Source organism: Melitaea cinxia, chromosome 10, assembly GCF_905220565.1.
Source record: "Melitaea cinxia chromosome 10, ilMelCinx1.1, whole genome shotgun sequence".
Classification (NCBI taxonomy): Eukaryota; Metazoa; Arthropoda; class Insecta; order Lepidoptera; family Nymphalidae; genus Melitaea; species Melitaea cinxia.
The window spans coordinates 8,127,023-8,271,201 of record NC_059403.1 but is presented as its reverse complement, the minus strand read 5'-3'; the positions used below and the strand labels follow the sequence as shown (position 1 = coordinate 8,271,201).

The 144,179-nt window shown below is 32.1% G+C and overlaps 5 protein-coding genes and 1 long non-coding RNA gene across 6 annotated transcripts; 3 read left to right on the top strand and 3 right to left on the bottom strand.

Moving 5' to 3' along the window:
- Window positions 1-67,181: 67,181 nt before the first annotated feature.
- On the top strand, window positions 67,182-69,569 carry LOC123657234. Its single transcript, XM_045592809.1, has 3 exons — window positions 67,182-67,487; window positions 67,791-67,952; window positions 68,010-69,569. The coding sequence occupies exons 1-3, from the start codon at window positions 67,182-67,184 to the stop codon at window positions 69,567-69,569; spliced, it is 2,028 nt and encodes a 675-aa protein (XP_045448765.1).
- Window positions 69,570-71,860: 2,291 nt separating this feature from the next.
- Window positions 71,861-112,745, bottom strand: LOC123657375. The gene is made up of 5 exons (XM_045592932.1): window positions 112,427-112,745; window positions 82,719-82,845; window positions 81,296-81,613; window positions 72,810-72,924; window positions 71,861-72,475 (listed from the first exon to the last, which is right to left on the bottom strand). Exons 1-5 carry the CDS (start codon window positions 112,482-112,484, stop codon window positions 72,335-72,337), a joined length of 759 nt encoding a protein of 252 aa, XP_045448888.1. The 5' UTR covers window positions 112,485-112,745; the 3' UTR covers window positions 71,861-72,334.
- LOC123657377 lies at window positions 73,073-92,792 on the top strand. The gene is made up of 3 exons (XR_006743701.1): window positions 73,073-73,084; window positions 77,595-77,596; window positions 92,154-92,792. It is a non-coding gene; the product is annotated as an uncharacterized LOC123657377 (long non-coding RNA).
- A 416-nt stretch (window positions 112,746-113,161) lies between the features above and the next one.
- Window positions 113,162-116,283, top strand: LOC123657000 (evolutionarily conserved signaling intermediate in Toll pathway, mitochondrial). Its single transcript, XM_045592604.1, has 5 exons — window positions 113,162-113,562; window positions 114,247-114,473; window positions 115,019-115,226; window positions 115,493-115,615; window positions 116,046-116,283. The coding sequence occupies exons 1-5, from the start codon at window positions 113,175-113,177 to the stop codon at window positions 116,225-116,227; spliced, it is 1,128 nt and encodes a 375-aa protein (XP_045448560.1). The 5' UTR covers window positions 113,162-113,174; the 3' UTR covers window positions 116,228-116,283.
- A 33-nt stretch (window positions 116,284-116,316) lies between these two features.
- Window positions 116,317-118,521, bottom strand: LOC123657041 (TM2 domain-containing protein CG10795). The gene is made up of 4 exons (XM_045592639.1): window positions 118,128-118,521; window positions 117,605-117,686; window positions 117,130-117,295; window positions 116,317-116,653 (listed from the first exon to the last, which is right to left on the bottom strand). Exons 1-4 carry the CDS (start codon window positions 118,345-118,347, stop codon window positions 116,531-116,533), a joined length of 591 nt encoding a protein of 196 aa, XP_045448595.1. The 5' UTR covers window positions 118,348-118,521; the 3' UTR covers window positions 116,317-116,530.
- Window positions 118,522-123,767: 5,246 nt separating this feature from the next.
- LOC123657233 (nuclear pore complex protein Nup214-like) lies at window positions 123,768-143,081 on the bottom strand. The gene is made up of 29 exons (XM_045592808.1): window positions 143,043-143,081; window positions 142,823-142,961; window positions 142,440-142,606; window positions 141,475-141,647; window positions 140,518-140,729; window positions 140,030-140,150; window positions 138,934-139,021; window positions 138,700-138,802; window positions 138,300-138,453; window positions 137,644-137,704; window positions 136,602-136,989; window positions 136,130-136,179; window positions 135,701-135,901; window positions 135,213-135,379; window positions 134,683-134,844; window positions 134,202-134,384; window positions 132,721-133,004; window positions 132,093-132,296; window positions 131,357-131,494; window positions 130,784-131,014; window positions 129,959-130,420; window positions 129,795-129,884; window positions 128,342-129,635; window positions 127,890-128,071; window positions 127,083-127,232; window positions 126,766-126,829; window positions 126,010-126,158; window positions 125,303-125,426; window positions 123,768-124,014 (listed from the first exon to the last, which is right to left on the bottom strand). Exons 1-29 carry the CDS (start codon window positions 143,079-143,081, stop codon window positions 123,984-123,986), a joined length of 5,811 nt encoding a protein of 1,936 aa, XP_045448764.1. The 3' UTR covers window positions 123,768-123,983.
- Window positions 143,082-144,179: the final 1,098 nt, after the last annotated feature.

The following is a 144,179-nucleotide window of genomic DNA, read 5'->3' as shown; positions in this document are numbered from 1 at the left end:
AAGGCAATAAGGTTAGACCCGTCATAATATCATTTAGTACAATGGGCCTAAAATTAAAAATTCTGAAAAACGGAAAATGTTTACGCAACACAAATTATTATATAAAAGAGGACTTTACACTGGAGGTCAGAAACAAGCGCAAAGAGTTACGAACCCAACTAAAAATAGAAAGAGACTTGGGTAAAACAGCATTTATTAAATATGATAAACTGATTGTACTGGACAACATTAAAGGCACCTCTCACCAATATACAAATAAGAGAACCCTATCTGAATCTCCAGAACTTCCTACTATCAACCACCAAAGAGGAAAACAAACAAAAAAACAACCACTAAAGAAAAATAAACCTGCCAACATTAAGGATTTATTCATACAAAAATAAAGATTAACTTTCACACCCACAAACAACAACCAAGACCATCGCAACAAAATACAATATAGCCGCCACAGACAAGCCCTCCTCATCTATATCTCCCAGTACGGCCGGTCACCGAGGGAGAGTTTGACCATAACCCTCCAAAGAAATACAGACAAAAACTAGATTGATGTAGCAAAGATGAAAGAATTTTAGCATTTTTTTGGAGGAGGCTTTTACCCGAAGGGGGTCCATACATAATTTATATACATAGAGGATAGTTGCTAAATGAAAAAAAAAATACTAATGAACGGAATGTAAATTTGTAAAAAGCAATCGCAAAATCTATTTACTAAAAAATATAGTATATATTGAAATTTATTGTAAATTTATATAACTGAGTTGTAATTATTTATAATTGATTTGTAAAAGTAGTGATAGTTGGTATGTTATTGTTATTGCTTTGCTTATTAGTTGTACTGGTATCAATGGTTGGTAAAAAATTGCTTTTAATATATATGATTGTATAAAAACAAAAAAAAAACAAAAAAAAAAAACATAAAAACATGAACTGGTTGAATATATTGATTAATTGTATGAGAAATTGTAAAAACCAAATGTCAGTGACAGTATTAATATTTCTATAATATAACTGGTTGTTAAAGTATATAACTGTTTGGTAATTATTTGTGGTTGATGGGTAAAGTATTGATGGTTATGGTGAGGATTAATGTGAATAATGTATAATAATAACAATATATTGTTATTATTATTTGCAAATATGAACTGATTGAATGTATTAATTGGTTACATAAGTAATAATGAAAAATCAAATGTGTCATATATAGCTACAATGATTACCTATGATGTTTTGATATTTTTACTAATTCTTCCAGTACCATTATATTTAAATCTTTTTGTAATTCAGATATGTATGGAATAAATAAAGCTTTATTATTATTATTATTATTATTATTATTTCCTGCTGCGCCCTACCTCAGTTAAATATGTATTTTTTTTACATAAACGATGAAAGGGACTGTATATTATGTATATGTGAATTATTAAAAACAATCAAATAATTTGAAGGAGTCTAATATATTAAATTAATCATTTAGCACGACGAAATGAAATAGATTTCTTAAGTAGGTAGTACCTAACCTAGAACAAAAACATTCAAACATGTAAATAAGTACGTATATATGTAATACATGTTATGTATTATTATTATTATTAATGAAGCAAAAATAAGATTAATTATAACGTCAGTCGTAACAGACGGTAACAAATAGAACACAAAATACCTTCGAAATTCATGATTAGTAATTATTTTCATACTGCTCATAATTTGCGTTGCTTTATTATAATACTAGGGGAACTAAGCAATTTCAATCTTTTAATCAGATGTCTCATATTATTCCACAAAGCTTGAGATGTAACACTAACAGATAAATGAAATTTTAATTACTACACCGCAACTATTAGTCGAACTGTAATATATTACAGAAAATAAAGAAATAAAAAAGTTTAAATCATTGCGTTTAAACAAAATAAAATAAAACACAATAAAATAAAATACGTAATCCCATAACGACATACTCTTCGTGAACATCCAATAAAATGCTTTGGCGTCACAGCATCTGTTTAAACAGAGTCGCATCCAACAATCATGTACAGGGATCACGTCGGGACCCGCTGAAAGGTATAATCCAATCAATTATTACGTCCGTGTCCCAATTCTGCAAAGCGAAATGCAAAAAGATTTGATCGCGAGTAAATTTTTTTACGGTAATACCATTTTGTTTTTGTTTTTTTTTTTACTAGTGCCGCTGTTGTTTTAAAGGATTAAGTAACTTACACTTATTTTATTTATTTATTAATTAATTCCTCTATGCAGAATACATAAATCATTTGCACAAAAAAATGAGCTATGTTATTGGTTTATTTATATTGTTTTGAGAAAAGGCAATTTATAGAAAAACATTTCGATAACGACTCGCTTTTTCACGCCTTTATTAGCTTCAATTGTAATCTATCTACATAAAAAATTGAATGTTGTTAAGCGCATAACTCGAGAATGGCTCGACCAATGCAGCTAATTTTTTTTTGTACGTTCCCTGTGTGGGTCGGGCCTTATATACTTTAAATTTTTTTTTTTTTTTTAGCAGATAGCAGGGCCACTACAAACTGCGCCAACGAGCTATTCAGACTCATAATTGTATCTATAAAATAAAGAAAGCAAACGTGAGAAGACTTATTTAAGTAACTTAAATTTTAATAACATTTTCCACACCAGAACATTATACTACTCAAAAGTAACATTAACTTACACGCTAGTTAAACAATTGTTTAAAAACTGCACGACCGCGAATCTACAAAAGATGTCAAAAGTAATAAAAATACTTATCATATAAATTCCACGTAGTGTCGTATTGTATACCCATTACAACGTACAATGTTATTACAGTCAATCTTCCCAGTATTAATGCAATCAGCATTCCCAAATTTATATTACGTGATCCTTCATATGTAGATTTTTAACATCAGTATAAATACTGACTACTGTATATAAGTACTGACTACTGTGTGTCGAAATGCTAATATTGTGATAACGTCAGCATTGTGGTCGGATTTCAAAGCATCTATAATTAAATTACAAACTCAATACTACATGCCATAGTGCCATGCCAAATTTGTTAGTGTTTCACAGCTGAGGCCTTTTTTATTATTAAAAACTAATATTGGAATTTCTATCCGCCATGTTGCTTTATTGTAGGTCAAAGCGTCGGGTCGGCTTAGGAAAAAGGAAATGTAAAATTAAAACAGTTTAACAAAATATTATTCTAATCCTTTTAAAGGCAGCACAAAAAGGTAATTAACAATGATCATTATTTCTAGAATTTACAGTCACCTATAAAAATATTTTAAAATAAATATAAATTTTGATATAATATATTTGTATAATAATTATATCAATGAAAAGAATCGTTTTATCGAGCATTCTTTTATTATTATAATAACAATAATTATTTTTAACTAATTTCTAAATAAAATACTTTTTCTTTCGTCTGTCAACAGGGAGTTGAAACACAAGGTAAAATTAGGTTGGATAAGAAAAAATATATACTTGTATCAATTTACTTAAAATTTTCTTAGTACTTTTTTATTTTATTTCGTTATTATCGCCTTGTGAAAAACACTTTAAGCTACCTTCTAACTTTTAATAGCCTTCTAAAAGACAAGTTTATTCTCTTGTGAAGACGAAATTTACTTGTTAACCGACTTTCAAAAAATGAGGAGGTTCTCAATTCGATTGTATTTTTTTATGTGTGTCAGAACATCACTGGACCGATTTCTCTCTCCGAATCTTTGATAACGCGTATTTACTTGACTGTTTTTTTTTTTAAATTATACCTCATACCTTTTTACTCGGTGCACCGACTTTGATGTTTCTGTTATAAATCAAAAGCTAATACTTGTCATCTTGTCCCATTTAAATATGATCGAGATATAATGAGTACTTGTTAAGTAATCTTTCATGATGCGTATTTATGAGACAGTGCCTACTTTGTCGCAACGCCATCTATCTGAATTCAGTAAAACTACTTCAGTGAATATCGATCAAAGGAAGTTACGTGGCCACGTCTACTATAACGCAGTAAGCTACTCTAGAATTTGGAAATTTTTAAAAACACTTGGTGTCGGCAAAGTTCACAATCAAAATGCATATTCAAATGATATTGACCTAAATTTACTAAATAATCACTTCTCCTCTTCAGATGCTATTGATAATGCAATCAAGTCCAATACCATTTCTCTTCTTTCTGCCAATGTAACCTCCACATTTTCCCCATTTTCTTTTAGCCAATTAACCGAGGATGATATTAAGAGGAATATTTTAGCCATAAAGTCTGATGCTGTTGGTTCTGATAGCATTAGCCGGAAAATGATTATCCCTGTTATTGATTATGTCACTCCTGTCTTAACATCCATTTTCAATAACTCAGTTGCGACTATGACTTTTCCTTCCCCATGGAAAGATGCCCAAATAATCCCACTTCCAAAAAAAAGAAATCCTTCTTCATACAGTGATTACCGTCCTATTTCCATTGTCCCGTTCCTCTCTAAAGTTTTAGAACCATATACCATCAACTTGAGTGTTTCTTTTGTTCAAACAACCTTCTAAATCGTTTTCAATCCGGCTTTAGAATGGGTCATAGTACGACTACTGCTTTGGTCAAGATTACTGATGACATCAGACAGGCTATGGATTGCCGGAAACTCACGGTTTTGACGTTACTAGACTTTAGTAATGCTTTCAACACGGTAGACTTTGACATTCTGCTGGCGGTTCTTAATTCCCTTAACTTATCTTCATCGGTAATTGGCTGGTTTCATAGCTATTTATACGGTCGCTGTCAGCGGGTTCGAGTTCAGGACTCATTTTCTGATTGGCTGACCGTCAATGCCGGTGTACCTCAAGGAGGCGTTCTATCGCCTCTACTATTTTCAGCTTTTAATAATAAATACTCTTTATTGTACACTACAAAGAAATGTTACAAAAAGGGATACATACGAAGAAAGATGTACAAAGGCGGTCTTATCGCTAAGAGCGATCTCTTCCAGACAACCTTAGGGTATAGGGCAGGGCATATAAAATGAGAAGCGGTAGGGAAGTGTACAAATAGTTGATAAAGAATTGGCATGGAGTTTACAAGCTATATGATATAAAAATAAGTAAATATACTACATATAATACATATATATACACATATAATATATATATATATATATATATACACATAATTATACATTTATATAAACACTACATATACATTACTTCATACATACACCATATATACTACATACACAAATACTACATAATATATTGCGAAGATGATATTTAACAGTTATTTAGGGACAAAAAATGAGCCTTTAGATATTTTTTAAAACAGAATAGAGATTGAGCTTGCCTAATAGAAAGATGAAGATTGTTCCAAAGCTGTACAGCTTTAACAGAGAAGGAGTTTGAATAAAAGGAAGTAGTATGGGAAGGTGTTTTGAGTATAAAGGTTGAAGATGACCTGAGTGAACGCTCATGAGTGTCACAGAGAAACTCGAAGCGATTTTTTAGGTAAAGAGGAGTATCTGGATGGAAAAGCACACAATAAAGCAAAGAGAGGATGTGAGTATTCCTGCGAGAGCGGATAGGCAGCCACTTGAATTGATTACGAAAATCGGATACATGGTCATATTTGCGAAGACCAAATATGAACCGTATGCAGAGATTCTGGAGGCGCTCAAGCTTATTTAGCTGCTCCTCCTTAAGATCTAGGTAACAAATATCAGCATAGTCAAGAATTGGTAGTAGGAGTGACTGTGCTAACGCAATTTTGGTAGACATAGGAAGGAAGTATTCAAGCCAGCGGAGGGATCCGATAGCTGCAAATAACTTGCGACTTAACTCACTTAGTTGATGTGTCCACGAGAGGTGACTGTCAAATATTACACCAAGGTTTTTTACTTTTTTCGCGGGTAGGTGCGAAAAGTGTCAACACATAAATCTATAAGTGCTCTAAATTTATTTAAAGTTTTTAAAGCTATATTCAAAAGTTTCTAAGTTTTTATTTATGTGTAGCTTTTAAGTATCTTGCATACCACCTGCCAGCTGTTGAATTCCTATTGGAACACCTATACATATATTGTAGTGTCAATTCACGTAATTGGTGCGTCAATTTCATCCAGTTTTACCCTAAAATCGACTCCGTACCAGACATGGAAACAGTGAAGGAATCAATTGCTGCTCTCTCAGATTCGGTGAATACCAAATTGAATGATTTCCAGCGAGACTTAGATAAAGTCAGTTCTAACTCCCCACTAACAACAGCGTCATTGGCTGCAGAGTTCATGTCGTTTAAGTCATTTATTTTTTCTGCCTTTAATGCATTACAACGCCAGGTCGAATTACTGGGCGGTGAGATTGACCGCCTAGAGACCAGGAAAAGGCGTAAGATGTTGCTTCTGCATGGAGTGCCTGAGGAAAAAGCTGAAAACACCTCTGCGATAGTTACAGCCCTTGCTGCGGATCATCTTAATCTCGCTAATTTTTCAAGCAGTAGTATCAAGGCTTCTTACCGCCTAGGCCGCTCTTTAGACCAAAAGCCTAGACCAATAGTGGTTAAATTCACCGATACTGCTGTCCGCAATAAGGTTTGGTTCGCAAAAACTAAACTTAAGGGTACAGGATATACGCAATCCGAGTTTTTAACAAGGACTCGCCATCAGGTATTTATGGAGGCGAGGCAACGTTTTGGCATCAGTAACTGCTGGACGCGTGAAGGCTGTATCCACATTGTGACAACGGATGGTGAACGCCATAAGGTGGAGACATTGTCAGACCTTAGGAGTATCTCAAATACTCTGAAATCCCCAATACCTAAGAAAAGTGAAGCCCCCAAGCCTGCTGAACAAAAGCAACTGGCGCTTTCGCGCGCAAAAAGAACCGCTAAACATAAGTAAATTTTATATTCGTTTTTCTTTGTATTCTTTGTGTGATCTTAATTTATTATATTCATTCGTGTTTATTACATGTCGACCGCTACCAACAAGTATTTACCCTGATAGAATATTCTTATGATAACCTCTATTTTTTTTTAATATTATTTTTATATGTATTTATATGTAAGGTAAATTCCACTATTTCATTTTGTACTTACCTGCATTTAAAATATACCTGAACTGTTTGGCATTAGAGTTTAATTTAATCAATTTATTTACAAAAATATTAAAGATATTTACGATTTCAATCAACTGATTGGCATTAGAGTTTAATTTAATCAATTTATTTACTAAAATATTAAAGATATTTACGATTCCAATCATTTTACATTCATTTAGGTATATTCATGTAAATATTTGTGACAGATTCTGACAATATGTTATAATGTGTATTTGACATTGATGTGACAGTTCCATAGAGAAATTGGTTTTATTAATAATGTAACTTTCCGTATTTCTTCTCTCTACCACTTGTATGCAGACGATCTACAGATTTATGCACATTCTAAGTTAGATGATATTAATCATACAATTAACTCAATTAACTCCGACTTAAGTGAAATTGTTAATTGGAGTAACTCATTTGGTCTAAAAGTAAATCCTGTGAAAAGTCAAGCTATTATTATTGGCAGCCACCATTTGATTCGTCGTTTGGATCACTCTCTTTTGCCATCAGTTATATTTAACAACAATGTTATTCCTTATAGTTCAGAAGTAAAAAATCTAGGTATTATTTTTGACCAAAATTTGACCTGGAATTCACAGATTATGGAAATTAGTCGTAAAATGTTTACTGCTATTAGTTCCATTCGTAGGTTACGAAATCTTTTGCCAATTCCCACCAAGATTGCGTTGGCACAATCTATCCTTCTTCCTATTCTCGACTATGCCGACACCTGTTACCTCGACCTCAGGGAAAATCAATTAAATAAACTCGAGCGTATTCAAAATCTTTCTATTCGCTTCATATTTGGACTTAGGAAATATGATCACATTTCTGAGTTTCGGTGCTCGGTGCTCGGGTAGCTCCCAATTCGACTTCGCCGGAATACTCACATTCTTTCACTTCTCTACTGCGTACTGTTTAATCCAAAGACGCCTCCCTATTTAAAAGAGCGCTTTGAACTACTGTCAAACTGTCACGACCGGTCTCTTCGATCGGATAATAATCTTATTCTTAAAATTCCTTCTCATGCTTCTTCTTTTTATACTAACTCTTTTTCGGTACAAGCTGTTCGGTTGTGGAATGCTTTACCCGTAAATATAAGGCGGGCACAATCACTAGACACTTTTAAAAGTTACTTAAAGAAACACTATTTAAACTTATGAGTCACCTTATAAGTTTATAAATTAATTTACTATAAATATATATTACTGACAATGACTTTAGGCGGTCCTTCCTCTCTTCTGTCGTATGTATATTCGTATTTTCATATTTTTTATATATTATGTTTATATATATATATATACAGGGTTATTTGTAAAACACCAGCATCCTTGTAGGACAAGATAGCTAACATCATAAGTAACAACATTTGTTCTACGACTTTTGATAATTTATTAGATTTTATTTTCATACAAAAAAATATATTAATTTAATTTTCCGTTTGAATGTTATAAACTCTACGCGCATCCCAAATATTAGGTAAACAGTTACTACTTGCGGGTGTGAATGCGAGGGGGGAAGGAAGGGCCGGAGCGGCGCTAGCGCCCTTGAACTTGAACTATTTCGCTAGCCGAAGCAGTCGGCGCGGCGACTTTGATGCGCCCGCGTCATATGATTTTGTGTGCCACTCGTATTTCTTTTACTCGTATTATATCTGTACTAAAGTTATTTTATAACCATGGCGTACCGCTATTCTAATGTCGAATACACGGAAATGGTGAGGATGCTGGCTAGGTGTGATGACAATGTATCGGAAGCCTGTCGGCAATATGCAGCTAGGTATCTGAACTTACCTACACCGAGCCGTGAGACAATGTTACCGGTCGATGGATTGGATATTACACCAATGGACTTTTATTTATGGGGACACATTAAAACAATGTTGTGATCGCGAAATTACGAGCGGTGACATGCTCATTGACAAAATAATTTGTGCGTTCAATCAAATTAAAACTAATTCGGAAGTGTTAGTGCGTGTTAGTGAACAGCTGATTTTTAGGTGTGGTCTGTGTGTATTTATTTTGTAAATATTATTTTATTGTCAATTATTTTTTATATTTGAATTATTGTAAACACGCTAATTCCACTTTTTAAATACGCCTGCATTACACAATGAAAAGTGAATTATACCTAGCTACCAATATTGAATATTAAATTGGTTTAATTAAACTTAGTAAACGTTAAAGAATAATAATTAGCTACGTTAATAATTTTCACATATTTTGGATTTTCAGAATTCAGATAGCTAATCTACATACACATCCGTGTTGCTCTTTGTACATACACATTTACCTAGTCACTGCGACATACATACTGTGATACTGCCTACAAACCCACCAAGCAATTTATATTATTAACTAGAATTATTTTAATAACTAGAATTATCGGGCAGAGTAAGTGTTATTTATTATTATTATTAGCAGTGCAAGCGCGCGCGAGCCTCGCGTCGTCCTTTCGACAATGAATGAATCAATGAAACATAGACTTACAAATGTCAGGACAGTACAATAAAAACTTAAAAAATCATTTTAAATTAATGTATTGAGTTATGTCAAAAGTCGTAGAACAAATGTTGTTGTACATAATATAAGCTATCTTGTCCTGCGAGGATGCTGGTGTTTTACAAGTAACCCTGTATATATATATATGTGTATATATATATATATATGTATATGTGTGTATGAGTGTGTAATATGTATATGTATGTATATTTACGTATTATATGTATATATTATGTATGTACACCTCAATGCCGTCTAATTCTTTTGTCATGTCCTTTTCATGCTTAAGGTTGTCTGGAAGAGATCGCTCTTTTAGCGATAAGACCGCCTTTTGTACATGTCTATATGTTTTTTTTCGGTGTAAAATTATTTTTCTATGATAGTGTACAATAAAGAGTATTTGTATTGTATTGTATTGTAAGCTGTATTATCCACTAGGGTAGCAGTTTATTCTTTATAAATAATTTTTATGATTCTTGTTTTAATCGAAAGCGGATGTTTGTCTTGTGGTCCCATTTATATTAGATCGAGATCTGATGACTATGTACTATTTGAGTAATCTTTGGTAACGCGTAAGTATTTATTTGACTATTTTTTCGTCTACTTACGTTGCATTCCTGGTCGATGTAATTGAAGTCGTTTTTTTTAGTTGGCTTATTACAATTATATTTTTAAGACAAGTTCCTTTAATTTTGACTACACTTCTCAACGGAGTTTTTTGTGTAATAAGCTGACTTTTATAAAGATTAGAACTACACACACAAAAATTATTGTGTAATTCGGGTTGCCACCCGTACTTTATAATAAAGTATTGTACGTTATTTTAGCTAAATGTACTCTATACTTTATGAGAACAATAAAATACACGAAAATACTTTATTATGCATGATTTGATTTCTTTGGGATTTAAAAAAAATAAGTTATTTATTTTAATTTAAATATAGAATGTAAAAATGTTATGCAATTGTTTAGTGGAAATACAAATTTGATACAAGCTGTAAAAAACAAAAAAAAAAATATGTTTTTAAATTTAATAAAAAAGAAAAATAATTTGTACTTTGTGTTGGATACTGTATACTTTTTTTTTTTACCAATAATACCCAGTGTACTTTTATTGAGAAAAAAAAAGGTGGCAACCCTATGTGTAATACAAATTGTGATTCTTTAAACAATACAATTGTTAAATCATACGAACAACAACTCAATTGCAACCTAATAAATATTTATTAAACGGTTTTATTTAGCTCACCCCGTTTGTTTTATTTTTTATTATTCTTGGGTCAAATTTAGTAATTCAAATTTCACCCTCTTCCTGTCAACCGATTAATCTGAAATTTTGTATACAATTTGGATTTTGGTGACAATACAACTAAGTTTATTCATTATCATTATAAATTCAAGATGGCCGCCGCTACAAAATGGCGGATAATATATGTTTTATTAATCCCATCATTATGGGTATCAAATGAAAGGGCTCAACAAGCAGAATACAATATACTATAAAAAATTGAAATCCAAGATGGCGGCCGCTACAAAATGGCGGATAACGTAGGTTTTATCAATCCCATCAATATGGGTATCAAATGAAAGGGCTCAACAAGCAGAATACAATATACTGTAATAAATTGAAATACAAGATGGCGGCCGCTACAAAATGGCGGCTAACGAAGGTTTTATCGATCCCATCAATATGGGTATCAAATGAAAGTGCTCAACCAGTATAATCAATGTACTATATAAAATTAAAATCCAAGATGGCGGCCTCTACAAAATGGCGGATAGCTTAGGTTTTATCAATCCCATCAACATGGGTATCAAATGAAAGGTCTCAACAAGTAGAATACAATTTACTATGCAAAATTGAAATCTAAGCTGGCCGCCGCTACCAAATGTCTGATAACATTTTTTTATCAATCCCACCAATATGGGTATCAAATAAAAGGGCTTGACAAGAAGAATACAGTGCACTATACAACCTCAATATTTAAGATGGGCCTTGCAATAATGAAGCACTAAATGAATTAAACAGAATGCGAAATAAAAACTAAAAACTAGAAAATAAAAATAGGTAAAAAAACTTTTTAAGTTAAACGGTTTTATGTTAAACATACATTGCAATGTTTAAGATAAATGTACTAAAAACCAAAAAATAATAAAATAGATACAGTCGTGGGAATTATAAACATATGCATAGACTAGACTAAAATAAAACCGTGGGGCAAGTCAATTGTCTACAAATTATCGACTTAATGTGCGATAGAAGAATCGTTTAATTCGTCGTTAAAATAGGCAGTTGGCCCGCAGACGGTGAGGAAATTACTTACTATTTTCTTGCTCATGGAAATTCCAATAGTTATACACTCCATGTAAATAAAAGAGATGTTTCAACTAGTTTATCGTTGGACATTCACACTGCTGGCTGGCGAGGAATCGTTTCACTGCTCGTAGTTTGTCTTTAATCGACAAAACATATGATAAAAGTACTACTCGCTCACCACTATGAAACCCTAAAACTCGCTTATAATCGAGCTTGCTAGCTTGTTTCCACATTCTAGCCCTACTTATTACACGTCCATCGTTGTCGGTTGAACAACTGCCTAATTATAGTGTAACATTACAAAACAAACATTTTAATCAACGATTGTAGACAATTGACGTGCCCCACGGTTTTGTTTTAGTCTAGTCTATGCATATGTTTATAATTCCCACGACTGTATCTATTTTATTATTTTTTGGTTTTTAGTACATTTATCGTAAACATTGCAATGTATGTTTAACATAAAACCGTTTAACTTAAAAAGTTTTTTTACCTATTTTTTTTATTAATGTTAAATTACGTTTTAGGATTATACAGGACTGGTTTAATTTATTTTTTAGCGAATGTAAAATATTTAAACACAACTTACTCCGTTTTTTACGTTTTTATTTTTTGTTTTTCTGACAAATACATTGATCATAAAATTATTGTTTATAAGGTCGTTGATAACGGATCTTACATCAAATTATGTAATTGTGGCAATCTTAGAATTGATGCTAAAAGGAACTAAATTTTTTTTTCATACTAGTAATTAACAGAGCTTTTTATTCTTTTTGTTTGTGATTTTTAGTTTGTATATATTGTTTTACATATTCCTATACACTTTTTGACTAGCCCGTTGTTAGCGCCCGCGCTTCGCGGGTAACCCGGTAGGTGGCGCTACTATCAGTATGTAACTCCGAAACTACTGAAACAATTTTAGTCAAATTTTGTAAACATCTATAATTTAGTCCAATTTGAGAGATATGGTAGTTTTTGTCTCAAATGGACCTGGTAGGTGGCGCAACTATCGGTATGTAAGCTATCAAATTTGTTAACTGTTTTCCGGGCAGGACAACGTCTGCCGGGTCCGCTAGTACCGCTATACTTATAAGTGTGCAATAAAGTATAAATAAATAAATAATGCAACAACGTTTTTGAAAATTCTTATGTAAATGAACTGCAATAGGAATGATAGATTTATAGGTAATATGTATAAGAATACCAGTAAAATAAAGCATAAAATATGCCAAGTTATTTATACGCAGTACGATTTATATCCATATAACCTATTGTTATCAATGGTAAGTAATTTATATAATTGTGTTTTTTATCGAACTTTATTTAAGAACTTTTTATAACTAAAGTAGCATCATTAATCACAACTTACCTCAACGCCCCAGTAATCTAATAAGAAGTGTTATGACAATAGCAGTAGTAAAATTATTAAAATTTTCTTAATGTTCCTAAAATTTTTAAATTGAAATGAGTGTTTCTTGAATGAGAATAGATAAATTTAATAAAAAATAAACTTATTGTAACAATAATAATGTTAACAGGTTATAATAATGTCTTTATATTTTTATTTTTATTGTTCTCTAAAAGCAAACTTAAGAAACATATTTACGAATTTCATGGTTAAAGAACTTAAGACAAAGTTTATCATTTAACTAGGTCTTTTATATTATCTCGGCGGTGCATAATTTCCTCTTTTTACCCTATTTATTCTTCGCCTCGGTCGTTAGAATCCGAGCCAGTAAAGTTGTGAGCGGAGTTATCTGCCACCATCATCTTGTTTTGCACTTTGATTTTTTTACATTAAGTATTCACTATCTTTACTCCTATATTTGTTTTTTGTTGGATTACCTCACAAAAAGGCAATATCAAATATATGCATTTATTTATATATGCATTGAGCATTGCATTTGAGCATTAATCTATCATTCATTTAAAATTTAGTACATTCTAGCTCTACCCCCGCGCTTTTTTTGATCATACCAACTCAGAAACCTTTGTGGGCTCATGCACAACACTTTGCTGAAGATCATGACATGATTAAATGCATAGTTTAGGATTCTATAAAGGACGTACAGAGAAATATTCATTTTTATATATACCATAAGTTATTACTATCATAACAGCCTTTAAAATTTAAAAATGTATAATGTGATTTTTAATAAAAAAAAATAGGTCGAAAGGTGACCCTATCAAATAAATACTACAAAGGTTGCCTTATCTCCGAAAAAAGAGCCTAAAGCCTAAAAGAAATAGTTGAAATAGCGACATCTTTGTCTTGAAGTAAAAAACGTTAAACTTTCCGCAAGTTGGTTTTCCACGGCTGAAAACACTCTAGGGATGTAACCGCATAGTCCCAGTAAGAATAATACAAATTTAATATAAATGTTATATAATACTCTGTCTCAATGATAATTTACCAAGTTTTCGTAGTATTTCTAATTCTTTACTGAGATACGAATGAAACAGAAAAGATGCAATAATTTAATACTGTGATCATACGCTTTGATAAAAGAGTTTTAACAAAGGAGTACGCAGTAGATATAATACAATGCAAAGTTAATCAGCAATCGTTATCAAAAAGAGTTTCCAATTATTAATTAACCCATAACAAAGTACGAGGAGTAAACGTATAAAAAAAAGAAAATATATCAGAAAAAAGCAGACCAAAAAGGAGATAAATTATATTTGAAAATTTATTCATAGCTCATTAAAAATGTAATTGGTAGCAAGTCGATTCCTGACGTCTTCCTGACTAAATCACGCATCCCCGCTAAGTACTAAACACTAGTATTTAAAGCTTGTAGCTACGACACTTATTAAATTATTTAGAAGATGAAAGTCTTACCCTCGCAAACCAGTAACGCCTTTATTAGCGGCAAACAACATAGTGTTATATAATATAGTTTAATTTAATTTGAGCTAAGTTGTCGTACTATACTTATATTCTTATATTATTTTAAGTAATATAAGAAAATAAGTATAGTACGACAACTTAAATCGGTAGGCTTAACGGTATCACATATACGTGTTGTAGTTGATTTTCTCTGTCAACCTTCTACGCGACTTTAGCCATTAATTTTTGCTACCGTGTAGATTTCTACATCTTAATTTATCTTCTAAATAAAAATAATACCGTATCCGATTCAACACAATAGAATGTGATGCTAACATTGCTTTGGCTTGGTAATAAAAAGAGAAACAAGTTTAAACAAGCTTTTGTGTATGGGTAAAACAAACTTGCTTTATCGCCACAAGCTAATTCAGTAATTCTTTTATACTGCAGTATTATTATTTTTACGGATTATTTATTACAGAGTTCACTTTTTGATTAAAATCGTTATCTATCGTACATTTTACAGAAAATATTTAATGCAATAACAAAAATTTAGTTATAATCTTGTGTTCATCATTTTAAAGTAGACGACATTGAAACAGCCTCTTTAGATTAGCTTAGTTGGACCAAGAGCTATTCGTATAGGTTCTCTTATTTGATTTATGTATACCCGGTTGCAGCTTAATCCGATATCATACTGCGGATTGGTGGCTTATTTATCTATCAATAATAACAATTGTTATTATTTAAGGTCGCAACAATAGTACACACATTTTTAAAATTAATTTTATCAGTTTTTTTTTTATATTTTTAGGTATGAGTATTTTACTTGAATTACCCCTAAAATATAAAGTCCTTGAAGATTTAATCCTTATCCATTAGGAGACAATCGGTATTCTGGGTATCATTCCGGCTTTAGGTTTTGTAATAAACAAAGTTCATTTTCGTTACATTTAAGAAATTTTGATAATAACTTCATATATCATTTGTGTAGATTTCATATCGTAGTTTACTTATCAGTTTAGTAAAATCGAGATTTAACTTTGGAATGAAAATAAAGAAGTTATATACAGAACTCTAAATACAATCCCTTATTTTGATACTTTAAATGGAGTCTCAAAAGCCTCAAGATCGCGCGTGAGAGTCCTTAGATATTTAAGGTCAAAGGTCAAGGATATCGGTTTTTTTTAATAATTACAGTATCGTACCTACTAACGTATGTTATATTTATATAGTCATATTTTGTCCGCAACATTCAAGAACATTTATAATAGGCTGACACAGTATTCTTTGCATTTATTATATTAGTATGCACAGTAGAACAGATCTTCTTGAGAAAATACAAAATGCATTTAAAGTTAAGTTACACAAACGGAAAAATTTGAGTAGACTTTTCAAATACAAAACGAGTTATTGTTATTTCTTTCAGAAATTACTTTAGTGCTCGCACTAAATTATTCTCGAACATATTGTATCTCAATATTTTATTTATAACACAGTAGTTTTTCCAGTAAACTACTAACTTTTCACAATCCATTTTTTTTTACTTTTGATAGAATTTTACAATTGATTGTGCTGTTATTGTAATTTTTTTATTTTTTCATTATAAGCAGTTAATTTTGGTTTTTAGTTAGAGTTTGATTGATTTCAGAACGATCTGTTGGATTTAAAGGAATACTAAGATTTGTTACGTTCAAAAGCCTGTTTATAGATGAAAACTACAGGCTTAATATAGCACGATATACTTCAAATCATATTTGAGTGGAAATAGAAAATATTAAATTGACCTATTTCCATAAATATAAAGCTGATGAAACTATGAGACTTATAATATTTTGTAAAAGCGTTTATTTTTTAAGACATAAAACGTTACCCACTAAGTTAGGAGACGTGCGTGCTTAAATAATGTGATGTTTGCATAAATTACTCAAGACCTTAAAGTACTTTTACCTCGAAACTCGAACTGCTTACATTTATAGAAAGATTCTTTATCATATACTTTTAATGACTTTAAGTACACTGTAAGTAAGCGATTTAAGCAGTACGGCCGAGTTCAGAGAGAAAATTCTTCACAATAGCGAACTTTATTATGAAAGCAATAAAAAGAAAACTCGAAAACAATATTAAAATGGTAAAGGCGCTAAAGTTGAACAATAAAGTTTAGCAGAGAATTTTAAAATTGTTTTTATATTTTCAGTTCTTAAGTCGGACTATTGTATAAAATCATTGAATTTACAATTCAGTTTAATAAAACATGTTTTAGTTTCATCCTTATTGCCTATAAGTATATTTTTACACTTATACCTTAACACGCTATTACATAATATTTAATATTAAAAATGACTTAACAACAGCCATTTAAATCATATAAAAAATGTTTTACGGTAAAGTATAACAAACAACATAAAAAAGTTCATAGTAACATTCTGACGACTACTCTGAATTTAATGTTGTTTTTATTTTTGTGTTTTTGCAATTATTGTTAGTTTATTATTTATTACACATTGCGATAGCGTGAGTTTTGATAGTGATGAGAATGAGTTTTGTTATGATATATGAGCCAAATTGTCTTAGATGTTTTTTCGTGTATTATACTACTGTTGACAAACACGTTTTTTTTTTTTTATAATTAGACCAATTAATTACCTATACTTTTCGTTTTCTGTCTGTGCATTACACTTATATTTTAAAGTTACCCATAAATATTGTGTTGCAAAAAGTATGTAGGTACTTATCTAAACTATTTATTTACCTACTATGCCCATATTTAGTTCACAATTAATCGACTTAAAATTGTATTACTAATTTATAGTAGCACCTAATTCGGTTATAGATTGTTTGAATATGAAACATGCGTTAGTTTAATAAATCTAACTTTAATGCCCTACATGTTAACAACAAGGGTTTCAAATCTTAAAAACTGTTATAGGTACATGCTAAGTTAAAATTTAGTACAATTAACCATAAAAATATCAACCAATGTGATCTGAACAACACTCAATGTGTTAAATATTCATCGCTATTGAATGACAGGAACGTACCTAATCCTGTCACATCTCCTTGGTTTCTCTTAAGCAGCTATTTCAAGAGATTTAACACTAAGCCGATTATAAAATGAACACGAACATGTACTTACATATGTTCAGTTTTAACATATAACAAGAGAATTTCTGCTTATTCATCGCTACACATCTTTAAAATGTATTTTTCAAAGTAACGCGATAAAGTACGAATATAAAGTAATTTTAAACCTTTTGCCATGGAAATTCTTTTCCTTCTCAAAGATTTCAAACTTTATATACATCAAATATTCATGAAATGTACACGAAAGAATGTAATATATAATGTTTGTTAGTTGAGCTTTTTGTAGGAAATTTGTTATTAGATTTTGATTTTTCTTTTTATGTTTCTGAGGACAAAAAAAATAAGTCTAAATTGTTCACCTGAATATTCTTTATTAACATTAGAATATGTTTATATTTGAAATATTTTTATCGAGTGTAATGAAAGTTAAATTATTCTTTTGTATTAGTCATGTATCAGCATGATAATTCGTTTCATAACAAATGGTAATACATATGGCTGTCCTCACTTTATTAAAAACTTACTCTGAAGTATCTTCTACATTGTATACGTTACCTTCATTGATCAAAACGGCGTAGAGAATAGTGTGGAGCTTGGAACTACTGAATAGATACTGAATTTGTATAAAAATAGTATCGTAATCGGCAATGTATTATAAATACTTTTAATGTCTGAAGTAAACGTTAAAGGCAAGTCACTTAATTTTGTAGGTTAAAATAAAAAAATATGAAAGTTTTATTATAGATACGAGTCTGGTTTGAAACAGAAAATTGACTTAAAAGCCAAGAAAATAAAATATGTTGTTTTTGCTTTACCAGACTTTAAACACACCAATAAAAATTCAGAAACAAACAATCAAAACCTTATTGAGAACGAGATCACGGTTTTCGTTGCTACAAAATGAGATTCAAAATTTCGGAAGAATTCCCATTTGTCACCCCTGATTAGAAAAAACTTAGCTCCCGAGTATTTGCGTTTAGAGGTTTCATTAAAGAGGATTTATATCGTTAGCGGCTCATATAGGAAATATTAACTTAATGTCAGCTCTGGAACTATGATTTAGCGTACTAAAGAAGTCAAAACGAAAAAAATTAAGTTTACACAAAATAAGTAAGATTATAATGATGTATAAAGATAGATTAGAGGAAAAATAACAGACGTAAGTTTAATTTTATATGTCAAGGACAGTAGACTGATGTAAGAGTCTCGTTATCGAGATGGCCAGTTATCATGTAAGCTCTCGTCTGCCTTCCTTAACCAGATAGAATCTACCCCAAAATTGTCTAGCATCCGGACACTCAACAACGTGGCGTTGACTTCGCCCAAATGTGATAATGTCCGCGGGACTAATTAATCAGCTAATTTATGGTGCTAGATGTTTGACGCTGCAACAAGTACATTTATTTTTGTTTAACGTGGTGTGGGTTGAAATATAAAACTTATGTCTGAATGTTGTACAAGAAATATTTTTGTACAATAATTTTAATTTTTATAGATTAAGAGCATTAAGATCAATATTTTAAAGTCAGCTAAATTGCGATCCGTCCCAATTATGTATATTATATAGATCAAATTAAATAATGTAGAAATGTATTCGTATTTTGCAAAACGTACAAACTAATAACCGTTATCAGTTATTCATGATTATGACAGGGGAATAACATCATTACAGCCCTTTATACATCCCCAGTATCAATAATGACCTCAAACTTAATGTAAAGACGGGAAATAATGTAGTGCTATATTCAGTGCTACTGAAAGCCCTTGCCTAGTCCAGGTAACATAATTCAATTGAATTGCAAGCCATTTATCAGCCTCCGGGAATTATATACTGTCCCTTGATCTGTAGATTAAGTAAACATCTTACATGTCATCTGATATACTGTATTACCATTAATAGCATATTTAAAGAGGCGTTGGCGTAGTGTTCACATCGACTGTATAGTTGATGCCCTATGCATGGGCTCCTATAGGTGTTTATGTGTGTTTGTCGTGATCTAGGACTTTATATTTGTTTTGTGTTCCTTTATCTATCTGCGGCGCATGAACCACACCTTGTTAGAATTCATTGAGTTACGTTTCAGCCTGTAATATCCCACTACTGGGCATAGGCCTCTTTCTCCATGTAGGAGAAGGATCAGAGCTTAATCCACCACGCTGCTCCAATGCGGGTAGGCGGATATATTCCCTACTATTAGTAACGATCGCAATCAGGTGTACATGATAACAACCGGGAGCGACGGCTTAGCGTGCTCTCCGAGGCACGGTGGGGAGACCCACAAGGACTGCACAAACACCCAGACCACGGCAAACACCTGTATGGCCAATACAAATGTTTGTCATGTGCGGGAATCGAACCCGCAACCGCCAGCGCAACAGATACAATCCATGGCTGTAACCGTTGCGCCAACGCGGCGTCATTCATTCATTGAGTGTAAAGAGTTTATTACTATTATTATAACATGCGACTGGTTTGGTGCAAGTAAAATCTCCATTCGATAATTTATACTCGATGACTAGTATTATATACCCAATAAATTATTAATGGGAAGCTTTTAACTAAAAAAAATAATGCTATCTATTAATAAAATTACATGAGAATTTTGGTTTTGATAATTATGATTAATATTTAGATTTTAGAAAATATCAATAGTGTGATATTAAAATAATCTTGTTAAATCCGAATCGATAGTAATTATTTAGTTACATGTACATACTTTACAAATATAAATATATAAACATATTTCTTCTTTATATGGAATCGTATTTTTTTATGAAAATTGAGTACAAAAATGGTTTGTTAATTATGATTAATATTTAGATTTTAGAAAATATCAATAGTGTGATATTAAAATAATCTTGTTAAATCCGAATCGATAGTAATTATTTAGTTACATGTACATACTTTACAAATATAAATATATAAACATATTTCTTCTTTATATGGAATCGTATTTTTTTATGAAAATTGAGTACAAAAATGGTTTGTTACTAACATTGTAATGTGATTGTGCGTATAATGACTTGGGGTACCAATTAAATTATTTGTTGCAATTTGTTTTTAGTGCTGTCTTTTTCATTAAAAGAAATATGACAAGAAATAAAATTCCGTTGAAACGACTTGTGGAACAAATCTAACGCGTTATGAGGATCCCATCACATCTATCATTTCAACATTCAGAAAACATCACCTTCTTCTTGCAATGAGGTAAAACCATGAACGTATCATGAACATAAATTTAAAACTAATGTTCTTGTCGAAATCCTTAATGCTGTTCACATTTCAGTGCTCAGGTGTTTGTTGTATATGATGACACCTACTTACTTTTCACTTAAATTTCTACGTAGTAATTTAAAAATATGATCCAGAGATTTTAATATTAGGTTACTATATATACAGGTATACATATGTTAGTAATTTTAACCTGTTTAAAATTTCAGTACACAAAATAAAAGTTTATGATAAGTAATTCAAATCTGTTATTTTAGAAAAAAAATGTATTTTCGTTGGTGTGTTTGATTGTGTGTTTTAGTGTGTGCGTGCGTGCGTGCGAGTGTGCGCGATGATATAATAACAATTTTGATTGCTTTTTGAGAAATACAAAAGTGGGCGTTAATATTATCGCTCAAGACATGTAAAGTTCAGTCAAACCCTAAAACGTCCTTAGAGACGGATATGATCGTTTGTGACATACTTAGCACAGTTAGCAGACTTAAGCACAGTGACGGACGAGTCAGCATGTAACACTGACTTATTCACGAGTACTACCCCTCACAGGCTATGGTTTTTGTTAGTGAAATATTTAATAACGCTGCAATGTGGATAAACGACCTCTAACCTAAGGCATTTAAAGTTAATCCCGAGTATTTTGTAATACTGCCGTTGTTAAAGAATTAAATTATGCTAATTTTATGTAATTTACTTTAAGTATTAACAGGGATGAAATGTGAAAATTTTTGCTTTTGAACGACATAAAAAAAATGTGCAATTCTATATATAAATTGACGATTGTTTTTAGTGAATTTTTGTGAAGCGTCTTCAATAGCTATAATGGGATATACCTATTAAACTTAATATAATCAGTTTCAAAGCAATAGAAACTCTCTCAATCAATAAAAAACAAATGGAATATCTTAAAAAGTGTTATTTTGTTAATACTTTGAAACTAAGATTACTTAATTTTACTATTGTAGAATTAAAATAGATTACCTTTATTCATTCGGTGCTAGTAGATGCACAACATTGCAATTGCTTTAAAATTCTATATTCTAATTAATATCTAAATTGTATATTTTTTTAAAACAGCGCTGTTGCATGATATGAAATAGAAATATGCACATTTTCACACACTCGTAGCGCAGTGCTGCCTTCGTTAAAAAGTTATTGTGACAACTACGTTAATGCAACAGTGACGACAAAGTTAAAAACAAAAAAATGTTCGTAGTAATATTTTTTGCAATCTAATTTTTAAAAAGAAAAAAAATGTTCAAAATGAAAAATAACTCATTTATACGTACAATTTCCAAGGCGTATCTTATACTATACCAATATTATTGAACAAAATTGTATAGTAACTACGAGTATATTTAAAAAACTACTTAAGTTTTTCTTGTGATTTTCTACATAAATTTATTTATATAGGTACAATATTAATTTGAAATGTTTTAATATTTTTTGTGACTTATATTAATTTTTTATCCGTTATTGTTTGAGCATAATCATTCCAGAAACAGTTTTTCGCCGCACAGCACGTGCTTGTGAGTCCAAAGTTAACAATAAATAGCTCACGCGGGATTCGCTCACTCTGTTCGAGATACGTGGCTTTTGTGCTGTATGATGCACGTTTAGATTATTTGATTATTATAGTGGTATAGAACAAGTAACGTTTACTTATTATATTAATTTAATCATAACATAAATTATTATAAAAAAAAATATTATTTATTAGAGAACACCTATTAATATTCTTCTAGAATAACAAGATTGATTTCCCGGAAGAAATATCTAGCGATTAAACCGGCTTTGTTTATTAATATTTGTACGTTTAAGCTAGCTGTTTGTAATTTTTAAGTTAAATTTCTTTGAAAATAGTACATAATAAAGTGTAAATGTATATCTGTTTACAAAATAATCATTTTGATAATATGTATTACAGTCAATAAAACTTGATTTTTAGTTTTTTGACACTTCACTCCTGGTGGGTTTCCTTTAAAACGAATGTTTGCTATTTATAAGTAGCAGCGCCCTCTAGTAGCTTGTTTAGGAACTAATAATCGGCCATACAATGATAATAAGTTCTTTTAGTTGATTTGGTTCTTGTAGGTAAAAATGCAAGAATTCCCGGCAATCCCACTATTCCCGGCTACGGCAGCGGTCGCGATTACGTTAGGACGGAGGGCGCACAGTGGGCTGAAATTCGCGTTTTATAGACATTCAAATTTATTTTTTCAAGTGACGCTTTTTTGCTTGAATGAGATTGAAAATTACTGCTATATGCCTATATATAATGAACTTTCAGGTTTATAATCGTAAACAGCGCACATAGAATTTATTTTTTTAATTTTTTTGTATGGAGTGGACATGTTAAATGATGATATCTCTATAATCGCACAATTGCGCCTAATATCCTCTTAAGTTATTAAAAGATAAATTATTTTTGATTTTTTAACATACTTCCTGCTGCGGTCAAACGTGCGTTCTTTTTTTTAAATCTTTAAAAAATTTACCAATTTTGTTTTCTTTATTTTTTGGTTTTTAACTAATATCAAGATTTACATGCGTGTATATATACTTTACATTTACTCAAATTAATTGTGTGCTATATTAGAAAGTGAAATTAATTAAAAACCTTATAAAGTTTAATTATTACAATAAAAATATAATATGCTAAAATTAAATAAGCCTATGAACATATTATTTTTATTATTACCTTTTCTGTATCACTATCTTCAGAGCCGAACTCAAAGTCAGAGTTTATTTCAGCAATATCCCTAAACTCGAATTCAGGTGTTTGAAGATTCAGCAGATCCAATGTTTAAGCAAATACATTTTTCTTTTTCTTTGCATTCATTCTTTGGGTCTTACTGCTGAAATAAGTGGATCGGACGAAAGAAGAAGGCAATTAAAATATCTTCATTGGAACTTATTCTGCTCTTCTTACGTGAGTGATGTTCTCTGAATCTTCTCAAGTCTTTGATCCTCCCTTCTGAAGCCTCTTCAGATAAACTCCCAATCGGTACTATTGCGTTACAAGCGATAATTTCGGCTCCTTGAAGCAGTATCGTGTGCACTGTTGATGGCATGTAGTACCAGTTGTATAATTCTACATACTTTTCAGCAGTTATTTCGGCAATTCCAACTCACTGGAACATTCCACTGGCCCGGCAAGCATCACAAGTAGACGACTATAGACGACTCAATCTGCTATCGACCTCCGGTCTCAATGAAGAGTGATGTAGTGACATCTATATCATAACATACGACTTAAAACTGACGTTTCCTACATCGCGATATTAAAGTTATCTGAGCGATTGAAGATATATACAAGAACCCGACAAGCCCACAGCAATAGCCCACTAAACACAAACACCGTCTGGTCAGAGGGTCCTCCCTTTGCGATGGTGAATGAGAAACTTCACACCCTGTTCCTCGCACCCCCACGTAGGTATTAGTAACACAATGCACCCGAATCTATTAAAACTGAAACAAGAAAAATCAGTAAAATGTAGTTTGTAACTGTAACTTTGTAGTAAAAACTTATACGTTGCAAAGAGGATCTCTAGCGGTGATCTAAAGCTTTTGTTTTGATAGGTGCACGTGAACTGGCGAACATTTCAGAAGTCATAAGTGAGTACGTGAGCCCGGTAAGGAGGTTTTTTGTTTCGTTACTTAACAAGAATAAAAGATCATAGTTGTTTGTTCTGAAACAAAAAAAAAAAACATATACATTAATAAGGTTAACTCAAAAACTACTTGTCGAACCTCTGTCTTATTTTAATATATGATACTCTTTTCACTAAGTTTTAGAAAGAAACGGGCGTGGAAATGTAGAACATGTACCAATTTTTTTTTAATATTACTTTATATTGTATATTTGTAAACAAGTTGTAGAATAATAAATAATAATAAGTAAATTGGCGCTGATGAGTTTAAAAATGAACCCGCTCATGAATAGTTTATATTGAAATATATTAATTTCTTCCTGGTTATACGAATCGTAGTGCGATGCTTAAACCGATAATTATACTGCTCGATAAAACAATGTTTAGTATTTCATATTCATTAAATCGGAAAAATAGTTTAAAAAGCAATAAAATAGTATGATACCTATTTATACAATTTGGGATTAATACTGCTGTGTGGCTACGGCATTAAAGAACATAGCCACCCCTCTCTCTTCCCGTGGGTGTCTTAAGAGGCGACTAAGGGATAAAAACTTCCACTACCACCTTAGAAGTTAAGCCGACCGATGGCGGGATAATCATCCAATTGCTGACTTTGAAATACACAGGCCGAAGACGGGCAGCAGTCTCTTTTGGTGCGACAAAACCAGCCCTGCCGTCACCAATCCGCCTGCCCAGCGTGGTGACCATGAGTAAAACACACGAGTTCGCAAAATATGTCGGATGCGAACTTGTGGAAACCTATGTCCAGCAGTGGACTGCGTTAGGCTGAAGTGAAGACGATGATGGAATTAATAACAATATAGCCGTTGGCACCTTCGTTATATAAAGATACTTATTATAAATAGTAAATAAAAACGTAGAATCCATTTCTATCAGTATCAGTTATACTACACCTTTTAAATGTCCACTCGCGCTGCAGTACTTATATGATGGTAGGTTCGTATGTTTACTCGTAGGATTTAAAGCTTCCTTTTAAAACCAGGGAAAGAAGACTGCTGAATTGAGGCACGTTCCACTTATAAATATCCGTGTTATTATTTTTCTCGTATTTTTGACCCACTTTCTGTTATTGTTTTGGTTTCTTCATGAAATAAATTACTATCGTAATGTTAAAAAGTAGTTCAAGGCGTTATAATATTTATAAAAACTTAGATGTTTATAAAACTAATAATAATTATAGTTTTAATAAGTTCGTTTCAATTATCTTGGAAATTAACTTCCTTGTAATGAAATAAACACTACATGATTTTTTATTATTTAATATTATTATTAATATTGTATAAGTTATGTTCTGAAGTATTATACAAATATAAAATCGAAACGCATTGTTATAGCTCTTTTTATAAAAAGGAAATAAATATGTATTCCTTGTGACGAAACTTATGTAGGTGTTTACCCCGGGCTCTTTTCTTCTATTTATACACTCGGCAAATAAATAACGAAAACAAAGAAAGTTAAATGGAAAACAAAACATTATTTTCTTTCGATGTTGCAAACAACGCTTCTCGATCCACTCCACGTAATCCCTTTAAAACGTAAGCTAAAAATCCTCTTAAATTTATATCCAGTTAGTGAGGCCGTGCAAGCTCATTACGAGTGCATTTTAAAGCTTATCTTTAGGCCATTACCAAGTTAATAGGCTATCGCGGAAAAGCTAATCTGGAATGTGATTGTAAATACGCGTTCCAATTTTTCAGTGTGATTACCATTTTATTATATGTTAATAAAATTTGCACGTGAAATCATTGTTCAATTAAGTACTTAGAAAAGGATTTTAAAGTTATAATATTGACTATAAAATCAGTTCTTCACCGATAACTAGTAGTATAAATATATTTTACTAGCTGTTCGGACAGACTTCGTTCTGTCAAAAGTTATTAGTACATTTTTTAATTATTTTTTTTTGTATTAAAACCTTCCGTGGGGCTTAACATACAAAAAAAAATTTAGCCGAATTGGTCGAACTATTCTCGAGTTATGCGCTTAGCAACATTCATTTTTATTTATATAGAAGATTAGATAGGTTTTATTTTCAGTGATCAAAATTTGTTACAAAGTGTCTGATCTGAAGAAGGTAGATCTTGACCTCGAGGCAAACTTGCTATAATAGAAGAATAAAAGGGTACGAAATACACATACAAACTTTAACAGAAACGGCCTTATCATTTTGAATATAGAAGAAAGTTTACTTGCTGTAAAACTAGATATTACTACATTATCATAATATAATAAACTTTTAGTTCACTATTTAATGTTGGTAAACATAACGACAAATTAGCACAAGAAAGCAAAGAAGTGGGTATGATGATTACCTAGTATGTTTAAAATGTAATAAAATTCATATCGACCCAATTTCTCTTACAAGCGTGTATATTTGGAAATATAGATATTAATTATCGCTCTATGTCAATGCTCTTAGGAAATTCTATGAAGTAGCGTTCGTCGCCTTAACTCACGTTGCTTTTTGTAGCAAAACCTTTATTTTGCGGGATTTAATTCCAAAACACTTAATCACGTTTACCCTGATATAGCAATGAATTATATTTGATAAATTATTTTGAGTTAACGTATAGATGTACCTCGCTGCTTCACCCTTATAATTTCGACCCCGCAGAATCTTAATCTTCAGCTATCTTCGTATCAAATTTCATTTACAATCACTTCAATTTTTTTTTTTTGTAATTGAATAACAAACACCCATCTATCAATCCTAACAAACTTTCCTATTTATAGTATTTATAGAATTTTAAATGTTTTCTCGAGTCAAAGACAACGTTTTCTGAACATGCTAATTATCTAAATAAGAATAATACTTTCATTACTGTTATCTAATATTTTCCATTTACTCGTAATTCTTGTTTCGAATAGATAGATTGATTGATAAAAAAAATGTATTTTATTTAAAATTACGTTGGAGGACGAGTTTTTAGTAGCTGACTACTACCGATCCGCCACTGCTTCATTTTAACAGACGTAGGCTTATAGGCGTCTTCGGTGCGATAAAGCAAGCTATCACCAACCCGCCTGCCCAGCGTGGTGACTATGGGCAATATACATGAGTTCACGTCATTTTTGGCGCGAACTTGTGGGGCCTATATCCAACAGTGGTCTGCGATGGGCTGAAGTGATGATGATGAAGTGATGAGTATTTATAATTTTCGATACGTTTTATTCCATTTTAATTTTTTTCAGAAAGATTTACTTAACAAAACTGTAGGTACAAAACAAGTAAAACCAATTATTTGTTTTATTAATTTCAGTTACTTCTGACTTAATCAAACAGCTATAAATATCAGTTACGAGAAACTATTCAAAGGCTTATACAAATCTATTTCACAGTAATATTTAATACACCATCCTGACAGGTAATAAAATTTGCATTTCGAAGCAGACAGGGTTAAATCAACTAATTTATAAATAGGTGTGTGCGGTTTGTTTCCTCTGAAGCTATATTTACTGGAAATAGAAGTCTCACTTATTATAATGCCGTATATATTAAAGTATATTATTGTAACTACGTTTATGGACCTGTTTTACTAGTTGCCGTAAAGATATTTTAATTATGACGGTAACTAGCATTTTTTTTATGATCCATTATTCCTTTTCACTACCAGACTACTATGAGTATGTATGGAATATTTTTGTTCGCAATATTTTTGTACGTATGCATCAAAAAATTTTGTACAATAATTAAGGTGAAGCAGGCCCTTAGTTTGTATTTTTAAGCTAAGAATTTGTTATTATATATCAGTCGGTTATTTCCAATAAAACCTTTGAAACTTAAAGGTGTAGTTTCCTACTTGAATTGAAACTCTTAATGAAAACTATAATGACAGTTTGAAAAAATATTAGTCAAAACATTTTTGAATATCATATAAAAAAATTGACCGCTCCAGCGGGGTTCGAACCCGCGTCTCCGACTGACCGTGTCGGCGCTCTAGCCAATTATGCTATGGAACGATGTACCCGCTGGATTGAAATTTTTATATTCGGTTTAAGCGAACCGTGGCGCCGTCTTATAATAAATATTAGTCATTCTAAAGTACAATACTATAACACGCGTTTTGTTTGTCAGTCTGTCTGTTTGTTGCTCTGTCCTTCTATTTATCGGTCTATATCTGATAGATTTTAGATAGACAGATGTGACCATTCGTCTGTCTATTCGTCTGTCCACTAGCCACGTATTACGCCGAAATTATTGAATGTACATCTAAATTAAACATGCCATGATTTGAGTTCATACTAAGACCTAGGAGATCGAATAATTTTTTGGTCAAAAATTCGTAATGGTTTTCTTAGAAGAAGGTAATAGAATTAAAAGTGTATGTATAACTTTATTAAATAAAAGTCAAAATATCGGAATAGTTTAATAACGTGATAAAATATCTTTAAAATTTGTACAAAAATTGTGGATGCATAAGTTTTCGAAGGATGAATATTGTTAGAATAACAATGCCGAAGGGTAGTTTCAAACAATTCGAACGTTCTCGTATGAATTTGAAATTTCGTAAGCTATGTAAGCAGCGTTACTCCGCGCAAAAACATACAGACTTCAGTTTATCACCATTCAGTTCTGGTTGCATGTCAACTTGTTTAACATTTGGTGGTAAAACCTTTATGCAATTATTTTTTAACTGACTTCAAAGAAAAGTGGGGTTTCTCATTTTGACTATAATTTCTTCTTTTTTGTATGTTACTCTATAACTTTTTATTGAGTATACTGATACAACAAATATGCCTTATTAAAGATAACTTAAAAAGTACTCGTGAGATCTCAAGTAAATTTAACTGGAACCATTATATATATTTGGACGAAATTGTAATCTATCCACCCAGTAAAAAGTTATGAGATAACACACACAAAAAAATACTGTCGAATTGATAACCTGCTGCTTTTTTAAAGTCATTAAAATATAGCCTTATCTACCAGGTAGTTAATAATCTATGCTGTAAATAAATTATTGTTCAATTTCTAATCAAAATCTATTATAATTACTTGAAAATATATATAAACAGTATTTTTCTTTTTCATCTGATATCACATTACATTTCTCTTTGTATGTTTAAAACTTTTATCAGATCTGATGCATCTGGAACGATCATTTTATCCACAAATGAAAATAAAATGCTTTATTATAGTTATTGACACAGTTGCACGCGTAAAGGTATTTTAGTGCTACAACATTAGTTTACCTTTTTTGGTATATGACTCGTATCTGATGTGAAGTCCAATCAATCAATCAATCATGAACGGTGGTACAACACTGTTGCTAAGTGTACCTTTTTTTAGGAATTTGGCGCATATGTGATCCGTAAATTACAATATCAATTAGCTGCATACAAATACGTACATAAAAAACCTGAGTGGTTACATTTTTTTCCACTAAAATTATCAGACCATAGACGAATATTTTTGGTACCATTTTCAGCTACTTTTGTTATTTAATATACCAAACAGGCATGGCTATTCATTTAGGCCTCTTTTTGCAACCCTCTCATCCCACATATAGCATATTCCTAACTTTTGTCACATATTACGTGTTACCAAACGGTATAAAAAGATTTGGTTCTTTATTGATAGGAGAACACATTATTTTCATGTTTTTTTTTTTAAGTTTAAAACTAAGTTCTACACTTGAGCTTACAACATTATTTTTAATTAATTTTATTTCGATATTGTTTTAACTGATTTATTGATTTGTTATTTCTATCTCTCGCTCTCTCTAATATTTAATGTTTAGTAATTTATTTAATTTTTATCATTTACATGTTTGCCTAGTACTTTATTATATCTAATACTATTAAACGAGCAATTCTTGTATATATATAATCTGAATCTCGGAAACAGCTCCAACGATTTTCATAAAATTTAGTATGCAGGTGATTTCGATATGATTTCGAGAGGCGATAAATCGATATAGCTAGGATTCATTTTTAAAAAATGACGTTTTATCCCTGTTTTAGGCAATGAAAAAATGACTACAATATCGTTAGAATACGGAGGTAAATTTCGCAATCTATAATATATATAAACGCGAAAGGTCATTCATCACGAAATCTCTGAAACTATAACACCTACAAACTTGAAATTTGGCAGGTAGGCTCCTTATAGGAAGTAGACATCCGCTAAGAACGGATTTTACGAAACTCAACCCCTAAGGGGGTAAAATGGGGGTTGGAAGTTTGTATGAGAGTCCCATGTTTTTGACGTAAGAGACTTGAAATTTAAAATGTATGCTCTATAGATGGTAACAAGGTGTTCAAATAATGTATCTTTAGAAATCAACTCCCTTTTGGGGTTATAACGGGGGATGGTAGATTGATTCACTCATCACGAAATCTCCGGAACTATAACAGCTACAAACTTGAAATTTGGCATGTAGACTCCTTATAGAACGTAGACATCCGCTAAAAACGGATTTTACGAAACTCGACCGCTAAGGGGGTAAAACGGGGGTTGGAATTTTGTATGAAAGTCTTATATTTTTGAAGTAAGAGACTTGAAATTTAAAATATATACTCTATAGATGGTGAAGAGGTATCAAATAATGCATCTTTAGAAATAAATTCTCTTTTGGGGTTAAAACAGGGGATGGTAGATTGACTCATTCATCACGAAATCTCCGAAACTATAACAGCTACAAATTTGGCATTTGATAGGTAGGTTTCTTATAGGGCGTAGACACCCGCTAAGAGCGGATTTTACGAAACTCGACCCCTAAGGGGGTAAAACGGGGGTTGCAAGTTTGTATGAAAGTTCTATGTTTTTGAAGTAAGAGACTTGAAATTTAAAATGTAAGCTCTTTAGATGGTGAGAAGGTGTCCAAATAATGTATCTTTAGAAATCAACTACCTTTTGAGGTTAAAACGGGGAATGGTAGGTTGACTCAATCACCACGAAATCTCCGAAACTATAACAGCTACAAACTTAAATTCGGCAGGTAGGTTCCTTATAGGGCGTAGACATCCGCTAAGAACGGATTTTACGAAACTCGACCTCTAAGGGGGTAAAACGGGGGTTGGACTTTTGTATGAAAGTCCTATATTTTTGAAGTAAGAGACTTGAAATTTAAAATGTACGCTCTTTAGATAGTGAAAAGGTGTCCAAATAATGTATCTTTAGAAATCAACTCCTTTTTGGGGTTAAAACGGGGAATGGTAGGTTGACTCCCTTATTACGAAATCTCCGAAACTATAACAGCTACAAACTTGAAATTTGGCAAGTAGGTTCCTTATAGGGCGTAAACATCCGCTAAGAGCTAATTTTATGAAACTCGACCCTTAAAGGGATAAAGCGGGAGTTGGAAGTTTGTATGAAAGTCCTATGTTTTTGAAGTAAGAGACTTGAAATTTAAAATGTAAGCTCTATAGATGGTGAAAAGGTGTCCAAATAATGTATCTTTAGAAATTAACTCCCTTTTGGGCTTAAAACGGGGGATGGTATGCTGACTCACTCATCGCGAAATCTCCGAAACTATAACAGCATCGTCATCTTCCTGCCCTTATCTCACTTATGTATGGTCGGCACAACATATTTTTCTCTTCCATTCCTCTCTATTATTCGTCACTTCAGTGCTTACTCCTTTCTTTCTCATATCCTCACTCACACAATCCATCCATCGCTTTTTCGGTCTTCCGATCGCTCTTCTCTCGCGAAACTATAACAGCAATAAACTTGAAATTTGGCAGATAGGTTTCTTATAAAGTGTAAACATCCGCTAAGAACGAATTTTACGAGACTCGACCTCTAAGGGGATAAAACGGGGGATGGAAGTTTGTATGAAAGTCCTGTGTTTTTGAAGTAAGAGACTTGAAATTTAAAATTTATGCTCTATAGATGGTGAGGAGGTGTCCAAATAATACATCGTAATCTCTAATATATATAAAAGCGAAAGGTCACTCACTCATCACGAAATCTCCGAAACTATAACACCTACAAACTTGAAATTTGACAGGTAGGTTCCTTATAAGATGTAGGCATCCGCTAAGAACGGATTTTACGAAACTCGACCCCTAAGGGGGTAAAACGGGGGTTGGAAGTTTGTATGAAAGTCCTATGTTTTTGAAGTAAGAGACTTGGAATTTAAAATGTAAGCTCTATAGATGGTGAAAAGGTGTCCAAATAATGTATCTTTAGAAATTAACTCCCTTTTGGGGTTAAAACGGGGGATGGTAGGCTAACTCACTCATCGCGAAATCTCCGAAACTATAATAGTTACAAACTTGAAATTTGGTAGGTAGACTCTTTATAGGACATAAACATCTGGTACGAACGGATTTTACGAAACTCGACCCCTAAGGGGGTAAAACGGGGGTTGAAAGTTTGTATGAAAGTCCTATGTTTTTGAAGTAAACGACTTGAAATTTAAAACGTATGCTCTATAGATGGTGAGAAGGTGTCCAAATAATATATCTTTAGAAATCAACTCCCTTTTGGGGTTAAAACGGGGGATGGTAGTTTGACTCATTCATTACGAAATCTCCGAAACTAGACCAACTAAAAATTCGAAATTTGGCAGGTAGGTTTCTTATAAGGCGTAAACATCCGCTAAGAACGGATTTCACGAAACTCGACCCCTAAGGGGATGAAATGGGGGTTGCAAGTTTGTATGAAAGTCCTATGTTTTTGAATTAAGAGACTTGAAATTAAAATGTATGCTCTATAGATGGTTAGGAGGTGTCCAAATAATGTATCTTTAGAAATAAATTCTCTTTTGGGGTTAAAACAGGGGATGGTAGGTTGACTCACTCATCGCGAAATCTCCGAAACTATAATAGCTACAAACTTGAAATTTGGTAGGTGGCTCATTAGAGGACATAAACATCCGGTAAGAACGGATTTTACGAAACTCGACCCCTAAGGGTGTAAAACGGGGGTTGGAATTTTGTATGAAAGTCCTATATTTTTGAAGTAAGAGACTTGAAATTTAAAATGTATGCTCTATAGATAGTAAGAAGGTGTCCAAATAATGTATCTTTAGAAATCAACTCATTTTTTGGGTTAAAACGGGGAATGGTAGGTTGACTCCCTTATTACGAAATCTCAGAAACTATAACAGCTACAAACTTCAAATTTGGCAAGTAGGTTCCTTATAGGGCGTAAACATCCGCTAAGAGCTAATTTTATGAAACTCGACCGTTAAAGGGATAAAACGGGGGTTGGAAGTTTGTATGAAAGTCCTATGTTTTTGAAGTAAGAGACTTGAAATTTAAAATGTAAGCTCTATGGATGGTGAAAAGGTGTCCAAATAATGTATCTTTAGAAATTAACTCCCCTTTAGGGTTAAAACGGGGGATGGTATGCTGACTCAATCACCACGAAATCTCCGAAACTATAAAAGCTACAAACTTAAATTCGGCAGGTAGGTTCCTTATAGGGCGTAGACATCGGCTAAGAACGGATTTTACGAAAGTCAACCCCTAAGGGAGTAAAACAGGAGTTGGACTTTTATATGAAAGTCCTATATTTTTGAAGTAAGAGACTTGAAATTTAAAATAAATAAATTTAAAAATAATCTATATATATAGAAGAGAAGGGATCACTCATTACGAGAACTCAAAAACCGCTGGATGGTCTATCCGTCCAGGTTGGACAAAGATAAAGTTTGGCAGGGATGTAGATTATAGTTAGCAGACGTCCGCTAAGAACGGATTTTACGATACTCCATCGCTAAGGGGGTTTAATTGGGGTTGATAGTTTATATGAAACATATACAGCCTGAAAATAAAACCAAAAATGTGGTGTATAGAGAGGTTTTATAAAAATAACTATTAAATTATACTAAATTGTGCCTTTTAAAAAGTTACTCAGTTTGATAAGCATTTCAAGTGACTGAAATAAAAAAATAATTTGCGTTAAACATCTTAATAGTAATACATATCTTCATAACCACGAGGACGTAATCGCGGGCAGTTAGTGTATTATAAACAAAGTCCCCAAAAGTGTATGTGATCGATTCGCTCAAAATTTACTGAACGGATTTTCATGCGGTTTCACCATTGTAGAGAGGGCTCCACCATTGGCAAGAGGAAGGTTTACGGAACGGCTAAGCCGATTTTGATGAGAGTTTCACTGGAAGTTTGCCGGCAAAACTTTGTGACACACTTATTTCAACGCGGGCGAAGCCGCGGGCACAGCTAGTACTATATATAAATGATAATATGAATAACGGCAGGAAATATATTCGACAATCCGTAGTGAAGCAGCATAGTGTATAAGCACTACGTACACGTTAAGCTGTTGGTCCCGGTTGTTATCATGTACACCTGATAGCGATCGTTACTTATAGTAGGGAATATATCCGCCAAACTGCATTAGAGCAGGGTGGTGGATTAAGCAACCCTTCTCCTACGAAGATAAAGAGGGGCAGCAGTGGGATGATCCAAGCTGAATCGTATGAAAACTTTTAATTTTTCGGAAGTACCCCAGATGGTTTAGGTTCTAGGAACTGAAGTCGGTAAGTGGTACTACGAATGTGTTCCAGGCTTCTTAATTTTTTGCGGACACTATTTGTCGAATCAAGTCGCTTTTTTCTCATTACTAAATTTCAAATAACGCGTGACTTGTATTTACGAAGCTACCATTTTATTTTATGTATCGATCAAAGGGATTAACTATAAATGGTGGTAAATGGATAATAAAATAAATAATGTTTTACTCCTTAGAGTATATTTATTTAATGAAATAATCTCTTTTCATAACTCATCCGATAGCACTTAATTACAATAATGACAATATGGTTGAAGATTTTTCGAATTACGTATTTACATAAAAGTTATAACGTTACTGACGTGTGATAAATGTTACAATTTCAACAAACTAGTACATAAAAATTACTAATAGATATTTATTGTAGATTATATGATAAATAGTATTGTGTACAATAGTCCTAGTAAGTACGACATAGGCATTTGATATCACTATAAAGTAACTTTTAGCATCAATTTTACATTATGTATATTCCTTTCTTTAAAGCGAAGTTGCAACTTTGATTAGATTGGGTATCTCAAAGTTGAAGTAAACGCTTGGTAAGTAAATATAATAAATAAACACAAATTCGATCATTACGTTACCCATTAGTAAAGTAATACTGGGGTTGATAAACTCCGCAAAGTTTTACATATATTTAACGCTAATATGGTTTATTCAAGAACTTCAATTGACGTCTCAAGTTTATTTGATTTAACAGATATCATTATTTTATTAAGATTTAACAATATGTGCTTAATTAATGTATTTCCCACTATAATAACCATACATTGTTACACATTCAGTAATTATAAATTATATTTAAATTAAATATACAATGTTTTAGAACATTTCAAATTCATCGGTAAAACTGACTGAACTCTCTGGCGCTAGTAACTGAATCAATATACATATTCATACATGTATACCTTCATCATCACAAACAAAGTTTTCGTGTTCAGTTTTGTTCATTTGTTTATAGAATTTGAAAAGATTCTGTCTGAAATCTCGTTTTAAAATTTAATTCTGACATATTATATTAGTAATAGTATTCGCACACATGACAGTACATATAAAATTATATTAATCTTATACCTAATCTTTGACGTATGAAATATTATACTGTAAATACTATAGGATAAAAATTTGACTAAAATCAACTTTTTAAGTTTGTCTATGACTAAAAATTACGGTATTCAATGTTAATAAATTGTAATGTTAAATATTTAACAAAAGTATTTACATAGTTATATATAGTAATAAAGGTTCATTGAAACCCATTTGTAGATTTCAGTAACATTTTTCTATAAATTACATCAAACGTATAGGAACTAAATAGTGTCTTGAAGTACATATTTTATGCACGGCATTATGTTTCTTTTTTTTTTTAACTTCATACATTGTTAGAGCTAGCAACCTGTCGACGACAACTTAAATTTAATTATATGAATTTATGTTAAAATTATTATTATAATGGTGCAAATAATATTAACTATAAACAACTGACAACATTATTTAATGGTTCACAAATTAATATAGTAGGAGATCCGAACTAGAGGCGAACTTTACCCATCTGCTTAATGAATAAAAATTATTTTATATTTATTTAAGTATATTAGAAAAAGAATTGTGAATATATTTATGTCAAAGTTGAAATTTTTTTTTATTTCAAAATGCACATACTAGTTTAAATAAAAAATAATTTTAATACGTACCGACAGTAAAACCAGCATTACTATTGGGTGGCAGGTATAAACTGGTATATTAATATATATTATTTTACTTACTGTCATAAATCTTACATACAAATGCGCGTTGTTTCATTGCGAATACGATGACATAGATTGCCTGCTAAAAGTCTGGTTTGAATGGCGGTTACGAGTATAATATAGCCTGGCCATGAATATTCCACCAACCCTTTCGTTTTTTTCTTTTCTTTAACATACTAAAGAAGATAATTATTTAATTTTTATCCATCAAGCAGATAGATGAAGATCACATCTAGTTCGTATTTTCGACTATTACCTATGTGAAAAAAATTAAATATAATAATTACGTATAGGTTACATGCAAATAACACTTGTCAAGTTTTTGACCCGCTTAACATTTTGACGGACATAAAGTATAAAGTTTTTCAAAATTAACACTTTTGGATACAAAATATCAATAAATTAACACTTATAATTACTTTCATAACAATACGTCTATTACCAGCCAGGCTTTACATTCCTCGTACATGATATTTAAAAAAATAGAACGTTACCCTATAGATCGCTAGCTCTAATGACTTAGTCGCAGTAAGTTAGCAATTTTGTTGAGTAGCCAGTAATTTAGTGTCTGAAAATCAAACATTTATTCAAATAAGTTAGTACATAGTTTAGTTGAGTCGATCCATTTAGTTCAAGCTTTCGGGACTCCCCCTACTACACTTATTTTCTCATTGTTTTGAACAACTACTTCAAAATACTGTAATATAATTTGGTACCAGTTTTTGCTTGTATTCTGTACTCTCTCATGTATTATCTGTAAGGTTAATTTAATTAATATATAATTCTTAAGTTTTTTTTAAACATTTTGTAAGCAATGTTTAGTCACATTGACTAATCATTGCAAACAAATAATCAAATGATTAATGTCGGTCATTCGATATGTCGGAATCAACTGACAGCAAAGATGTCGACTCACTTTACTTTGTACCGAGCTGTGAGAAGGTTGTGTCGAAATATAATTCTGTTTTATTCCTACAAACTACGTTTTATTTCTGAGATAAGGATTTGACTCCTTTATATCGAATTTTCTAGTCTATATATATAAGAGAAAGGTCACTGACTCACTCTTCACGACAACTCAAAAACCGCTGGAGGGTTCATCCATCCAGGATGGACAAAGATGAAATTTGACAGGGAGGTAGATTATAGTTAGTAGACGTCCACTAAGAACAGATTTTGCGATATTTCACCGCTAAGGGGGCTTAATTGGGGATGATATTTTGTATGAAACATATACAACAGCTATAAGTTCGCCTGATAGGTTATTTATACTGCAGCCTGAAAATAAAACTAAGAATGTGGTGTATTATAGAGGTTTTATAAAAACAACTATTAAATTATACTAAATTATGCCTTTTAAAAAGTCACTCAGTGTGATAAGCATTTCAAGTGACTGAAATAAAACAAAAAATTGCGTTAAACATCTTAATAGTATAATGCATATCTTCATAATGACGCGGATATAGTCGCGGGCACCAGTTAGTGTATTATGAAACAAAGTCTCCAAAAGTGTATGTGATCGATTCCCTCAAAATCTACTGAACAGATTTTCATGTGGTTCAAGAGGAAGGTTTATGGAACGGCTAAGCCGATTTTGATGAGAGTTTCACTGGAAGTGTGCTGGGAAAACTTTGTAACACACTGATTTAAACGCGGGCGAAGCCGCGGGCACAGCTAGTTGTCAATAAAGCTGTAATAGCTCAGGTGAGAAGACTACTAAATCCCCATGTCTTCAGATCAATTATTTTTCCCTTTTTTTATAATTGCATTCACGATTTTTATTTAAATAACCAGTTCATATATTTTATTATTATGTCGGTAAAATCTAAAAATATTATTCATATTTTATCAATATGTAATCCATATTTAAATATGATTTCCATAAAACACGATTTACTAAAAATACCGAGCTAAGCTCGGTCCCCCAGGTACTGTTAATAAATCATTACGATTTGATTTTTGTAATGAATAAATAATAAAAATATATATTAAAGTTTTTTAATTCTGAGCAGTCTGTACATACACAGCTATTTTGTGTCTGACGAGTGCAATACTATTAAAATAAACTTGGTTAAGTTTTTAGGAATTTATAGTTAACGCATTATTGAATAATAAATAAATAACAATTTATTTACCTGTGTATTGTTAAATTTAGAAATATATGTTTTTATCTTTATTATTATAAGAGGATTTACTTTTGCATTACAGCGAAGGTCTTAAATAATTACAACTTTTATGTCAAAAACCACATGTGATTTAAAGATAAGGCTACGAAGGGTAGTCAGTACTCTATTAAATCTTATACATACGTATAAAGTAAGCCAATCATAATCAGGATGATTGTACCTACTCTCGTACGCTTCCGACGCGTCATCGAATCGTCAAAGCTATGATCAAAGGCAAATTCAATACCATTGAACAAATAATATCGTCGTGCAATAATCTCCATATCTATGGACAAAAAGACAGATCGATCCCACCTCTCAATGACAAGTTAATTTTTAATTAAAAAAACAAATATACGCCAAATAAATTTCCTTGCTTTTTAACACTTATATTTGTAATACAATAAGTGATTATAATTAATATAATTTATATATAAATATTTTAATTATTTGAAATAATGGTTGAATAATATTCGACTGTAATTTTGAGCAATTAGCGACTTACATATTCAATTAACAATATTCAAACACAAATAACGGAAGCCAATATGGACGAAATTGAAATTTATCTATTCATTGATTATGTACGGTTTACTATTTGCTAAAAATAAATTAATTTCATTATTAGACAATAATTGTACAGTAAAATATATAAATTAATATTCTGTGCAAACAACTTTAAATAAAATACAAAACTTTTGAATAAAAATAAACTAACCTGAAATGAATTTTATAAGCGTTGTCTATAGGAAAACTTTTGTAGCAATCTTCGGAATGCTCTTCTCAGCCTCTTGTTCAAGTATAATAGAATATGAGCATGACAAATAAGCCTAACGAACCAAAATTAAATTCTCTTAATAGTCTCTATTATACGGTTTGAATAATATACCTATATTTATGTTATGTACTCACTGCATAATAGTGCATTATTTCAAACAATTTCACATGTGTTAGTGCAACAAGCTAAAAAGCAATAGGTACTAATTATGACGACGCAACGCGTCGGCGCAACGGCTACAGCACTGGTTTGTGGCTGTTGCGCTGGCGGTTGCGGGTTCGATCCCCGTGCATGACAAACATTTGTATTTGGCCATACAGATGTTTGCCGTGGTCTGGGTGTTTGTGCAGTCCTTGTGGATTAAGCTCTGATCCTTCACCTACACGGGGAAGGAGGCCTATGCCGAGCAGTGGGATATTATAATCTGAAGCGCGTCCTACTTATGGCACGAAGAGCTACAGACGACATTGTATATTACAGATCCATTTTCTTAATTTTTTGAAAATGATTTTTCGAATAATAATTGTAGAGCCTTCTTATATTTGATAGGTTACTAATCTCTATCTTCTCATTCAAATATATTTTGTAATGTTAACAAAAATCGAAACTACAAATCTATCTGAAACTACACTAAAATAAAATTTGTTCCAAGGAGAAACTTAACGCGGGGACTACAAGCATTGGCACTTGGAGCAAACTTCAAACCGCTACAAATGCTTGGTTAGCTTTGAATACATCGAGGTACACACGCTCGTGAGTGGCGCCTTATTTGGAGCGGCAAGCTTGATTTATGTCTAAATTGTCTTGGCCATAACTCAGGTTAACTAACTATCTTTATTATGATTCTATAAAATTATTATTTTATTCTACAAATTAATGAAGAAAATAAAATACCGATCTATTCTGTTTTTCAAAATATTCAATATATCAATATTTTGAAGTAATAAGAAAGTTGTTGATCATTATCAACACCTTTATTACTTTTTCTAATGTATAAAAAATATATTTGGTAACTGCTTTTCCCCATTTTACGACCAAAAACGGCAAGAATGATTTGTTTTACGTTACAAATTTTTATATGGTTACAAAATTTTAAACGAATTTGTCCTATAGCTCCCGAGGAAACTCACTCCGTCGACAGACAGGTACACAGAAATGATCTTACAAGGTTTTATTTATTATTAATGTTAATGATAAAAATTTGTGAATGTAATGGCGATGTATTTTATCCAGGATTTTATTTAGTATCATTATTATTATAATAAGAATTTACTAATTTTATAAAGAAACACATTTTTTTAAAGAGTAACTGCAGAGCTTCTTGCCAGTTCTTCTCTGCAGAATCTACACTCCGATCGGCAAAAGTAATCTAAATAATAATAATAGTTCGGTAAAAGTAATTTAATTATAATTAATTAATTAAAAAAAATTTAATTTGTAAAATGAAGATAAAAATGCTTTTGCAGCCTTACTTGAACATAGTAATTTTTATTGTTTGATTTTGATTTCCAGTAATTTTTGTGAAAAAAACTGAAACAGACAGAAGTTTCGTTTCATAAATAAAATCAAAGACAAATTACGGTAGAATAGGCATCATTCATCAACGACTAAGCCTGCAGAAGACGTTCGTACGGCACATAGGAACTATTTATCGCCTTTAAATGCAATAAAAATGTTAGAAATACACATTAGTAAGACTGAAAGGAGGCACGCGATACGCATATTCAAGTGGTATGAAATAAAAAGTTTGAATTTCACCGAACTTACACTATAAGCTCATTGCTAATAATTTGCTATTAAAAAAGAAACGTGTAAATTGTAACTTCTACGAATCCATGCAATCAAACGAATACCTAATGCTCAAAATTGTCTGTTGTATAAAAAGTATGAAGTTCTACTTCAAGAGTATAATACCAATCTAAGCCTTTAAAAGTATAATTATAACCTATGTAACCATAATCAAACACAAAATATATGAATTTTATACATGTCAAATAATAATTCAATTTCATGATCCTTGCCACTGTTACACTGTTTATTTTGATGAATTATATTTATAGAACAGGGTGTAAATTTTCTCTCCTTAGTTAGTTTAAATTAGCATTTTTACATCAACAGTGAAAGTTAAAGTGAAGTGAAAGTAAAGTGTTATTTAAATTAGAATTTGATTTACTGTTATTATAATTAAATAAATAATTTATATTATATGTTAATAAGTCCGCTATTAATTTTTACATTTTAAGGACAAGTATATTGCATCTTTTGTTAATTTAATAATTATGATAACAAGATCAAAGGTTCCATCGAGCTCCAAAACACAGTCGTCAACGACAGACGATGAATATCAAACACCGCCGTCTACCGCGGAATCGGGTGCTGACGATGCTGACTCGTCTGCGAGACAATCTAAACGTCGACGAGACATACTCCCGCCACCAGCTAGCTTGGAGGTTAGGAACAACGCTCCACAACTCCCACAAGAAATCCCGCTGCCAGTGGTGCTCTGCGCCGCATGAGATGGACTCAAAAAATGAAAGAGAGTGTCATGCGAGCGTTCTATGAGGTAACAGGTGGGGGAATTAACCTCACTGTGTATCTTTCAATAATATTGTCTCATTTCAGGTGCTTGAACCAACTGTGACCGTAACCGCACAGCGACTATCGGATCAAGTACAAACCATTCAGCGTTGTCACCTCCTGAATATTATTGACATTACAGTTCCACATGACGATAATCTCGTTAAGGCGAATAAAGAAAAATTAAGTAAATTTTTAGACCTTGCCCACGAGATTACCGGCATGTGAAATATAGACTCATCAATAATAGTTGTTCCTATTGTTGTTTCGGTCAATGATCTATTAGCGAAGAGTTTCGATCAACACCTTAAGAAACTCTCGCTTGACTGTTGGATCAAGGGTGGGATTCAAAAGGCAGTGTTGCTTGAAACGGCCCGCATTGTGAGGAGGTTCCTTAGACTGGAGCCTTAACTACCGGCGGCCTGGGTGTCAACCTGCCACCGGAGGACTTCTATTTGATTAATATATGTATTATATTTTTCATATTTTATTTATCTTTTTTTATAAATATATTTAAAAATGTAATAATTAGGAAATATATTGATATAAAAGATAAATGATAATAATAATAAGCTTTATTTCAATAAACATTTTTAACAAAATGTATCAATTACAAATTTCACTTATGCAAAGGGTTTAATTACATAAACTTTTGCGTTCGGATTGAACATCCTATATGGATTACTAGTATAATTAATTTAAATCTACAGTGGAATTTATTTATATCAAACAGTGTGAGATCATTGTGCCAACGGGTCAGGTTATACAAATATGAATTAAATCTGCCAGTGCATATGAATAATAGCGCCGCGTTGGCGCAACGGTCATGGATTGTGCCGGTTGCGCTGGCTGTTGCGGGTTCGATCCCTGTACATGACATGCATTTGTATTGGCCATGCAGGTTTTTACCATGGTCTGGGTGTTGTCTGGGTGTGAGCATGTGTTGTCCTTGTGGGTCTCCCCACCGTGCCTCGAAGAGCACGTTAAGCCATCGGTCCCGGTTGTTATCATGTTCACTTGACAGCGATCGTTACTCATAGTAGGGAATATATCCGCCAACCCGCATTGGAGCAGCGTGGAGGATTAAGCTCGGATCCTTCTCCTACATGGGGAAAGAGGTCTATGCCCAGTTGTGGGATATTACAGGCTGAAGCGATATGAATAAGGTAAAGTACTTAATATGAATTTACATTTTTAATTTTATATGTGTAATATATTTTTAATATCTTTTAACCGATTCCTTTATTGCCCAACTGTCTCCGTGCAGTAAGATAACGACAGAATTTGCATCTTAATTAATAGCAGAATTAGCTGTATAGCTCGCTCTAAATGAACAGAAATTAAATACATTCTTTATATTGCTATTCACAAGACACCGAATCCTTGACCTAGCTTATCTGACAGCAATACCATTTTATACATGTATTATAATTTGTTTCTAAAATATTATTTAGAATCTGTTTGCCCGTGTCACACCGAGTCTGCAATGATTTCTTCGATTGGTTAACTTATATATTTTATTCAGTGTTATACGTAACAATACATACATAAAATGTTGTAAGCTATATATTTATCAATTTAATACATATTTTTAATACATTAAAGTACAAAGTCGTAATAGAAATTTATATGTTTACCTTTTTATTGTTAAAAGAAAAAGATATTTACGAAATTCAATCCAACCTTAACAGAACCCTTAACGACATTTTAGGACTCTTCACAAATTGCCTGACAATGGTAGCAAATTTACCTGAAACGAATAAAATTAGAAATGAAAATGTAAGAATGGCGCAGATCGTCCGGACGAAATTAATTTTAATCGTTTATATAAGAAATAATACTTGGACGAATAGATTACTAGAATGGAAATACTTCCCTTTCTGGAAAATTCATCGAGAGAAATTGTAGTTCCTACGTAAATTAGTAAAATTGGCGAAAATGTGAAGAATCACATCAAAGGGATCTATAAAGTATATCTGTTATTGTATCGTGGAGGACGAATTTCTTCTTTTGATCTTTTAGTAATGTATATTAACTTTACTTCCAACCCGTGGCTTCGCTTGCGACATGTAAGAATAAGAAAAAAATAATTTTTAATAAATAGATACGATAAAGAAATGGTCTAATGTTTTTAAGCATTCATAGCCCTAAAGGAATGGAACGAGAGATTGGTTTAATTTTTTTATGAATATGACTTTAAAACAAAGTTTACATTATATGAAGTTTTACGTTTACATATATAATTGCGCTCGAGTGAAAATAGACATACGCCATTGCAAACATTTTAAAGATTTGAAATTCTTTGACTTCAAAAATGTTATTTTTGTTTGTTTTTTTTTTTTATATATATATATCTGCGTTACCTCATTACTTTTTACTGAGTATGGTGATTTTGATGATTCTATTTTGATAGAAAACTGGTACTTGTCATGTACCATTGTACCATGTACCATTTAAAAATTGTAATGGGATCAAATCATTGAGATCTTACAAGTACTTTTTGAGTTATCCTATTTATCCTTGCGTATATATTTGACAGTTTATCGACTACTTACGTCGTATTACTTGTCGATGTAATTGAACGCGAGTTTTCTTTCGTTTGCGAGCAAACAAAATCATATCAAATACTATAAAATTTCAAGAACGATAACGATGATAATTATGCAGATGAAACCGCATCTATCGTGTGCGATAAACTTAAAACGCCTTTAAAAACAATTGTTAAATAAGATTCCTTCCAATAAGCAGTTATTAATATTAATGGAACAGATCAAGCTGCAACAAGAAATGATTGGAATGCGTCGATACTTTTTAATTATTCAACTGAATTAAAAATAACAATGGACGCCGCGTTGGTGCAACGGTCACAGCCATGGATTGTACCCGTTGCGCTGGCGGTAGCGGGTTCAATCCCCGCACATGACAAACTTTTGTATTGGCCATACAGGCGTTTGCCGTGGTCTGGGTATTTGTGCAGTCCTAGTGGGTCTCCCCACCGTGCCTCGGAGAGCACGTTAAGCCGTCGGTCCCGGTTGTTATCATGTACACCTGATAGCGGTCGTTACTCATAGTAGAATATATCCGCCAACCCGCATTGGAGCAGTGTGGTGGATTCAGCTCTGATCCTTCTCCTACATGGGGGAAGAGGCCTATGCCCATCAGTGGGATGGGACAATCCATAAAATATTTGTAAAGTAACTTATGGACATCAAACTAATTCAAAAAGAAATCAGGGTACCTACTAGGTATTAAGTAAATGTAAATGTAGTAATTTTATGTCATATTCAAATCGTAGTACGATTTCAAAGCCCGGAAACCAATTCAGTAAACCCATAGAGGTGCAACAAAATGTCCATGATAGCAGAATATCCCTCTATTGTACACTGGACAAAAAAACTTAGCCATCACACTTTCGGTCGTCAAAACTATTTCATTCGCATCACAATGAAGTTTATTGATTGTTACTGTTTCCAATTCACCGACCTTGCTGGGACTTTTACGTTTTTTGTAGTATTGAAAACGATTTCTTTTCTTAGTTTACTTGCAATAATTATATATAAATAGTTTTTGCCTAATCATTTTTTCCAACTATGTAGATTGTTGTAAGTCTAATTCAAATTATCACAAGAATAACGTCATTAAACAATATATTACGAATAAGTTGTTAGTAGTATGTAAACAAAAGACAAAATCGTTAAAAAACTTATTAAAATTTACAATAAGATTATATTAAAGGTTTCGAGGAGGTTCGTTAATTTAACCGACCATCTGAGCGTGCTGAATTGTTTTAGAGGATAGAGGTTGTAATAGTTGTAATCGGATTAACGAAATTAATCGCTAGTTTATCCTTAATAACTGAATTTCGTATCTAGGATATCTCTACATATTTTAAATGTATACAAATAAATAAAATTGGAGTGTCTGTTTGTAATATTAAAATAACCATTTTTTACTAAATGCATATGGATGTAGACACGGTACATATATATTACCAAAATAACATTTTTTTGAATTTTTTTGTCTGTCTGTCTGTCTGTATATTTGTTCCGGCCAATCTCTGAAGCGGCTGGACCGATTTTGACGGGACTTTTACTTGAAGATGGTTGATGTAATAAGGGGTAACTTAGGCTACTATTTTTTTTTGTAACAGCGAACTGAACGATATTTTTTTTAAATTCCAAACAGACGAAGTCGGCGGACACAGCTAGTTTGGTATATATTTCAAATAATTTATTTTGCTTTCGTAATTATTGTATATAAATATTGCACATCAACCTTTGGAAAGAGACAATCAGTTAATTCTGACTTCTATAAGCTTATGTTCCAGGATCCTACTCCCCCCCCCCAACCCAACTTATTTTCTAATGGATAAAATTTTACTCGTACAAAGAATTGATTAAATAATTTGTAAGGATTTTTAAATATAATCAAACTTAACAATAAATATTGTTTATTCATGTAAGAAAAACTAAGATGAGAAGGTACCTATATGAAAAAAATAGAACATGTAACTAGTAAATTACTCACACTAACATTGCGGTTTGAAATTTGAGTAATCATCCCATAAATACAATTAACGTGATTTATGTTGCCACCGTGTTTATTAAAATTTCGCGTTTCAAACATTTGTTTCTAAAGCACATTAGTTATCATTAAAATAAAATATTTTCCATTATTAGAATTTTTCACAGATAAACGATTATCAATTGCTATTGTGTGTTTATTTATTCAAATAATTGTTGCTTACAGAGCATACAATAAAAAGTTATCCAATAACATATGTACATTTGTTTCATAAGTAATTGCTGCTGTAATTATAAGCAACACTGCATTCATAGATACGACTAATAAAAATTTGAAAAATAAAACCAGCAAAAACAACACTGACAGCTCAAATTACTAAGGATAAATTAGAAGAACTTAAAGATTATGAAATAAATACAATATAATTCAAGTAAATCGTAACATTTTTAAATTCTTTTTTCAACCGACGTACAATTTTATTAATTTTTTAATACAATTCTTTGATCTGTAATATTCTTTTTTAAGACATCTATTAACAAGAAATACCTTTAGGCACATAACTTCAAAAATAACGATTCTTACACCGCAGGTAGACATTTTTAAAAATAATCTAAGTTTAGAAACTTCGTATAATTTAAATCGTGCTACGGTACCCGTCCGTTGCCAATTCATTAACGTTGAGCTTCAATATAATTATGTCATATTGGTTGACAGTTTTTCATACTTAATCGCTTTAATGTTTCATCCTGACAGAAACATTTTATTGTCTATGCAACAAACAAATTACTTTAAAAAAACGTGCTATCTTGGTTATTTTCTTTTTAAGCAACTAGGAAACACTTGAAAATAACTCGGTGAAACAAAAAAAATGGTCTGTAAAGTTGGTTTACAGATGATAGTTTAACGTTACAACGTTATAACAAAACATCTCCTCGGACGCATAGGCCTATCGAATAGCATAGCATAGATGCAGCGCAAGTGTACAATTGGCGTAACGGGACAAGGAGCGAAGGGGATAATGAGTCACCCTTTTTCGTACATGCAGGCGGTGTCCATCGATTTGTTAGACGTTGTCTCGTCAAAAAAAAGCTAAAATAGATCGTCAAAAACCGTAACCTGGTGAACTATCACACATTAACAATAGTTATGCAAAATTAATAACATGGATTATTTTACAATTTTATGTATTGTGTAAGCCATTAACTATAATCAGTATTTTACAGTCCATTGCTGGACGTAAAGTGGTAAGACTCTCCTAGGATGCGCCACAAGATCCGATCACCCGCTTTAGCCATCCAATCACAGCCAGCTATAAGTCTAAAATGCTAATAAAATACATTGATTAGAAGTAATAAGCAACTTAGTGTAGAGACGTATGTACACTTTTTCATCAATAATGAGTTTTATAAAAAAATCTATTCAGATACTGAAATGACGGCTCGTTTCGTGGTACCTACAACGATAACAAAGTAAATAAGCATTTCGGTTGTTAATCAAAATTAAATTTCATTAAGGACCTATTTTATTCAGAGTATTAATTAAAACGTCGAAACCGCTTATGAATTATTTAATCCTGTTTTACTTTCGAAATTTAATTTTAACCAACTCAATGGGCGCGTTATTATGTTCATTTAGTTGAATGATGCCAAGATTTTTTATAAATAGAATTGCTAAATCGAAAAATAACAATAATTGAAAGCTATAGCGAAGCATTTCATTATACAGACATACAGTACGCTGGATTTTATGTAAAAATATACGGAACTATTTAAATGATGACTCTACTAACACTAACGAGAAGAAAAAAATGTAACTGCAATCATGACTTGGACTTTGAAATAAAAGATCTGAGGCTCTTGTTTAAGCTGGAACAAAATCCAATTTCTTAAAGAAATCGACGATCCTTAATGAAAGACGATTATTCTACGTCCAATCGACAGAGCTCAGATAAAAAATTCTCGGAACAGCAGATAGATAGATAGTCCTTTGACTAAACTATTTATTTATTTTAAATCTAACTATAGAGGTACATTTTTGCATAGCAACTGCTTATTATGTCCGAAGCTGGGGAATTTTGTAACAGTACATACAGATGTATAATAGTTTTTAGTAACATACGTCGTTGCGGTCACTGCGGGTTGGCGGATATGTTCTCTACTATGGGTAACGACAATGGAGCAGAGCGTCCTTCACCGAAAGCGAGAAAGAGGCGTATTCCTAGCAGTGAGATGTTACAGGCTGAAGTGTAATCGGAATGCACTAATGGCTAAAAATAGTCCAGTATTTTTATACGGTTTTATTTAGCTTGACCAGTTTATTTGTTTGTTTGGGTCAAATTTAGTACTTGGAATTTTACCCCCTTCCTGATTGATCTGATACGGCGGCCATCTTGGATTTTTCATAGTGAGTTTTATTCTACTAATCAAACCTTTTCATTTGATACCCATATTGAGGTTGTTGTGAAGTAATATGTGGTCCGCCATTTTATTTCGGCGACCATCTTGGACAATAAGGAATATAGTATGTTGTATTGTCATCAAGATTAAGAGTGTGTACCAAATATCAAATCAATCTGTCATTAGGAAGGGGGTAGAATTACAATTACTAAATATGACCCAAACAAACAAATAAACTGGTCAAACTAAATAAAACCAGGTCTAGGATTTTTTTTACCTGGAACGTGATCTATATCACGTACAGAATTCACCATTTGAGGCACGTAGTTAGGAGTCGAACATCCTATATAATTAATAATAATGTTTATACAAAATTGTTATAAATGTTTTTGTATATAAATAAGTATACCTGAACAAATAAGTAGTAAAAAATATAAATAATCGTTTACTTAAATTTTTAAAACATCAAAATTTTTTTCTCCCGTACATTTTCGGAAATTACACTTGTGATCAATTAAAGTTAAATTACAAGTTAAATTTACAATCTAATAACAAAATAATAGTATTACTTATATCTAGATAAGAGGTTGAATATACATAACGAAAAGAAAAATAGCACACATGTTTGATACAAAACTAAAATTTTGGCAGCAGGTAAATAGTAAATATATACAAGCAGTGCATATTTTTTAGAACATTCCTAATATGTGTTTATTTAGCAATTACTCTGATGGAATGATTTTCTTTTCAAAAGAGGACAAAGAAGTCTGACACATAAAATATCTTAATATTTTAAAGTGAAATCTTATTAAATTATCAAATTATAATTAGAAGTGAAAAAAAAAGTTACGTAACCACCGACGTGCGGTCATAGAGACCGCTGCTCGACTTTGAACTCAAATTACTCAGGCAAGCTACACGCTACGTCACAACTGCTACCAGTTACGAAATTGGTACTACTGAACTCGAAGGTACTGAGAAACTCAAAACGGGGGGACAGAGCAATCAATCTATCAGGTTTGAGAACCACAGCGGTCTGTGTTATCGCACAACGGTGGTTAAATGTTAATTTAAATGACAAAAACAACATACACGTTACACACATTGCAACGACAAATAATCAAAGACAATGCTTGACGCAAATAAAATGTTAAACGTATTTACACGTTTGTTTATTTCGGACACGGTTTATTTATTTTATATCAATTTGGCACGACTAACTAATTGACACATCAAAAATTTTAATGTGTAACATACAAGCTGGGTACCATGTTATTACCAGCGTAATTTCCGATTCCCCAGACATTTCCGATTAAAAACCTATCTGTTCATGCAGTCAGCGTGTTTTAGCATTAAAAATAACAAACATCAGTTTATTGATCCTAACAGTATTGACAGGAACTTAATTTATCTACTTGCCGAAAATATCGGTTTTATTTTACTTATAAAGATATAACGAGATACTTTGTGGTCTGATTTACGACCGGGTAAATAAGCTATAAATATGTAAAATGGCTACAAAAACTACTTTTCTTTTTAAATACGAAACCAAAAAAAAAGTGCGTGCGCACAAAGTACACAAGTCAGAAGTGAAACTTCTTCGGCAAACTAATTTTTAAGTCTCGTTTACGCTTCAGCCTGTAATATCCCACTACTGGGCATAGGCCTCTTTCCCCATGTAGGAGAAGGATCAGAGCTTAATCCACCACGCTGCTTCACTGCGGGTTGGCGAATATATTCCCTACTATGAGTGACGATCGCTATCAGGTGTAGATGATAACAACCGGGACCGACGGCTTAACGTGCTCTCCGAGGCACGGTGGAAAGACCCACAAGGACTGCACAAACACCCAGACCACGGCAAACACCTGTATGGCCAATACAAATGTTTATCATGTGCGGGGATCGAACCCGCAACCGCCAGCACAACAGGTACAATCCATGGCTGTGACCGTTGCGCCAACGTGGCGTCCCGTTCACATTTATACAAATCTAGAGCTTTAGATTTCCATTCTAGCGCCATCTAGTTAGTTTGCAATGTAATACTATCGATATTATTGTAACAACCTTTGTAATTTCTATAATCCACGCTGGGTGGCTCTACATACCAAAAACAACATTTCATCCGTAAAAAATTTTACCCTCTTGCGCCTAATGAAGTTTCACTTCAAAAAAAATAACACGTATCACTGTAGCTACTGTAGCTGTAACAATGACCACTGTGGACACAGATCACCTACTGATCGGTGACTGTCGTCTTAGAATGTATAGTTTCATCTGGAGCTGCTGTCGTTCGTAATAAACGTGGATAATGTTTATTCAGGTCTGTTGCAAAACACAATATAATTTTATTAATAGATGTTATATATAAATAAATCTTAGATAGAGATGATATATAAATCTTGAAAACATATTTCAAAACGACAATTTGTTCCCGAAGCATTCGGGTTAAGTAACAGAACATTACTTTAGTCACTACACTCTACTATAACTTATAAGTCAACAAAGCGTCAAGAAAGAATTCATCGTCAAACAAAAATATTTGAAAAAGTAATTAAGACTTGGAAACGTACAAAACATTCTTAAGTCCCGGAAAATCAGCGACGTGACGGCAGAAAGTACCCAACAAAAGACCTCTCCAAGGAAATGAGTTAACTTTCTAAGCCAACGAACTAATTCAGCAGGTCAACAAGAACTTTAGGATCTAAACGTAATTGTGTTTAGATTTACTCTTAATCATGATCTCATGTTATGATGACCTCTTCGATAGAATAGATAAGTGATAATTAAAAGTAAATTTTTTAATATATTAAATAAAAATTCATTACATTTCCATACCAGAACCGAAAGAGCAAAGGAGCGGAAAACTAATTTTCTAATTATATAAGAAGCGTAGCCTCTAACAACAAAATATAAGGTACTAACGGCCCGCTCCGGCTTCGCACGGATATAACATATATAAAACAATTCTTCTTTTCCTAAACCATGAAAATTTCTTGTTATCTTTGGAATATCTAAATTCATACACTACATTTCTACTTATTTACTTTTTATACTATACTTATAGGCACGCTCCCGCCGCCCCGGCCGGCCGGAACCGCCGCAAACGCTACGTCCCGCAATTTTTAAATCTGTAATATCTTCGAAAATATTCATTTAAATTATATGCTGTAAAGGGCCTTATAGATCTATATTAAATCAACAATGTATTTAGGGTATTTAATTAGATAAGGATTAATGTTGTATTGGTTAAAATCGCTTCGAAAATTAGCCATTATTTGCCGTAAAAAGTCGACATCACATTAGAAACCTCAAAAATAACAGTATTTCTCCACTATTTAATGGATGTTATTATACATATAAACCTTTCTCTTCGATCACTCTATCTATTAAAAAAAAACTGTATCAAAATCCGTTGCGTAGTTTTAAAAATTTAATCATACATAGGGACATAGGGATATAGGGACAGAGAAAGCGACTTTGTTTTATACTATGTGGTGATGATTAATAATCAACAAATAGGCGTTTTTATTGATGTAGGGCACGGCAGTACACACAGATTAGGACTAAACTAACTAACCTAAACGTTACAGAAGATCACAGCCAAATAGCACTGCTCTCAATTACTCTCGTGATCGTGAGGTGAGTATATCTATCAAGTCGGAACTGCTGGAGATGGTCTGGGATAGGGTCAATAAGGCACTGGCAATGCTCCTGATGGTACCATCATGAAGATTGTTCGCTTGTTTGCCACATTTTTATCGAGGTTTGATATAAAGAGTTTTGTTGAAACTCAAGTAATCTCTAGAAATAGTGTATTTAGTGTGAGTGAGTCATATTTTATCAAGTTTTTTCTACTTAATCAAATATTTAAGTGTATTTCTAGTTAATTTTTTGACTTCATATTTAAGCTAAAACTACTACGTGGTTCTATAGTGAGCTTATAACTTAAAACTATCTAATTTAATCCAGATTAGATATTAAAATAGCAATGTCATCAAACTGAAACATAATTTTAATTTTAAAAATGAATAAAAAATTAAATTTGAAAATTTCTAAGTATTGTCTTTGACTTAAAATACGCTTAGTTTAAAAAAAAATGTTTTCTTTGTTGTCCTGTCCAAAATAGCAGCTACCAAATTTGATTGCTGACATACTGACAGCAGCGCCACCTACTGGGTCCAATTTTGTTTCTTAACTATTTATGAACCCATTATACATCACACACAAGTGTAGTACATGTGTATAAATATAAAGATATACCCTCGTCATCATTTACAACAACGTGGGTGGTGTAAAATATTGGTACAAAATTTTATTGATTTGTTTTAATATTCCAAAATAGCCGCTTATTTTCATTCCTCAAGTTAGTTACAATTTTCGAAAACATTTATCATAATTTTCGACAAGCTGTCATTTAGATCTAAAAGCTAAAAATGTATAATGAAAAAGATGGATGTTCTTCTAAAGCAAACTCTGCAAAAGTTGCAAAAACTCCTTGTAAAAATACGTTTCATCAATAATAAGTAATAAGGGAGCAAGCGACCGTGCTAAAAGCAAAGTTAAACAACCGAAGCCTAATTTGTGGCCCTAAAAGAAAGTTTTCCTTTGAAATGAAGTATAACTCATCACAATATACCGACGTTGCAAATGATCAGTAAATTTTTATTACCCGACTTCCTCTAAAAAGTGTTACAATAAAGGTATGTTTTGAGAATTTTATATAATGTTTTTCAGTTACACAAAGTGTGTACATTAAAATTATAATTCTGAATATAAATTATTAATTTATATTAATTTTTATTATAAACTTGCATTTTAAAATAAAACTGTCTTACATAATATTATTAATTGTCTGAGAAATTAAATTAGAATATTTCGATAGAAAACAGATACTTTTTAGAATTGGTAAAAATATAACTTTAACCTAAAAGTTAATTAATAATCGTGACAGATCACGTTTAAAGTGCCTACAACAAGGCGGATAAACAAAAACAAATAAACATATATAAAACTAGTGACCCGGCAGACGTTATCCTGCCCGGAAAACAGCTACACGATTTGAATGCTTACATACTGATGGCAGTGCTACCTACCGGGTCCAATTGAGACAAAAACTACCCTACCTCCCAAGTTGTACCAAAATACAGATGCTTACAAAATTTGTTAAAAATCGGGTCAGTAGCTTCGTAGTTTATCCCACATACCCAGATACATCGTGACACGAAATTTTTTAATATATAGACATAACTCGACAATGTAATAACTTTGTTTCCTGCTTCAACAAAATCGGATAAAAAAACGAAATAAGTGACCAAAAACCTAAAAACTTTCCGTACATACATTTATGAGGAATGTTCATTCAACGATGATTTCTAATACAAATTTAACAACACACCAATAGTCAAATGAACTAAACAGAACATGAAAGCACCTTAAAATTTAAGCTTCTCATCGATCGATTAAAGTAAAAAGAGGATACAATTAACACTTGGGGCTCAGTATCATGAAATGGAGCATACATATTAATATTTAATTACTGAAATGGCCCGAAATTTTGTTGATATTTTGAAGCAAAATTTGGGGTTGTGGACTTGTAAAGTCATTAATTTTTATTAGCAGCAGTAAATAGAATTAAAACTTGAAGCTCAAAAATGATTGATTTTATAACATTATCACATATAGAGCTTAGGGATTACCCTATCCAGAGTTTTGAGTGAAGCCTATTGAATATGTGTAATCATCTTCACCCTAAAATGAAAATTTAAGCGCCAGATTAATGTCGTTTTGTTGTAAGAATATCTTAGAACTCCAATAAAAAAATATATATGAGAAATCCAAATCCATTCCAATGTGAACATAAAATGATAAAATCATTACAAAAACAATTTATAGTCTGAATCATGGTGAGGAAAAACCAAGCAAGACCGACAGACCAAAAATCACACGAACGCTAGTTTAAAAAAAAAATTAAAAAAAGAAAAAAAAAACTAAACTTAACTTAACTTTTGCAAAAGTACCTATTAAGCCTGCTAGCGGCAAAGGTCTTCTCAAAAGCAAAGGGGAAATACTCGAACGTTGGGCGGCACACTTCAGCACTCTGCTGAATGTAGACAGGGCTGCTGACTTGGAACACATTCGTTCGTTACCTCAACTCCCAATATTTACTGAGCTGGATAAGCCATTATCGTGTGAGGAGATTGCTCTTGCCATCAATCAACAGCAAAATAGGCGTGCGGTGGGCATTGACTTTATACCAGGAGAACTGCTTAAGCACGGTGGTGATGAGTTGCAATTGGCTATCTGGGAACACTTTGATCGTATGTGGAAAGAAGAACAGGTCCCATCTACTTTTAAAGTATCACGCATAAGGGCCATATATAAGAACAAGGGTGATAGGTCCGATTGCGATTCGTACCGCGGTGTTTCACTTCTGTCGGTCCCCGGAAAGGTTTTTGCCCGTGTACTACTTAACCGTCTTATGAAGCTTTCTGAACAACTTTTACCCGAGACGCAGTTTGGCTTCCGACCTGAACGAGGTACGTGTGAAGCCATTTTTTCTGTACGTCAACTGCAGGAGAAGAGCAGAGAGCAAGGTCGTAATTTATACCTCTGCTTCGTTGACCTTGAGAAGGCCTTTGACAGTGTGCCTCGAGAAGCCCTCTGGATTGTACTTGCGAAGATCGGGTGTACAGAGAAGTTTGTGAGGCTCCTGAGACTTTTGCATGACGACATGGAGTGCTGTGTCGCTGTCAACGATGACCAGTCCGATTTTTTCGCGGTTACCTGTGGGGTGAAACAGGGATGCGTCTTAGCACTCACACTATTCGCGCTGTACTTTGCAGCTGTAGTACAGGAGGTCATACAATTAACCTCTGAAGGGGTCCGCATCCGTTTCCGTACGGACGGCGGTATATTTAATCTGACTCGACTGAAGGCCCGCACCAAAGTGTCGCATGCTCTGATCACCGAAATGATGTACGCCGATGACCTATGCTTTGTTGCAGAGTCCCCAGACGGCCTGCAGCTGCTGATGTCCGTTTTCGACGAGTCGTGCCGAAAATTCGGCTTAAAAATCAGTGTCAAAAAGAAGGAAATAATGTCTTTAGACATACAAGGTCACGAGACACTGGTTATAAAACTCGGTGGGGAGGAGCTGAAGCAGGTCGACAAGTTCCGTTATCTGGGGAGCACAATTTCATCTAAATGTGACCTAGATGCGGAAATCAACAGCAGAATCGGCGCTGCTACTGCATCGTTTGGCAAGTTGGATGCGAAAGTCTTCAGCTCCCATGATCTGAGGCTAGCGACTAAGATCTCCGTCTACATGGCTGTTGTGCTGCCCAATATCCTTTACTCTGCCGAAACATGGACCGTGTACCGCCGTCATATACAAACGCTCGACCGATTCCACCTCAATTGTCTACGTAAAATACTCAATATTCGATGGTCTGATCGTGTACGGAACACCGAAGTGCTGCGAAGAGCCAATGTGGATGGCATTGAGGCTTATCTTATGCGGCGTCAGCTTCGGTGGTGCGGACACGTGTCGCGTATGGCGGAGCAAAGAGTCGAGTCTTAACGTATGATTTTTTCCGGCTCCATTTTGTAGGCGTAATTAAAAATATACGACACAGAATTTCTTCTGAGATATGCAAGCTTTCTAAGATACTTTCTTTAAACACTGAACATAAAATTATACAAACCTTATATATGATAATCACATATGAAATTTGTGCATGTGGAATTTATATACTAGTCGCCTCTCCCGGATCCATAAGTGTCTGTGTAATTTTCTTTTAATATAACGTTAATTCTATAAATCGTTACATAATGTTTTGTAACTTCTTCTGGCGAAACTAAGTCCCTTAGATTCGCCAGGTCAAACAAATAAGATGATATGAAGAAACTATGACATAAAGCTTCTTTCTGAACGATTTAGGCGCACGGTTGTCTAACTCAGTGGTAGCTCCTCCATTTAGGGCCCATCAGAGAAATTAGTCATGACTCCCTGGGTCGCCGTCATCGAAATCGATGAGGAGGACTACTACTAGCTCCTAAAGCCTAAGTTGTACTTACAATACTTGCCACTGTACATACATAATGTATATGGGTCAGGTGTATGACTGTTATAAAAACATAGACGTAAACTGAATGCATTTCTAATATAAAAAAGCTAATTATTTTTAGTCGATAGTTTGTTAACTGACTTCAATAAAATAATACTGAACAAATGTTTAAATTGTAAAAGAAATCTATATTTAATAGAAAAACGTCGACGAGAAGAAATCTATATTTAATAATATGTGGTTACGGCATTAAGAATATAGCCACTCCCTCTCTTCCTGTGGGTGTCGTAAGAGGCGACTAAGGGATAACACAGTTCCACATCCACATTGGAACTTAAAATGCCGACCGATAGTGGGATAACTATCCAACTGCTGGCTTTGAAATACACAGGTCGTATACGGGCAGCAGCGTCTGCGGCGTGACAAAGCCAGCCCTGCGGTCACCAACCCGCCTGCCCAGCGTGGTGACTATGGGCAAAATACATGAGTTCACTCCATTTTTGCCGCGAATTTGTGGAGGCCTATGTCCAACAGTGGACTGTGATAGGCTGAAATGATAATATGTAGTAAGTTGGTCTCACTGGTTAATTATAATGTAAGGTAACACAAGATGCTTATTAGTAAACAATTATAGATTGTAATATAATATGTGACAATTAATTCGTTTGCACCAATTAATTATCAAAAGCATCTAGGTTAAGCTACTACCAGAATACAACCACTGCACCGTACGAAGTCAGAGCTTAGACTCCCTTAGCCACGGCAGCTCTGGTCCTTTTATACAGGTCAGGATGACTCGATTAATAGGATGAGTGAGGGTAGGTGAGTATCGAACGACGTGCTAGGTGTCGTTATCAGTACATCTGTTGTTTATAAATTTCTAATTGCGTACGAAAGCGCAGGTGCAGACATACATAATTTTTGGAGATTAAAACAAAACCGGCCAAGTGCAATTCGGACTCGCTCACCGAGGGTTCCGTACAAAAATTATTAAAAATAATTTTATTATATGATGTAACTAACAATTTATGCTTTTTGCAATTTTTTCTCTATCTGTGCTATAAGATATTGCTTGCTACCAAATTTCAAGATTCTGAGTTCACGGGAAGTACCCAAGGTTTTGATTCCCTTGCGAGTATTGAAATTTGCAGCATAAACGGCTGTATCTTTTGATTGCGTTGGCTTAGAAGTTTGATTTTTTTTCACAGCTCCAAGGGTTTTAGCTTGATATCTCCACGCTTTCCTGAGAAAAAAGGTCTTCACAGACAGACGGACAACAAAGTGATTCTATAAGGGTTCCGTTTTTTCCTTTTGAGGATTAGGGTTCCGTACCCTAAAAAACCAACTCGCTATATATTTTAGTTAATAGTATATCTCAACCACCCCTTAATTACACTTGAACAGCGATTTTCGAACAAAAATAATATTTGTATGATATGTAATGAAATATCCTTAAAATAATCACAGTTTTCAATTTAGGATAAAATAACAAAAAGTTATATTCACGTACAAAATTGTATCAAAAAATTCTATTTATAAACATATAAAAAAAAATCGTTTGATATAATCCTAATATAGTTCATATAGGTACTTATATGGGGATACTAATAGATTAAAGTATTAATATTGCTAGCCTTGAAATTGCCGCGTTTCCAATCCGAAATCCATTTTGTTTAACAAATCATAGCTATATTTGTTAATTTCAACTAATTTGCAACGCTATTGAGAGGACCACCTCACTGCCAGTGTTTGTAGTGTGTGTGTGTGTGTGTGTAATCCAACACCTAATTTTTACAATGATTTATTCTTCACATACCTACATGTACCTATATCATTATAGGTACGCTAAATTTTACACAACGGAAAGAGATCTTTCTTTACAAAACTGTCCTATATTTTCTCAGCGACCGTTGGATACTTGTGAAAGACTTTTTGTAAATCGTAAGATGTATTCTGCATGAATTGCTACGTCTCTTGCATTTTTAATATATGTAAAACGACCATACTCGGAATGCAAAGTATTGTAAGGTACTGATCCTCTAAGACTTTTTTTATGTCATGAAATTTTTTTTATGAAATTTTTCTTGTTATAATGATATTCATGTATATGTACTTGTTATAAATAGTCTGATATTTATCTACTAATATTTTTACATGATATTTTTATAGTCAAAAAAATTGTCAAATTCGAGTCGTGTGTTAGTTATTTTTATTACACTCACATAAAAATTGTGTTTGTGTGTATGAATGAATGTTTTTTTTTTTTCATTGATATTTTGGAAACTTATATATTTGATATTATGAACATCGCTCTGGAGAAGCAGTGCGTGCAGTGTGGTCGCTTACACACTGGCGATTGCGTGTTCGATTCCCGCTCGGGATGGATATTTATTTTTTTGTACAAATATTTTTGTCCGGCATGGTTGGATAGACATCCTTGTGGGTCTTCCCAGTGTATATCGGAGAGCACGTGAAACTTTCGATCCCGATTGTTATCATAGACACCTGATGACGATCTTATATAATTATATACTATATATAAATGATATTATGAGTAACGGCAGGAAATATATTCGCCAATCCGAAATGAAGCAGCGTAGTGTATAAGCACTACGTACACGTTAAGCTGTTGGTCCCGGTTGTTATCATGTACACCTGATAGCGATCGTTACTTATAGTAGGGAATATATCCGCCAAACCGCATTAGAGCAGGGTGGTGGATTAAGCAACCCTTCTGCTACGAAGAGAAAGAGGCCTTTACCCAGCAGTGACCCAAGCTGAATCGTACGGAAACTTTTAATTTTTCGGAAGTACCCCAGATGGTTTAGGTTCTAGGAACTGAAGTCGGTAAGTGGTACTACGAATGTGTTCCAGGGTTTTTAATTTTTTTCGGACACTATTTGTCCAATCAAGTCGCTTTTTTTCTCATTACTAAATTTCAAATAACGCGTGACTTGTATTTACGAACCTACAATTTTATTTTATGTATCGATCAAAGGGATTAACTATAAATGGTGGTAAATGGATAATAAAATAAATAATATTTTTACTCGTTAGAGTATATTTATTTAATGAAATAATCTCTTTTCATACCTCATCCGATAGTACTTAATTACAATAATGACAATATGGTTGAAGATTTTTCTAATTACGTATTTACATAAAAGTTATAACGTTACTGACGTGTGATAAATGTTACAATTTCAACAAAATAGTACATAAAAATTACTAATAGATATTTATTGTAGATTATATGATAAATAGTATTGTGTACAATAGTCCTAGTAACTACGACATAGGCATTTGATATCACTATCAAGTAACGTTTAGCATCAATTTTACATTATGTATATTTCTTTCTTTAAAGCGAAGTTGCAACTTTGATGAGATTGGGTATCTCAAAGTTGAAGTAAACGCTTGGTAAGTAAATATAATAAATAAACACAAATTCGATCATTACGTTACCCATTAGTAAAGTAATACTGGGGTTGATAAACTCCGCAAAGTTTTACATATATTTAACGCTAATATGGTTAATTCAAGAACTTCAATTGACGTCTCAAGTTTATTTGATTTAACAGATATCATTATTTTATTAAGATTTAACAATGTGTGCTTAATTAATGTATTTCACACTATAATAACCATACATTGTTACACATTCAGTAATTATAAATTATAATTAAATTAAATATACAATGTTTTAGAACATTTCAAATTCATCGGTAAAACTGACTGAACTCTCTGGCGCTAGTAACTGAATCAATATACATATTCATACATGTATACCTTCATTATCACAAACAAAGTTTTCGTGTTCAGTTTTGTTCATTTGTTTATAGAATTTGAAAAGATTCTGTCTGAAATCTCGTTTTAAAATTTAATTCTGACATATTATATTAGTAATAGTATTCGCACACATGACAGTACATATAAAATTATATTAATCTTATACCTAATCTTTGACGTATGAAATATTATACTGTAAATACTATAGGATAAAAATTTGACTAAAATCAACTTTTTAAGTTTGTCTATGACTAAAAATTACGGTATTCAATGTTAATAAATTGTAATGTTAAATATTTAACAAAAGTATTTACATAGTTATATATAGTAATAAAGGTTCATTGAAACCCATTTGTAGATTTCAGTAACATTTTTCTATAAATTACATCAAACGTATAGGAACTAAATAGTGTCTTGAAGTACATATTTTATGCACGGCATTATGTTTCTTTTTTTTTTTAACTTCATACATTGTTAGAGCTAGCAACCTGTCGACGACAACTTAAATTTAATTATATGAATTTATGTTAAAATTATTATTATAATGGTGCAAATAATATTAACTATAAACAATTGACAACATTATTTAATGGTTCACAAATTAATATAGTAGGAGATCCGAACTAGAGGCGAACTTTACCCATCTGCTTAATGAATAAAAATTATTTTATATTTATTTAAGTATATTAGAAAAAGAATTGTGAATATATTTATGTCAAAGTTGAAATTTTTTTTTATTTCAAAATGCACATACTAGTTTAAATAAAAAATAATTTTAATACGTACCGACAGTAAAACCAGCATTACTATTGGGTGGCAGGTATAAACTGGTATATTATATATATTATTTTACTTACTGTCATAAATCTTACATCAAAATGCGCGTTGTTTCATTGCGAATACGAAACCTGCCTGCCTAAAGTCTGGTTTGAATGGCGGTTACGAGTATAATATAACCTGGCCATGAATATTCCACCAACCCTTTCGTAATTTGTCTTTAACATACTAAAGAAGATAATTATTTAATTTTTATCCATTAAGCAGATAGATGAAGATCACGTCCAGTTCGTCCATCTTCGACTATTAGCTTTGAAAAAAAATTAAGAGGAAAGGGTACCGGCTCTTTCTCCATACAAACGTAGTCGACTGTTTTCTCCCTGGATAATGACACTAGATCAAATATTTTTGTGACATAGAACTCTTTGCTGCCATGACCATGCCCCTATGTTTTGATTTTTTTCATATTCTTATTATCATAGGAATTAGGAGACTTCAAAAACTCGAAATTTTGCATAATTTTTTGTACATTTTCAGACACTCATTAAAAAAAATATATGCATATTTTCAAAAAAATGAAAACATAGGGGCATAGCCGAAGTCTTCTTTTATTTTCTAAAAATAAATTTAAAAAAAAATTGCCATGTTTTGAGGAGAAAACAGTCGACTACGAAACACTGTTTTGGTCAAAAATTATCTACCTAAAACGGTCTGAGCTGCAGTTGTCCCTTTCTTGCTTTTTGGGGGATAGGTCTGGGGGAGGGAAGGGTCAAAGCAATACGTATATACGCCAGCGAAGTGATGCCTCATAGTCGATAATTATATCGATACACTAGTGATGTAATTTTTAGTCGATATTTTCTAAAATTCGTATTAACAAAATTAAATAATTTCTCTTTTCATAACTACAATAAAACCGTATTTGTATATGCGGTTTTTATTGTAACACTGTGCAAACCTGGGCTAACGAAGGGTTTCGCTAACAAATAACAATGATAATTATGGTAAATAACTGTGTTGTTTGTTTTTGGTATCAAATTAAAGGGCTCAATACAAGGATTTCAAAAAAGTATATTATGATTATTATTACCGTAATACTAATAAAAACTACAATAAGAAAGTTTAAAAAAATTAGGATTCTGCTCTTTCCCATGCCTATGCCAAGCAAGCTGCGAGCCGCGCTTCTTCCTCGCCTCCTAGGCGAAAAACAACTTCGGGGTTTACTCTTTCCAATATATTTTTTTTTATCAATTTCGGAATACTCTGTAAAAAGTTATGCATGGTCAAACATAAATAAATATAGGTACGTGGCGACTTTAGAACCTCCTCTGTTCTGTTGTTGTCTGTTTGTTTATACTCGATAGTTGATATTGTTCTAGGTGACACTAATTGTCACTTCTCTGTATATACTTCCCTACCGCTTTTTCACTACGCTGTGTCCTATATGCCAAAAGGTTGTCTGGAAGAGATCGCTACTCTAGCGATAAGACCGCCTTTGTACACTGTTTTATTTTTTTTGTTTGTAATATGTTATTGTGTTGATTGTTGTTGTGTACAATAAAGAGAGTATCTATCTGTTTTTTTTCATCGGTAAGGATGAAAGGAAGGAGCAGATTATTAAATTTGGTCGAATCTATGTACCTATGCGATTCGTATTTAGACTTCGCAAATAGAATCATATTTCTGAATTGCGTAAAAAACTCAAGTGGCACCACTGGCGCAGCATTCCTTGGAACCCCGGGAACCTTGGGGCCCTATATCAAAATTAGTGGGGGGGCAGGCAAAATAATGGGTAAAGATTTCTCATTAAAAAATGCTTGCATTGAATTAAAATAAATATTTATTGATTATAAGTTATTACTTTCTCCTAAAATAGACAATAGTGAGTGTAGTCTGCTGTAGCTGTTCCTGTTCCATCGAAATCCTTAGGTAATTTTTTATCACTTTTAGTTTTGAAAAACATCAAGTTAATACCCCCGAAAAACTGGATGCAAGGCTATTGAATTTTATCAGTAATAATTCCATGAGTTCTTTAATGAAATCAATGTTTTGAATTTCGGATTTTAAGCTAATTTAAAGAGCTTGTAGTTCCAAGCTGGAGAGTTATTAGCCTTGACCTGCAGCAATAGATGCGGGGGATCGTTCGCTTCAGCCTGTGAGGCCAATACTATTAGTGAATTCCTATGAATCTTCCGCATCTATATGGGAGATTCACAGGCGCATAACCTGAAGAAGAGATTCAACGCTGCCTCCAGGTCTTACAGGTAGTAAATCGCTAGGGCAAAGTTCAAACACAGCAGAATTGGCGAGAGACTATTGGGCTTTCCAAATGGAACCCGTGCCTTTTGTTTCTTACAAAAGCTGTTGAAGGTAACGTTTTTTAGTCTACACTTCCATCATTGCGCGAACCTGAAGGCTCTCTGGCACATTATGCGAAAAAGTAAGCGAAAATTCTTTGCACTCTTTTTGCGTCGAATTCAACTCTTGACGATGAGGGAAAAGCACCATCGAGCATTCCACGGTGCGAGCACGCGATGCGTAATGTGCACTATGAGCCGTGTCGTTTGTCGTGTTCTGCATTCTTTCGATGTCAAGAAGTCTAGTGGTGCTAATTGTATCCACCAGTGGTTTGCAACCAATGTGCGAGCTTCGTGCGCATTCTTTCCGCGTACATTCAAAGTGTGGAATGACCTTGCTAAAATTTGGGGGTTTTCAAGCGTCTAGTGTTTAAATCTTTTCTCTAAAGGCCATGGGCGACGGTAGCCGTTATAAATCAGATGGCTTCGTCTGCTTGTGTGCCCCATTCTTATATAAAAAAGATTAATTCATTGTTCATAATGATTAACTGAATCCCGAAATAAACGATGCAGAATGTTATCAACAATTGGGCGCACGCTTGACTCGGATAAAAGGGGATTGCTTTTCAGACTTCAGTCATTTCTGAAGTGAAAACTCTATAGGTATGTATGACAGTTTTTTTATTCTTTTTTCCAGGATTCACAAGATTAAGTGACATTGTGGATAACATTTTACTAATTTTTTTTTTTTATGTCACTAGGTCGGCAAACAATCGTACGGCTCACCTGATGGTAAGCGATTACCGTAGCTTATAGACGCCTGCAACACCAGAAGCATCGCAAGCGCGTTGCCGACCCAATCCCCAATCCCCCCCAGGAGCTCTGGTCACCTTACTCACCAACAGGAACACAATACTGCTTGAAAACAGTATTATTTTGCTGTGATCTTCTGTAAGGTCGAGGTACTACCCCAGTCGGGCTGCTCCATATTTTGAGCAGGAAATTCCTGCTGTGCCCTACCTCAGTCAAAACTTTTACTTACACACCTTAAAAAACATCCTGTAAATAGGGGGCCCCGTATCATTGATACGGCTGATATGGTAGTAGTTACGCCCTGAGTGGCACCCAATTCCCTACTGCGGGAATACGTATATTCTCAACTTACTTTACTCTATTCTTTTTAACCCTGTTGTACCTGCTTATCTAAAACGACGATTTAAATTTCTTAGTGATTCCAATGAACGCAGTCTTCGTTCTGAGGAAAGCTTACTTCTTGAATTTCCCTCTCACTCCTCTTTCTTTTATACTAAATCTTTCACTGTTCAAGCTTGTCGACTTAGGAATTCTATAGACGTGTAAAATCGGTTTCTATTTTTAACCGACTTCCAAAAAAGGAGGAAGCTCTCAATTTAACTGTATTTTTTATGTATGTTACTTCAGAACTTTTGACTGAGTGGACCGATTTCAACATTTTTTTTAATCGAAAGGTGGTGTGTGTCATTTGGTCTCACTTAAGTTTATTTGAGATCTAACAACAACTTTTCGAGTTATATAATATTGCGTGCGTTAGGTCTACAGTCGTATAAAGTCCAATTGGTGATAATCCACTCAGCTTATCAACTACGTCCGTCTTCGTCCCGCGTTCTAAGCCAAGTGCCCGCTAAGTGATTCGGCCTGCTTTTTATTTTACTACCCCCACCTGGACAAGTCACGCGGCAAAGCGCACGACTTGTTCAGGTAAATTGTCGAACTACCCTTTATTGTAAAATCTGACTTTAATGGTTTTAAATACCCGACGATAACTATAATAGTGAATGATTACCCTTACAATAAATAATACGTTTTTACTTGACTATTTTCGTCGACCTACGTTGTATTATACAGCATAACTTTTTACTGGGTGTACCGATTTTGATGATTTTTAATTTAATCGAAAGCTGATGTTTATCGTGTAGTCATATTTAAATTTCATCGAGATCTGATAACAACTTTTTGAGTAATCTTTAATAACGCGTATTTACTTGACTATATTTTCGTCTACCTTTGTTGTATTACATGTCGATGTAATTGAAGTCGGCTTTTTTTCCTTTGCGTACAAGTCGAACTCGGTCGACCCAGTCAAAAGATCTGAAGTAACATATATACAAAAAAAAAGGAAAAGAAAAATACAGTCGAATTAAGAACCTCCTCCTTTTTTTGGAAGTCGGTTAAAAATCAATCTGATACGTATTATTATTTTCTGTTGGTGTACAATAAAGTGTATTATTATGTTATGTCATGTTAATCAACCACTCTTTAAAAAAATTCAATCGATTACGTAATTTGCCTAACTAAAAAAACATAAATAAAATAATAATTGAAAAAGTCGCCTTCATGATTTTTGTAAGTGTACATAATGTGTGAAATTGGTGTGATTTATATAGCTATCTTTGTGTAATTATTGAATTTTTATCTTGTTCCAGCCTTTTCAATTGACTTTCTAATAGTTGTTCTTCACGCAGGCGGCTTTTCTTGTTTTTTTATTTTTTAAATCATAATTGTTCAGTACATGAACATAAATTGTAAAATTATTGTAGAATTATAGTGAAAAATAGTGCATCATAGATAATAAAATTAGTTAATTAAATAAGTCTCAAAAAAGGTGTAATAATGGCAATAATTTATCTTTAATATTAAAGTTTTGTGTGTGGCAATTTTCCTTTCTCTCTTCTCTCTTGGACGGCCATTGCGTTAACATATAAAAAATTGTGTGCATTAATTTAGAGTCAAAATAATAAAATAAAGTTATTGAGAAAATTAAAGTATGTTTCATTAACATACTTTAGTGGTCCTTCGAGCCGGATTGAAGCCTCAAATGCAAAGAGGAACTGCAGCTATAATTCGGTCATTCGTATCTGATATAAGACAACAATTGTATGCACTTAAAAATTTAAATATGCCCACCGATAGTTGGGATATGTTGTTAATATCAATATTAAGTCGCAAATTAGATTCATACACCAATAGGGCTTATCATCTGGATAAGGTGGACTTTGATCAAATGCCTACTATTGATGGATTTCTGACTTTTTTGGAAAAGCGTGCTATGGCGCTTGAGGATAGCCCCACATTAAAGGGTGCACCTTGCTATGAAGGTCCTCGTTTTAAACAGAGTCCTAAGGCAATAAACACCGTTATCAAAAAAGCTTGTTTATTTTGTAACAGTATGGATCATCCTATATTTTTATGTCCTAAATTTAAAATGAGTACCATAAATGAGCGACTCAATTTTGTCAATTTAAATAAACTTTGTAAAATATGTCTACGTGAGCACAGCGACAAATGTAAGTTTAATTTTAAATGTAAAACTTGTAAACATGCACACAATTCACTCTTACATGAAGAGAAAAAAGATATTGTAACTTTGCACTCTAACAGACTGTTATTCAATAATGTAACTTCTGTTTTGTTACCTACTATACAGGTAAAGATATTTGATAAGTATGGACAAGAATTTTATGTAAAGGCCCTACTAGATAGTGGCAGTCAAGCTTCAATTATAAAAAGGTCTCTTGTTGAACAGTTATACTTAAGTCCTATTTCTCAAACATGTAATATCATAGGTGTAGGCAACAATAATAATCAGGTCAGTCAAATTGTAAATGTCACATTGAGCTCACTAATTGAAAATACTCAATTTCAGGTAAAATGTCATGTAGTGGATTCCATAACCACAAAATTGCCTCAAAATTATTTTGATTTAAGTAGCTTGGAAATACCCAAGAGTGTTACGTTAGCTGATGTCAATTTTAATGTCCCTTCTGAAATTTCTTTATTACTCGGCGCAGATTTGTACTTTAAGACCTTATTACATGGTCACATTTATTTAAATAATGGATTGGTGTTACAGAATACTCTATTCGGGTACATAGTGGGTGGCTCAATGCCATGTAATAATATAAAAAATGATACTACTTTAGTTATTAACCATGCGGTAGAAAATGAAGATAAGTTGAGTGACATAATGGAAAAGTTTTGGTTGTCTGAAAAAGTTCCTGAGGTGACTAATAAAGTAAATTGTGAATTTCAGAAAGCTGAACGTATCTTCAAAGATACTATGAGTTTAAAAAATTGCAGATTTTATGTAGATTTACCGCTAAAGACTTCGTTAAATATGTTGCATATTGGAGATACATTTACAGCTGCACTTCAGAGATTTTATTCATTAGAAAAGATGTTTCAAGCTCATCCTAGATATTTTAACCAATATAAATGTTTTATTGACGAGTACATATCTTTGGGACATGCTAAAATAGTAGATATAAATGATTATGATGTTTATAGTGACCCTGTTTATTTTCTGGCTCATCATGCAGTGCACAATGAGCATAGCAAGACAACCAAATTGCGGGTTGTGTTCAATGGGAGTCTGAAATCACAATGTAAAATATCACTTAATAATGTCATGTTAAATGGACCAATAGTTCAAAGTGAGTTATTTGATATACTAGTATTATTTAGAACTTATCGCTATACATTGATGTGTGATATTGAAAAAATGTTTAGGCAAATTTTCATTAATTCTATTCACACGCCTCTGCAAAATATTTTGTGGCGAGATAATCCACAGAAACCTATAATTTGTTTACAGTTGCAAACAGTTACCTATGGTTTGAAATCATCTACATACTTAGCTACAAGGTGTTTGTTGGAGCTTGCTTATATCTATAAAGACAGGTTTCCACTAGCTGCAGATGCTATAATTAGAAATACTTATGTAGATGATATAATATGTGGCGCTGACAACATAGATCAGCTTCGGAATCTGAAACAAGAGCTTATACAATTATTAAGCCTTGGCAGTTTTACACTACATAAATGGTGTTCAAATAATACACAAATTTTAGAAGATATACCATCAAATAGGAGGTATTTTGAGCATATTAATATTAATAAAGACAACATGATTAAAACTTTAGGATTAAAATATAATATACTTACCGATTCCTTCGTATTTTCATGTCCAGCGCAAGATTTAAAGTTACTTAAAACTAAAAGGGAAATTTTAAGTTTTATAGGTAAAATATATGATCCTTTGGGACTTATTGGCCCTATAATAGTTACAGCTAAATTGTTTATGCAAAGTTTATGGAGTTTAAAAATAAATTGGGATGAGGCTATACCCTCAAGCCTGCTAGATAAGTGGTATAAATTTGGTGAAAGTTTAGAGAAGATGAATCCCATCAATACTCAGCTGAAGTAAAGATGGCAAATGGTAGAACCTATGTTCGCTCTTATCAAAAATTATGTCCGCTTCCTTTAGTTAACTAGTAGATTATTTATAGGCCAAAGTTTCTTATATCTTTAGAATGGTATAATATTGTTAAAATAATTTAGTTTTAATTTAAAGTTGCATTAGGTTTAAGATGTAAGACTATGTTTAATTTCTCATACATACACATTTTACACAATTTATATTCTCATACTAGTATAGTTTTGTTTTTTGTCAAGCTTGCCCCGCCAACTATGTTCAGTACATGAACATAAATTGTAAAATTATTGTAGAATTATAGTGAAAAATAGTGCATCATAGATAATAAAATTAGTTAATTAAATAAGTCTCAAAAAAGGTGTAATAATGGCAATAATTTATCTTTAATATTAAAGTTTTGTGTATGGCAATTTTCCTTTCTCTCTTCTCTCTTGGACGGCCATTGCGTTAACATATAAAAAATTGTGTGCATTAATTTAGAGTCAAAATAATAAAATAAAGTTATTGAGAAAATTAAAGTATGTTTCATTAACAATAATATTATTTTTAACCATTGTTATATCGCCGCAATTATATGTTAATTAATACATATAACCTATACCTATGTATTAATAACTGCAACAAACATGAGACATTACAAATTATATAGGTACTAAGACAAACATTTTATACTATGTATGTACTACATTACATATATATACTATACTTACACTTATACTATGTACTACATGTATACACTATAATTATGTATGTATTTCATTACCCATTCTTAGACACACCTCAACCATGTAATTACATACCTAATTCATAAATAAAGTACCTAAGTATTTCGATAATTACCCACAAAAATATAGACATGTATCAAGTCACAAAGAGTACCCAAGTCAAAATAATAAAACATAATAATAAGTAGTTTACGAAATTCAATAATAGTAAGCCGAGTCTCAGCAATACGATGCAAAACAAATTCAATAAAACAAGCCAAATTCAGAAAAATAGCACTATGCGCTCTATGTACTCGAAGTCAATCACAAACGAAAGATGCGAATACTAAAATATCGTCAACAATTAATAGCTGAATAGCCGGCGCACGCACACTAACAATACGACAGTCACACATAAAAAAAACGGAGCGGAGATGGTGCGGGGCGCGGTAGCGGCATGCGGCGCGACAGAAACATTTTATTCAAATACCTATTTTTGAAAAGTCTCTCCGGTACCCTTTCCTCTTAAATATAATAATTACGTATAGGTTACATTCAAGTAACACTTGACAAGTTTTTGACCCGCTTGACATTTTGACGGACATAAAGTATAATGTTTTTCAAAATTAACACTTTTGAATACAAAATATCAATAAATCAACACTTATAATTACTTTCATAACAATACGTCTATTACCAGCCAGGCTTTACATTCCTCGTACATTATATTTAAAACAATAGAACGTTACCCTATAGATCGCTAGCTCTAATGACTTAGTCGCACTAAGTTAGCAATTTTGTTGAGTAGCCAGTAATTTAGTGTCTGAAAATCAAACATTTATTCAAATAAGTTAGTACATAGTTTAGTTGAGTCGATCCATTTAGTTCAAGCTTTTGGGACTCCTCACTACTACACTTATTTTCTCATTGTTTTCAGAACATTGAACAGCTACTTCAAAATACTGTAATATAATTTGGTACCAGTTTTTGCTTGTATACTGTACTCTCTCATGTATTATCGAATTTTCTAGTTAGTAAATTAGTTGCTACTCGACTAATATAATAATTTAGTGTGAGTAACCCTTCATTAAAAAGTTGATAGTTACAATAAAATTAATTGTATTCAATATATAGTACGTGTGATAATAAATTAAAATTAGCTTAAATCTACAGTTACTGGAAAATAAAAACACACAAAAAGTTTTGTATAAAATACAGTTAACATATAAAATTAAAATCATTTAACCCTCCCACTTAAATATCACCTATCACAGGAAGTTCTGAGCTAGAGACAAAAAAAAGTACAAATGAACATTATTACAATAACAATATTAGGTATTACTTTGCAGAAAATTTAATGATATAATTGTATTATTTTGTTACGATTATAAAATAAAAAAAAGATAAAATATCCGATTTATTTTTTAACGTTATGTCTAATAATAAAAATAATCAATAAAAAACGATAAACTGTTGTTCGATATAAATTAAATTAAAAAAATATTTTTAGCGTTGAATGTGAAATTAGTTCCACAAATCTAAGCATAGTGGTCTCAAATTGCAAAAATACGAAACAAAAGTTGTAAACCAAACAATGTACTAAAATCTACAACAAAATGAAAATAAGTTTTTACAGAACATAATTTGAATCGGCGCTATTATGCGCGCTTTCAATAAAATATTTCTATTTACAAAGTTGGTAATATTCGAATAGGTAACCGAAGTTATAAAATGAGATTAACAACTTTTAATTAGAACATTGTACACTTTCCTTTACATTATAGTATTAACTCCATCAAAATAAAGTAGGTACTCCTAAGAACAACCCCGGCTTCACCAGTTATGTTTCGAATAAATTAATACACAAACTTCAGTTTCGCCTTTAACCGAGGAACTGAAACAATCTACCTACATTAATTATTTACAGTTCACTGAACGTTGCATCATTGTAGCTCGTAACAAACTTCTTCCACACTAATTACTGGCAATCCACGCTCCTACCTTAGTGTTCTAATTTTAAAAATCGATTTCTTTGTTCCCAGCAAGGAAGTTTTACGTTGGAACTAAGTTGCCAGTTATATATGGATATAGAGAAGCTAAAAGCGTTAGGGGAATTATTAGCGAACTTTGATCCAATGTCGTCGCTTTATCTGTTAGGCCGCATTCCTGGCCTCGGTATTCGAGGCAAAAGCTCTGTAAGATACAAACAAAAAAAAAACTATTGAAACAATAAAATAAACAAATGAACCCTAGCGTTTTCCTCGAACTGACGTGCGAGGTTTTACAAATTAATGTACCTACTAAGCGTTTAATGGAAATTTTGTTGATATTCGATTTTCAATTCATTAATTTGAATTTAATATAGATATAGTTCAATGATTTGGTAGCGCAGTTAATGGCATATTATCCATATTTGTATGTTATTTCTATGTTTATTTTATTAGTGTTTGAAAATTTTCATTAGATTTTAAAAGATAGGTAAAGTAAATAATGAAACAAATACATTCAATATTAAGTATGATATTACCTTAATAATATTAGAAGCCATTCGCTTGAGGAATGCACTGGTAAACAAAGCCGCGTCGTCTCCGCACGATCTCTGGACCGTCTGCTCCGAACACATCAAGTACTCTTGGAATGAACTGCAAAGAATCAATATTCTTAATTGAGCATTTTATTTAAACTACTCACAGCATTATTGGATTGCACAATTTCATCAAAGTACATTAATAAATATCACGATATTTTTCGTTAACATTGATAACTACAGGATAGGAATTGTTAATTGTTTCACCACAGAACGTTTGAAACGATTATTCAGAAGTAACATAGACTATAATACGTCACAGTATGACTCAAAAAAGAAAATAGATATAAGTGATTGTGTCACTTCAGAGAGTTACATTATTCAGAGGTAAGAGAGAGGAGCTTAATTGGCTAGAGCGCCGACACGGTCAGTCGGAGACGCGGGTTCGAATCCCGCTGGAGCGGTCAATTTTTGATATGATATTCAAAAATGTTTAGAATTCCTAATGTATGGGTACACAAAAATAAAATCGTACATATTAAAAATAGCATGGTGTCGTCTCCTGTCAAAGATTTTCATTGTAATATGAAACTTTGAATAGTTACGGGTCTCTGTAAAGAACTCACTATAGACGGCGCCACGGTTCGCTTAAACCGAAAATAAAAATCATCATATCAAAAATTTCGCTCTAGCGGGTACATCGTTCCATAGCTTAATTGGCTAGAGCGCCGACACGGTCAGTCGGAGACGCGGGTTCGAATCCCGCTGGAGCGGTCAATTTTTGATATGATATTCAAAAATGTTTATTCAGAGGTATCATAAATCACGCTATATATCACTCACGGTCGTAGAACACAAATCTTAAAGGTTGGTGCAGGTAAAACTACGAGAAATGACTATAACACAAATACATAAACATAAAAACATAAATGATACGTATGATTATTATCGTTATAAAAATAACAGCGGTTCAATATTGTATGCGTAAATGTAAGAATCAGTTTGCACATTCTTGACATTTATACATCTTAGAGTACAGTGTGATATAAAAAAAAAATTGGACAACACCTAAGAATTAAGTGTTTTACATGATCTTAAAACTTTATAGTACCTAATCTTCGTCATATTTTAGTAGTTATGACTGACTCCGATTTCTGTTTAGCACTTTAATATCATAAATATAAGCATTGTGTGTTATCCTTTTGCATATTTTCAGGCTTCTAAAATGATTTGACTGGCAATTCAAACAAAAAATCGTGTTATTACAATTTTTAATTTCCTTAATTTTTAACAACCTCTAAAAGATAATTTTTCAGATATCTGCAGAGGTCTTAGACCAATTTAACAACTAAATCAGTATAAATTTATTAACAATAATTTTGAACTTATCTTTATTCGAAAGAAAGGTATGGACAAACAAATGTAGTCCATAGATGGAATAGTGGGAAAATGAAAGTGACTGACTATTCACGACTTCAAAAAGTCTTTTATTTAAACATTTTTTGAATATCACATCAAAAATTGACCACTCCAGCGGGATTCGAACCCGCGTCTCCGACTGACCGTGTCGGCGCTCTAGCCAATTAAGCTATGGAACGATGTACCCGCCAGAGCGAAATTCTTGATATGATGATTTTTATTTTCGGTTTAAGCGTCTTTTATTTATTTATTTAATTTTCGAAAAACATTAGTACGTAAAAGTCACCCATCAGCAACTATTATGTTAAGACCTAACTCGCAAACGAGGATATTGAAATTAACAACGCAAACAACAAACTTTCACAATAAAGCGGTGTTAGTATACAGTGATTTCATTCCCGTTTCAGTGCTGAGGAATCAACGAGTGCTTTGTTTTGTTTTAATTTAGTTATTCACGCTAATGTTACATTAGCGACGAGAGTAGCTAAGTTCGAGCACTTTTTTTTTTAAGATCGAACTAAAATCCCGCGGAACTGTTTTTTTTTTACTGGAATTTTTTTAATTTTTTCTGTTAGTATGTAAAACATATTCTGTAAAATTTCATGTTCCTATTGTCATTCCAAAATATAAAAAGCCGTACAACACACAAATAGACACGAGGATGGGAAGAAGAGCCAAAGAAGCTCATATGTATTATGTATGTATATTTAGCAATTACAGTTTTACTGCATTTGTTTATAATACCTAAATGTTTTGCCGTAAACAAGTAGCAAGTCGTACTTTATCTTTAGCAGAAAAATTGTATAAATATGCAAGACATAAGTAGCAGATAAATCAAAAGACAAAATTATCAAATTTAATTATTCACCTGCATAGACACATTACTAAATAATAAAACATGAATTCTTTACCCATTCATAAATGACAAAGAACATTAAAAAAATACAAGCGATTTGAGAACTTACTACTTTTTTGAAGTCAAGTAAAAAGTATCAAAACACAAGGTAAGCAAAAAACATGAGATTATAGTTATAAAATAATGAATATTAAAACCTACGTTCGTATTCTGGGTATCGCAATACATTGAGGTCTGTTTATTTAGGACTTCACACAAACTGTATATGAAACGTTACGTATTATGCTTTCTACGTATTTTATAACTACATTTTATTTGTATGACGATTTAAAAAACAACAAAACAACAATAAGAACTGGTCAAGTACAACTCTGCTTCCCGTTCGCTTTATTTAATACCGCTATAATGTTTAATAATTAGTATTTTTTATGATCCAAGATCCCAGGGCTCCCAAACCATTCTTATTTTCTGATGGACAAAATATATACAATAAACTATTATTAAGGTATCATTTTGCCTCAATTTTAGCGCCTGTTATAATACATTATTTTGTTCATCAGAAAATAAGAAAGGCTGGAATCTTGGACAAGATGGGAATAGGATATATAATATATAATAAGGGAGAGTACAAATTAAAACTCTTAAAAAACATTGTTATTCTTAAAATCGCTCGATTCCTCAATTATAGCTGAAGCTTCATTTTCCTTTAAGAGGAATTATATGTACATATACTTATTATCTAAGTATAACTCATGGAGGTTCATGTTAAATAAATAGGTAGGTAACTTATAAAAAAATTACAATCATTTATAGATTTTGTATGACATTTATATTATATATATATAACATAAAAATTTATATAGATGATGATTAAGATCAAATGTATCTTATACCAATGATCCCTCGTTGTAGCATCCAAAAAGCTGACAAGTATTATTCAATGCTATCGAGTAATCAGATTAAATATAAATAGAGCCTTCATATTAATCTGATCGCTATGGAAACGTTCAAGCCTGGCTTAAATCTTAAATATTCTAAGAAATCTAATAAAAATTTATTTGAAAAAGTATGTGCTTTGAGAAATACTTAATGTGTAAGTTTTGATGTTATTAGTCTTTTACTTACATCTTACTTATATGTTCTTGATAATTAACAATTCTCGTAATTGGGTTTTTTTTGTACCAAGTTGTACACGTATTCAAAATTAGCCTAATATATAAAAGTCTCATGTTTGTGGTCGCACTCTTCCAAAACGGCTCGATCGATTTCTATAATGTTTTGTCGTGGTAGTGCATATTTGGTATGTATAAGAATAGATCATCGATAAACGAGGTGCAGAGATCGCTCGGAGTCGATGTTTGTATTTAAACAAATATTTATTTCCAGTTGAGTTTACTGTCTTTGTGAGTCTCCCCAACGTTTCTCGAAGTGCACGCAAAGCTGTCGTTCCCGTTTGTTATCACACACCTTATAGCAATCGTTACTTATAGTAGTGAATATATCTGCTAACCAGCAGTGTGGTGGATTAACCTTCGACTTTTCTCCTACATCAAGAAATAGGCCTTCGCGGTGGGATATTAGAGGCCGAGTCAATTAATCTTTCAATCAAAGTTTTACTAATGGAAACTTTTTTTTACCTAACAAAATCTTCAATTTTTATTGTCTCCAATTTATATAGACTTTAAGAGCAGGTGGTAGAATAGGCCATTAGGACCTGTTTCTCCTCAATCAATAAACTACAATTTTTAGATTGGTGTTTGCGAATAGAAATATCTCATAAATATTGTAGAATTCATTGGTATAAAAGAATAATAAATCAAAAACCCTAAGTGAAGATTTTTAGTCATCTTTATTTTTCTCAATAGATCTAAGTAGCAGTATTTTTTAGCGTTTGAAAAGCATATTAAATTTATAAAGACCGACTCGCATGACTAACATTTAGTAGGTAATAAATGGTGAACTCATTCTACTATATATAATGACCATAACAGTGACTTAATCGGTTATCATATAGTCCATCGTAAAATGATGTATCCTAAATACTTTAAACTGTTGTGCCTATTCAAATATTTCAGAGTTCATTTTCTTAGTTACAATTAGAGTTTATTAAATAATAGGTACAGTACGTAATAATACATTAAATTTTCACTTGGCCTGTAAGGTATTTTAAAAAAACTAGTTCCAATTATTGCAGAATAACAAAACAATAATAGCTGTAAAAATAGACAACACTAATTATTTCGATATGCACTAGATAATCTTATATTAAATTAATATTTTTTATTATTATTGTCACAAATGGCGAGTTAAATTTTAAAATCACGTAGATACATTTATTATGGTAGTGGAGGTCAAAAAGATAAATAGCGATTTACTCGAGCATCATGGGAACTTATTGGATTGTGAAGATTTTATGCTGAAAATATAAAAAGGATATATTATGGAGAGCGTGTTTAAAGTTTTAGTAAGGTCACGATTTTTTTTTTAAGTAATTTAATCAGTTGCTCTAGACGTTCGACACTATATAAAGGGCTTATATTTGGTTGAAACTTTGAAAGACTTCACAAGGTGAAAGGTGCAAGGGAGTACTCATTATGCTATTCTGACGCGCCGAGTAACACCAAAAATCCCCGGTAAGGTTCCCCTACCATTGTAAGCATTGCAATTTATCTGTAAACGTCACTTCATTCGTTCCATTATTTATCACAATATTACAAAAATATTTAGGACATAAAAACAGTCACATCCAAAAAGCTATGCAACGGAATAATTCTGTTAGCAGTCTTACCACAATTTGAAGCAAATATGGTTTATACCTAATCATCATTAACTTAGAACAGTAAATATCTGTTTTAGTTTTAATATATACGTGTTAATGTAAATAAATGATGTCAAATATGTAATGTAAACAAAGCTTTGTTTGTACAAAATACATTTTTACTTATAGTTTGCGAACTGTTTTTAAATCAAAATTTTATAATATTTTCTTTATAAATAATCACGTACCGACAGCGTTAGGCTGAAATTAGTATTCTGCGGCATTCCGCTGCAAATGATTTCAGATTCTTTTATTTCACCATTCACACGTTTCACAGCGTTTCGCGCGACCTTTTTACAGGAAATAGTATTGTTTTTGTTTATCTTTTCATAGTGTAACTACATGGGCAGCGATGTGTAAGTCCTGTGATACTGGATAAAAAAATTTAAATATAAAAATATTTTTTTACATTTCTCTCGTATTTGGTGTATGAAAGCAAGCCGGATAGCGGTTCTTATTATTGTATGCACATATCTATTTTAATTTATAAATAAAGTTCGAATAAATTTATAACACGTGTTCTGATAAAAATATAATAATAATTTCAATATACTTAATATTTTAGTAAAGTACAGTTGTTAACAAACCGTGTAAAAATCTTTAAGTGCCCTTCCCAATACACTTGTAAGCAAGATGAATTATAAATAATTTTGAGTTTGTTATTGTACCTATATACTAAATAACTGAGCATTTTGTGACGTTAAAAGGGAAATAAACGAATTAATGTGTTTAAAGTAAATAGTAATTCTCTCTACTTCTTCGACTTGATATATTAACAGAAAAAAAATGATGCCAAGCTACTTAATTGATTAGCCCGTTGGCGCAGATAGACAACAAATTAATGAATGAAAATTATAGGGAGTACAAAAATTATCAATAATCAAATAATATCGATAAACTACTCGTCGTATTTAATTAACCCGTTGGCGCAGTTTGTAGTGACCCTGCTTTCTGCTCCGCGGGTTGTGGGTTTGATCCCCACCACGAGTCTTGGTGTAATATATATATTTATTTATATATGCATTATTTATATGTTTGTGTATAGCAAAAAAAAATATATATGTAGCTATATTAGTCCGCTGTTACCTATAATACAAGCATTCAATTGCTTACCTTGGAACAGACGACCGTGTGTGTATGTTAAAGATATTTATTTTTACTTAATTATTAATTAGAAGATCATAAAAATGTCTAAACAACCTATACTTTTCTTAATAATAGTAAAACGTGTATCCAATAGAAATAAGATAAAATAATGACTAAAATGTTAACAAAGGTAAGTTATTTCAACGTTTTAATTTCATCATGTTCCATGGGAATATCTTTCGTTAAATTAAATATCTCACGTAATATTAGTTGGGCAAGTTAATTATAAAGTTGGATATCAACTGTTAAACGAGATAGGTGCTCGATCTTTAACTGCTTCAGTACTCTTGATGGGTATCTTTTATTGACAGAGTAATTGTATCGATTTGTATGAGAAAAAATCATATCGTATATTACATACGAGTTGTTTACTTTATACGTGTTCTCAATTCTTATTTACAAAGATATGATAAAGGATATTATAATACGTTTTTATTTCAATTTTTTTGTTTCTTTTGTGTTGTGAGATATTTTTGTAGTTACGCATTAACGTTTAAAGTATTTATAGACAGATGGAAAAATTCAATGCTACGACATTGGATGAACGTCACGACATGAGAAATAATAATGGATAACTTTTTTTTTTGTTGTGGTATTAACACGAACTTTTTGTAACATCTTATGAGCTTACCCTGAAATAAAAAAAAGAACCTGAAATGTGGTGAATGCGTGACGAGGAGCGTTACGAAAGGCGGGCGAGGCGAACGGAGCAAGACAGAGAGGTGCGAGCACATATTTTCTTTCTCTCTTTCTCTCATAGCCAATTAAGTTTTGTATATCTAAAACACAATGCAAGCCTATTGTGCAGAAGTTTTACTTCAGTCGTGTGGTCTACAGCACACTCGTTTTTTTTTTTTTTTTTTGCTATTACAAACTACACTTCATCAACTTAGAGCATTAATTGTCACACTTATTCTAGCTTACGTAGTTTGTAATAATCGTATTCAGCCAGTAACATTCCAATGCTGGGTATAGGCTTCTTTCTCCCTATAGGAAAAGGATTGGAGCTTAATCTACCACGCTGCTCCACTGCGGGTTGGCGGATACATTCCTACTATCAGTAACAATCGCTTTCAGGTTTTTATGATAAGAAACGGGACCGACAGCTTAACGTGCTTTCTGAGGCACGGTGGGAGGCCGAAAATGACAAATATATAGAAATATTTGAACAAATAAAAATATCCATTCCGAGCGGAAATTGAACCTGCAATCCGCCTAAATTTCGGCGCCTACACGCACCATTGCACAAGAACGGTTCTTAGTTTTTTTTTAAGTATTTATAAAATATATCAAATAAATACAATACTTATTATATACATATTAAATTTTAATTCTTTTTGATTCATTTATTATTTTGTACTTTCTTATTGTTATTTAGCTTTCAAGGTGAATATTATTCAACAAATACTTAACAGGAGCTAACATGTGGCGTAGCACCTGTTAAACAAGTTTTATTGACATTCACATACGTTTTATTGCTTACGAAATATCGAATCGAATTCATACTAAGTAATCGAATATTTCTTAAGTTGTCGAGTGTACTTATCTCGAGTTTATTTTTGTGTGAAAAGGTCCTATTTTTTGCACGATAAACGTGACTGCGTTAAAGACGTAAATAGACCTAAAAAGTATATAAGTTGCGTAACTGTATAACAATATATAATATAACATGAAATATCAGTTATTTGTGAAAAAAAAATTATTCGAAGATACTTTCGGGTGAAAAGTAATAGTTATTGTAAGTTATTGTAATTAGTAAAGTTATAATATTATAATTTTTTAAATAAAAATTGTAAAAAATGTTATTTTGGTATATCAATGAATGAATGGTGAATTAATTCAAATTTATTTATTTGTATAGATACCCGGAAGTTTTATTTGAGCCTCTTTTAATCAACTATGCCATATTTAAATTTCCAAAATGCATCGATGAAGGTTGAAGGTGCGTACATGCATGAGTATAATTATCCAGACGTATTTTATATCACTGTAACTCATAATTGGACTTCTAGAATTATTTAAAATTGTGTATGCAAACCTTTTTGTACTTATAAAAAAAAAAACATTGACGCAAGTACGAGTATAATAATCTTACGCGTAATAAACTTTAGCCAGAAAACAATTACAACAAAAAACCTTTAAAAAAATAAAGAACATCACGGTCATTTGAATTCATTTAAAGTATATTTACAATAATTATACGAAGAAAAATATTCTAAATACAATTTTATTTTTAATATCACTTACCAACAAACCGTCCTCAAGTAATCTTCGTGATTTGTTGCGACATTCGTATCATCGGTGTGATATCGGTCCTTCTTCTGGTGATTGCTGAGGGTAGTCAGCGTCACTTCGTATTTCTTACTGCAGACCTCATACTCCGACCTGACATTCTTCACACAGTCTGCATGTCTGAGGTACTCATCTTGATACTTTCCTCTCGTACAAAGTTCTTGGACCACATCAGTTATTCCCGCGTATATCCTCCTAAACATAACCTGTTCACTCTTCTTCATACAAACTTCTGTGTAGTTATCGATGCACTTTATACCAACTCTCAATTCGCTGTAACAAAATTACCTATTACTTATTGTTTGGATATTGAATGTTATGAAATTTCACCGAACTAGTTACTTGAATTAATTAGTAATTGTTAAATTCCCTTTACACGCTACTAGATTTATGTTCGTGGAATCAACCGCTCGAATAACACAATTTTGGCTGTTCTTTTTTCTTCTGTTGAAATATATGTACAACATTTATGTATCATTCAGCGATGACGTAAGAATCTCACGGTAAAAGAATTTTCAAAATCAGACCAATAGTTTTGAGTTTACGTATTACAAACAAACAAAAAATCTAATTCTTTCTCTATAGAATATCATTATAGACATATATAGATAAAATATAACATAATTATTTATGACCAATTCGTACACACCATTTGAAACAATAATTATGTCGACCTAAATGTCCCCATTAATAAACCCCGTTGGCTATTCAAAGATCTAATCACGCAGCGAGTAAAGTTCGTAAGTTGGACAACCGACTTCAAATTGGTATTTACCGCAAACAAGAACACTATATTAAGATGAGCTAACAGCATACCGCAGTACCATTTCGCTTCAAGTTTCTCTCGGGTGCTAACGCTGCCTTAACATAACTTCGACATTTGCTTCTTGATCAAAATCATATAAACGTAATTAACATATTTTTTTTGATAATTTGAAAAGGCGTCACATAAATGTTATATTATTTGTACGTTTTGATTTAAACGTATCAATTAACATATTACTACAACAATACTTAGTTAGGTACGCTATATTCAATGAGCTAAAGTGACGAAATCTTTGATACAATTTTATACTTATTTTTTTTTGTGTATTTTATTTATACGATTCTTGTTAATTTTTTGTTTCTTTTCCCCTCCTGTTATTTCAATACAAATTTATAGTAATTTCCTTTCTTTCTGTTTAGTTTTAAATCATGTTTTCTTAATATGTAATTTTATTCGCATATAAATGTTTTTTTATTACTAATTTTTATTTAAGTGTAGTGTAGTAGTCCGTTAGTATTTTAAAATAAATGAATAAATAAATGTGTGGGTCACCTAGACAATCTTTGTTGTGGGTATTGTAATATTTTTTATGTGCAATAATGTTATACTCACACGCAACTCTTGTCCAACTCTTCCCTTGTCAAAGCAAATGAGATTTCAGGTGAACTCAGAACTGGTAACGCCATTGAACATCGTTGTAGCAAGTCTTCTTCCTTGTTACAATTTTCTTTGAGTGCATCTGTTGACAAAATATAATATAAAACGTCTCATAAATACAACTAATAAGTTAACTGACACCACTTTTAACTATACTAGTTGCACCACGCGGTTTTGCCCGAGTAGTTTTCGATCCCAAGGGAATTTCGAGATATGAAGTAGCCTATCCATTATTCAGGATCTTCAGCTATGGACGTACCAAGTTTTATTACAATTAGTTCCGTAGTTATTGCGTGAAAGAGTAACAAACATCCATCCACTCATCTATCCTCACAAACTTTCGCGTTTATAATATTAGTACGATAATTTGTTAGAAGTTTACGCCCGGTTTCTGAAACGTTTGTCAAAGTATAGGTCTACTAATCGGCTGTTAGATTTAAAACGGATGTCAAATCAATTGAAGTTGCTGAAACGTCATTCACAGCAAAATTAGCTAGTCCTCGATTAGTTTGATTTGACATTCGGTTTGTAACATGTGGTCATGTAACATAATTAAATATTATTTTATATATTTGTGATGTATCAAAACCTAAAGAAACTGTTAGTTGTGATGTTATTTAATACATATGATAATACTCAAACATCTAATAAAGCATCATATAAACATCTAAGGAAGATACAATAAAAGGAAATAGTTCCTAAAAACAATAACTGACTAGCCCGTTGGCACAGTTTGTAGTGGCCCTGCTTTCTGTTCCGCGGGTTGCAGGTTCGATTCCCGTCTGAGTCTGGGTGTAATATTTGTATTTATATATTTATATATCTATTATTTCTTTGTATATTTATAAAAAATGTATGTTATAAGATATTTATTTTTTTAATAGTTCCTATAAATGTATATTTAGATATATATTTTTATGACCTTTTCTTTTAAATTCCCTATTATTTATATATTGTTAGTAATCAAATTTAAAACTTAACAATTAAAATGTGTCAATAATAGAGATGACTGACACTGAAGTGTTTTTATTTATTATTGAACTTTGACCAGTATCTTCTTCGTAATAATAATAGACATCTGTGTAAGCTACAACAAAGAACAAAAAATTTTAGTTTATCAAGACCAAAATGTAGACTATTATAAGATAAAACATACATTACATATATAAAACTTGGTTATAAATATGTTTTACATACCTTTAAAGAACCAAAATGTAGTTTCATGTAGAAAATAATTGTTTTCCTTAAGTTAATTCGCCGATATACACCGATTAGTTGACCGAGTATTTGCCAGACGTTTGATCAATGATTATAGCTTAATTCGCGTTTCAGAAACCCAAAATGGCGGTTAACATACGATTCCAGAGTCAAATTTGACAGTTATGTCAACTGACAGTATGTAAATTAAGTAGTTAACCATGCTTTTAGCAACTCATTTCATGCTTAACAAGAGATTTGACAGATGATTTGTTAATTTCTGCATTGATCAGCTATATTATGAGAATATCATTACATACTCGTAGTATAAAACAAAGTCGCTTCCCGCTGTCTGTATGCTTAGATCTTTAAAAGTACACAACGGATTTTGATGCGGTTTTCTTAAGTAAATAGAGTGCTTCCAGAGGAATGTTTATGTGTATAATACAAATATAATATAGTAGAGAAACACTGATCGTTTTTGCAACCGTGCGAAACAGGGGCGGGTCGCTAGTGTTAGATAAATTCCAAAGTAGGTTTCGGTTACGTCGATCGCTAAGTACAATGTAAACAGTCAAATTAGTTTTGCAACCTTGCTGGACAAACCTGATGTTTTTATTAAATACAATCAAACTGGCATTCAAATAAGTTTGTCAGTCAACCACTTTATTCCAGTTTTATTTATATTGTCACTCACGTAATGTAAGAATTTTTGTTACAATAATAATGCTAAAGCTTTCACAATAGTATTATTATTTGATTTTTTTTATTGTTAATGAAGCTAGTTTTATATTAGGTCAAAGTAGGACAATTCATTTGTATATGTACATTAACTTTTTTGAAACTATAGAAAAATACTGCGATGCTTCTGGTGTTGCAGGCGTCTATAAGCTACAGTAATCGCTTACCATCAGGTGAGCCATACGCTTGTTTGCCGACCAAGTAGATATAAAAAAAATACTAATAATACATACCACAACTCACAAATTACTAATGAGGTATCTATAATATTTGTTCCTGCTCCACGTTATTGTGCTTGTGGATATTTGTGCCAAATTAACCGCCGAACCGTAATTAAGTAGCTGAAATAATTAAATTCGAAAAAATCTCCTATGTGGAGACGATACCTTGCCCAATAATAGGATATTTAGTTTTTTTTTTTTTTTTACGGTAGTTCAGCAGTTATTTATGAATTTTTACACCAGAATCTGATGATGGAATGGACAGTAAGGGTAACCAAAAATCGCCAACCTGACAGTATAAAAACAAAGCGCAAATTAAACTGTAGGAGGTCATCTACATAATAAACATACGATTAATATACTATCTGATTTACTAATTCTAACATTCATATTTATATCTATGTTTTCGTAAACACCTAATAAATTAAAAGCAATCGTTGCAGACAATCGAACATTTCCTGGTAATTAAACCTTGGAATTGTGTTAGGGTTGCCTGTTTTACACATTGTAAAATTTACTCTAAAAAATTTAATTTCAGCTTCATAATTTACATTGTTAAATAAAACATATAATTGTGTTCGATCGCAAACGAAAGAAAAACTGACTTCAATTATATCGACAAGTGTGTATATAGACGAAAACATAGTCAAGTAAATACGCGTCATCAAAGATTACTCAAAAAGTAATGAAAAAATTTCGATCATATTTAAATGGGTGGCCTCGTGACAAATATTAGCTTTTGATTAAAATAAGAAACATCAAAATCGGTGCATCCAGAAAAAGTTATAAGGAATAATACAACGTAGGGTGACGAGAAAGCAGTCAAGCAAATACGCATTATTAGATATAACTCAAAAAGTACTTGTCAAATCTCGATTAACTTTAAATAGGACCACATGACAAACACCGAAGAATCTTCGAAATCGGTCCACGCAGTGAAAAGTTCTGAAATAACATACATATAAAAAAAGACAGTCGAATGGATATTGTGTTTGCTGGCAAACGAAAAAAAACGACTTCAATTACATCGAAATAGTTAACAAACGCACTAGTCGTCACTACGATTTTCGAGTGTTTCCTCGATTTCTCTGGGATTCCATCATCAGATTCTGGTTTCCTTATCATGGTACCACACTTGGGATATCTTATTTCTAACCAAAAAAGAATTATCCAAATCGGTTTATAAACGTCGAAGTTATCCACGAACATACATTAAAAATCGAATCTAAGTTCGAATTTAAGGTCGAATTGAGTAACCTCCTTCTTTTTTAAAGTCGGTTAACAACGATCTTTTTTTTTAAGTCGTTTAAAAATTAATAATAATGCTAACCACAAAGTCAACGTAATGGATTACATTAGTAGTGTTACTTCTTGCTATATATGTAATATATACTTTTTTTCGGATTGACGCAAAACTCATTTTTAATTAAACATTATTACAATTATTTATAATTTTTAATGTAAGTAGGTAAGTCATTAAAGTTAATTACAACTTTTAAGCATAGTTTACCTAGTTGTTTAAAAAGTTGATACATACATATTTGCAATTCAATAAAATAAAGTAAATTGCTAAATTATATGAATAATAAAAATTTATTAAATAAGAGATTGGTTGACGAATATAAAATTGTAGTAAGTAATAACTATAAAAAAAAAAAAAACTTGGTCAGTGGATTCGCGTTGACTTTTAGAGATTCTAAGACTAGTTATTAAGGTTTCTAAGATTCTAAAGTTGCAGTGAAGTACCGATGCATGTTTAAACAAATAAAAATATATGGAATAACAAAAGCACGGACATTATCAGCCTGTGGATATATCACTTATAAAAAAAAAGAATATAAAGTTGAGTGTTAAAAATGTTAATTTCAATTTTATAGCTAAATAAGCGTACCTGGATGACCGAGATTTGCCCGGTTTTTTTTTTTAGGTAATCGTGTTTTTTAGAATTTTTATTTAAACACGAATAACATACTGATGAAATGTGAATAATATTTTTCGATTTTAGATAGATAGATAGATAGATACTCTTTATTGTACACAACAACAATCAACACAATAACATATTACAAATAAAAATAAAACAGTGTACAAAGGCGGTCTTATCGCTAGAGTAGCGATCTCTTCCAGACAACCTTTGGGCATATAGGACACAGCGTAGTGAAAAAGCGGTAGGGAAGTGTATACAGAGAAGTGACAATTAGTGTCACCTAGAACAATATCAACTATCGAGTACAAATACACATACATATACAGCACAATACATACATACATACATAGATACATACATACAAACATATATATATATATAAAATACTATACCTACATATAAACGAAATACATATAATATGAATAATAGCATAGAATACAAAATACAAGTGAAGCGATACTCCTACAATATGTTATGCAGAGATAAAAACAATTATGACGTACTAAGTGACAAATAGTGCGCCTTGAGGTATTTTTTAAAGCAAGACAGGGATTGGGCTTGTTTTATAGGAAGAGGTAGAGCGTTCCAAAGTTGAACAGCTTTAACTGAAAAGGAATTGGAGTAAAAAGAAGTAGTGTGAGCTGGGGTTTCGAGCATCAAAGTAGACTCAGATCTAAGGGTGCGTTCGTGTGTATTACAAAGATACTTGAAACGCTCCTTAAGGTACAGAGGTGTATCAGAATGAAAAAGTATACAATATAGTAGCGAGAGTATGTGAGTATTCCTGCGAAAGCGAATCGGAAGCCACTTGAGACAACTGCGAAATTCGGAAACGTGGTCATATTTGCGAAGACCAAATATGAACCGTATGCAAAGATTTTGAAGGCGCTCAAGCTTATTTAATTGCTCCTCTTTAAGATCGGGATAGCAAGTGTCAGCATAGTCAAGAATTGGTAGAAGGAGTGACTGTGCTAATGTAATTTTGGTAGGCAAAGGGAGGAAATATTGCAGTCGTCGTAGTGATCCGATAGCTGCAAATAGTTTACGGCTCATCTCACTCAGCTGAGGTGCCCAAGAAAGATGTCTATCGAAGATAATTCCGAGGTTTTTGACTGTGTCGCTGTAACTGATTACGGCGTTGTTATAAACGACTGGTGGTATAAGTGACCAATCTATTCGACACACAAGTTTAGGACTACCGATAATAATTTTACCGCATACCTAGTTATTTAAATAAAAAATCACGAGTGCAATTAAAAAAAAAAGGAAAAAATAATCGGACACGGTGACATCTGGAATCGAACCGGGGACTTCTGGTTTCGGGACCGTCCTATTTCTCACCTAGATGTTGATATATGCCTATATATACAAGTATTACTCGTATAAAAGTACTTATAGTAATATAATAAGTAAACATACTAGATTACATTTCGGTAATTGCCTTTGCCTTAAATACATTCATTTTAAATTACAATACAATAACTTAATATTTTATTATTTTTTTACTATTTATTTTTGTGTAGTAAATATTATCTTACTTTAAGAAATTTAGAACGGGATATTTACACCCAAATGAACTAGATAGTAAATAATTATATTATTTACGCATTCCATACATCCACGTTTTTATGAGCATGTTAAAGTTCAATATTTAAAGTAATGGTTTTAAAGAAAGTACATACATTTAAATCTCTAACAATACCGTCCACAGCCCTCAGCTACAATTACGTTCAGTAATCATAAGATCAACTAATCTTGATCAATTTCCTTTTTTTTTGAATTAGAATAGAAGCTTTATCAATTGACATTATTTTGATTGATATACTCAACTGATGTACTAATGTGTAAAATTATGTGACAGTAATAATTATAGTTTAATTATTAAAACACTACAAATTATTTCTAAACTGTATAATTTATACATACACTGGACATACACTCTACTTTTTGTTGGTCCAAGGGTATATTTTTATTACATTCGTAAATTATATTAATTTTATCGTATTCGTCGTAAGTTCAAACACTTCGTATTGTATTCGCTATTTAAAGCGATAAAAAAAATCTGTTGAATTGAGAACTTCTCATTTTTTTTAAGGTCTATTAAAATATAAATGGTTCCCGATTTAACTGAAGGTTTTTTTAAGCGTTATTTGTTAATTACGTGAATTCTCGGTAATTTGAAAAGTATTTTTCATATTATTTATAACCTGTGTAATTTATACATAATTAACCATTTTATTGAGGTAAAGCACAGCGGGAAATATTCTATTCAAAATCTGGAACAGCTGGAATGGTGAAGTATCTCTTTTTTACTGGAAAATGCCTTTACGCATTGACCCCGCCGCCCTTAGGCGACGGGAATGTGGGGCGCACCGCTGTCAGAACAGAACAAGCCAGACTACTTAACACTCAAGCTTACAGAAGGTTACAGGTAAATAATACTGCACTCAAGCAGTGTTGTGATCCAGTGGTGAATTAGGTAGTCAGTCGCCAGAGCTCCTACTGGGGATAGTCAGCAACACGTTTGCGATGCTTCTGGCTGTGGTAATCACTTACCATGAGGTGAGCCGTACGCTTGGTTGCCGATCTAGTTGGATAAAAATATACATATTTTTTTTACTTTCACCATTAGATCGTTTGACTTAGTTAAACCATTTATTTTTATTTTTCTTGGCGTGATGAATGCTCAGGTAAACAGTAAAGTTATGATTTGGCCTTTGTATTAAATAATATTGTTATAATAATAACTTTATCGGTAACATAATACTCGTGTATGTCTATTTATTTTTAACTTGTTGATCTTTCAACAAGTAAGTTACACTGATCTGTCCTCAACATTTCTTCTATATAAATAAAAATAGTTGCTAAGCGCATAATTCGAGAATGGCTCGACAAATTCGACTATTTTTTTTTGTATGTTCCGTAGGGTTACGGAAGGTTTTGATTGTAAAAAAATAATTATAATTTTTACTATTAACTTTTGACAGAACGAAATCCATCCGGGCAGCTAGTCTATACAAATAAATAAAATTGAAGTGTCTGTTTGTAATATTAAAATAACCGCTTTTTACTAAATGACAACCAAACCAAAATAACATTTATTACAATTTTTGTCTGTCTGTCTGTCTTTCTGTTTGTTCCGGCTAATATCTGAAACGGCTGGTCTGATTTTAACGGGACTTTCACTGGCGGATAGCTTATATACTCTTACTACAGTAACTTAGGCTATTTTAGAAATTGTTTATTTTATAACTGCAAACTGAACAATAACTTTTTTGTTAAATTCCACGCGGAAGAAGTCGCGGGCACAGCAATAATATAAAATAAATATAAATTGATGCGGTAGAAATTGAAAAATAAATGTCAGACATTTTTTTTCTGTTTAGCATTATTGATAAGATTAGCGAGGCATCGTGTTTGCTTGCATCCAGAATTGATCTAATAACTCGCTTTTAATTACTTATAGGTACGCATGTCTCAGTGTTCTCGTGTGATGATTTTTGAAGTGATAACAAATGCTGCTCGAGGATAGGCGGGTATATTTTAGTATTCTTTAGGTTTTCGAAATTTTTGAACTTTGCACAGAAGCATATTATATGGTCTCAATTTTTTACGTGTTCATTTATTTTAAAGTTCGTTACCCTTTTTACTCCTATAAAAGCCTACAAAACCATAAAACATTTTTATTTCGATGCTTTCATAATTCATATCGTAGAAGTTAAAACTATATAGTAGTAGATATTTTTGATTTATAAAAAGCAATGAAACAATGAAAATTATATTAAGCATATGTACGCACTTTTATATAATACTAGCTGAACCGGCAAACGTTGTCTTGCCGCTAAAAGCTATTAAAAATAGCGGTCGGTGGTAGAACGGTGAAAAATCATGGTTGTATGTATTTTTCAATGCAAAATCATAGTAAAATAAAATACAAATTTTTGTCAAAAAAAATTATTAGTGGTGGATCACCCGTAACATTTAGGGGTATGAAAAATAGATGTTGGCCGATTCTCAGACCTACCCGATATGCACACAAAATTATAATAATATATAAGATGTAGCTTTAAAGTAGTATTGATTGATTGATTCATTCATTCAACCTGTAACATCCCATTCTCTCTCCTTGTACGAGACTACTCTCGTCGTCCGCATAGGAAAAGGGTAGCTTAATCCATCACGCTGCTCCACTGCGGATTAGCGGATTTATATTCCCTACTATGAGTAACGATTGCTATCACGTATCAGGTCTCTATCGTAACAACCGGGATAGACTTCTAAACTAGCTCTAAGGCACGGTGGAGACACCCACAAGGACAGACAGCCAGACCGCAAAGAAATATTTGTACAGATACAAATATCCATCCCGAGCGGAAATCGAACCTGCAATTGCCAGTGTGTGAGCGCTACGCTGTACACGCACCACTACACCAGAGATGTCTTAATAATATAAGTATAAAAATATATAAAATAGAAGTGACTAAATAGCACCTTTTTGCCACAATGTAAATGAATGCTTACTTGTTGCCACCTTGTTGCATTATACTTACAAAAAAAAAAAACAAAGGCTATTTTTATTACTCTATTACATAACCTAACCACTAACTAGTAGGGATGCCCAAAAAGGAATTTGTGTCGATATATATCACACGTAATGTTACGCATGCGTTTGTATTGATACATGGTATTATCCAAGGCCTTTGTATCGATAATATCGATAAATACGGTAATTTAATATTATTATTAATATTAATTTAATATTATATACGGTAATTAACTAATAAGTCTGTACTATTATTTTTTGTTTTTACAATTACATCGCACAGTTTACACTTTTTACCATTATCCGCTTTAATACAATAACTGCAAACAGTTGGCTTTACTGGTTGTGCGATAGTAAAACACAAATTGGTATTACTCGAAAAGAACAAACACAAGCACAATATAAAGATCTCAAATAATTTAAACATACCGACAATTTTTAAATAGAGGTTGACTTGTGGAGTACTCTATTTCATACTTTATTAAGTACAAGCAATAAAATAAGAATGTCTAGTATTACTAATCATTACATTTAAATGACAGGGATCGGTGGAGTTTACTAATGTAATCCACATAAATTCAATTATAAACAAAATTTATCATAGTTCATTAATGCGATACTTTGAAACGATATTTTAAAAGGAATACGATATACCGCAGCAAATCGTATGGCTATAATGTCGTATTATATTTATATCGATATATCGCATCGTTTTGCGCATTACTATCAACTACACTCGCGTGCAACTGAATCGACTCAAGCCGTAAGTAGTGGGTATTCGTGCATTCTGGATCAACCTTCGGTTGATCCAGAATACACGAATACGACATGGCTCCTCGCCTAAAAAAAAAAGTGATGGGGTCATCTAAATCGATTGCACTCATTCGTTTTGTGCTAACTCTAACGGTTCGCTACTTAGGTTTCTAAATTTGCAAAAATTCGTTGCAAAAGCCAAAGGCGTAAACAAAAGTGTAACAAAAAAGTTAGGATTAGGAAATTACAAATCTTGTCTTTTTAATAAAAATATTCAACATCATAGTATGTATAGGTTTAGATCAATTAAACACACAATATTTACTCAGGAAATCAATAAAACTTTTTTGTCATACCAAGATAGCAAGCGCTACATATTACCAAACCAAGTCGATACATTGGCGTGGGGTCATTACAAATTAAGAAAAGTATAATAGGTACATAGTTTATTTTTATTTGTTTTCTTATATTTGTGGTTTTATTGTAAATAACTTTTAAATTTTTAAAACATGTTTATCTTTCTTTTTGTATTCTAATGTAATAAAATCAATCCTTTACTTACTTGAATTTTTGTTGTCATAAGTGTAATATTTTCAGAATGTATATATTTTTAAATTGTTTTTAGATGTAATAAATTTGTTTTCTTACCTCCATTGTATTATTGTAATTTTTAGTTTAAGAATCAATAAAACAGTTTTAAAAAGTAAAAAATGATTATTGTTTTCTTGTACCTCGTCTAATCCACACGTAAGGAAAAATGAAACATTTTATTCATCCATTCACTGCAATAGTTGCGGGACCTAGTGGTTGTGGAAAATCAAATTTTGTTACAAAATTTATTAATAATATGGAAGAAATATGTAACACATCTTTTTCCCAAGTAACATGGTGCTTTGATGAGATGCAACCCTTATACAATTTAAAAAATGTTAACTACTTTCAAGGATTACCTGACTTAAGTATGTTTGATGGTAAAGAGGCCAATTTGATTATAATAGATGATCTGATGAGAGAATCTGATGGTCGCATTGTAGATATATTTACAAAGGGTAGTCATCATAGAAATTTAAGCGTATTTTATATAACTCAAAATCTGTTTCATCAAGGAAAAGGTCAGAGAGATATTTCCTTAAATTCGAACTATATAATTTATTTTAAGAACCCTCGTGATAAAACACAAATTCGATATTTAGCTCGTCAAGTTTCACCAGATAATGTAAAATTTGTACAAGAAGCTTATAAAGATGCAACGACAGAGGCACATGGTTATTTAATGATAGATCTCAAACAAAATACTAATGACATGTATCGTTTTAAGACGAATATATTCCCAACTGACAAAAACTGTTCAGTTTATGTACCGAAAAGAGGGTTTAAATACGACAAGAACCAACAAAGTTCTATCATTTACAAATAATGTCTGGAGCCTTAAAGACACATAAAGAACTGCTCATCGCATTGCAAACTTTAAAACCAAAACATCAAAAAGCTTTATTAAAATCATGTGATGAAGATGAAATAAATTGCATATGTGAGTGTATTCATAATGTGCTACAAGGCAAAGTCCCAATAAAAGAAAAGGATAAAAATTTTTTAAAACAATATATAACATTACTCCGCAAACTTGTTCGTAAAACTACAACCAAAGTTAGAAAAAATATAATTGTTCAAAAAGGTGGTGCATTTCTACCTATTATTTTAGGTTCTATATTAAGTGGATTAGTTAGTGGTCTTATTTAAAATGGAACACACTAAGAAAATGTTACTGGTGGAACCAAGTTTGATTGATAAAATAAATGAAAGGAACGCGAGTCACGAAAATCCTAAATCTCGATTAGATACAGAAATGCAAAATATTCTTAAAAGTAACGATGACGACAGAAAAAAATGGATTTTATACTTACAAACATTACAAAGATATTTGCACTTTACCAGAGAAGATCGTCAATCTTATCAACTTCCAATAATAACCTCAAATATGGATTCATCTGAAACACTTTTGAAAAAAGAACAATATGATAAAAGTAGTGATTCATACACCAAAGAGCCTATTGTCGACCACACATTGAATGAAGAAGTTGTACACAAAGAAAGTGACACAGTTCAAAATAAAACTATATACTCAAAAAAGCAAATATTAAGTTTAATACCTAAATCGTACATTAAAAAAGGTGAGTCATTATTAGATTTCCTATTAACAAATCAGAACAAAGTACACTGGAATGATGATGGTACAGTACTCGTGGATAATAACAAAATAAGTGGGAGTAATATTGTAGATTTAGTTAATGATTCATTAAGACCATTAAAAAAAAGTGATCCAATAGGATGGGAAAAATTTGCTAAAGCTTTGAAGGATCTAAAAGTCCCACTCACTTATATTGGTAATCCTAAGAGAAGCGACTATATTAATCAACTTCGGTTAAAAAGTTTTGAAGAAATATCTGGTGACGAGGAATATTCTACACCTACATCCGAAAAAAAGTATATTAGAAAATTAAAGAAGAAAATCGATTGGGAAAAATGGACCCCCTACTAGAAATTCACAAAATTTATTATGATGCATCACACCCTGCTGGTTATAGCAGTATTGAAAAACTTGCAAAAGCTATGACAGGAAAAATGAAAAAAAATGAAGTCAAGCAATGGTTACAATCACAAGAAACGTACACACTTCATAAACCGGTTTACAAAAAGTTTCCTCGAAACAAATATATTTTATCTGACCTTAATAAACTATGGCAAGCAGATTTGAGTGACATGCGAACATATAGTAAATATAATGATGGTTATAACTATATATTGTGTGTTATTGATGTATTTAGTAAGTATGCTTATGCTCGACCTATGAAAAATAAAAATTCTTTAACAATCAAAAAATGTTTTGAGAGTATTTTTGAGGAAGCTCATACAATTCCTACCCACATACAGTCTGATAAGGGTACTGAGTTTGTTTCCAAAGATGTTCGTCAATATTTTAAGAGTAATCATATTAATTATTATACAACAAATAATCCTGATATTAAGGCCAGCATTGTAGAAAGATTTCAAAGAACACTCAAGTCAAAAATGTGGCGCTATTTTACACATAAAAATACGTATAGATATATAGATATTTTACAAGATTTGTTATATGCATATAACCATAGTTTTCATTCAAGTATTAAAATGCCTCCATGTGACGTAAGTTCTAGTAACATTATGACTGTTTGGAATAATTTGTATGTTCGAGAAAATGAAAGATCTCTACGAGATATCTCATTACCAAAGTTTCACGTCGGTGATTATGTTAGAATCACAAAATACAAACATATATTCCAGAAGGGATACGAATCTAACTGGAGTGATGAAATTTTTATTGTTTCAACTGTAATCCCTAGATCACCTTGGGTTGTGTACACCTTAAAAGATTTACAAAACGAAGTTATAGAAGGTACTTTTTATGAAAGAGAATTACAAAAAGTTACTCCACCTAACCCCACTTCAGACTACAAAATAGATAAAATAATAACATCTCGATATTCTGGTAGCAGAAGGCAAGTGCTTGTCAAGTGGAAAGGTTATCCTGATAAATTTAATAGTTGGGTTTTGGCATCACATTTAAAACAGATATAATGAAAGGAAGTTTTTATTTAACATTACTAAGCAACAGTTCAATAGAATATTTTCCAGATAATATGACAACAAAGTTTTCTACTAAATTACCGAAATCAATCAAATTAGAGGGGGAATGGGTTGTTGGTGTTGTTGAATTTCAGTACCCGTGTACAATGTTCACTGTTCAAGAACATGAAAATATAGTTTATATTAATAAGAATATGTTAATGCCAAATGAAAAATATCCTTCTATTGTTTACTATAAAAAACATATTCCCGCTACTAACTATGACAATATTAATCACATTTTGAAAGCTTTAAATAATATGAGAGAAAATATAACCTTTCGATACGATGAGATATCTAAGTTCGTATCTGTGACAATTGCAGATGATTCAATAAAGTCCTTGACATTATCACATAAGTTATGTATTCAATTAGGGTTTGAACCTAATAAAAATTTGGTAGAAAAGACGTTTGGAAAACGACCTGCAAACTTACATCTGGGATTACCGTCACAACTGTTTGTTTATTGTGATATAGTGGAACCACAGATCGTTGGAGATGTTATGACCTCTTTACTTAGAATTATACCACTAGATTCTTCAAAATACATATATGGTGCAAATAAAATGCATGTGTTTTCCCCTCCTCACTACATATCAGTTATGCGCAGAGAATTCGATACAATTGAAATAGATATAAGATCAAGCACTGGTCAAAAAATACCATTCCAGTTTGGAACAGTGTGTATTAAACTACATTTTAGAAAGTTATAATGTATCCTCACAGTAACATAAATTGTCCATACGAAAATTATTATACTCATCAAGCTGGTTCTGGAATAGGAGTCATATACAAAGGAGTTCCTTATCAACGTGGTCATGGCATTGGGAACTTTTTGGGAGGGTTATTTCGATCTGTTTTACCTTTGCTTTCAAGCGGTGCTAAAGCCATAGGAAAGGAAGCTTTGAGCGCAGGTGTTGGAATTCTCTCTGATATGACAAGAGCACGACCCATGGATGAATCAATAAAGTCACGACTTAAGGAAATTAGTTCAAATTTGAAAAGAAGAGCTGATAAAAAAATTGATAAATTAAACATGTCTGGTACAGGCTATATAACTAAAAGAAAATGTCTTGGGACGGTCATTCCTTCATCGAACGGTAAAGGAAAAGGTGTTAAGAAAAGAAAATCAACTCGTCAATATCAAGGAGATATATTTACATAAATTGTAAAACAATGTCTTTCTTACATAGTCACTCTTGTGAATGTATAAAATCTGAATTAGATTTGTTTGCTTTACCATCAACACAAACAAGCATAGAAAGTGGAATGTGGGTGCAATATAAACCAATATCATCTTTAGCTGACGATGGTCCTATAGAATTTCAAGTCCCTGGAACTGGTGATGACTATATAGACTTATCTCATACACTGATTCAATTAAAAGCAAAAATATTAAATGAGGATTCTTCAAAACTGGCTGCTTCAACTGTTGTAGCACCTGTAAACAATTGGCTTCATTCAGTTTTTACTCAACTCGATGTTTATTTAAACCAAAAATTAGTTTCACCTCCAAACAATACATATGCTTATCGAGCTTACATTGAAACTCTTTTGAATTATTCATCTGAGGCAAAACAATCTCATTTAACGTGTAGCCTTTGGTATGAAGATACAGCTGGTAAAATGGATTCAACCGAAGAAAAAAATTCAGGTTTTACTAAAAGACAGCAATTAGTTTCAGAAAGTAAGGAAGTTGAAATGATAGGACATCTTCATGGTGACATATTCAATCAAGAAAAATTTTTAATTAATGGCGTTGAGATGAGTATTAAATTGGTGAGATCACGTGAAACATTTAACCTGATGGCTCCAACAGACGATGTTAAATACAAAATAAACATTACAGATGCAACTCTCCTTGTTAGAAGGACAAAAATTAACCCCTCTGTCTTACTTGCCCATCAAAAAGTCTTAGCCACCACAACTGCAAAATATCCCATAACTCGAGCTGAAGTAAAAGTTCTAACGATACCGTCAGGGGTCCAGGGTAAGACATTAGACAATATCTTTTTGGGTCAAGTACCTAAGAGATGTATAGTTGGATTTGTAAGTAATGCAGCATTTAATGGTTGTTTGTCTAAAAATCCGTTTAATTTTGAGAACTATAAAATGAATTCCTTTTGTTTATATATTGATGGTCAGCAAATACCTTCAAAAGCTTTACAACCATCTTTTGGTAATAATATTTTCACTGCAACCTATCATACATTATTCTCAGGAACAGGGATACATTTTCTTAACGAAGGTAATGGGATATCTCACGATAAGTATTCAAAAGGTTATTGTTTGCTAGCATTTGATCTCACACCTGATTTATCAGCCAATTCATCTAGTCATTGGAATCTAATTAGACATGGTAGTGTTAGATTAGAAGTTCGCTTTGAATCTGCTCTGACTCAAACGATCAATTGCGTTGTTTATGCAGAATTTGATAATGTCATTGAAATAGATAAAAATCGTAATGTAACCGTTGACTATAGTAGCTAAGAGAATGAATATTGTATTTCCTTTCTAAGTATTATTAAGTTCTCACTCTGTAATATGTGTTATTGTGTAAGTAAATGATTATTTTTAAGTTTTCTTTCATTTTATTTTAAAAACCCTGTCAATTGCATGTTAAATAAGAAGGTCTAGCTTATTTATTCCACTTGTGTATGATAGAGCGAATGAATAAGTCTTCTTTTAAATAATTATGAATACTTTACAAATACAATCATACTTAAAAAAGATTCATCCAAGCTTACAAAATAATGTGTATGCTGCGAATCGATTACCAATGTATGTGACGGCTCCCACATACCTTATAAGCAATTTGGACCCGGACTCAAAACCAGGATCTCACTGGGTAGCCATCCACATAGACAGTAATGGTGTTGGTGAATATTTTGATACGTATGGCCGCTTGCCTATGGGGATGCATAAAATGTTTTTGAATAGAAATGCAAGGAAATGGCATTTTAATAATAGTAGGATACAAAATGATTGGAGTTCAGTGTGTGGCGAGTACTGTTTAATGTACTTACTGTATAAGTTTAATAAGAAGTCATTGACAGAGTTTCAAAATGAATTTGACAGCGATACACTTAAAAATGATATGTTATTAAGTATTATGTTCAAATCTTATTTTATGAGAGATTAAAAATGTAACTTAAAGATTACTTGGAAATAAATAATGTTTTGAACAGAAATTGAAGCAAAGTTTTATTGTAAACCTCCGCTTTAATATTGTCAATAAGACGTCAAAGGAATGTAGTTTGGTAAGAAGCGTAATGGTCGTTAATGATAGTTAGTAATTGTATAGTAATTAAGGTAATTGCATAGTAATTAAGGGTAGTGGAGTTTGCAAATTTAGAAACCTAAGTTGCGAACCGTTAGAGTTAGCACAAAACGGGTGAGTGCAATCGATTTAGATGACCCCAAAACCTTTTTTTTTTTTTTTTTTTTTTTTTTAGGCGAGGAGCCATGTCGTATTCGTGTATTCTGGATCAACCGAAGGTTGATCCAGAATGCACGAATACCCACTACTGCCGTATATTGGTATATAAATTTGATTTTTCGGAAAATGGCTTATCCGATTTTCGTAAAAGTTTTTTTATTCGAAAGACATATATTTTTTTTCATAAATATAGCAATTTTCAAATAAATAATGACAAAACTTTTTAAATAAATACGGTGAAACATGAGCGTTACAGAAACTACTCGTTGCGGTACCCACGAGTTGCGAGACTAAATCATGTATAAAAGCTCAAGTGACCCTTATTTCTTATCAGCCACTCACCAAATGTTGACAGGTACACATTTCCTTAAGCTCCCAGTATTTTAATCGCGATCCAATGGATACTACCTCAGAAGCAGCGGCCCAAGTTGTAGCTTTGTTGCAAGCGGGCCATAATCAACGGCAAGTCGCTCGTGAACTTAACATGAGCCAATCAGCTGTTTCACAAGTATACAGAAGGTTTCAAGAGACTGGTGGCTTCATTCGAAGACCACAAACCAATAGACTCCGGAACAGATCTGAGACAGACGATCGCTTCATTGTCACAACTTCGTTGAGAAATCGTCATCTCACGGGCGTTGATGTCCAACAGGAGCTCATGAGGGTTCGAGGAGTGGCTGTCAGTCAGTGGACAATTAGAAGACGCCTAAAGAAAGCTAATTTAACTCCTAAATGGCCAGCCAGAGGCCCGAAACTGACCGCAGCTCACCGTCAAGCCCGACTTCAATTTTCTCGTGAACACCTCAATTGGACTATTGAACAATGGAGCTCCATTCTGTTCACTGACGACAGCAGAATGTGTCTCTATGGTAACGACAGAAGAGACCGAAAATACAGGCGTCCAGGGGAACGGTTCTCGCAATGCTATTTCGCTGAAACAGTATCATATGGCGGTGGTTCAGTCATGATGTGGGCTAGAATATCATATGAAGGGAAGACCGAGCTTGTTTTCGTGCCTGGTGGTGGTCGGAGTGGTGGTCTAACAGTTCAAAAGTACGCGGAAAACATTCTCCTCGATCATGTTGTACCTTATGCAGGGTACATAGAAGAAGATTTTCTGTTGATGCATGATAATGCTCGGTGCCATACAGCAAGTGTTACTCGCCAGTTTCTTCAAGAGGTGCAAATTGAGACGATGATGTGTCCGGCCCTCAGTCCTGATCTGAATTACATTGAGCATTTATGGGACGAGCTCAAACGGAGGGTGCGAGCTAAAGATACGGCTCCATCAAGCATCGTCGAGATCAAAACTGAGCTAGAGGAAGAATGGAATACGATACCTCAAGATTTTATCAAAAAATTGATAAAATCAATGAAAAATCGCATGCCAGCCATTATAAAAGCTAGTGGAGGCAATACAAAGTGTTGAAAATTTAAATTTTCTTTACTTTTATCAAAAATAATTTTTTTATTCATTAAGTTGTAGTTTTCATTTTTCTTCATTTTTTATGCATTTCTGTCAAATTAAATTTTATCAATAAATACTCAACCGATTTTTCACATTAGGGTGGCATTTTTTAAGAGAAAAGATTAGGCTTTCAAACAAAAAAAAAACAAGAAAATCGGATAAGCCATTTTCCTAAAAATCGAATTTTCATACCAATATAGGGCTTGAGTCGATTCAGTTGCACGCGAGTGTAGTTAGTAGTTACAACTATCTTGTATCGTGACTTTACTCACATAATTATAGCAAGTGGATACTTAAAAAACTTAAGTTTTAGAATAAAAACTTTTAGATCTGCGCTAAAAACATATTTTTCAGAGAGAAAGTTTCAGGTTAAAGTTGTTTCTCTTTAAGAGAAACAATTTGTTAGAATCATAGAATGTAATCAATAATCTGTAGAAAAACTGATATCGAATATCTTTTTTGGGTTTTATCCTTAAAAATCTATATTAATCTTAAAGTAACTTAAGCTTGATTCTGAAATAGTAAGATTTAAATGAATTTTAAATCTTACTATTTCAGAATCAAGAATCTTTTGGAATTCTGGGATTTTAATTATACTCTAGAAAAAGCTAAACATAATCTTAATTATATATTTTTTCTGGAGTGAAGTGGTCGAAATTCGAAAATAATTAATTTAAATTATAAGTTTGAACATTATTAAAGTTCTGATGTCAAAGATGTTATGAAATAATAACAAAAGAGTACCTATTTAGTTATGCGTATATGTATATGTCAAATATATGGTAACGTGGTAATGTCTTTTTTTATTGATTTAATATATTTTTTATGCATAATTAAAAAAAATATGAGTGTTCTGCACTTCTTCTCTATATAAACTATAAATGTGCGAAATTTCATACTCCTCCGTCCGCACAATTTTCGTAAAAAGGGGTACAAAGTTTTTGCTTCACGTAGTACCTAATATACCTAAGTATAGAAGATAATATAACAACATTTACTGTCCCGATACGAATAGCAAACATCAATTTATGTTTCGCTTTTAGTTTTATTGTTTTAATTTCTTAAATATTAATTTGATTTATACCGATGATTAATCGACTTCGAAAAAAGGAGACAGTTCTCAATTTGACTATTTTTATTATTATTTATTATAATATTTTAAATATCACGGTAATCTAACATACACACATCTTTTTTTAACAACTCATAAAACATAAATCTACCTAATAAAAGAATTTACGGCAGCATCTAAATGAAAGCTGTTGAACGTAAAAGATTCATAATAAGTTTTATATTGTATAAAAATATAAATAGTTGTATTTAAGCGCAACTTTTTATTTTAAAAGGTGTGATCTAAATTAGCATTTAAATAGCATAAACGCGTTCGCGACATTTATTTCAAGAATTTACGAAACACGATTTAAAATAAATCACAAATTAAATGGCGTCCTCCGTACCATATTAAAAAGACCGATCCATACGACGCAATAGCAACAATTAACCCGGCAATTACGATCGCTGTATACACATACACACAGTACCTAGCAGGCTAGCATTCTAGTTAATATAATTTGTCAGTCAATAAGTTGTTTGGATTTTAATTACTCCGACACAGGTACCATGTACTAATAATAAATGTTGATTTAATGAGTCGACTGTGAGTTTGACACACCAAATTATATTTGCCAGCCCATCTCGGGCATGCGACATACGGCATATCGCACACCGCATACCGCGCAAGAACGTTAACGTCATTCCGGAGATCTTGTTTCACGCAATGCGCATGCGCAGATAAATTCTGCTTACATAGGTATACGGTACGGCATATCATCTACGTGGAAATTTACAAGCATCGCATTATTAGGTTATTAATACAAGAAGAGTTTTTTGATAACATAGACGTTTTTAAAACTTTCCACAGCAATTCTAAAACAGATCCACAATCAATCACTGCATAGATAAAACATGCAGATGCGTCGTAATTTTGACATAAATGTACACTTTCAAGTTTCTCTGTTATCGTGGCAATGGCCTCGAAAATAACCATAATATACTTCTCAGTAAACGAGTTTATTTATAACAGTGTTACAGTGCCATTCTGAGCGTGAGCGTTACATTCCAAAAGCGTGGTGGGGAGCCAAGCCCACCACGACGCTCGGTCTCATTGGCTGGCAGACATCGTACGATGTTTTTGGATGTGTGTACGTCGTATTCAAAGAATATCGTCACACACACGTGGTGTTGTATATCGGAGATCAATTTAAGAAACTTCGGTCTGCGTTTGTTTGAGGCAGAGATCGCAATATTGTCTATTTTTAAATGTTCAGATTGAATTGATTATGCGGATGCCATAGAAAAACAGTATCGCCTTGACACAACACTAATATTCCATTCATTTAATTGGTAACTCTGAATCGTTTGCGTAAGCTAAGAGATGCTTTCTGATTACGATCAAAATTACTTACATTTGTACGTTTATTGCAACATTTTGAAACAGTAGTTAGGATGTGTTGATTAGTAAAAACTCATACATAGTTGTATTTTTAACCCGGCGGTACTCGCTAGGTGCTTACATGCACGAATACTCGCTACCGGGTAAAAAATACCTATAATTTAAATGATATTATCTTGGAAAATAAGTTTGTATTACAGACTTTAATGGTGTATTTAGTTTATCAATACTAATGTCTAATAAATAAAAGAAAATTTAAAGTTTGAATTATTATTTATTTCAAATTATAGCTTATCCTAAAAAAAAAATACAAAAAACAAAAATTCGTCATAGTCTTAGAAAAATTGACAAAAAAAAATTTGTCTTAGGTATCACGTAAAAATGAGATCAAAAATTATAAATCGACCTTATACTCTACCAAAATAACAAAAAATAAAATACTGTTAATATTAAATGAACATCGAGAAAATAATCGTCAAACATTATGTTTCAAAAAAACTTGTACCTAATCTATTTTGCTTTGACATAACAATCGCCACAAATTGGGGTCGTATGCTCACGGCATATTCTTTTGGAACACAATTTACAAGATGTCTTAGTTTTTCGGTCCTTCTTCCATTCACATACTGCACAACGGGAAGCAGATGTGGACGGTCCCAAAGCTGAGGGTGTGCCTGTGAGCGTGGCTTGGTCATTCGAGTCAGCATTGAGGATACAATCAATTTTTGTTTTGATAATTTTTGGCAAATTAACTACTTTTGACCTCTTTTTTATCTGTGGCATCACAAGGGTCATAGCCAGTTATTTCAAAGCGATCCTTCTCTGAGCCATCACAGCTCCACTATTTACTTTATTTGCCTTCACTATCACATACGCGTTAATGCCGCTGGCGTTCAAAATACCATAAAACAAAACCAATGGCCATCTTTTGGTAGCTCGTGCTACTGAGTAGGTAGCACACATCTCATCTACAACATCAACGCCACATTTCGTTCTATTCATCCATTCTCATCTCGGGCTTTTTTTCTTCTCCAGAATCTTTTTTGCCATCATGGTGCACAGTTGACGCCAAGAGCACGACTTTATTTTTCTTTGGAACATAAGACACAACAGTACAATCATCTTGAAATCCAAAAAGAGAACTGTGAACTTCCCGGTCTTTGGTAGCGGTAAATACAGGTGGAATTTCAGCTTTATTCTTTCTCAAAGTACCCAATGCTGTCAAACCATAATCATTGAGCAAATCACGTAATAGCGGAAAACTAGTGAACCAATTGTCCATCAGTATGTTACGATGACTATTCTTTATAGGTTCTACTAAGCGTTTGACGACTTCACTTGGTGAATTACTGTGATCATAAGGCCCATCATTTTCGCCAACATAAATTTCCATATTATTTGTATAGAAGGTTCGTGCGTCAGCCAATACAAATATCTTTATACCATATTTACCGGGTTTGCTGGGTATGTATTGCCGAAATGGACAACGGCCGCGAGTCTTCTCCAACTTTTTATCGATTGTTACATTTTCGCCAACAGCATAATTTTTTTTTATATTATTATTGAACTCTCCGAAAATCTCGCGAATGGGTGCTAGCTTATCTGTTTGCCTTCTTTCACCTCGTGTATGAATATTGTCAAACCGTAAACTCCGCAGTAAGAAATGGAACCTTTCTCGTGACATAGTGGCTATACAGATGTCGGAACCACTTCCATCTTTTTCCCAGAGATCTTTTGTGTTTAGGTGACCACTTCGCAATCTTCCGCAGAAATAAAGTAATAACGATATCTGTACTTTTACAATCGCGTTCTCTTGAGAATTTAGACTTTAGCTCTTCTATATAAATGTTAGTATACTGGACTATCTTTAGTAAACACGTTTCCGGAAAAAAAAGATTCCAGGCTTCTAACATAGACGAACAAGATTTGCCTTCGCCAATCGGTCCCGGCAAATGATATATAATGTTATGGGATCTTGTTCGTACACGTCGCGGCGGCTCACGAACTTGCCAGCGAGTTCTTTTGTCTTTTCCAGTAAAACGACCTCGCCTCAAGTACTTCAACGGTACATCCTCTAAATATTCTTCATCTTTCTATTCTCAATATGTAAATTCGAAGGAAAACTCTCTTCCGACACTGAAGACCCATCTGAATCACTTGCTTCTTGCTCTGTTCCGCTTTCGTGATCACTATGCTCTTCAAAATCTTCTATTTCTGACACATTTTCTTCTTCACTATCTTCTTGTTCTAGACATTCTTCTATAATTCGATCCGCCAGTAGGGAACTCATCATGAACCAGCTCTAAAACAAAATAAAATAACCAATAACATAAAAAAAAATTTAACAAGAACCGTCGCTACCGGGTATTTTTTACCCATACTCACTTTACACATCCGTTGTCGCCAAGCGCCGTGCGCGAACTGGCTGCCCGGTGACGCACGCGCGTGTTAACTATTGGCCAGAAGGTACTTAAAGTCCTGAGGTGCCACAATGTTTAATAATAAAAATATCACGTGATTTAGGTACTCTGTGGTATTTTTTACCCAGTAGCGAGTGCCGCCGAGTTAATAAGTGGAAAAAAATGAGCAATTCTCATACACAAAGAAAATATGAACAGAAATGAAAATAATTGTATTTGCTCACAAACGAAAAAAAAACCGACTTCAATTACATCGACAAGTAATACAACGTAGATCGACGAAAAAATAGTCAAGCAACTACGCGTTATCAAAGATTAATCAAGAAGTGGTTATCAGATCTCGATAAAATTTATATGTGACCACATGATAATACATCAGCTTTCGATTAAATTAAAAATTATCAAAATCGGTACACCCAGTAAAAAGTTATTACGGATTTTCGAGAGTTTCCCTTGATTTCTCTGGGATCTCATAATCAGATCCTGGTTTCCTTATCACGGTACCAAACTAGGGATATCCCCTTTCTAACAAAAAAAGAATTATCAAAATCGGTTTATCCAGTAGAAAGTTATGCGGTATAATACAACGTAGGTCGACGAAAAAAGCGTCAAGTAAAAACGCATTATTAGATATAACTCGAAAAGTAGTTGTTAGATCTAAATAAATTTAAATGGGACCAATTGGCACACACCACCTTTCGATTAAAACACACTTTGTCGAAATCGGTCTACCCGGTCAAAAGTTCTGATGTAACATAAATAAAAAAAAAAAAAAAATACAGTCGAATTGAGAACCTCCTCCTTTTTTGGAAGTCGGTTAAAAAATATAATTTAAACGCTATTCGTAGGATAAAAACAGATTTTAACTTGCGAAATGTTTACATATATAATACAAATACTATAATAATACAAAGATATAAAAACACTTGAAACATTTGTTATTTGTTAAAAAGACTACTATACCTACCTAATATTGATCATATTATTTAGCGTTCTGAACTTTTCTCAGATTAATTATTTTCAAGGAGACACAGACTTTGTCGGTATAACACTAAAACGTGATACATTTTAATGTTCTTTCATAATAATTATTACTAAATTGTATACGGTTTCATGATGGAAGTATCCACGCTCTTATTTAAGATAATCCCTTAACCGCGAAATCTTACCCGGCTAGCTGGCTTATTATAAATTTCAACACGTATACGGACGTAAATCGTTTTAGAGGTAGAAGGGATCTTACCCTGGAATGGGACGATTTGCTGCTTTAATATATCCAATTACCACTTCCTCTGAGATGATCAAAGCGTACCTAAGTGATTTAAATTATGAACGTTTCGATCGAAAATTAAAAATATTATTTGTAGTAGTTGTAAGATAATTAAATTGTACATATAATCAAAATATAACAATAATAACAACATGGATTTTTAGCAAAATATATGACGGCTTTATATAATATATGTACATAGGTGAGATTTAAGTCTATCGAATATTCTTTTTTATAACTTTATAAGGATTTTTGCAGTGAGACTACACTTGTTATCTTTTATCAAGACTTCTAATTTCGTTTGACACATATTCGTCAGAAATTACGTGAATACAATAATAACGACATTATCCATATAATAAATTTAGCCTTTTGACAAATGTATTATTGTACAAATGAAAGAGCTATAGATACAAAATAATTTGAAGTAAAAAAAAAATATTATTTATATGTATTAAAATGTAATTAAACTCTTTATTTATTTAATGCACCAAATTAAAAGATAATTTACTACAGTTAAAATTAACTGCCCTATAAATAATAAACAATTCAAGAACCTTGAGAGACAACACAAATGAAAAGACAGTCTACACACGTTAACATAAAACCTAATGCGTCGACCGCAAGATAAAAAGACCTACTGTACTCGTACTTAATGAAGGAAAATTTGTTGCGTACCAGATGTATAAGGAAGCTTATCAAAATAAAAAACTTCTTATTCCCAGATGTATAAAGAAGCTTATCAAAATAAAATATATAGATAGGTATATACTAGCTATTAGACCTTAAGAGTGTATGCTACCTCAAATTGCTTATTTTCCACTCGGCAGGATGTCCATATCTTCCAAACTACTGAATATTTAAGTTTGAAATTTATGTATGGTAAAGTTCAGGACATGAACTATTTTTTGATATGTTTCGAAAACACGATTCCATAAAATTTTCTCGATACAAAAAAATCGCAAAGTTACCTCTATTTTGGTATTAAAACCTTAATATCTAAGTAAATATAGAAGTTATGGACTTGAGATTAAGCATGGTAATTGAAATAAGTATGAAGAACATTTTATATGTTGGAAATTTTTAAAAAATAACTATTGGTAATGTTTGTGGGGAGAAAATACATACAATTCGCGCGATGAACAACCAAGCGCTCTCAATTCTCATGTGTTAGTACGGGTGAAATCTGAATTCGAGCTGAGGTAGTGTAACCCCTTAACGATTGACATCCCTACCCACTTTTATTACATTTCATGTAGTCATAACATTTCATGTAAGGTATTTAAATAAAAATTTAAATTATAATGTACATAACATGTATCGAAAGTTTCAAAATTAATTACTTAGCTCCTTGTGGGCTCTTCTCAGTAAAAACCGCATTCCAAACCGGTATTAGCTTTTCGTTAACTAAAATCGGTTTGCAAATTAACGACTTTAAAGTACTGCATAAACCTTCTTCAACGTAAAGTAACTTAAGTAGTAGGATTTTTTTTAAACAACGCATTTGATATTCAATTTAATATGAATATTATATAAAATTGCCATCATATATTCTTCAGATGTAAATTTACTCTTGTAGTTAAATTCAGTAGCGAACAGGTTAAAATCACATTTTACAGAACTTCATAGTTCTTCATTCTTTTTAGGAATTTGCTGTACAAAAAGGATTTATTGTGTCTAAGATAAAATATTTGATAAAAGATATCGTTACGCAAGAATAATAACAGAAAAAAATATATATTTCAAAGCAAGTCTGCTATCTTTATTATCAAATAATAAAACTGTATCAGGGCCATGTCTGAATGTAGCAAATTATTTATTTAAAAAAAGAACTTCAATAATTATATAATAAAACAAAAAAAAAGTATTTAAATTGGACACGTCATTACATACTAGTACATAGCAGGTAGCATGTTCTTTCTTAACCGTAAGAGATTATTCTAATGAAAGAGATTATGCTACGTCAACTACGAACGATCACAAAACAAATCGGCCCATTCCACGTCACCTCTTCCTGGACCATTTGTCATTGTAGTCAGATGGGATAACTTTTTGTACGGACCGTTGACTCTAACCTAACTTTTATAAGATCCAGCAGTATTCTCATCTCCTACTTTATATTTTTCGCTGTGCGTGGGTAATGACTCGTTCTTTATCATACCAATGATAATGATAACAAATTGTACAGTTGGTTTATCGCAATCGTAAATTACGAGTATAATTTCGGTGGTTTAATATACATGGGAAATAGATTTACGATAATAGATAGTTACACATTAACCATACAAGTTCGATGGAAACACTATCACATATTTTAAACTTGTACATTTTAAGTTATATATTCAGGTAAAACAATAATTTTGCGTGCTTCGCACACTGCATTGAACGTGGGTGAGGTAAATTCTCGATTATTTTAAACAAAAGTTACAATTAATATAGCGGTTTGTATACCTTTAATAACTTTTTAAGTCAATATGTATTTATTCATAAAATATTATACCCAGCTTAAAATATACATTACATAATTATAGTCCCTTATATTTTATTTTTGAAAAAAAAAAAGATGTTACTTGAATTACATAGTAACCAATGCCCAAATAATGAAAACGTATAACGAAAAAATAAAACAATATACTTGAGTTTTCTGCATAGAATTGTATGCATTGTTATGATATGGTATGTATCGATATCTCTTGCGAATTGTGAACCAATATTTGAATAGCTTTTCTATTCCGAAGGTAAATCGGTAATTTTTTTGTCCCAATTAAGGATAACAATCCGACTTGAAAGTGAAAATTATATTCAACAATAGTGAACACAAAACCATTCTAAATGAATGTTATGCTATTTTAATTATTCGCTAAATTATTGATTGGATGTGTTGATATGACCCAATGATTAGATGTTAAGCAATCGGTTCTGATCCCTAGTTAAATTAAAAGGACATTTAAAGGACATGAAAACCTAAATGTTTTGAGGGCGAATTGATTTTTGGTTGACAGGCAGGCAATTAGCAATTCGGCAGCGTAGCAAATTAGGCTACAATTCTTCCGCTCAAGTAGGAGCATAATTATGTCTGTGCCCTAACAATAAATTATAAGACATAATATGGTCGTAACGTTAATAATGTCCTATTCAAAATTATTACATTTGTATAAAAGTGTTATTAGATACTAAGCCGGTTTTCTGACAATAAAACAAACAGCTTTTTATCTTGCAACTACCAATTTAATTTAGCGCAACAACCATACTAATTAGTTTACCAATACATACAAGCTAGCAACAAACCGTAAATTATTCTTTATTTAAGATGTTATTTTAGAGTATAATAAAAATAAACAACAACAATATAATAGATAAATAAAAAATAAACCATTGCATCAAATTAATACTAACCGAATACTGACTTAAAACAAACATTAAATTGTAACGCTCGTCGGCATCAGTGTCTATGGAAACTAATTTGCATAATTTATCCGTTACTCGTGATTAGTTTAGTCTTTCTCGAACATACTATGAAAATTTTTATTTAGGATTTTGGATTAGGATGATTACCTTTTGATAGATCATTTAACATAGAATTTAACCTCGCACAAAATTTCCAATCCAATTTATATATACCTATCTAAGGTTTAGGATCACTCACTTAACATAACCTTCACGTAACCGGTTTTTCTATTTCGTCCGATGACTCTTAAAATAATGAATACTAAAAATTGATTCATTCAATGAGAAATAAATCGTAAACGGTAAGTTTTACAATAGTTTATAAGGAAACAAAAGATGCGAAAGTTTATTCTCTACAATGGTATCCATAACTTTTGACCTGAAATGCATAGTTTATGAGATATCAGCCTAATTTTTTTTAAGATTGCACTCGATGTTCTACCTGAATCTATCAGCATTTTGTGAAAATTGGATCGGAAGTCTATTGCGAGGTTGACCAAAAAACGGCTTTTTTAACTGGCCTATAAAAAGCTTTTTATACTATATTATTTTATATTAGCATTTGATAATATTTTATTGAAGCTGTACAGATACGGGGAAGACATCACCAAAATGGGCGGCGTGGGCGCTTGGACTGGCGCCCAGCTACAGTGTATAATAAACAGGATAAAAAATAGATCATTGCAATTGCACTGGACACACCATCACCGGGACAAACGTCACACTTACGCAATTTGTTTACTAAATATTTATTTTAATGCTCAAAAAACACGTAACAGTAATTTACTCACAGTAAATAAAATACTGAGTGCGGGTCCGACGTCGGTCTAGAACATTATTTTAGGCAAGATCTCGTAAGCGTTGTATTGCGTTAATTTTGGTTATTCAAACACAATTTTTTTGTCCTAATCTTAACACGTTAAACGTCGGGTTGATTTTTTAGTTTTTCTGTTTAGGCCAGTGGGGACACCATGCAGTTTGACACACAATCGTTCCGTTGATGCCGCGGGGGACACCACATGACTGCGAGCCAGGGTCAATATATATGTAGGTACATAGTGTAAGTAATAAAAAATAATTAAATAAGGCTTTTTTAACTGGCCCCATGGACTAAACAAGTGAGGTGAGGCTGTGAGGCCCAACTGGTGTCCCCCATGGCGTTCAACGTGTTAAGTTACCTTAACTATGGCAGAGAAAAAAGTTGCCATATTATATTAGGTGGGGACTTTGACCGATAATTTATTTGTCTTCTCTAAAAACTGCCAGAACACAAACTACGAAGATGAATTTATTTATTTTTTTCTTTTACTTTTGATTTAAAAATTCATTTGTGAGCTCATGCATAACACTTTGCTGAAGATCGTGACATGATCAAATGCATAAAGGACATACAGACAAACATTCGTTTTTATATATAGATAGCTTTTCTACTTAAAATTGTTTTAAAATAAATACGGATTTCAACAGTACCAAGATAGTTGGAGCCAATAAAATCTGCGTTACTAAGGTTACCCTCAAACACTACTCGTCAGATCTCTCTCAAATTTAAAAGGAATCACACAATAATTACAAGCAATCACACAATAATTACAAATAAATTCGAAAGCTGGTGTTTATTGAAGCACACAATAAACACCAGCTTTCGAATATAAAAAGAATCATCAATATTGGTACAACCAGAAAACAGTTAAGACACATTAAAAACAGTTGAATTAAGGACTGAGGAAGGATTTTTTTGAAATCGGTTAAAAAGTTTGCAAACTATCGCAATTATGTATTAATCGGAGACTGTTAAAATTGCTAGTTATAAAAAGATTCGTAGGTATTGTGTGTTTTAATTACAAACTTATAATAGTAACACCTTCCAATCATTTTACAGCATGTAACCGAAACTATATGTACTTATACTAATTAAATTAAAATATATCCAATTTTTTTTTTAATTTATTGCCTAAAATGCTATTTTTTTTATTTATTTTTTAAGAATTTGAGTTAATTGTGAAATATTTACATAAAATTATTGTCCTTTTCACGGTTAGACTATTAAAATATGTTCTTAGAATTTTTTAAAACTTTTAAAACTATGAATACACACTTAAATTAAAAATATTAATTGACTTACCTCCTACACTTAAAACTAAGACGATAGCAAAACCAATAACTACTACTTTTCTATGCATTATAACCACAGAATTTTAATTAATAAAATAAATGATATCAAAGAACACCTTCACAGTTTAAGGCTTTTTCTTTTAATAATATTATTATTTATTATTACACTGCTATCAATGTTCGCAAATCTTTCACTTTACGTGTTTAAATACGGAACTTTGCTACATTTAATAACAACCTCTCCCCTGCAATGCTAAAGTCGAACTGTTTGTTGAAGAATGAATGAAGAAAGACCGCCAAAAGTACCTGGGTACTTGAAAGTACGTACATGAATGAGCTATGAAAAGATACGTTCATTTTTACTAGTTGTTATATGATAAACCATAAGCAAAAATAATAAGATATTGAAATTGATAGTTTCATTTATTTCGAAATACAATAATTGGATAAATAATTATAAATTTTAATAATTATTATTTCTATTTTTGTTTATGATAAGGATCAATTTAAGCAATTCTTTCATTCTTATCAGAACGAATGAAGTTAATTTAAACCATGACATTATGTCAAAATCTAAAATAAGTCGTCTTGTAAATTTGTAAATACAAGAGTCGAGAGAAAATCTTTCAGTTATTATAAATACTGATAAATATAAATTTAATGTATTTTCACATAAAAATTAAATGTTATAAAAAAAGATAATTTACTATTTAATCTATTTTCGTGCTAAGCTTAAAAAGTTGTTATAGTAACCTAACATGAATGTAAATAATATCTTTAAAACTATTACCAGATCTCGAACAGCGAGTATATATTTCAAAAGATGGAGAAGCTCAGAAAAAGAATTAGTAACTTACGATCCTTTTCTCGCGAAACCAAAGAAAACTAAGGAAACTTATCTAGAAGTGATAAAAATGTTTGAAGAACGAGATACCAGGAGACGTGGTCACGTCGAATTTATTTACGCCGCTCTAAGTAGAATGAAAGAGTTCGGAGTTCAGAAAGACTTAGAAGTATATAAAGCTTTAGTAGATGTTCTGCCTAAGGGAAAATTTATACCAGTAAATATTTTTCAAGCAGAATTCATGCATTACCCCAAACAACAGCAGTGTGCCGTTGATTTACTGGAACAAATGGAAGACAATAGTTAGTTTTCTCTTTTTTAATTAAAACTTAATGTCCTAGTAAAGAAAATATTTATGTATTATCTGAACCTTGGGCTATATCAATCATCAACCATATTAACGTTGTAAAATTGTTCATGTGCTGAACATTAACAAAAAATATATATACTTGCCCCTAATAGTACAGTGTAAAGAGGTATACTACAATCTCCATAGTCCTATTATATTTTCATTTAAACATTTTATCACATAATATATATTCTTTATTGCACTTAAAATTGTTGTACAGTTATTTATATACAAATTTATACTATAAGATATAAAAGATTTTTGAATGTTTCATCAAATTAAATCAAAATTTATTTATTGCAGGCATCACCCGCAGTATCAGTATCTACTACATTTTCATAATTGAAAAAACTTGTAATAAAATATTAAACATATTTTGATACAGTTGTTGATTTGAGTTCTTAACAATTGTAATAACAATAAAGTTACCATGCTTCTCTGGCACAACTGAAAGCCATTAAACCAATCAATCAATCAAGAATAAAGTTTAATTTATGATTAAAAATTAAACTAACAATAAATTAAATGATACGGAAAATAAAAAATGAATAATGATAGAAGATTTATTAATGTTTAAATTAAAATATTCCTTAAGAGCGTATTGTAAAATATTATTTAATAACTTTTTTCTTATTAGAGGTAATGCCGGATTCAGAAATGGAACAGATGTTGTTAAACATATTTGGTCGACGAGGTATACCACTTCGTAAGTTCTGGAGAATGATGTACTGGATGCCTAAGTTTAAAAATCTCAGTCCCTGGTACTTACCGGAGAAATTACCTGTTGATACATTAGAATTGGCAAAACTTGCCATACAGAGAATAACATCTGTTGACCCGGATACTAAAATTGATATTTGGCAGGTGATGATTAATAAAATCTAATTTTTTTTTTTTTAAATTAATAAACGCTACACACTCAACGGATCCCCCAGTAGGATTTTCTCCTGTACTGGGGGTCCGAAAACACATACAATACACAAACGCCCAGACCACGACTAACATGTATATGGTCGATATAAATGTCCGTCGTGAGCGGAAATCGAACCCGCGACCGCTGGCGCAACAGCCAGTGCGCGGTGCAATATTTTAATTTTGTGTTTATAAAGACTTAAAACTTGTATTTATATAGTCTTGATCTGATGAATGCAATACAAATATAGAGTAAAAGTTGGAAATACATCTTTAAAGTCATGAAGCCTTTATACTTTCAAAAGTAAAATTTTATATTTTTATTTTTATGTGGAAAACAAAAAGTAAAATTGAAAGGTACAGCCCAAAAGAAAGTTTTTGCTTAAAATTTAATGTTTGTTATAAGTTTCTATAAGATTTTAAAATAATTTTAAATGTTTTTTTTAATTTTAATTATAAATAATCTATTGTTTTCTACATAACCTTATTTTTGTCAGACAGAAGAAATAGAAGCTTCGTTAGACAAAACGTGGGTTGTAAGTGCTCAAAGTAGAACACAGCAAGTCCTGTTAGCCGAGCAGCCTCCAGAAGAACCACTTACAATAAAAGGACCATTTAATGTCTATTTAAAGGATCAAGTGGTCACATACTTCATTCTTCTCGGAAAAATCAGGCCAGAGTATAAAGATGATACAGACCTAGATGGTATGTACTATAGATGAGGAATAATAATAGAGATGTTCTTGTATTGTTTTATTCTGCTTCATATAGTCGTGTTTACATCAATATATTTTTGTGTAAATATAATTTAGGGGGTATTATACTGATATTATATTAGATTGTTTAAAAGGAATAAAATTGGTTCTAGAACTCAGTAGAAGCATCTGAAAAATTATATAGAATATATGAAATGACCACTTGAAAATTATCACCTAATTGTTTATTATATATTATAATTCATTTTCCCCTAGATGTATCAAATATTCAGAAGCCACCAGGTATACCTGGTGTCATTGGACGAGTAACATTGCCTCAAGTTAAATGCACAGTACATGAACAAGATGATGGTACAATAGTTTCAGTTTGTGCGACAGGTTTGTCATACAACAAATTTCTACTACAAAATCTTCGATACATTTATTTTTATTGCAGTTAATGTTTTACAAACATTTTAACAAGTATACAAGTTTTTTAAACTTCCAGTCACTATGATTAACTCTCATTTGTATGGGATTTACTGCCATTACAATTTTGAAATTCTTAATATTTTGGTAATGTTGCACCAGTCTCAACCATAGTATCCAACTTCATTGTTTCTAAAATATCTGAAACTTAAAATATTAGCAGCAAATCCCATTTAAATAAAAATATTTGAATAAGATATTAAATAGCTGAATAGCTAAATGACCTTATGATTATGCAGTATTACAATTTTATTTATCAATATAAGTTATATTTACAAAGTTTTTGTTTTAAATAATTTGGAGATTAGACAATTAATTATATTATGAAACATTGTTACAGGAACATCATCAAGAGATTCTTTGCTATCATGGATCAGGCTATTAGAAAAACATAACAACCCGATTCTAGCCAATATACCAGTTATTTTTACTCTTGTAGCTCCTCCATCAGATGTTTCCTTATTTGATGCACAACAAGACAGTAATGAGAAAAAGGAAGAAAACATTGCTCCTAAAAATTAATTACAGCTTTGTATACTTTATATGTTATATTTATTAATATAAAATGATTTTCTGTTTAAACTGTTTTATTTACATTTTTACAGCTACATAATTTATTTACATATTACAAAAAATATTTTATTATTTACATATTTTACAAATATAATCTTTACTTATATATAATACAGGCTCATTGGAAAGCTTAATTCACTAGAAACAGTTTATATAATTTCATGGAACATTTTACTCGGTCCATGAAATCCAAAAGTTATATTAAGTCCACTCATAATCCTCGTCTACTTCAAAGGATATGGTACCCCACTGTCAGGTGATGTTGTGCCAGTCTGCTTGAGGTAGGAGATATGTCTCATTGTCACTCCTCACTACAGAAACTCCAGCTCCATAATATGGAATAACATATGCTGATCCATCAGATGGCCCGACAACCTGATAAATTTGATAAACATTACATTTAAAATACTTGTAAAGGACGAATACAAGTAAAATTAAATTATCTATAAAAATTTAATTGAAATTAATTTCTGGTTTAATTAAATTTATTAAATCTTTGTATACAATGTAAAAATCTACAATTATTGTAGATTTTCACACTTAAAAAATAATGTTTAGCATAACATAGAAGAATCTTTTAAACAATAAAAGCATCTTTAAAGACAGATAGCTAATTATTTTTTATATAACTAGGTCGGCAATCAAGTGTCTTTCCCACAATGATGGTAAATGGTTACTGTAGCTTATAGACACCTGTAACACTTGAAGCATCGGAAGTGTGTTGCCAACCATAAACATGACTCTTCCTAGGACCTCATGGCACCTTACCACAGGAACACAACAATACTTGAAGGCAGTATATTTAAAATTTTAAAATATCGTAAATGTAATTAATATAACAAATTATTTACCTGTGCTGCAATAAGTATAATATCTAGCAGTTGGCCAAGGAACATGAAGCCAAGTGTACATAACTTGGCTAAACCAATGCCAGGATAACCCAGATAAAATCTGTCTAATCCAAACATCCCTAAGAAGACTGATAGCAATAGAGCTATTTCTAGAGAATAACCATTCCTAAAACATATACTTTATTTACTTTACCTGTAGTATTAAATATTAAATATTTGTTAGTGTAAATAAGTTAAAAAAAAATTTATATATTTCTGTCAAGGTTTTAATGAACTTTCATTGAAGAATCTTCTTTATTTAAACACCCACAACATAAATATGATGTAAACCTCTGAGACAACAGCTAACTGAAAGCTGATGGAAATTAATATGACAATGTCTTATTGGATGAGTTCATATGCAGTAATTTAATAAAATATGCATTTTAATAAAACTAAAGAAATGTTATTCTCTAAGTATAAAAATGTAGCTCACGTCCATTTGCAGGGTAATTTCCTTCTAAATGTAGAATTGTTTGTCTCATTACATATTATTCCATCTGCTGCTATACACTGAACTGTAAGAAAGTCACATTATATGTTATTTTCATTCATGAAAATATTAATTAAATATGTCAATCATGATTGACCATAACATAATTTAGGTTTTTTTTAATGTACACACATAGTCATCTGTTCCTAAAGTATACTTTCTTACTGTGACTCTTTCGTAACTTAATACTTTCATATAATTAGCAGTCGACTGTAATAGCTACATTTTATTTCGATAAACATACTCCTACATATAATTAATACATATCTAAATATAGTCTGTAATGAATTGAATTAATTATAAAAATAAAATTTAATTATTAAAAAGAAAAATTAATAAATATATATATATATGTCTATTGAATCAAATGTATTGAATTAAACCCAAAAACCCCGGAGCAGAAAGCAGGGTCACAACAAACTGTGCCAACGGGCTAGTCAAAAGGTGTTTATAAATATAACGTTACCTTCTGCTTCACCTTCTGAAGCAATGTCCTTTCCTTTAGTACAGCCGCGATATTGTTGCGTGTCTGGATCTATTTGATTTAAGCTGGGGTCAGGACATATGTATTGTCCTAATCGTAAAGTATTACAATCTACTACAACATTTTTATCACCCTTAACTTCATCAGATGCGTGTGTTACACAAACTAGTGACAAATAAATTATGACGATTAAAGATAACATTGTGAAGGTAGACAATACAAACTCTGTTAATTGCAATAAATTTTAAGTTGACACAATCATTATTAATGAGTTTTTCTACGTTATAACACCTAGAATATGTAAGAAATGTATACGGAATATAAATTCCATCACATTTTTAGTTAATAAACATGAATCGTATTAGACAGTGACTAAAATGACAGATGTCAACCGATAGACAACAAATTAATGAATGAAAATAGGCAGTGAAAAAATTATCAATAATCAAATAATATCGATAAACTACTACTCGTCATGATTTGACTAGCCCGTTGGCGCAGTTTGTAGTGACCTGCAGGGTGCTTTCTACTCCGCGGGTTGTGGGTTTGATCCCCACCCCGAGTCTCGGTGTAATATATATATATATATATATATATATATATATTTATATTTATATTTATATATTTATATATGTATTATTTATATGTTTATTTATCGAAAAAAATGAATATATGTAGCTATATCAGTCTGCTGTTACCTATAACACAAGCATTAAGTTGCTTACTTTAGGAACAGATGACTGTGTGTGTATGTTGTTAATATTTATTTATTTGCTTTGACATACAGACAATTTAATAGTGTGAAATACAAGAATAGGTAATCCATAATAAGTAAGGACGTTGAGCGGGTTTTTAGATTGTTTTTTTTATTATATTTTATTTACAACTAAGTCTGCAAACAAGCGTACGGCTTACCTGATAATAAGCTTTTACCGCAGCTTATAGATGCCTGCAAAACCAGAAGCATCGTAAGCGTGTTGCCGACCCTACCCCCAATCCCTCCAGGAGCTCTAGCCACCTTACATATCACAGGAGCACAACACTGCTTGAAAGCAGTGTTATTAAGATGTGATCTTCTGTAAGGTTGAGATACTTCCCCAGTTGGGCTACTCCAGATATTGAGCAGGATATTTCCTGCTGTGGCCAGTTAAAATGAATGATTGGTTCAATCTGTCAATTCGCAAAGCTGAGCAAAAGTCTCCTCCGATCTTTCTCCTATTAGGAGAAGGAGCAGAGCTAAATTAAAGCCAAAAATTACTGTACATTCTCTCCGACTCTGAGGCATAGTAGAGAGACTCACAAGAACCTACCTAGTGACCAATTCCAGTAACAAATATTTTTACAAATGTACTTACTCCGAGCGGGCCTATAAGCACCATTACAAGTTTGAAATAAATTTTCATCCATTTGATTACAATGAAAGACTGTCAAAACTGAAACGATGACTATCGTCTTGAAGGTACCGGGTATTATTTTGTATCAACTTGTCCTTATATAGATTTTATTGATTTGGTGTGCACCAAACATTGTTATTGCAATATTTCAATAATATTATTTGTGTTTCTATTGAATTTATCGATTATCGAATTATTATTTTTACATTATCGAATTTCAAAACAGTTGAGTACCTATTTACTTACGTTGTTCGTAAAACACATGCACAAAATTACAAATCTGTACACTTTTGACTAAAAAAGTATTATTATTTAGATACATATACAGGTGTCTTCATAAAGTGCACATATCAACATCAGGGAAACTACACCTATTTTATCGATGAAAAAAAATAATAGAAAAAATAAAAAAAAATATATTTGATTTTTAATGAATACTTTAAAAATTTTAATTGCAGCTGCTAGCCCTATTTAAATAAATCGGTGTAACTAAACTAAATGTCTTATCACGATGGAGTAAATTTTATAATGCTTGCTAATAATAGGCTATGCTCATAAAGTAAAAATATCCTAGTAAATTAATGCTATGAATTTAGAATAAAGAAGAATTTGATGAAAATCTGTTTTTTTTTTTCGTCATTTTTACATTAATTTTAAAATTTCTTAAAACATCGTCCTAATTACCCTACTTTTTTAATTCTAAATTATTATACATGGTTTAATTTCCACTAACGGTCACACCGTTGCGCCAACGCGCCGTCTTTTACTTCAAATAAAAATAATGTGTATAAAAGGTTTCACATTTATTAAAAACTATCTGACCCAACAGACATTGTCCTGTCCTGTGAACTTAAAATGCACGAAGTTGAATTATTTTTGAATGAGTTGTGTTGTTTGAGAGAGTTTATTCTTTTTAATTTTTTTTTAATTTTTCGTTTTATAAAAAGCTTTTACAAAACATTATGTATTTGGTTCCTGTGTCTCCTAGCTGGGGCAGAGGGCGTCCACATTGCATCTCCATTCCGAGCGGTCCTGAGCGTCCCGCTTGATCTTACTTCAGGTCTTTCCGATGGTCTTCGCTTCGTCAATGATTGTCCACCGCCAGGTTTGTTTTGTTTGCGCTTTCCTTGGGGGTTCCAGTCTAGGACTTGCCTCGTATATAGTTGGAATCCCTTTGGAGAGTGTGGCATATCTAGCTCCATTTCTGGCGCTGGTCGATCGGGCTTTCACTGCAGCGCCCCCAAAAATGTACGTTGGAGATTATATCGGACCAGTAAATACTGAGGATTCTGCGAAGGCATCGGTTAACGAAGACCTGGAGTCAGTGCGAGACGTTCTTGGTGGCCTTCCACATCTCGCACCCATACAGCAAAACGGTCTTTACGTTTCACAGGAATATCTTGTTCTTGACTCTCCGAGTCAAACTGACTGCCATATGGGCCTAAGCTGCGCAAAGGTCGTTCGTGCTTTGACGATCCGTGAAGCGATGTCTTCTCAGTTCCTCCAGTTTCAGACACGCAACTTCCGAGGTATGTAAATTTGTGATCGCGTTCCCCTGTCTCTGTGCCGATGATGAATGGAAAGGATCTCGTTGCTCCGCACCCCATCTCTTTATCTCTTGACAAAACATTAGAAATCTTTAAAAAAAAAAACAACAACAGGTTTGACCAATTTTAATTACAATTGGTCCAGCCCTTGTCGAACTTGGCACTTAGCAACTAATTTAATGATTTCTTTATATTTATATTATTTATATATATGCCTGCAGAATCTATTTCCTATGTTCAAAGAAATATCTTTGAAACTTTTTTCTTCTTAAGAATTTCACACCTTTATTTTATTTTTGTGGTTGCCTGAGCATAATATTATAAAAAGGTATATAATTCTGTTGTTTTTATCGTAGTCTAATTTACTTTAAAAAATAAGACAAAGATAAAAACTTTATTGAATTCATTGAATATTTTTAAACTTTGATCATTAATAAATTTCAAATTGATGAAGTTAGCAAACTAAAAATAAAATATAGACCAGACTCTGGTCAAAATAGTAATAAGATTTACTATACCTAGTACTTCATACACTGTACGGAAATGTTTCGGACATTGCAGAGCAAACTATAGCCAAAATTTAATTTCCGGTAGCACCTCCTGGCCTGAAGTGAAAATGACGTTTGAAAATTAGAAAGATGTTTACTATTTAACAGATAATTGCGCTGACTTTTTTCGATGGTAGGTATATTTTATATCTATAAATATTGTGTTACTTTGTTTTTCTTAATGAATAATATATGTATTAGTTACCTCTCAATAATTACTTAAATAAATTAGAAAAAGCCAATCTAATTTTTTTTATAGCTTACGTATTCTCGGTTTTCTATTTATTATACCAACTATATGAAATAAATAATTTGATGTCATGAGGAAAACGTGCGATTTTGTTAAAACAATATGTCCGGTACTTCTCTGAATTGCTGGTACTTCAATTGATTGAGAGCTCTTATTGCTTGATAGTGGAGTATAACGGTCCTCACAATTTTGCCCTGAATTAATTTTATAGCTGTATAACAATAAAATGAAGCTTTTTGTGTAATGTTTTTTTCCTTATATATTTTTTTATATTAGCCTTCATACAGGTCACATAAGCAAATATAGAACTGTTAATGGATAATTTTTAAAACAGTACCTACCTATTGAAAGTCTGTCTGGTTCTTCTAAGCTAATCTTCATCAGTGATAGCTTCTTATTAACAATAACAAATTATAGGCAAATGACGATTTAAAAAAAATCGTTATGGTAACCTAATATTTAATAAAATAAAATTACCTAGTCTTAGTCTTACGGTAAAAAGTATTACGAATAAAACATTTAATTAACATGAAACATTATACCTACGAAACGCATTCGTAGATGCCAAATCCGATTCCTCTGCCCTCATTAGTAAATCGAAAGTTAGGGACAAGTTAAAAAACTTCGCTTCTCCTATTATACTTGAAGATAACTCTTGAACAAATAGAGAGTCGCTTCAGTTCGGCTAACGAATCAAGTTTTTAAAGTTGGGATATTTTACCGGTCAAACAAGATTTCGTTCTTCAAGTCAAACTCGTTTATTGTATTGTCTCGAGAGAAACCGATTTATCCTATTCTTAAGTCTCCGAACTTTTTGAACCTTGTAATAACCTCTTAACGCCAATCTACTAATATATAACTACTAGCTGACTCGGCAAACATTGTCTTGCCGCTAAACGCTATTTAAAAATAGGGGTAGAAGGATAAAAATTTTGGGTTGTGTGTATTTTTCAACACCAAATCATAATAAAATAAAAAATAAACAATTAATCTAAACATTAAAAAAAATTAGGGATGGGACTATCCTTAACATTTAGGGGGATGAAAAATAGATGTTGTTCGATTCTCAGACCTACCCAATATGCACACAAATTTCATGAGAATCGGTCAAGATGTTTCGGAGGTGTTTAACTACAAACACCGCGAAACGAGAATTTTGTATATTAGAATGTACATATACAAAGCAATTAATAATTAGTAATAGCTAGCTGCCCGGACAGACTTCGTTCTGTCAAAAGTTAATAGTAAATAAAAAAATTGTAATTTATTTTTATTTTTAGTATTAAACCCTCCGTGGGTCTTATGGAACGTACAAAAAAATAAATAAGCCGTATTGGTCGAGCCATTCCCGAGTTATGCGCTTAGCAACGTTCATTTTTATTTACATAAGATTATCAATAATTATCGTAATAGTACCTATGCGTTTGCGTACGGTTTATATAGTTAAGTATGTATTTTTATTGACATAATATCGTAGGTTCTTTTTAAATTTTATTTATTACATTAAAATACGAACATTTTCAAGTAAACGATCTAAGTCGAAAGAAAACACTAAAAAAGAAAGGATTTATTTTATTTATTAATTACTATTACAAAATAACTTAATACAATATCTTGATAACAGAAAACATTAAGAAATGAACATTAAAGAAACCATAATTTATTAGATTAGCTTTTTAATCAAAATATTGTAACTCCAAAGGTCTGTCTTCAAAAGTGACACTATCTTGCATCATCACTTTGATTCGTGTAATCGCAAACAAGTCTGTTTATTAAAAAAAAATTAAGTAGAATTATTTAATTAACATTCGTTGCATATTTATTTTTTAATTTATTATATAGTTTTATTAATATGCTATTACACTTTCCAATTTTATTTTCTACAAATTTCATTTTAACTATTTTGAAATTGGCACATCTATTCTTTTATATGATAATTTTCGGCATGTACAAAATTTAATTATAAAATCGTCAAAATCAGGTTTTGTCATCATACCTCTTGACATTTTTGAGATAGTCGCAATTAGTCGTTCGATTTTGATAACATTATTGATTTAATCCTATTTTAATTTTCAAACACGCTCTTTGTAGAAGAATCATCAGCCTCGCCAACCGGTGAATGAAGGCGATCTAGGAATAAAAATTCATTATTAAAGATAATATTATCAATTAACACAAGTACGTGTTATTAAACTGGCGTCCTTTCGTAACATGGAGACGAAAAGACAATTAACTAACTACGCCTACTAATTAACTACGCCAGAGGCGTTGTTAAACTCTTTACCATCCGTAGTTTGGCGGTTTGCGTGTTGGATGTCAAATTTGAACAAATATTTTTTTCCGGTTGGGATATCTGTCCTCATGGGTCTCCCTACCGTGCCTCAAAGAGCGCGTTAAGCCCTCGACCCCAATTGTTATCATAAATACCTGCTAGCGATCGTTACTCACAGTAGGGAATATATCCGCCAACCCGCAGTGGAGCAGCGTGGTGAATTAAGCTCCAATCCAGCAATGGGATATTACAGGCTGAATCGTGAAAAAGGCTATAAATAACCGACATAACTGTAACGGTCAAAGACATGACATTAACGCACGCACCACGGTAATTTTATTAATAATAAGATAGTAATATAATACATAGTAATTAATTTAATTATTTTTATTGAAGTGTTAGGGCAAGTAAGTTGCACATTTAGGTTAAAATATCGATTCTGATATCGTAGTTAAATAGAAAAACGCCAGTTTAATAACACGTTGTATAATACTATGCAAAATAATATAAAAAATCGACTAATTTGAGTGAATATAATAGGTATGTGTAACACTTTAAAAAAATCGGAATTTGTCCGAAACAGTACCTACATTTATGTAAAATTAAGTAACTTTATATTCACAATTTTATTACATTATATCGTATTACTGTAAACTAATGAACTGGTACCAAGCACGCATGTGAAATTTCAATTTTATAATTACACCTTGAAAAACTAAAATCATTTGGTTCGGTTATTCATTTGTTTCGTAATATGAGACGGTTCACAATTTTACGTTTCGAAATGAGTAACAACAATAGATTCACATCAGTTATATAATTAGTCAATAATTATAATTAGATACACAGTGATAAATACAACATTTTTAGTGTTCCCAGGATCTCTAGTTGCTAAAGATGACTTATGTAAAAGTAAATAACTTAAATATGTTTAACATACACACACGGTCGTCTGTTTCTAAGCTAAGTAACTTTGTGCTTGATATAAGTAACAGCCGACTGATAGTTACAGATACATTTTGCTTTATAAATTAATATTATACATCCAGACTTAGGTTTCGAATTGAACCTGCAAAACCCGAAGCAGAAAGAAAATGTCCGCTGTATACATGACACAGTGGAAACTGAAATAATATAATAACTTACGCATTAAAAGATGGTGCGGCTTGCGGCGCCTGGCCCGACTGTTGCGCTAAGTTACCAAATGTTAACGTGTTCTGAGTCGCTAGGTTCTCGAAAGTGGCGTTCGATTGTGTTGGAGACCCGAAATCTGTAGAAGAATTAGTTTGATGACTTATATTGTTAATACGACGACCGCGTCAAGTTCAAAGTGCGGTATCGTCTACGTGCGTAATGCAATGAAATTAATATAATATATACACATTGTATATATATTTACAATGTGTCCGGTTTCCGATGTCTGTATGAAATAATATTTTTAATCTAGATTTATTGTCTACACTATTAACTAACATTTGAGACCACTTTTATGTTTGAAAGTCTTCTACTTGGATAGATATTGTTAAATTAATGCAAGCATCTATGCTTCGCCAACAATTTTTTTTAAAGTGCTGCCATTTTTTATTGATGGCGAAAAAAATCATTGATCGCTAATTTGTCGATAAAATTAATGGTATTTTAACCCCTTAAAGTATCGGACATCGGAAACCGGACACATTGTATACATATAATGAATCGCTGGTATACTTCTTTTATGAGTTGTGTTCTTTATTTTCAGGACAATTAAAAAAAAATTGCAGTACAAAGTTGAACGGGTCAGCTAGTTTAAGATAAACTTAACTACAATTGTAAATTGAATGAGTAAAAAACGAATATAATATAATTAATTCAACACTTACTAGGAGACGAGCTTCCAAAAACTTTATTGGGCGACGTGTTACCAAACGCATTCCCTCCAAAGGCGGTCCCGCCGAAGGAGGCCGGAGCGCCGAAGCCGCTACTGGGACTCTTGTTGAAACCGCCGAATGCCGACGAACCGAAACTATGGGTACATATCAATTATTATTATTTTTATTCAATATATTTCCCTAATATCTACATATTAATACGTAAAACAAAAACTTTGTACCCCTTTTTACGAAAATTGCGAGGACGGAGGAGTATGTAATTTCGTACACATATAACATTACACACACTACCATGTGTTTGACACACACGCGCACATATATTCTTTTGTTTATTATTATAGAAGTAGTCTTTAACAACAGAACTGTAATGATGTGAAGTTGGGAAGACCTATGTCCACCAGTGGACCGTGGCTGAATGATGCTATATATGTAACAGACTACGATCTATAGGTTAAAGTTTTTGTCTCTATGAACAAGTAAAAATCAAGAATCACCTACCGAACCAATTTTAATGAAAATCAACGTTATTATAGGTCATAAATTAGGCTTTAAAACGAAATAAGCAGATCAATTAGAAGAACAATCAAAGAGAGAAACAAATCAGAAATGACAACGTGGGTAGAACGAACGATATAATAAAACTAAGTAGTATTAAAGGTTAGGTTAGGTTTAAGAAACATTACTGAATTTTAATCAAAAGAACAATACATAAGATTCTTTTATTTGTAATATATATCTTACCCGGATGATCCTCCAAACACCGGTTTAGAACCAAATACAGGTGATCCTCCAAACGCTCCTGGCGCTGTCAGTAGAAAATGTCGCTTTAGTATTGTTATATATTTATACATAAAAGAATGCCAACCAAAACATCATTGTTGATCTAATTACTCTCCACCACAAGGTGCATACATAACCAACACAGATTAAGATTTATCAATTTTGATACAGTGTGTACAAAACAGTTTAATAAGAACTAAGGGATCACCAAAAACTATATATAATATACTTTACGTAAGTTATCATATGTGTACATATGTATATACTTTAATTCATACCTGATTGTTGTTGAGGAGATCCGAAAATGGACTTAGATTCTCCACCGCTGAACGGTCCAGGGCTGCCAAAAGGTTGTCCCGTAGATGGGGCACTGAAACTTCCACCGGAAGTGCCGAATATTGAAGAAGATTGGGTTGTTGCTTGTTGACCTGATTGGATAATATAAGAATTTGTACAAATATTACACTTAAATTGCTGTAAAATTCAGCTTCAAAAGTTACAATGATAAACAATGTATTAATATAATATTTGAATTTAAATAAAAGATACATTACCTTCACCTTTTTCGCTAAGTGACATTAGCATAAAAATTTAGTTTTTAACATAGATGGCAACCCAACCCTTAGTGTAAAAGGGAAGTATGAAAGAAATAAAAAGTATGCTGGATAAAAGTACGAGAGAAATAACTGCGAGAACTAGTATGAAAGTGTCGCAGTTGAAAATTGTCCATGTTGGAGGAAACTTTTAATAAACAAAAACAAAAAAAAAAAGGATTAAAAAAATGGAAAAAAATGGATTAACAAAATGTATCAAATAAATTTAAAAATGTCTGCAAAAATCTCATTTTTATCTTTTTTGGTGAAATAAAAATAAGACAATCTTTATGATATTGATAAAAGACAAAAACATTATTTTTTGGTTTTTAATCCACGAAGCTTGTTTTGGATTGTTTAGATTTATTAAAAAAAGCTTTTTAACAGTTTCAAGATCAAGATTAAGTTAAACTCGAGTTACTGGACATAAATGTTTTACCTAATATGTTCATGTATTGCTTTTGTATAATAATTAAAAAAAAAATTGGTTACCAAAACCGGAAGATCCAAAAGTAGTAGTGTTACTGCCACCGCTCCAGAAATCAGTAGCAGGCTTCTGACCAAACGCCGCCGATCCTCCGAAAATATTAGTCGCTGTTGGATTCGAATCGGTGAAGCCAGTCTTACTGCCGAACACACTAGTATTGCTACTGCCGAAAACTGAGCCCGACGAACTGTAAAAAAAAACATAGTAATTGTAACTTTGTATTAATCAAAATACAATTTCAGTAGGGTCAGTTAATCGTTTTTTGATTAAAGTTTAATAATTGTAAGTTACTATTTGTAACACATTTTTGATGGATCATTTTAAGGTGCTTTTAATATTCAAAACTAACTTGGTAACAAACCTTGAAAGTTGCTCTTTTAAAGTATGCTTAAGCCATAGTGGCTGAAAATGTTCCGAACTTTATATATTAAAAAAAAAAAAAACGGAAAAAACTTACGACCCAAATATGCTCCCGCCACTCGCCTGCGAAGGAGCACTAGTAGTTGATATACTTGCCGCTGCAAACAAATTAGATTCAGCGTTTCCGAATAAAGATCCACTTTGAGTAGTTGTTGTAGGTGTTCCAAATATAGATGCTCGAGTTGTTTGTGTAGGCGTATCAAACACAGACGCTTGAGTTGTTTGTGTCGGCGTACCAAACACAGACGCTTGAGTTGTTTGTGTCGGCGTACCAAACACAGACGCTTGAGTTGTTTGTGTCGGCGTACCAAACACAGACGCTTGAGTTGTTTGTGTCGGCGTACCAAACACAGAAGATTGATTCGTTTGAGTAGGCGTACCAAACACAGACGCTTGCGTTGTTTGTGTAGGGGTACCAAACACAGACGCTTGCGTTGTTTGTGTAGGGGTACCAAACACAGACGCTTGAGTTGTTCGTGTAGGGGTACCAAACACTGATGCTTGAGTCGTTTGTGTAGGGCTCCCAAATACAGAAGTTGGTTTCGAAGGACTTCCAAATATAGATGCTTGAGTAGATGGTGCCCCAAAACCAGAATTAGATGTAGATGTCCCAAATACAGATTGATTGGTTCCGAACACAGATGCCTGAGTCGTAGTCGGCGTGGTACCAAATATACTCTGACTAGTTGACGCCGGTGTTGTACCGAATATAGATTTTGATGCTGCAGAACTGAATATGCTTTGGGCAGAAGATGTACTACCGAATATAGACGAAGTCGTCGCTGTCCCAAACGCACTAGATGTTGATGTTGTCGTACCGAATATCGAACTTTGTGTCGTTTGGGGACCAAATACAGCCGCCGATGCCGTTGCGAATACAGATGACGCATTAGATGCAAACACTGGTGGTTGTGACGTAAACGATTGCGGTGTACTTGAAAATATAGAACTTGGCGTAGCTGTACTGAAAACTGATGGTTTTGATTCGCTTGTTATTACGGTTGCAGTTGATGTTGTATTTAATGAAGTATTAAGTGCAATTCCTGTATTCGTTGAACTAAATACACTAGCACTAACACTTGGGGCTACATTGTCTTGCTTACTTGTTTCTACTTTTGAATCCTCTTTGATTTCAATAATTTCAGATGGCTTCGCCTCTTTATCATTTATAGAAGTGTTATTTGATTGTTCGACAGTTTGTTCCAGTACAGTTTTTGATGCTGTCGTTGTAACCGTGACAGGCTTTGATAAGTTTGCTGGGGTCGTTGATGATATTGATATCTCGACAACAGGCTGTTGTTGTGTTACCGGTTCGGATTGAGGTTTAGATACTGCAAAAGTAATTGATAAAGTAATTTTATATAAAAGCGAAAATCGGATTTTGAAATAAAATTTAATATATAATTACAAAACCATTTTGGAGCTTATCTTAGTATCATTATTACTCATCTTAGTAATTATAAATGTTACCACATAAATGAATATAGTACCTGTAGGGGGTGGTGAAACAGGGGCTCCACTAAATATGGACGACGGCACTTTTTCTACTTTAGCTTCCGCTGCAGGTTTCTTGAGATCGACTAATGAAGAGAATTAATATTAAATTCAAATATATGTCAAGATCGTTCAAGGAAATAAATCAATAAATCATTACCTATAATAACAGCTTGAGCAGGTGCTTTGCTCGTTGTCACAGGTGCTATCGGCGGTTTTAGTTCATTGTCATTTTTATTTTCTACTACCGCCTTCGGCTCCTTAGGTTTGTCAGGAACGTTTTCTTTTGATTTCTCTTCGACTACTTTAGGAATGCTTTTATTTTCAGTTTTACCAAAAACGAATCCTTGGCTACTACTTTTGAGAACATCAGGAACATTTTGATTTTTACTATTTAACGGAGTAGTAGTTTTTAAGCTAAACATATTAGTGATTGGCTTCTCTTCTTTAACTTTCTCTTTTGAAAGTTCAGCCTCACCTGTTTCGTCAGATTTAGGGTTTACAGTTGAAGACACAGTGGGTCCGGTTGTTTGATGTTGCAACTTGTTGAACATGTTCGTCATGTCTGTTATTGGTTTTGAGGCAAATACAGCAGCTGGTGCAGTAGCTGTTGGTTTTGAAACTGAAATCGTAAATAAAATGTATACACTACTACTTTTTTACCCTTTTAATTAATATTTTACTTTAGTTCGACATTGGATATTTTTGGAATTAAAAATTGTACTTTTTATTACATTATAGGTAAAGTTAATACGTTTTTGAGGATGTTTAAACAAAATTGACTTTTCTTATTACATTTTAAACATAAATGTACTAAACTAAAAATAGTATTGTACTAATTATGTTTTAAAACATTATTAATAACATTAATAAAATCCATTCATGACTAGTAGTCTCAGTCTACTTTTGTCATCAGTATAAGTAGTATAGTCAGTATAATCATACTTTTGACAAAAATACTAAGATAATAATGTATTTCACTTACAATTAAATGCAGCCGGTGAACAAATATTTTGTCCCATAAAAGTATTAGAATCATTCTTTGGTTCCGCTTTTATTGTGCTGTCTGCAGGCATTACGCCCTCTTTAAGGATCATTTTTCTTAATAAAATTTTAGTTTCTTGATTTGTCAATTGTTTTGGCTGTTCGGTTCCCACTTGGGGTAATGTTTGAGCTTGAGGCTTTTGAATAGTTTCTACTGGCTTTTCACTAGCATCTAGAAAGTAAATATACATATATTAAAATTTTGCTAAAAATGGTACCTTAATTATATTAACACAAATATCTTAACAATGTTTGTCTGGAAACACAAAAAAATTAACGAGTGTAGAATATTCCTTAAAAGGGAGAGTACAAACTTTTTACTTCTTTTTGATCATATATAATGTTAATTCAGCAAGATTGAAAATTATTTTGACATTTTAAATTATTAACAATGAAATAATTTAATAATTTAAAGGGTTTTTATTATATAAGAGCATTCATTTCCCAAAAGTTTTGCGCGTTTTGAGCGATTAGATTATTTATGAATTCAAAAGATATATAAGAAATAATTTACCCTCAGTGAATAATGTCCTGACCACACTGGCGGGTTTAGTAGGTTTCACATTCAAAGTCACTGGCGCGTAAGATTGTGTAATAGCTGGCGATTCTTTCACTATATCAGGTTTAGGTTCCATTGCTGGTGATTGGCCAACTAAAACATTTTTTAATAATTTTTAGCCGACTTACAAAAGATAATAATTAAAAATTCATCTATTTGTGTATCTTATGGCTTAATTTATCCGTTTTTTAATTAATACTATTTTTTCACAAACTACTGTCTGAAGCATTAATGATATTAAAAAAAAGTACAACCAACCCCGTTGCAACAACATTGCAACGCAACGCAATATATGAAATAATAGCTATTATATCTTGTTATTAGCATCTCGTAAAACAAAAATTACGTAACAGATTGATGAAGCTTTTTATTTTAAATACATTTTTTAACAAAACATTAAATCCTGTTTCAAAAACTATGATCTACTCCCGATTTTGTATCGTAGAGTTGTTGATAAAGGCGATGATGTCGCTTTACACGAATCACATATACGATACATAAACAAAATCAAACACAAACATTTTAAATCCCTTTCAAATTAGATGAAAAATTCCAAGAATATTGTTTAATTAGTTTAAAATAAGCTTTGTTCTGTTAAAATATATAATGTACGTTAATAACTATAAGGTCAAACACTATCGTGATTTAACAAAAATATATTTTGTTAGTGGCAATATTGAAAAATACTTACAAGCGAAAGCAATAGAACCTCCAACCCTTTGCGACGTAAATATATTAGCATGATTATTCAAAGGCGGTACGTCTGTTAATTTTTGAGTAAAGCTTTGCATGTTAGATGTAACTGGCTTTGGGTTCTCAGTCTTTACAGACATTTGGGAGAATAATGGTAATTGCGGTTTCGAAAATGTATTTAAAGGTTTTTCTTGTTTAATTGCTGTAACGAATGATAAGCATGATATCAAAACAAAGTGCCAAATCTAATAAAATTGTAACCTAACGTCAACACAACACTGAAGTCTGTTTTTAAATATATTTTCCTCCTAAACATTGCAATCTCGTACACGTTTTTTCTAAACAACCAGTTTCGAAAAAGACAAGTAAAGTAATACACAAGTAATAATATATGTTGCCATAATATAATAATTAATCCAAACTATAATTATATAAAGTCGCAATTCAACCGTGACTAAATAGTTTAGCATAAAATTAGTTGTATATTAGCCATCCTTGACGTTACTAGTTAATAACTCTGCAACAGCATACACTGTAATCGGTATTAGTCAAAGCACACAACATTATCACACACGCACGCACACACGCCCAAAATGAGATCACAAAAGCAAAAAGTAATGACTTACTGGTTTGTATTTTCAATTCTTCTTTCGGCTCAACTTTTAATGCAGCTTGTTCCAACTCTTTTTTTTCTTCTTTCTCTTTTAAACTTTTCGCATATCTCTGTTTCATTGTCTCAAGATGTTGCGTTAATTCAACGTTGACTGGTTTTACTTTCCTTGGTCTGTGGTTCGATAAAACATCACGTAGTGCATCCAACTTTTGTGAGTTAAGTAATTGTTCCTTTGCCTTGTTTTTAGGTTCAATGTTCATGTTTAGAATGTTTTTGGTAAGTTTTGATAGAGGATCTCTAAAATGTTCGAAAATATTATTAACAGATGAAATTTGATAACATTTTCCCAATTTAATATTAATGTGTTATACAATATCAATAACTTATTATATATATTTAGAGATAATTACTTATATTCAATTGAGATATCACATAATCATCATCATCATCCTCATCATCATCATCATTTCAGCCTATCACAGTCCACTGCTGGACATAGGCCTCCACAAGTTCACGCCAAAAATGGTGTGAACTCATGTGTGTTACCCATAGTCACCAGGCTGGGTAGGGGGGTTGGTGACCGCAGGGCTGGCTTTGTCGCACCGAAAACGATGCTGCCCGTCTACGGCCTGTGTATTTCATTGCCAGTAGTTGGATGGTTATCCCGCCATCGGTCGGCTTTTTAAATTCCAAGATGGTAGTGGAACTGTGTTATCCCTTAATCGCATCTTACGACACCCACGGGAAGAGAGAGGGTGGCTATATTCTTCATTGCCGTAACCACACAGCAAACACATAAATCACATAAATCACATAAATAAATACATATATAATCACATATATAATCACACATATAAATAATAATCTTTTTTAATTTTGGTTTACACATATAATTATAATATTTCTCGATTATAATCAGAAATTGACCAAAGCTATACAGTTTTATCTACCGGCCAACCTTAAGACTGTACGTCTTAAGGTTTACCAGATGAAAAGAATGTAAAGTAGATGTACAAAATAACATCTATCATGACAAATTATAGAGTTAACTAAAGTTATGTGGGTTAGTGAATTAATAATATTTCATAGTTTTTAAAGAGTAACTGCGCACTTTCTAGTCGAAACTTCTCTGTAGAACTTACATTTCGAATCGTGGTAGCTTATTATGAACTATAATTAATTTTTCAAAAAGAAATATAATTTTAATTTGTAGAGTAGGAATTATAAAGTACTTTTGAAGCCTACTTAAATTTAAAAAAAAAACCGAGTGTGCTTTGGACCACATGACTGAAGTAAAACTTACGAAACGCAACTCAATCTCTTTCTATCTTGACTAACTTATATCTCCCTCTCAGCTTCCGTTCGCCTCACCCGATCACAATTTTTGTAATGCCCTCGTCACGCATTTACCAGCTTACTCCCCAAGTCAAGCGTGCGTAAGGAAGTTTTACTTCAATAATTTCGATTTTCAACGTTGCTGTGCAAAAGACTTACTTATTTCTGAACGGTGTGCTTCGTAACAACGTCGTCGATCTGAACATTGGTGTAAAGTTGCACTCGTTCATAGCGTTTCTCAAAGTTTTGAGTTCCGCTTGTTGGCGACTGAGTATCTCCTGCTGCTTCACCAGCGGTTGATAAACGTCGTCTAGTATGGGTCGAATCATTCGTTCGCCGGGCCTGGGTTTGAAAAATAATAAGTAGTAAGCACACATGAACGACTAAACTGTTATAATGGTCTATCAATGATGTATCATTCTAACATGATGCAATTCGAACATGACACCTGTCAATGCTGTCTAAACGACTAACTTCAACTGGTCAATTTGAACGTCAAGAGACAGCTAAGTTAGTGACAACCATAACTTACAATTTTCATAAAGCAAATAGTTTATAATAACTAAGTACTACACTAATTACTTCTGGTTTACAATTAACTGTTGTATTTGTTACAAACACTGTGTTCAAATTAACATACTTAGCATATTTGTCTCTAGCTGCCATTTCGTTCCACTTGTGATCGAGAGATTTAAGCGCTTGATCCAGCTGTGTCTGCACGTAGTACGCTAATTTCTTCACCGATGAGATCCGCTTCGCCGTTAACGGATCCATTTGAGTCCATTCGTGGCGACAATTAGCCCTTTACAAAAATGAGAGATACCATAAGCACATAAATATATTATATATTTAATATGTGATTTTTTTTTTTTTGTTTTTGGAGTCAGACTACATAAGATGCTCAGCGATAAAGCCCTACCGAAAATATAATTTGGAGCTAAAAATAACTAGTTGCATTTTTTATTAAAAAATATCAAAAAGTTTATCTTAGTAAACAAAACACATTTAATTAAAAAAAAAAAAACTATTAACTTTTACGTTTCAGACACAAGTAAAACACATCGTTTCGTAAATGGCCGTACCTGCTTCCTACAAAACGCTTTCATTAAATTTTTTTTATTCAATATTTTTTGAAAATAAAAGTATCATTAATTAATAATAGCAACTCACTCGGCCTGTGTCCTGGCCTCGGCGACGACTGCGCAAGCGCGTACAAGTTCTAACTTAAGCTGCGTCACACTCTCACGTAACTCATCAATTTCACATTCTTTCCTGAGTGATTCCGTGTCCATATTTATTTCAGCGTTCAAATTAATCGACTGAATGTCTTGCTGGAACTATAATTCATTAATTATTTTATTAATTTAAAAATGTAATGCAATGGTATTGTTCAAATGTATAAATTTGTTTTATAAACTTAATAAGAAAGACTTGTTTTACAGTAGACAGTGAAACCGCATGGATAGTAATAAACTTTATTGATCCCAAATTTAAATTGAAAAAGTAAATTATTCTATACGCTAGGAATCCTGTCCTTATATTATTATTCATTAATAAATATAATAACTTAAAAGGAAAAAATAAAAATACTTATCAATTACAAAGATCTAGAAAATACTGCCAACACAATAAATCATTACATAAATTTTAAACATTACCTTATCCCGTTTCTCTTGAGAGAGTTTCAGGAAATTATATAGTTCCATTTGGAAATCATTCACTTCTTTGATGAGCATGTTCTTCAATTCTTCATTTACTTTAGCTTTGTTAATTTTTTCCTGTTCAGATTTTAAAGCGGCGCTTACTTCTGCTGACGGGACTCGGGGTTTCGGCACTTGGACGGTTGGTTTCGGTTGTGGCTATAAGCATTTAATAATATTTTTATCGACTGTAGTTGTAATCCAGGCAGGATTACCCTAATTACAGGAATTTAGGAATAAAAACAAGTCCTCGTAAACCTTATCAGAAATCACTTCATAGATTTGTAAGAAAAGGAAATATAAGTAAAATTTAACTTCTCATAACTGTCAGTAAAATCAAAAGCTAAAAAACATTTGATTTGTAAAAAAAAAATAAGTATGCGTTACCCCAGTTATGGAAGATGTTGCTACAGCAGGGGTTGATTCTTTCGTTGCAGCTGAAACAAAAATAATTAATTATACTTGCTAAGCTAATATGACAAAAGCAAAAATAGTCCGGTGAATAAATATGTTATTCATAACCGATAATGTTGTTTCTTTTTAAAAGACTTCAATTGTATTTTTTTTTTGTGTGTTACTTCATACTTTTTATTTCCAAAATTCCAGAAATAAATCGGGAAACATCCGGAATATATTTCGGCTGATCTTTTTTTACTTTTGAGGCTATCTATTGTTGTAAAAATCGAATAATTTTTCACATCCCTAGTACGTATGCTCGGCTTGCGCCGCCGCTCCTCGTAGAATACCACTCCGTGCCAGGGCCCTTTTGGCCCTAGGGTAAATACGCCTATGGTTACAGATTGAATTAATCAATCATAAGTTATAATACAAAGAAAAAATAATACGTTTAGAAACTTACCTGGTGCAAAAGAGAGATTACTTTGTTGTTGCGGTATAGTTTTCACAGGTGCAATAATTGTCTTTTGCCTTTGAGATTCAGACGCTATAGGTTGAGGTTGCACAACAGATTGTTGTTGCACAATTGACTGTTGCTGTTGTTGTTGCGCAATTGACTGTTGCTGTTGTTGCATCATTGACTGTTGTTGTTGCATCATTGCCTGTTGTTGTTGTATCATTGCCTGTTGTTGTTGTTGCTGCATCATCGCCTGTTGTTGTTGTTGTTGCATCATTGTCTGTTGTTGTTGTTGCATCATTGCCTGTTGTTGTTGTTGTTGCATCATTGCCTGTTGCTGTTGTTGCATCATTGCCTGTTGTTGTGGTTGTTGAGATACTGATTGCTGTTGTGGCTATGGAAAGTATAACATTCATATATTAAGATTGATTGAAATAGGGCTCAATATCTGGAGCTGCCCTACCGGGGAGTACCTCAACCATGCAGAAGATCACAGTTAAATAACACACAGTTTCTGTATAGCAAATAAGCAGTGTTGTGTTTCCGTGTAGTAAGGTGGTCAGAGCTCCTCGAGAGGGTCGGGGGTAGGGTCGGCAACGCGTTTGCAATGCTTCTGGTGTTGCTATGAGCTTGTTTGCCGACATTTATGACATTAAAATGTGCTCTCGTATACACTGTTATTGCCTCGAGACCCGCTTATGGTAAACATTTGTATTGACTAATTAGATGCTAACAGTATATATAAGGTAACAGGTAACTATTAATCATATACATACTTTTATTTATTTATTTTATTATCCAATTACTAGGCAACTTTGTTGAGGTGTTATTATTAACTAAATAATACATAAACTAATCTTTTTTTTTTGTAGTTTACATTGCATTAATTAAAGCTATTATTTATATACATAAAATTTATTGCAAAGAGATGCAGAATGACGATTTGGACACAAGTCAAAATTATGTTATTTCTTTATTACAAAATTTTAATTTAATAAAAACAGGAAATAATTACATTTTATATATTACGAAATATATTTTTACTAACCTTTGGTTGGACGACAGCTGGTGGCGGTTCTGGATGAGATGGTACATCGTCAGGAATATTCCTAAATATATATGAAATTATTATAAATTATTTTAAAATTAAATATCAATAATAATAGTAATTTCCTTCATTGCTAAAGTGATCAAACTTTGGAATTCCTTGCCCAATAATACAAGCGGAATCAATAAATATTTTTAAGAATCGTTTGCACAAATACTATCCCTTCCATTGTCTTAAATATGTGATCTATTAGTATATTGTATTTATGTGTATGTTTGTATGTATGTATGTAAATCTGTATGTCTATATGGATTGTATGATGTATGTACATTATAATATATAACTATGTTTAGCATTTTAATTTAATTTGTGTCTGTAATATGTCATTGTTGTTTGCACACTTTTTCAGGCACTTTTTCCTAAGCTACTAACATAAAGGTTGCCTAGAATGTATGGATGGAAGTAGACTTACACCTAAAAATTATATTTTCAGAAATACAATGATAAGTTTTTACTAAAATTGGTCTAAATTTTTTTTAGCACTTTTAATTATTATTTGCAATTATTAAGACACTTTTTAAGACACTATTGAAATGAAAGCTAAATACTATTTGGTATGATTTGGAATCTATTAGTACATAAAAAACCTTATTTACCTTGTTAAAGCGGCAGCGGGTAACGCAAGGGGTTGCAGCGCCGTACATATTTGTGATGCCGATTTATTCAGGTTTATTATATTGAAAATAGATAACAGTCCAGTTTGAGAGACTACATGCAAAAGAGGCATCGGTGGTAGAGTTTCATTCTCACCTAAAATTTTATGAAAAAAAAAAATGAAATAAATAAAATCTCGTGATTGACAAATTTAATGCTTTCATTGATTAAGAAATATATGTAGCAAAAATAACTTTTAATCTTTAACATAATATAGTGAAATGATTATGAAAATTTTGTATGAACTATTTTTTATTAGTCAAAATTGTATTTATATTTAAAAATATTTAACATTGATAATTCGTAAGTTATAATTTTTAGAGCAGTTTTTTTTTGTCATACCCCAAGGCAACTGATGTATGGCCACTGTATCAATACATATACCAACAGGATAGTTTTCCTGCTTTTTATCAGTCAGTGGTAATTCAGGTCTTGCTTCATCGGTCTACAAAAAAATAAAAAAGTGTTTAAAGATAATTTAATATGGATGCGATGGTTACAAGCATTTGTAAAAGCAAAAGGTTCTTAATTCTATAATTTTACTTTTATAAAAATAACATTTAGAATAAATTGTACCTGACACCACTGAATCCAATTTGATCCATCTGTTGTTGACAGCGTTGCTATTTCCATGCTATTGGATGAAGATGAAAGAATTATATTCCTGGAAAAAAATCATAAACAATACATATTAGGTGACATGACAGATTTGAAGAATCGTTTCAGTACCTATCATAACTTATAGGAAAAGATTGTTTGGGTTGTTTGGAAGAAATGGAAAATTATTTATAAGTCCACCCATTGCACTTTTGATATGCCATGGCATTAGTTCTTATGTCCTATATATGTTTCTAGACAATTAACACAGGAGCAATTCCTAGTGGAGACAGTTTAGTGTGACGAGTTTATATATTATTTATTTAATAAAACTTGCCTGGTAGAGATTGCTGTGTTAGCGATAAAAGCGTCCATTGCATCTGATGTTATAAGTTTTATTGATTGATTCTATTTTCTATTAGTGTAAAAAATGTTACATAAATAAATAATAGAAATGATGTGTATCTATAAGCTATGTATAGTAATTTACTAGTAGTGTTAAATAAAATAAAATAATAACATAATTGTGTTTGCAGGCAAACAAAGAAAAACCGACTTCAATTATATCGACAAGTAATACAATGTAGGTAGACAGACAGTAGGTAGAAATTGTCAAGTAAATACGCATTATCAAAGATTATTCCAAAAGTTGTAATCAGATCTCGATGAAATTTAAATGTGACCACATGATAAACATCGGCTTTAGATTAAATTAAAAATCATCAAAATCGGTACAACCAGTAAAAAGTTATGCGGATTTTGACTTTCCCTCGATTTCTCTGGTATCCCATCATCAGATCCTGGTTTTCTTATCATTGTACTACACCTGGGATATCTACTTTCCAACAAAAAAAGAATTATCAAAATCGGTTCATAAACAACGAAGTTATCCCCGAACATACATAATATATATATATAAAATATACGGTGGAATTGAGTAACCTCCTCCTAAAAAAATTTAAAACTGGCTAACAGACTATGTTTCAAAAATATTTTTAGAAGTTTTTTGGATTAAAAATAATGTTTAAACCATGTTCCTTAAGTCTATTAAAGTATTTTTAATGATTATAATTACCATTGTGCAAGTCCCTGTAGATAGTAATACCAGGGTCTGTTAGACCCCATACTGTAGCAGATATCATCATAGTTATAGCATAAGGGAGTACCAGCTTTTGGAGTATTTACTATTGTTACAGCTGTAACAAACAATATAGTATTTTACTTCTTATAATTTAGATTAACAATATGTTCACCTAAACATTTTCACCTGTTTATAAAAGAATACTTAATTAATATAAAAAAGTAATATATGTAAATATTTTAGACATGTCTTTTGCATATATCTATTCTTTGATATATTTCATGTTCATCATAAATAATTTCAGAACATGGTTTTAAATATGAATGAGAAGATAATTTGTTTATAACATAAGATTACGAGACAAATATAAAATATTGAGTTTCTTTTTATTTAAAGTGTTAAATAAAATATCACAATAGAAGTAAAAGAAATTTTACAAATTAATTAATATTAAATAAATTGTTTTAACAAAAATTTCAAACCTGGACGGCTATTATTGGAAGAATTTCTATATGCTACTGCAAATTGATATGTAGCAATCCAATAAATGGCTAAAGCTTCAAGTGGACTGCCTTCAAATAAGTTCGGAGCCGGTACCATCTTCATTGGAGACAAGTCTGGTTTGTATTGAGTGAGAGTGCCGTCATTGTTGCCTGTTACAACTTGTTTGCCTTTAGGACTCCAGCAAAGACATCTGTTAGGAAAACAATAAGTGTGATTTAAACTACAAATAAAAAAAATACAAAATAACTCCACATACTTTCATAATATAAATATAGTTTCTGATTAAGATATATCTGCCAATATTCCATTATTAAACTTTTTCTATTATGAGACTTTTCATATACAACTTTTTTTGACATATTTAGTTTTTTTTTAATTTATTAATTAATCAATATTTATTTATTTCTATAATCTATTAAATTCTACATCATTTTTATGTATAAAATGCTGAAATGAAATGAAATGAGAAAATCTGATTATTAATAAAACAAATTAAAATTTTAACTAAAAAAAGAGATGAAAACATATTTTAAAATAAGAAAGTGATCATTAACTAAAATTATTATTAGTGTTCACAATAAAGATATACATACCTGATAACTAAATGTTTCAACATTCATCTATTATTCAGGGGTAAAAGAAAACAAGGTAATTTTATCAATAAGAAATAGCTTTTGATTCCGATATATCTGCCAGTATTACATTATTAGACTTTTTATATTATAAGACTTTTGGGTTCCACTGTGTCTCGGAAAATATGTAAAGCCATCAGTGTCGGTTATTATCATACACCTCATTACGATTGTCATTCACGGTAGAAAAACTAAGTATACAACCGCAGTGTGATTGAAACCTTTATTCTACATGAATTTAGAGGTATTTGCTAAGTAATATACGATTTATAAACAATTACAGTACAAGATAGTATAATTTACCTTGCATTAGATTGTATCTTCTTAACTTGCATGGTGCTGACTTGGCTTACAAGCAGAGTCCCATCAAAGTATATAATTCCAATGGTGTCAGGAATGCACGGATTCCATTGCAATGCTGAGACAAATGTGGATGGACTTACATCACATTTTATTGTCACTGATGGTCTAATATCCTACAATGACAGAAATGTATTCAATTTTTTTTTATGAATTTTCACTACTTTTTTATTCATTGAAATGAAACAACTTTTTCGATGTTATCGCGGTTTATTAACTTTTTTAGATGCCCGACGTTTCAGATACTTTACAGCAACCATGGTCACGGGAGGACTGAGGTGTCAGACGTTCTAACTTTACAAACTTATTCGAAACTACCCGACATACATCAATATTTTAGTTAGTCCTATCTACGCAGAATGTCCTAATTGAGTCTTTAACCTGTGGTATATTATGCTTGGTTTTTGATTTGATTATATTAACAATGGGATCCCAAGCAGATGGTAATAGCCAGCCATCTTCTCTATTGAAATTTGGATGTTTTTTAATTTCAATAGCCTCACGGATCATCCTTGGTTGGAATCGGTGTTCTTTTGCGAGGATCAGTACTTTTTTATTAAAAGATTTAGCTTAAATTGCTTTTTAATAATAATAATAATAATTTGTTACAGGACAGAAAGGATTTATATAAAATTCTGTTAAAGTTGTAGAATGTTCACACTAACATGAAGTATATCCAAGTTAAAGAGGGTTATACTTCTATATAAATAAATGTATACTTTTAATTAAAAGATTCTTTACATATCTCAATTTCTAAGTTGATGATAAGATGTCTCATTAGATCTATATTTTTATGATCATTTTTCTTTCTTTGATATGTATTATTTCTGTTTTTGGTGTACAATAAAGTGTATTATTATTATTATTATCATTATAGAGTTCCATAGTATTTTCATTTTTTTACATACCGGATTTTGAAAATCCATGCATTTATACACAACCAGCATTTGTCCTCCAATAACAGCCAGCCATTCTTGGTTACAGTTAACTGCTATGTGTGTCGGTTGTATTTGTAGATTAACAGAGAGGTGTTGTGGCTCACATTCTTTGTCAATTAATTCTTTTAGATAATATACTGAAAAGAAACAAGTTGTTCTTCTTCACACTTTTTTTTAAATAAATGTATTGACGACAAAAGTAGACATTTTTTATATGAAATAATACAATTGTTTTTTCAACATGTTTGAATAAAAACATTAGAATTTTAAACAGTAAAAATATGGAGAATACGAATGAATAAGCTTATAAGAAAAATTTATTTGATAAAAAAATTGTTAAATATATATCTCACCAGACAGAACACCATTAGGTGAAGCAACAAACACTAATCCATATCTACTTGTACATGCTACTAAATTGTATCCTCGATTAGGCAATGCATTGTTTGTATTGAACACTTTGATCTTGCGTTGTAACTTATACAGCAGATTCTGAAAACATTAAAAGTCAACATATATTCTGTCGGTGGCTTAAGTAAATCATTTATTAGTTTTTTAAAAAAGCGTACTTACCGGCTCATCAACGGCATTTGGCCCAGATTGTATTTCCATTGTCAGAATGGAAATGAATATGTCTATTATAGACTATATTTTAAAAAATATTTCATGAAGGAAATACGACAATGGAACATTTATTTACTTAGTAACTTGGATAAAGATAAACAGTTAAGTATACGCACTTTACTCACGATTTTAGAAATGAAATACGTTTGACAATGACATTTCAAATAGGACAACGACTTTGCCCCTTTTCAGAATTTGACATTTGACAAATTGGCCACGTTCCACTGAACGACCGTAACGCTACAACGCCCTTTCTATCGTTCCACCTAAGGCTCGTGGTCATAGCAAGCGCTCGTTCGATGTCATAGATTACGTCACTGTTCACGAGCACATCGCACTCACTTCGTCCCAAAATAAAAGTGGGTCAGAGTTGGCTTTCATCAAAACGTGGCGGAAATTAAAAAAAAAAAACTCAATTTCAAATTGTGAATGTTGTCTCTCATTCGATTCGGCAAAAATGCAACGATATATTCCCGGGAATCCATATTGAATTAAATTTTACTCTAATCCATGCGAAATATTTACCCACAACCACAAGTGCATTTTTTCACTATACCCAACATATTGCGAACACACAGCTGACACCTGACAGAGCCCAAATATGCGTTCCACTTATAAAATTCGCCTAAAAGTAAACATCCGCGGTGTTTTTTACCTTAGTGAAACGGCAATTTCGGCGGTCGTGGTCGATGGCTTTGTGGACCTTTAGTGGAACGCTTCTTTGTATCATTGCGAATAGAGAAGGCATAGAAGAAAACCTCTTTGATATCGATACCAACGTCGAAAACTCTTGCAAGTTTTAAAAGTTGAACAGATAATAATTATATTAAGTGCTACACTTTGACACACTGACACAGTATTATGAAAAATGCGAAGATTCATCTTAGATTAAAATGAATTCTGATAAGTTTATTAATGAATTTTTTTAATAATAAAAAAAATAATCTGTTTCATTATTTCACCATTTTAAGGTGTAAGTTTTTCTTTCCTCAATCACTTATAATCTAAGATTAAATAAGTAAGATTTTAAAGCACTTTTTTCTTTAAGAATCCCTGTACGAAAAATAATCCCAAATACTGCATTTT

Excerpts from the sequence above, each read along its gene's own strand:
- LOC123657234 (XM_045592809.1), top strand. The coding sequence starts at position 67,182 with ATGCAAAGAGGAACTGCAGCTATAATTCGGTCATTCGTATCTGATATA. Across the intron at positions 67,488-67,790 it reads GTTTTAAACAGAGTCCTAAG|GTAAAGATATTTGATAAGTA; the intron begins GCAATAAACACC and ends CCTACTATACAG. Across the intron at positions 67,953-68,009 it reads TAGGCAACAATAATAATCAG|GTAAAATGTCATGTAGTGGA; the intron begins GTCAGTCAAATT and ends ACTCAATTTCAG.
- LOC123657375 (XM_045592932.1), bottom strand. The coding sequence starts at position 112,484 with ATGCATAGAAAAGTAGTAGTTATTGGTTTTGCTATCGTCTTAGTTTTA. Across the intron at positions 81,614-82,718 it reads GAGTTGGACAAGAGTTGCGT|CGAATTGAGAGTTGGTATAA; the intron begins GTGAGTATAACA and ends ATTTTGTTACAG. Across the intron at positions 72,925-81,295 it reads TACTTGAGGACGGTTTGTTG|TTCATTCCAAGAGTACTTGA; the intron begins GTAAGTGATATT and ends GATTCTTTGCAG.
- LOC123657000 (XM_045592604.1), top strand. The coding sequence starts at position 113,175 with ATGAATGTAAATAATATCTTTAAAACTATTACCAGATCTCGAACAGCG. Across the intron at positions 113,563-114,246 it reads GGAACAAATGGAAGACAATA|AGGTAATGCCGGATTCAGAA; the intron begins GTTAGTTTTCTC and ends TTTTCTTATTAG. Across the intron at positions 115,227-115,492 it reads AGATGATACAGACCTAGATG|ATGTATCAAATATTCAGAAG; the intron begins GTATGTACTATA and ends ATTTTCCCCTAG.
- LOC123657041 (XM_045592639.1), bottom strand. The coding sequence starts at position 118,347 with ATGTTATCTTTAATCGTCATAATTTATTTGTCACTAGTTTGTGTAACA. Across the intron at positions 117,687-118,127 it reads TTCAGAAGGTGAAGCAGAAG|TTCAGTGTATAGCAGCAGAT; the intron begins GTAACGTTATAT and ends ACTTTCTTACAG. Across the intron at positions 116,654-117,129 it reads TTATACTTATTGCAGCACAG|GTTGTCGGGCCATCTGATGG; the intron begins GTAAATAATTTG and ends CAAATTTATCAG.
- LOC123657233 (XM_045592808.1), bottom strand. The coding sequence starts at position 143,081 with ATGGAAATACAATCTGGGCCAAATGCCGTTGATGAGCCG. Across the intron at positions 142,607-142,822 it reads ACCTAATGGTGTTCTGTCTG|TATATTATCTAAAAGAATTA; the intron begins GTGAGATATATA and ends GTTTCTTTTCAG. Across the intron at positions 131,495-132,092 it reads AGGTTCTATTGCTTTCGCTT|TTGGCCAATCACCAGCAATG; the intron begins GTAAGTATTTTT and ends AAAATGTTTTAG.